At 36.7% G+C, this 144,179-nt stretch overlaps 7 protein-coding genes and 2 long non-coding RNA genes across 13 annotated transcripts; 7 read left to right on the forward strand and 2 right to left on the reverse strand.

The window, feature by feature from the left end:
* The first annotated feature begins 6,427 nt into the window (after positions 1-6,427).
* On the forward strand, positions 6,428-18,207 carry LOC114534147. 2 transcript variants are annotated; one of them, XM_028555699.1, is made up of 5 exons: positions 6,428-6,546; positions 13,727-15,732; positions 16,425-16,545; positions 17,293-17,375; positions 17,781-18,207. In XM_028555699.1, exons 2-5 carry the CDS (start codon positions 13,757-13,759, stop codon positions 17,842-17,844), a joined length of 2,244 nt encoding a protein of 747 aa, XP_028411500.1. In that variant the 5' UTR covers positions 6,428-6,546; positions 13,727-13,756; the 3' UTR covers positions 17,845-18,207. The 2 variants fall into 2 exon arrangements, with proteins under 2 accessions (XP_028411500.1, XP_028411501.1); XM_028555700.1 differs by lacking the exon at positions 6,428-6,546 and adding an exon at positions 12,617-12,716.
* A 1,400-nt stretch (positions 18,208-19,607) lies between these two features.
* Positions 19,608-37,256, forward strand: LOC114534139 (RNA cytidine acetyltransferase-like). Of its 2 annotated transcripts, XM_028555689.1 has the most exons (30): positions 19,608-19,750; positions 20,347-20,438; positions 21,018-21,189; positions 21,960-22,082; positions 23,035-23,096; positions 23,596-23,710; positions 24,683-24,790; positions 25,233-25,366; positions 25,684-25,777; positions 26,177-26,275; positions 26,995-27,131; positions 28,321-28,602; positions 29,054-29,150; positions 30,132-30,248; positions 30,444-30,545; positions 30,749-30,823; positions 31,149-31,271; positions 31,609-31,742; positions 31,908-31,956; positions 32,035-32,131; positions 32,609-32,716; positions 33,349-33,462; positions 33,889-33,944; positions 34,069-34,119; positions 34,593-34,661; positions 34,748-34,846; positions 35,382-35,455; positions 35,729-35,809; positions 35,900-35,927; positions 36,584-37,256. In XM_028555689.1, exons 1-30 carry the CDS (start codon positions 19,643-19,645, stop codon positions 36,647-36,649), a joined length of 3,066 nt encoding a protein of 1,021 aa, XP_028411490.1. In that variant the 5' UTR covers positions 19,608-19,642; the 3' UTR covers positions 36,650-37,256. The 2 variants fall into 2 exon arrangements, with proteins under 2 accessions (XP_028411490.1, XP_028411491.1); XM_028555690.1 differs by lacking the exons at positions 19,608-19,750; positions 20,347-20,438; positions 21,018-21,189; positions 21,960-22,082 and adding an exon at positions 22,809-22,897 and having other exon boundaries at positions 36,584-37,252.
* Positions 37,257-38,337: 1,081 nt separating this feature from the next.
* On the forward strand, positions 38,338-53,551 carry LOC114534158. The gene is made up of 3 exons (XM_028555709.1): positions 38,338-38,774; positions 52,850-52,942; positions 53,061-53,551. The coding sequence occupies exons 1-3, from the start codon at positions 38,551-38,553 to the stop codon at positions 53,203-53,205; spliced, it is 462 nt and encodes a 153-aa protein (XP_028411510.1). The 5' UTR covers positions 38,338-38,550; the 3' UTR covers positions 53,206-53,551.
* A 1,571-nt stretch (positions 53,552-55,122) lies between these two features.
* LOC114534156 (zinc finger protein 143-like) lies at positions 55,123-65,562 on the reverse strand. The gene is made up of 13 exons (XM_028555707.1): positions 65,481-65,562; positions 63,580-63,659; positions 62,916-63,055; positions 62,482-62,560; positions 61,784-61,972; positions 61,061-61,293; positions 59,753-60,010; positions 59,042-59,243; positions 58,262-58,441; positions 57,565-57,768; positions 56,970-57,205; positions 55,851-56,238; positions 55,123-55,349 (listed from the first exon to the last, which is right to left on the reverse strand). Exons 2-13 carry the CDS (start codon positions 63,644-63,646, stop codon positions 55,234-55,236), a joined length of 2,292 nt encoding a protein of 763 aa, XP_028411508.1. The 5' UTR covers positions 63,647-63,659; positions 65,481-65,562; the 3' UTR covers positions 55,123-55,233.
* Positions 65,563-69,451: 3,889 nt separating this feature from the next.
* On the forward strand, positions 69,452-85,622 carry LOC114534157. Its single transcript, XM_028555708.1, has 13 exons — positions 69,452-69,759; positions 75,666-75,717; positions 76,617-76,657; positions 76,776-76,827; positions 77,719-77,853; positions 78,096-78,178; positions 78,854-78,919; positions 79,160-79,229; positions 79,437-79,496; positions 80,163-80,219; positions 80,405-80,458; positions 80,634-80,771; positions 84,245-85,622. The coding sequence occupies exons 1-13, from the start codon at positions 69,643-69,645 to the stop codon at positions 84,727-84,729; spliced, it is 1,410 nt and encodes a 469-aa protein (XP_028411509.1). The 5' UTR covers positions 69,452-69,642; the 3' UTR covers positions 84,730-85,622.
* A 3,137-nt stretch (positions 85,623-88,759) lies between these two features.
* Positions 88,760-90,268, forward strand: LOC114534163. Its single transcript, XR_003688115.1, has 3 exons — positions 88,760-88,820; positions 89,062-89,376; positions 90,213-90,268. It is a non-coding gene; the product is annotated as an uncharacterized LOC114534163 (long non-coding RNA).
* A 3,524-nt stretch (positions 90,269-93,792) lies between these two features.
* Positions 93,793-95,405, forward strand: LOC114534155 (venom protein 302-like). The gene is made up of 3 exons (XM_028555706.1): positions 93,793-93,854; positions 94,087-94,406; positions 95,185-95,405. The coding sequence occupies exons 2-3, from the start codon at positions 94,114-94,116 to the stop codon at positions 95,207-95,209; spliced, it is 318 nt and encodes a 105-aa protein (XP_028411507.1). The 5' UTR covers positions 93,793-93,854; positions 94,087-94,113; the 3' UTR covers positions 95,210-95,405.
* Positions 95,406-98,987: 3,582 nt separating this feature from the next.
* Positions 98,988-100,786, forward strand: LOC114534142. The gene is made up of 3 exons (XR_003688109.1): positions 98,988-99,169; positions 99,847-100,148; positions 100,579-100,786. It is a non-coding gene; the product is annotated as an uncharacterized LOC114534142 (long non-coding RNA).
* An 18,402-nt stretch (positions 100,787-119,188) lies between these two features.
* LOC114534160 (zinc finger protein 436-like) lies at positions 119,189-121,713 on the reverse strand. 3 transcript variants are annotated; one of them, XM_028555711.1, is made up of 2 exons: positions 120,493-121,713; positions 119,189-119,999 (listed from the first exon to the last, which is right to left on the reverse strand). In XM_028555711.1, exons 1-2 carry the CDS (start codon positions 121,464-121,466, stop codon positions 119,948-119,950), a joined length of 1,026 nt encoding a protein of 341 aa, XP_028411512.1. In that variant the 5' UTR covers positions 121,467-121,713; the 3' UTR covers positions 119,189-119,947. The 3 variants fall into 3 exon arrangements, 2 of the variants coding, with proteins under 2 accessions (XP_028411512.1, XP_028411511.1); XR_003688114.1 differs by having other exon boundaries at positions 119,263-119,999; positions 120,152-121,713; XM_028555710.1 differs by having other exon boundaries at positions 119,263-120,131; positions 120,473-121,713.
* Between the last annotated feature and the right edge of the window lie 22,466 nt (positions 121,714-144,179).

Below are 144,179 nucleotides of genomic sequence, written 5' to 3' on the forward strand. Positions count from 1 at the left end.
CTTGTATTAAAGCTAACGAAGTGTAAATTTGCCCTAAAATGACGTGGCATGTGTAGCCATTGATTCCCAATACGCAGTTACTTTAAGGTTGAACAGGTTATATTAGAAACAACATTAAAATAGAGGGAGGGAATGTTTTTGTCTCAGATCTTATGTGGACGATTGTGTATTCATTTAATATGACCATCCAAAAAATAGATTTTAAAGAACATCCAGACAGTCCTCTAATGATAACCCCTCTTCCCACTGCCACCAATTATCTCTTCTAGCATTTCTATGTTTCGACTCGGTCAAAGGTGGGGCGAGCTCAGATGAAAACATAATATCTCAACTGTAAATTATCCAACTAGAGGACTCGATCTGTATGATCAGGAATACAACCACGGAGTGTGAACTGCAATCCGGGATAAAATACATGGAGACTATTTGTTAATTTCTATGTTCGAACTTGTTCGTTGGCTTCTTATCCAATGTGGCCAAAATTAATTATTGTGGGTCCCTGAAACCTTTGTCCCCCTTTGCGCGTTAGCCCCCTCTTTAACAGAAAACAGGTAGAAATTACGGGGTATGAAAAAATGCTCGGTTGGGAACACAACTGACACAAGCCATGCACGACAATATCGATACTTTATTAATTTGCTTCACAAGAGAACTGTGTATAATAGTGAACTCGATATCAGTTGTATAAAAAAATAGTCAACTCAGTGTAGTTAACTCAACTTTTAACTCAGTGTAGTTAAGACAGAATTGGCAAATCAGCATCTACAAAAGTCTATTACAGAGTACTAAATTCGTACAGTTTTTTTTAAACTGTTTTTTTTTTAAACAAGAGTGTGGCACGAGCGTGGTATCACGCAGGCAACAAGAGTCGCCGTATACAGGGCTGTCGTACTGTCTTCCCTGCATGTTGTATGGCTGTGAGACATGGACCTGCTATCGCCGCCACATCAAGAAGCTGGATCAGTTCCATCTCCGTTGTCTCCGCAGACTCCTGGGCATACAGTGGGAAGATCGCATCACAAACCAGGAGTTCCTTCGACGTGCTGCCCAGCCAGGCATCGAGGCCCTGATCATGCAAGCACAGCTGAGATGGTCAGGCCACATGATAAGAATGGAAGACAGCCGTCTTCCCAAGCAACTTTTCTGTTCTGAACTGGCCACAGGCACGAGGAAGCAGGGTGGTCAGATCAAGCGCTACAAAGACACTCTGAAGCAGTCCCTGCGCGCTTGCAACATCCCTGTCACTGGCTGGGAAGGCCTTGCTGCCAATCGCACTGCCTGGCGGCAGTCAACAGCCACAGGAGTGAAGGCCTTCGAGGAACGACGCCTGGATCAACTCGACGCCAAATGCCAGGCCAGGAAGGACAGAATCGTCAACCCTGCAGCTGCCGTAGCCTGCCCTGTGTGTGGAAGACTCTGTGCAGCGGAGTTCGGGCTGCGGTCCCACCAAAGGCGACACTGACGTCATCGTCGCTTCGCGACGGACATCCATGGTCGCCACGTCTTGATGCCAAAAACAAGTATGCCGGCAAAAACTATTTTCACCATTTCAAATAAAATAGATTTACTTTTCCTTTACTTTTCAACAATATGCACTGTTATTGCTTTGGAAAATTAATATACTAACGAAGAAAGCAGGAACCGTAAATAGCGTCTTTGCTGACGTCAAATCTTTAGCCCTACAGGAAAGAATCCTAAGACGAATCGCAACTGTAAAATATATTCTTTATTACTTATATAAATTGTTAACATTTTCTTTTTGGCTTTACTAAATGCACTATGTTTGGCATTAATATTTATTTTCGGGACAGGCATTCATATTATAGAAATCTTTAGCAAATCTATATTTATAGCAAAACACATAATTGGCTATATTAAAACCATTCGATACTTGCCGGCATTCATGTTATAGAAAAAATGTTTGTATTTTGTTTGTGCTGTTAGTTGATATGATAGGTGTTATATTGGAACACCCATAATGTTAATACTATAACATACATAGTATTGTCCTTTACAATTATACTAACGTTATATTTTATCCCTTTTTGCACGACACAAACTTTATTGGCACAGCATAACAAAAATTTGTTCCTCTATCCAATTCTATCTATATGTTCAAGCTACCAGTACAAAGGCTGAGCATGGATTATAGAAATGCCTGGCTAATAAATTGAGTATAGTGTAGAAACAGCCATACAGGACGTCTGTTTTGGTTTTTCAGTACGGTATATGGTTGCTCTTCCGGCCATTAATTGCAACCATGCAAAATTTAAGCAATTTAATGACCACTTTGCGACTAAAATCATTTCCAAATACACTTTCATCAAGTTTAATACTGATTATGTACAAAATTGCTAGGCTAGGAGTGTCACCTACAGTGACCTACTACAGCAAAAGAGTGGAACAAATACTGCGCAGATACATGTACGCGTAGCGGACCTATTTTTGTTTCACGCACAAAAATTGTCACCATTTTGAACCCCCCCCCCCATTTTGCGTCATGAACGTATTCCTTTAGGCGGCCTGTATCAAGGCCAATTTACACTTGCTACGATTTAATGTGCGATTTTCTTCTTTTGACATATGTGAAAAAGTAATTAGTTAACCATGTCACCGATGACCGAGGGACTACTGGGACAGAGTCTCACTCAGCCAAAAAAGTGTTAGGCGCCGCCAAAAGCTTAGCCAGTGCGCGTCTGAGAGGTATTCATCCCCCCGAACTCAAATTTCAAGATGGCGAGATTTTAAGCAAATCTAGATGATATGGAAACAAATTTTTGCGGTATTTTTCTTGTACAATCGCCCGCTATTTTACGCTTTAAGCTTTTCGTTATACTCAAACATTAGCGACTGAATAGGTCATCTGTGCCAATGCTCTAATGTATAAGAACCCTTATTCGAACATCAGTAACTGATTCACTCTATTCAAGAAGAAAATTACAAGTGTAAACGGGCCAAAATGGTCAAACCGGACATATTTTGAATTGATATAAAGTATTTCGTTAGAAATAAAGCGGTTAAACTGCATTATCCGTCCTATAGACAGATGTAAAATTAATAACGATGTACTTGGGCAGAGTTTCTGCAACACTCGGAAATACCAGAAATCTGTCTGTACTGAAATACAACAGGACCGATCTGGCTGCTTAAACCGTGTAAAGGAACACGCCCATCGACTCCTGTGCTTGGATTCGATTGTCTTTACCTCTTAAATCACAGTGAAACATCCGGGGGGGGGGGACAAAACATTCCTGATGGGCACTTTTTTCCGCGGGAATGATTGCAAAGTAATATAGTGAACATCAGTGTGACAGTGTCAGTGACGGACTTGTAAATTTGCATTGTAAACAAAGCTTTTAAAGATAAATGGCAGAGGCTGAATATGAGCACATATCGAACTCGCCTATGTACAAAGAAGCGATAATATTGCTGAAAGATCTCGTTGACAATCAGGCGACACCAGTAAACACGACAGCTAAAATACTGCGTCAACTCTGGCGTGATCTTGAACTAAGGTATCCAGATCTTCTGCAGCAAATGTGTTCAAAGTTAAATTTCTCACAAGAAACAGTTTACAGTTCGTATTCTGAGGTTGTCACAGAGATCCTTTCCGACAACATTATAAACTGGGGGAGGATTGCTGTAATATTTACTTTCTGCGCTCATGTTTGCAAATACTGTCGTGAGAACAATATGGATGCTCAGATAGACAATATAACAATATGGACGGCGAGATTTGTCGCTAAACTCGGCTGGGTAGATCAACAAGGTGGCTGGAGCGGTCTAAATAGATGTTTTGGAGAACGTGGAGAAACCGATGATAGGAACTGGTTGTGTAAATTATGGTGACTCCATGCAGATTCGTACGAAGTGGATTTTCAGGAAATCAAGCTATATGGACATGAGACGATTCAAAATGATTTACTATATCGTAAATAGTGTTACATAAAGAACATTATAGCATAATCAAAATATTCGTCTTTTCAGAACCAAGAAACGTTTGAGAGGCAAGAAAAACTGCGTTGTCAAATCGCATCCGGTTTTTGTAGGCTTAACGGACAAGTGTTTATCATGTGATAAAAACATGCACTTAGTTATGAGATCTTATTAGGGGGGCAGATACGAAGTCAGTTACTATAGCTTCAAGTTGATGCACACATATCATGATATTATTTTAAATGTTTTAGAGTTGATATGGAGATATATATTCAAGTTGATTAAACGTGAATTGTCTGATATGCATAAAAATCAGTTTCTTTCGTCTTTATACTTTTATAAAACCTTTGCAAGCTTGCAAAATATCCAGTTTTAACAGTTCAGCGATTAAGAAATAAAACGTATCTCAAAGGTACGGATTAAATTAAATTATTCAGACAGTTTCGCCGAAAAAGCTCTTTGTTGTCAGGACGTCACTTTAAGGCTAGAATTATTCTAATTAATGGAAAGACCTTCGAGTGGCAAACATACACAATTCATACGAGGTATTCAGTGTTTTACATGCATTTATTCTCATCGTTCTACACCACCCTCCCTCCTTTGGCTATCGTGGGTTGTAGGAAAACCTTTTCTGAGGAAATTTTGGACAAGGTTTCGATCATCAGACTAACTTTAACTGATGGAACAACTAAGCCATACACTGACACACTGAAAATACTTAATCATAAGTGGGATCACAATTATGAAATTAAAATTTAGTCTCCAAAAAACTTTTTATTCATCATTACTGCATAAATTAACAATTTACTTTCGAATACCTGACTCCAGTTTTAAATTCGCATTATTTGTTTTATAAGATAATTTGTATGTTGCAGCCTTTTTATGATAGCATCACTTAATTATGATAGCATGACATAGCAAGTCTATTTCCGCCACTACCAAGTATTATATACAGTCATGTATGAGATCTCCTTAACTTGCATGTAAATTAACATCATTTAATAATATATTGCATGTATATATTAAATGGAATATTAATTATGAGGTAGTAGATACGAAACCAACCAAATACCTTTATTAAACAATTACACGTCGCGTATACCTACAAGTTGATGATTCATTTTAAGCTCATTTTACTGCATATGAATCAGTTAAAGTGAATTGCGCCGGTTTGATAAAGAAGTTAATATTGTGGAGCGGCGCGAGTTCAGTCCCGCCCACAGCTAGCACGGACGGTGTCCTGGAAACGAGTTAGATTGTACATAGCAGCATGCGCGTACTGGATCTTTCACATTAGCAATTTCACTGCCAGCGTAAAGTGCAGACGTTTGGTGAATGACGTTCAGAATCACGTCGAGTGGTGCACGACGACTGCACCTAACCATCAACACGGATATAGGACGACGATAGATGTTAAATAAACTGAAGGGAAAGAAAATCTTTACTGATGCATTTTTTAAAAATCGGAATTTTTTTCTAGTTTATTGCCTTTATAGAGCATTCCCTTTTTGACCATAGCTAAATTTTTAACTAAAAGACTTCAAATACAGAGCATGCTATGTTGAATACAATTTGTAGGTTTTTTTGCGAAATATGAAAAATATACATTCGAACCTTTCGAAAATTTAGGATGCTCTATCTATAGGTTCATGTTCGAAATTGAAAAAATTTGTGTATTCCATTAGCAGTAAATTCATTGACGCGATTCGAAGAAGATTAGGACGATAAACCATAATTTTTCAAAATGTCGATATAAATTCTAATTATTCAATTTTATAGGCTGACCAATATAAATGGTAAACATGCATTTATCTAGATTCCCAATCGAATCCCCTTCCGAAAGTCAGCAAAAAAACAGCCTAGCAAAGCATTGACCGACATCTAATCCAACGAAACCCAACTGAAGCAAAAAAAGAATTAGAACTTTGTTTGGTCAGTTACCAAGTTGAACTCTTAAATCAGTGTTGGAGTTCAGGCTTGTCGGTCTGTCCAAAGTTCCAAACCATATAGGTTCAAACAAAGTTCAGAGGCAAGCAAGGTATAGCCAGTGAGCTCTCTCTATATATATATATATATGGAGTAGTAACTTGGTTGCTATTAGGGAAGCTAAAGATGGCGGAAATTGAAGGAGCTATTGGAGTTTTGAATACGAGTTGGTAAATTATGTACTCGAAAGCCCGATAGTAGTAATAGTAATTCGTATTCAAAATTTTAATAGCTCCTTCAATTTAAATCTTTCACTTTAAATACTTTGAATCGGGCTGTTATAAGGGCGGGGTTAAAAGGCGAAAAAATGATTACGTAGTTGTTGAGTTGTCTCTTATGCTAATATTTCCCAAGAGGAAAACCCTGGGTACGAGGTTAAATATTTTCTCTACGATTCTCAATCTCCTCCGAGCCTGCGATTCCTTTGGCGACACAGACACAAAGGCACTAATTCTGCACCACGTGATGTGACCACCACGCGCGCATGTGAAATGTGTGACTAAGATTTTACTTTGAGACCTTGAGAGGGCACATGCAATGTGGGCAATATATTGCAGGGAATTAAGGCAGAAACATTAACAAAATTCATAATGATATGATGGTCGAATTCTCTCAACAACAGAGGTTAGTATCTCAAGTATAATTTTGATTATGAACGTGTGATCACGGAAACAAGCGGAGTAAGATTAACTTGGTCTTTGGTTAATACACCCATATTTTTCACAACCACAGCTATATATATTTTAATAATACACAGAACGCTATTTCAAGGTTCGTGATATAAACTTAAATCGTTTAACGGTCTGCTTCTCCAATTGGTGAAATATCTGTTTAAACCTGTTCCATAATTGAAGTTTTAGCTGCTGTATAATAAATATAACCATTTAGCTAACACAAGTCGTAACATATAAAGTCGTTTAATACCAAGGTATTGGCTTGTACAAAGAATTTATTTTATCAAGCCTGGTTAAAGAAATTCATTCTGTAATATCTTACAACGAATTGATAGAATTTAAGAACTTGATTCTGCAATATTATCGATAGAGTTTGCAAACTATATGCTTAACAGTCTATATTGCTTATTTGCTAATTGCTTTAAAATGCAGTCTGAACATGTTATCAGTCAACATTTGACTAAAACTTAATACAATTTTCGGATCTAGCAATTTATGGCTCTTAAAAAGCATTTTGCTGGGCTTTAATATTTATACTTAAAATCCATTTTCCTTGCAATATTAAGAAAGTCAAATGTAAGCAATTCTTTTAATTTAGGCTACATGGAAATTAATTAAGTAAATTAGCTTGTAGGTACTCCACGTAAGTATTATATAATGCTGCAAAGCTTTTGGTCCATTAACCTGGGCTTTCATCAGTGCAATAAAAAATGTTAAAAGTGTTATATTGCACTGATAAACACCGGAAGCTTCATGGTGTAAAATACTTACGTGGTGCACCTACAAGCTAATTTACTTACTTGATATCACCATGCAAACGTATTTAATATATACAATAATATATATATCTATATATTTATATATATATATATATATATATATATATATATATATATATTGTTGTATATATTAAATATTGTATGTAATTATTAATTCTGATGTGAATAAACAAACAAACTTCAATTTTATTAAAACAACGCATTTTTAACATAATCTATATCTTCGGAAACAATGCTCTTGACCTGGATTTTTAATTCGTTAAAATGCATTGAAATTTCTTGTTGAATAAAGTTTTTCTTTGTAAAATAATATGAAAAAGCCAATATAAAATAGAAAAAACTCTTTTATTTGCGATCTTTTTATTTGCTGTTGTAAAGATATTTTGTTCGGCCATACATGTAAATTTTTGTTATAAAATCAGATGACTTTACGGTTATACTGATTTGTTGAAAAATTGAAAGCTTTGAAATTTTAATCGGTAATACACATTCCAACAATTTTCTTACCTAATAAGTCAAAATAACTTTTAAACCTTTTCAGGTTTTCTTGCAAGCTGTTATAAATTAGTTTTTGAAAAAGACATGCTGATCAACCCTTATTTTAGCAGTGCACTCATTATTCGTCTCTCCGCCCATATTCGTGGTACTCCACCCACAAACCAAACTTGATGATTTTATTTGTATTAGAGAAAAAGAAATTGTTGTTATACTAGTTATACTTCAAATAATTAAGCCTCCTTGAACAAACATTCCTAAAACATGGCAAAAAAACAATAGTAGATGCAGTGGCAGACACTACAGTAGAGGAGGGAGGTGGTTGTTCCCCCCCAATAATTTTTAATAAGAGATTTTTTCTAAGTACTGAAGGAGCTAGTATTAGATCTATCATTTAGATTTGTCTTTTGATTCTCACTCTGGTGAATACTACAGCCATATGTGAGTTATTTAATTACTTCCATTGAGAGTAAGGGACCCACTGCTTAAAATCATATAGCCCATTATACATTGGTTATTTTCCCCACCCCTATTATCCACCACTATATAAGTATCTGCTAGTATATAATAAGTGTCTGCCACTGAGTAGACTGTTTTCATTTACATCTTGAATCTCTTCATTCTCTTGCATTGGTGCAAATTTAAAAAAATGCTCAGCAACATGTCTGTCTTGTGTTACATGAAAACTATTCATGTAAGTGGTGCTTTGCGAAAATTACTACTGTTTGCAAAACAAACTTGCAAAGAATTCAGCTCTTAAATGTACAACATTCTTCAATTCAAGAGCAGCTGACTTTTTATTAATGCAAACAAAAAAATAGGTTCCTAATTAATTTTGGAAGATAAAATATTTATTTCAATAGACCTTCTCGGTAATTACATCACAACATTATTGTTTTAAATTTAAAACAACCTTAAATTAGATGGATTTCAAGTTATTCCCCTACAAGCAAAGATGCAAAACATCCTTGTTCAACATGTGCGTGAAATAGATTTTATTTTGACTAATAAGTGTGGAAATAAGCCATAACACGAGAACGATGACTTTTGTCACTTGAGCCTCGTTCTCGTGTTAGGCATATTTCCATATTTATTGGTCAAAATTTTTCACACATGTGTTGAAGAAGGTGTTTTGCATCTTGCACATGGCTAGTGAGAGTAAAACTTAAAATCCATTTCATTTAAGGTGGTTCTAAATTTATAACGTTGCGATGTTAAAATGTTGCGACGTAATTGCCGAAAAGGTCTATTGCAGAAGAATTTGGGTTTTTTTAGAATTTAATTATTCAAATGACTGTAATACCATTTTTATTCAAAAATTGCATGCTTTTGTGTCATGTGAAACTTTTCCTAATAATAAAACTCCATGACCATGAGCCATACCGTACTTTAATAATGTCTACATAACAAATACTAATGCTTATAAATATCCAGGTTTTAACCTTTAACAAGCATTAGTCAAATGAATTGGGTGTTAGTAATTTGCAAATTGCAAATTTGAATGTCTTGAGAGTTAATGGAGCCAGTCTATTTATTCTGTCTGAATAATTTCTTTCTAAAATTAATTTAGTATATCTTGAAGAGTAGCTGGATGATACAAATATAATGATTCCTATAATACTCTGTCATAAATTTCATGTAGAGTTGATACGCACTCTGTTGTAAGCCTTACATAATAATACTTGAAATGTAAGTCACCTGTATTACCACTAAATTTGGTTAATGAATGCACCAATTTCCCATTGAAATGAACATGGAAGCTAAGAAAATTAATTAAGCTGGATTTATTGGACTTACAGCTGAAAAAAGCATTCCAAATTTTGGTTGTTAAATTTTGAAAAATCTGTTTGCTGGATTTTAGTTTATAAAAAATTTTCCAAATTCACTATATTTTTCCAACTTGTTAATATTTTGCAACTAAACTTTCTATTCTTACTAATTTTTGTATTCCTACCAGTTGTACTCATGAATTTTGAATCCTGTTTAATAAGGGTGTGATCCATTAAAGTGGTATTTATATTTTTGTGAGCCAGTCTCTATTCTTGCTGTTGATTAATTCTTTCTAAATTTAGCATGGCATGGCCATGATTACTCTGATATAAAAGTTGTAGAATGTAAATTCAATCATTCGTACTTTGTTACTGAATTTTGCAGAAAATTTGCTGCAAATACTTATTTTTATGTGGGCAAGTAAAGAAACGTTGCAATGTAAATCATTAACAGATAGATGCTAACCTGCTAGGAACTTTGGGCTCAGTTTTGATTGTATAAAATTAGTAAGTCTGTTTGACCGCCTATAAAACGTCTTCCATAGGTTTGTTATGAAATTTATAGCTGAAATTTATAGCTGAAATTTATATAGATTTTAAAAGTTTTATCCTTGACTTTTCAACATCTCATCTCTATTGTAATTATAGCTGCAAAATTGACATTGCAACGCCAACAGTTTCTTGTTGTTTAACCATCGCCAGCTCAAACTTACTGGCGATGCAGTTATTTTAAAAAAAATATTCTGCTATCTCAAGGCTTCGGTATAAAATAAGATGTACTTTGTACTAATATTTGTATAAAATCTACCTGATAAACATTATTAATGACTTGCTACCTCAAGGCCTGCTATCTGACTTCGTATTCAAAGAGAATACCTCTAGTATTCTGTTTAAACAAAATTAGTCTGCCGGATGTCTTGCTAATTTTAATTTTAAGGACATATTGTTTTCCATATCTCGTTATTTAGAATTTTTCTATTCATGCTATAGTATAAGAAGCATGTTACGATTTACGAAGAATACGATAGAAAATATAATTGATAGTATACGATTAATTTTTATACAAACTTCATGTAACTGAAACGTCGTTAAATTGAAGACAGTATGGCTGAAAAGCGTCTTCTTTAACTACTGAAATTCAGATGTCGATGAATTTCATTTGATCGCCGTTTCAAACTTCTCATTACTTCATATTTCACGGCATTAATCCGAAAATAACAATATTATTGACGTCTTGCCTGATTAAAGATGTCTTGTCTGAACTTGCCTTCGGTTTACAATGATTGGCATTCTTGGAAGAGGCCCCATGCTGGTCGACTATGTTAATAATGCGTCTCAAAGCCCACGTAGACTGGACGCGAATTTTTAGGTTTCAGAAGCATATAAATTCAATTCGGGAAGCCAAATTTTGGAATCTATGGACGCCAGAGCAGTCAAATTGTATTATCGTTACGTAATCTAAAGAATATTATGATAAGTTAAAATTTATTTGCTTATGGAAAAAAAAACAAACTTGGAAAAATTGCGCCGCGTTGCGAAATCGCGTCCTGTTTGTGTGGGCCTTAAACTTGATACGTCTTTGTTAAATGCACAATGCATAGTTTGACCTGCGTCCAATAGTGAACTAAATGAAGTTAGTTTAGTGTAAAAAGTAATAAAGAATATAATATGGACTTTAGATTTAGGACGGCAACGCAACAGTGGCTAAAAATGACAAAACCTTCCGAAAGAAGAACTGTCGTATATGATGATCATGAATTCTATAAACGCACCTGTCTATAGACTTTGAATTCTGCTGGTTTATAATATAAAACGAGAGCATCTTGTGTTGTTTTCTTCGCTGTCAACAGCGACGACGGCATGTATCTAAAAAGGCTGCCATTGCACTTTAAATGTGTAATTTACTTATTATACATCGAGTAGCGCAATGTTTTAAGAAGTCTCTTGCATATTTAAGCCAATAAATTTGTTGACAAAAGGATTTACGTAAAAATTCAATATACTGGAATTAATATTTGTAGCGAAAAAACTGACCAGAAACCACTGTGTCTTTTAAAAAATCTATTATATTAGTATTAACATTACAAACCGCTCCTCTGTCCGGAGGGGTGGTCAAACTGTCAAAATATTCCGTTCAGCTTGAAATGCACCTTAAGAAAGTAAATGCGTGTATTTGTGGCCATAGAAACGCCGTAGTAACTTGTTTTGGCGTATTTTGTGCAATATAACAAAGTAAATTTCATTTCTTTTTATTCAACATGTTTTATACTTTTTTCAACAATAGATATGTAAGTCGCATGTTTGCGCACTACAGTACATCACTGCTAAGCATGTGTTGCTCGCGTATATCTTAACATACGAATACGAATATATAATAAATATCGTGTTAAAACAAAATTCAATAAATGTTTTGTTGTTTATTTTAGGCAATGAACATAACATATTTAAACTCGCATCTTTGCTGTTTCACATTCCTGTTCCCTAGGAGACATTCTCAAAATGTTTTACACTCCTTACTGCCCATAACTGCCTTTCCGGTAATTCCTCAAATTTCACCTTTTTACATCCCACTCTTTTTTGTATCGTGTTGATCTAACCATATATATAACCAGGGAGCAGCGTGGCAGCGTCTTCAAAATACTTATCAGTTATTCTCCTGACGAAGACCCTCAGGTCGAAACGTCGTTTGTCTATTTTAGGTATTTGTTATACCACATTTGATGCTAACCATATATAGGAACTTTTATGGCAGAGGAAGGTCAAAATGACGCATTGCTTAAAACTTCCTTTCTATAATCACATTCATGCTATTACATTCATGGAATTCTTTACATATCGAGGTTTCCCCGCTTGGTTATTGATGTTGCTCATTTCATGCTTGTGTCATCGCGTCGCAAGAGGTTTTTGCATGACGTGCTTAATAGATTCCCAGCTGAAACACCTTCGATGCCAGGTGCCAAGCTTTCTTGTGTGAATAGCGTTGTAGATTTATTCTCTTGGAAAGCAAGGTCATAGTGTAAACTTTCCTCAGGGTGACTATGATTTGGGTTTATAGTGATTTTTTGAACATGGTCATGGTAAGGGTTTTTTTTTAATTTTTAAGCCATTTTGCCAAGTTCACGAAAATAATCTAGTTATCTCTGTCGTTGCTTTGGATTTGCTTTAATATTGCTTATTACTTTTTATCTTATTATTTTATTAAATAGAAGCATTGCATGACGATTTACAGCGCGGTTTATTTGTGCATGCATGTAACTCTCGCCATTTTCAGACCAAGGCTTAAATTACTCAAATGAGTCAATAGAAATGGCCATAGCCATAGGTAAATGTTCATACTGTGCCTAAAAGTTTGCCTTTTTGTATTTTTAATGGTCATGCTCCTTGAAAATCAGCATGCTTAGATATTTTGTTGAAAGGCTACCGTTGCTTGTTTTATGGGTAATTCAGAATAATTAATAATAATTAATGTCACATAATACAGTCGTGTCGAATGAAAGTAAAGTCTAGCGCTCCAGGTGCACTTTGGACGCACATACGTCACTCGTGACAATTACGTTTCTAGGGGGGGGATTGTTGTTTAATTATTGTTAATCTCTGATTTCGTTGCTTTGGGCATCTCGTTAGTTTGAACATTTATTATTTTCATGGAGATTTCAGCAATTTTGGGGTGGAGAATTGTTTATACCGCCTACTGAAACCGTCTTCTTTGTTTATAGTCTGGATGGGAAACAATGGAGATATTCTCATTATTCTGTCATTTGTGTCGTAAAATTGCCTCGCACACTAGGAACACGTGTGAAAGTAAATAGTCACGAGAAACACATGCATGTGTGATCATAAGCCCAGTAATCTTATTCTTTGTTTAAACAGGTGCTCGAGGTTATTATAGAATCTTTGGTCTATTGTTCAGTCGAAGCGTCAACATGTGTTATACGCCGTTGATTAAAATTTGTTTACTTCGTTGATTAAACTTTGTTTAAATTAACTCGTTTGCAAAGACTTTAAGTTTATGTTTCAGGTTAATTAATTAACGTGTTTTACTTTAACCGTCTCCGTCATTACAAATGCTGCTCTTTATTTATTTTAGTCGTATCTTATCAAATAGTGACTGGGTAAAATGGCAGAAAATGGGACAACTGATACAACAGCAAGTCAGGAGTCCATTAAAAATGAAGCTGAGATAATAACTGAAGAGTGTGATGCTATTTTTGTACGAAGAAACCCGGAGAGATTCCCTGGAGAAGGAGAAGAGTTTTTCACAAACTTTTGGGAAAAAGTAATAAAGACGTTAAATCCGAATGATTGGAAATGTATCAAACAAAGTTTTAATCATATCTTAATAGTGAAATGTGATCAGTCAAATCTGTATGAAAGTCAGTCACATGGTCTTTTTGTAGTATCAAAGTATAACAGTTTTACTTCTTCGGACAGTTCGTCCACTAAAACAGTCGAGGCAGCAGCAGCAAACGTGGATCCCTGTGACTGCCTCAAATTTAACTCAATATTGAGAGACTATCTGAATTCAACAAGCAATGACGAGTGGATAATGTTTGAGAAATGTCGCGGCATCACTTATGTATCTATGACCGATGAGAAAAGCAATATCCGTGTCAAAGATTTTGAAAAACTTAAAACTCTTGTTGGACAACTTATAAAGCTACACAAAGGTGTAGAGAATATAGTAAACACCCGTGTCCCCTTGGGAGAAACGGAAGATAAAAAAGCCACTGCTATCACCACTCATATTGTAAGTCAAGAGGAGTTCTTTAAGGAAGTGAACGAGGTAGTTTTCCAAAAGCGTCGATTATTAAAAGAGCTGAATACTTTGGTTCTTAGACTCTGTAGATCTGTTGAAGTTTTAGAAGATGGTCAGAATTCAGCAACTAACGACGAAGGAGCTTCCGCAGCTGCAAATCACGAGCAGAATTCTAAGAAAGACGAGAAGCCACGTAGCAGTCAAACCGTAAGTTCAATTCCTCTTCGGACCTTACTACAGTGCATCGTAACACGAATGACCACTTTAAACTGGGAGGAGCTTCGACGCTATGTCGGTCGCCAAATACCAGCAAGAGTTCTGAGAAATGTCCCCAACGATATTGAGTTTTTCCAAGAATTGGAGAATCGAGAGATGATCCGGGTTGGTAATACGGAGTACATCAGAAATGGGCTTTATGATATTGGACGTGTTGATCTCGTACACCTGCTGGACTGTATTCAAGAAGGTGACTATAGCTTACTGCAGCCAGATGTTACTAGCCAAATCTCAGAACAGACAAGCCGTCGCGAGGGTACCAGCACTGGCAATGCAGAATCCAGATCCATCACTCGTGAAATGCCAAATTTGACCGTGGATGGAGAAAGTGGTACTACCGCTGACCAGAATGTATTGTGGCCATCTGAAGCTAATGGAACATCAACTTCAAGTCAAGATACTACTTTACAAAGAAGGTACCGTAATGTACCCCAACGTACAGCAACACCACCAGCTTATCCTGTTCAAGAGGACACTGAATCGATCTCCTCAGCGGGCGCTCATCAGCCTGCTCCGGAAGCTGGGGCGAGTGGATCCGAGGAAGGTACCCAGGTACAAACCTCCGCCAATCAATCAAACGAGGGGGTTACATCTGCCCAAACAACAGATACCAGCAATGCATCCAACCAGCGAACAGGTTCCGAGGATTCAACTCCCCGGAGTGTAATTCCTCAAGAAAGAGATGCGCAGAGTACAAGTCCCCCGGAGGAAAATACCCGTAGTGTAAACGAGGAAGATATCAGAGCATGGATGCAGAATAGAGATTATTCTTGCGACCATTATGATCGATATTGCACTGTTCAGTTTGCATGTTGTGATCGTTTCTGGCCTTGTCATCGTTGTCATAACTCCCAGAGTCAGTGCGCTGAAAGAAAGCTCAGATCTCGTGATATAAAGAAAGTGAAATGTCGTCGTTGCGGTAAGATACAAGATTTTCCTAAAGAGTCGCCAAATTGTGTTCAGTGTAACTTGAAGTTTGCCGAGTATTTCTGCTCCATTTGTCAGCATCTGACTGGAACACAGAATCATCCATTTCATTGTAACAAATGTGGAATTTGTAGGTATGTTAACAAGAAGTTGTTTACGCATTATTGATCTCTAATTTCGTTGCTTTGGCTATCTCGTTAGTTTGAACATTTATTTCAATGAAATTTCAGCAATTTTGCAGGTAGAAAATAGTTAATTCTGCCAGACGCAAGCCTTAACTTCAGATTTAGCAAATGCCGACCTGATTGCCGAGCAATCGTCTGGTCTCGACGGCTTACGCCTGTATTCTAAAAGCTCACTCACACTCAAATATATTGAGTGGGAGATCTTCATCTTCTCATAACGTTTTAATGGCGGCATTTACAGACAAATAGGGGCTTGATTTTCAGTGATTCACCTTATATCTTTCCATCTATTCAGAAAAAACTTTCTCATTGATCAGCATTAACAAAATATTTATGTCACACTCAATGAGTGTGAGTGTGAGTGAGCTTTTTGAATACAGGCGTAAGTTTCAAGTGTGAGAATTTGTTTCTTGACCCTAAACGTGGTTGCATGTTAACTACGTTTCCGCGTCGTCGTACGTGCTATACTAGATAACACAATGTTTTTTGTGGGAGGGGGGGGGGGGTAAATTTTAACTGAAGTCTGGTATTTGAAAAAAATGTTTACTGCCCCCCCCCACCCCTCTTCTTGAACTATAGGCCTGGTAGTGTGCCTATGGTTTGCGTTTAGTGCTGTAAGAAATTCTTTTTTTCTTTATTAGAGTGCACGGTGATCGTTCATTCCACTGCGATGTCTGCGGTGTGTGTCTTGATGTTAATCTGCGTGGAAATCATAGATGTCGAGAAGGCTCTGCTCATGACGAGTGTTGCATTTGTTTTGAAGTACGTGCTGCGCTATCAATTATGGGTTGTATTATACGCGTTTTGATTGGTTGAGAGCTGTGATCTATATATACGGTCTTTGACTTTAGCGACATTGGGGTTTCTGAGAAAAGTGATTGCGTCGAAAGTGACGCTGGGTAATTACCGTAGACTGTTGGTAGCATCTTTGACGGTCGGTGGCATAATTCAAAATAGTACTGATACCTTTGACTTTTATTCCAAACCATTAGCTAGCTTATTTGTGCAACCCCGATCAGCGATACAGTGGTTATTAAAGTAGGCACACTGTCAAATATCAGGGCATACTGAGTTTAAGTTACTTCATAAAATGCTTAAATGCATAAAATGCTTAGTTTATCGGAAAAAAAATTTACGTCATTGTTCAAAATTTTTACTGCATGCAATGGATTGTAGAACATCACCGATGAATTACGACATATGAGAACCAGGCTTTGACGAAACGACCATGAAAAATGCCGCCTATCCTCGGAATCAAAATGCGTCTTGGCGCCCCGTAGGTTTGCCCCCCTCTTTCCCATCTACCCCCACGCCATGTTTCACCAACATCACAACTAAAATACAATTGTCTATTCTTTTTCTGGTGGTTTTTTTATTTCGAGAAATTTCATCTACTTTCATGATTTTCACCCGAAATCAAGACCATTCAACACTTAGCAATAATCCTACATCGAGTGAAGTGCCACGGAATCTTAACTGAATGACTTACCTCGCCTATTTTTATTTTAGGATGCATTCACTGGGTGTCAGATATTGCCGTGTTCGCACAAGGTTCATAAGGAGTGTGCTTCTCAAATGGTGCGAAGCGGAATGTATGTATTTTCATACCTGTCTTTTTTTAACTTCAAACAAATAATCATTCGTAAGGCACAGTCGTAACATTTCAAAAAGGCATGTTTGCACCTGCGATTTTTGATCGATTGTTTTACTAAGGGACCTGTTGTACGAATGCGGTACATTTTCGCACATGTGATGAACAGTTTAAATCAGATATGCTATATATATATTTGTAGTTGTATTTGTAATAGTATTTTTGTATTTGTGTCGAAAAACCTTTAGTTTTTCCCTCTGATAAATATGTACATGTCCACCATTTAAGTTGAACGGGCTTCGTATACAACCAGCCCGTGCATGAGGTATAAGTGCCACCAAATGTTGTACCTTGTTGACAAGGGTAAAATTTTGATAATATGTAACCAAATGCACTTCTGTTTCAGAACGCAATGCCCAATATGTCGGCAAAGTTTTGGAAAAATTAAAACAGACAAGAGTAAGAAGTAACAGATTCCAAAAGATTGATGTCGTTATGGGATTTTTACTACATTAAAGCTGGTTAAAAAGACTTCGCCATTTCTACATCAAAACTCCTTGAAAGACTTTGCTATTTCTACATCAAAGCTTGCTGAAACCTTTGCTATTTCTATGTCAAAGCTTGCTGAAAAGACTTTGCTATTTCTGCATGAAAGCTTGCTGGAAAGACTTTACTATTTCTACATCAAAGCTTGCTATTGAGATTAACTTTAGTATTAACTTTTTTTTGTTCGATATATTGACACAATTGTTTTGTTGCTGCCCATCAGTTTTAGTGCATGTATTAATCCGACGAAAATCCGTTTGATTTATGTTTAATAACTGGAATTTCTGTATGAAAAAGAAAGAAATCCTTTTGCTTCTTCAATGCTTCTTTAGTGATATTTAATTTCTATATTAGTCTAGTATTTTTGGCCAACAATGGATGCTTATCTTGGTAAAATATGCTCACCTAAACTTTAGGGACTGTAGAAGCATTTCAATTGCAAAGACAGCCATGGTTATGCACCACAGAGCTACTAGCACATTTTGGCGACAAGTTTTAGTAGAGCGCAAGTCCTCTAGGGGTTATATAGAAAATTCTTTTACGGAATTTCTGCGAATTTTTACGGAATTTCTCAGTTATCGATGCTCTCCCCAGTTTTTTGAAGGCGTTTTTGCTTGCGCGTCAATAATCAGCAAATTGGCTTCATACTCGGTAAACGGGGTATTAGCATCTATTATAGTACGTTGCAGCCTCGGTTGTCACTGTTTGTTCGTTTTTAATGATGTAGTGTTCAAAAATTGGTTCTACCTCGGCAACCGGGCAGCCCGCTTGGAGCGTTTATATGAAAATATTTTCATCCCGCAAAGCGAGATCTCGCCTCTTTCGAGCGGGATGTGAGAGCCAGCGGCGGGCAGACTGCCTGTCTATATAAACGCACAGAAATTTTCATTAGGAAATGTATTCGTAGCGAGATCTCGCTAGCCGGCTGTCCCACTAAGCGCGGCAGCCCGGCTTCCATATAACAGCCCCTGAATACCGTAATTATTCGAATAAACGCCGCGGCGTTTATTGAATTTTTAGCAATTAAGATGCGGCGTTTATTCGAGGGCGGCGTTTATTCAAGGGAGGCGTTTATTGCAAACTCGTAACAACTCTGAATTTATTGTGTAATTTAAACGCCAATTCAACCAATACAATCAATCAAGTATAAAAGTTACGTTTCTTTTCTATTTATATAATTATACAGGGTGTCCCAAAAAAAAGTCCCCGCTATTGAAATGAAGCTTTTGTTGGAATTTGAATGCATGATCAACGCAGTAGTGTGTAAATAGCATATTTATTAGGTTGAGGCATTCAAATAAAGCGTCTTGCTTTCAATTGGGTTTATCATAATATTAAGGCAATCAGATTCGAACAAAGGCTTGATTTCAATAGAGGGGACATTTTTTTGGGACACCCTGTATATGAAAATTGAACTGTGGTTATAAATAAATGCTTCGAATAAACGCCGCAATGAGGAATAGGTTGCGGCGTTTATTTGAGGGCGGCGTTTAATGATATTTTTGCTTGTCCCTGCGGCGTTTATTCGAGGGCGGCGTTTATTCGAGGGAGGCGTTTATTCGAGTAATTACGGTAGTCTTCTGTGGAGTTTCAGTTTTATTAGAGTTCAGTGGTAATGCAGCCATTATATTTGTATAAGATGAAGTCCTTGCTAGGTATTCATTTCGTTATCTTCTAGCGCGAGCAGTGTTCGGACCACTGAGATAAAATAAGTTTTAAAAAATGGTTTTGAAAAAAATCGACAACAGAATTCGAGTTTTGATCGAGAATGGCGTTCAGTTGCGACACCGTTCTTTGGTTTTTATTGTTGGGGACAAAGGCAGGGATCAAGTAAGGCGATTGTTTGTTTTTTGAATGTGACTTATGTGAGGCTTGTGAGCACGTTTGCATTTCTGCACTCGTGCGTCACTCCGTCTCGTCACTCGCGGTCAACAAATTATATTTGAACAAGATATTCGCTTTTCCTCATTCTTAGTATTTTATTGTCCATTAACTCTGACAGCTAGAGCATGAAATACTGTTGTTGGAAATTGCCAGTTGGTATAAAACAAATGCTTTGTACTGATCACATTGCATCATAATTTATAATGCTTGATCACTGTCACTGATGGCTTATCATCGACATCGTAACATAGGATTTTTATTAAATTGGGTTTAAACTGATATTTTTAAACATGTTAGCAACTGAAATGTGTTATGAAATTATTGAAATATATAACAACTGCCTAAAATGGTTTGTTGACTTGGGGCATGTTTCCTAAATGATGGACTATTCACTATTGTATTGTAGCCTTTTACTTTTCCGTGTATAGACTGGGGCACAGGCTAATTGTATTGTTGCTGTGCCTTTGCTAGCTTAACCACACAGTCAATGGTATTTTGCACCACCTTTGCATCTTTCAAACCACTGAAGTTATGTTCTGTAGGTTGTTATTCTCCATCACATGCTATCAAAAGCAACCATCAAGGCAAGACCAACTGTTCTATGGTGTTATAAAAAGGAGCTTGGGTTTAGCAGGTAATTTGTAAAATAATTAAATCAACAATGCTCTAGCCCAGTGTTCGTTCAGGTAATGCTAATAAGACAATATTTCATATGTGGAGATTTGTAAAATTTTTATACCAAACTTCTTCAGTTGATTGAGTCAAATTTAATTAATTGCCCATCTATATATATCAACATTATTGATTTTATTGGCTATCTTCTCAGTCCCATTACAATACCTTAGAAGTGGTAGGATTGACATAATCAGCTCATATTCGGAGAGGGTGCAGGAGGGTTGCATATTTGGATTTAAAGTCAAATTTGGGGGATTACGTATGAAAATCATTACCCAACTTAATAATTTAGTGTATTTGGACGTTTAGAGTCTTTTGAGGCTCCAACAATCTACTAATCATCTTATTTTTTGTAATATTTTTAACAAACATGCAAATCTAATATCTTTGACTGTAGATGCAAGTCTGCTGCAGGCATGCATGTACCTCAACCCACACCTGCCAACTGGCCTCCCCCCCCCCCAGGTGATCCATCCCTGGTCATAATCACTGAAAAGGTTAAAGGTATATTTCTGACATTCTGTTCCGTTTTTAACAGTCACAGGAAGAAGAGAATGAAACAACTGCAAAAGAAAATAAAAAGTGGAACATTAGACTTGAACAAAGATGATCCATTTGAGTTGTTTATATCATCAACTAACATCAGATATTGTTATTATAATGAAACACATAAAATACTTGGAAATACATATGGCATGTGCATATTACAGGTAAGACTCCGGTAAGACAACATGAGACAGGTTAAGACTGATATTACTGCTTTTTACAGTAATTTAATCAGAATACATAAATATGGACTACTTCCGGTAAAAAGGTATATTTTTTTACCATTTTACATGAAGTATTGAAAATTTAGAGATTCTGATTAGCTTAGCCTAAACAAATTAGCGGATTAGTTCAAAATTGAAATTCCTCCTTGTTTAGACATCAGGCATTGTGGTGTATTTTGTGGGCAACATTACTTTGCTAATAAAGTTGTGAACATTCTGGTTTAAATTAAGCCAGTATATTATCAGATCAGTGATCTCTTTGTAATGACTGCACCTCTAGATGCCCTTAATAACTGACAGTTATCAAATTTAGTAGCTAATTAAATAAAACTATGAATAATTATAGCATGTAGACATTGTCCACTTTTGTTTACAACTGCAAACCTCAGGTTTTCAAGTATTGCAATGACGTATACGTATACGTATAGAACAAGTATAGAACTTCCGCATTTTACGACGCAGGGAACGCTACTTCAAATCATATATGTTCAAATCGGCCTCCATAGAATTGTCCCCAAACACGAAAGAAGGATAAAATAATTACAACAACTGTAATTACCACTTATTTTAAAGTGTGTTTTACTCGTCGTTTCTGTCCTACACATATGCTTAATATGATTGATGTCGCTATATGTTCACGTTGTTGATTTGGTATAAGATGAGTGTGAAGGCTGGAAACTCAATTTAGTATCTTGTTATTTTCATCCTAGGATTTTGAAGCTCTCACTCCCAATCTCCTTGCCAGAACAGTCGAGACAGTTGAAGGTGGTGGAATAATTGTCGTTTTATTGCGAACAATGACGTCATTGAAGCAACTTTATACAATGACTATGGTGAGTGTTTCCATCCTTGCGAGAAAGAGGTTTTTATTGTTCAAGTTCCGTTTCATAATTAACAATTATTCGCCGAAGGCCAGGTGATTATTGGGAAGTATTCACTGAGACGATGTCGAGGGGAATATAAACAGCACGTTTTATTATTTTTGCACAAGTGAATTGACACAAGAACTGCATTTGTTCGCTTATCTCTTTGTAAAAAACGTCCGCAAAACGGCTACCCGCCATTTTGCAATTTCGGTTTGGTTATATGAGGTAAATATAACAGCATAATACGTAAAATTTGACCAATCAGAATGTAGGATTTGTTATATTCACTTGTGCAAAAGTACTAATTTTTAATATTCATCAATGATCTGTTGCTGCTAAAAAGTGATTTACAGCGATTAGCCCCTGCTTGTGCTCTTTTTTATGTCATAAAACAGCTGAAAACTTTCAACCTGCAGTTTATAACAGCATTAAGCAATGTTGTGCTGCCAATATTGTTTACGCTTGTCAACAACATGTTTGAACAACGATTTGAACAATATTGTTGAAAATGAATTGGATGTAAGGATTTAAGGCTGGTTTTTGTAGCATGAAGACATGAACGTCAACGACAACGTGAAAATGGCAATTAAATTACATGGCATGTCCATATATAGGCGCATCACGCCATATATTCGCCATTTTGAGGTCAACGACGTCCTCGTGCTAAATCTGCTTGTTGTTAAAAGTTGATGGCAACTGTGGACAATGCAGGTCTCAACGTATTGTTGATCGTTTTTAGTTGTGCAGCTGTCCATATTGAATCCTAGATACGATAATTCGAGGTGTATATTCATATGTTCATGTTAACATTTCATAAAAACAATCGTTTTTCTAATGATAGGTGTATTTCCCAAGTAGAAAATTGAGATTAAAACAGTGAGCCTAATAAACTAACTGGATGTATCTTCCCTCTTATCAGGACGTTCATGCTCGTTACAGAACTGAGTCTCATCAAGATGTTGTTGGACGTTTTAATGAAAGGTAATTTAGCTACAATATACTTTGCTGAGGAAGCATTGGTTAATAATTGCGATTAAAACCCTCCACAGTCCACTGCCGCATTACACTCGTATAGCAGCCATCCAATCTTGCCGATGGTAAAAAACCCGAGGAGTGTTGTCATTACCTCTCAGGTTTAAACTGCGGGGTATACTAGCTATATTTGGCTCATTTCACCAACGATCCACAGGAATCTAAAAACATGATCTTATGTTCTACATGTCCAACCTGATCTTATGTTTTACAATGTTCGATAAATTGAGTTGTGTATGATTCCATTCGAAATTAGCTGAGACCCTTTAAAAAAACCTTTAGAATCCACCTACATCTAGTGAAGTGCCGCAAAATCGTAACTGATTTACCGAATATCCAACTTGATCCTATGTTCCACAGTCAAATAATTCAAGAATTCAACTTCAAGAATTCCACAATTGAAAAATTTTCTTTCTTTCCCCCCCCCTCCTGGTTGTTTCTTTCTCAGGTTTATTCTATCATTGAGTTCATGTAAGCAATGTATGGTTATCGATGATCGTCTCAATGTTCTACCAATCTCATCTCAAACATTAAAGATAACACCACTAACACCAGTGACAAAGGTATTTTTAATAATACTTATAGTAGCGGGAAACTCGATTACGGGGGGGCCAGTAGCAACCTGTCTCGTTCGACTTCGTGTTGTTATTAGTCCTTTAAATGTGTTTTCGTTTTGTCTTCTGTGTTGTATCATTGTCAAGGCCCGTTGTAATTGGCGTAAGCTGTAGCGGATACCCTGCCATGTAATTGTATATCATTTGTGCTTATTATTGTACTGTAAATGTGTGTATCCGGCAAAGCATAATAAATAATAAATAAATAAAAATACATGGTATGACTTTGATTGTATAGCGAAAAAAATTCCGGCTGATGTTGTTTGAACAAAAAGCAGTGTCAATCATATATTTTGCAGCCAGAGATTAAGGGGCTCATCTATACCCTAGCTCCCACTTCCCAACCTCGTATCCAGAGTCTTTTCTCCGTGCTCAGACACTGGGATCAAAGTCTGAGCACGGTGAAAAGGCCCTTCCCACTCTCCTGCTCTGATTGGTCCTATGCATTGTTGTTGGTACATACCTTTTTAATTGTCTATTGGCTAACAGTGAAATAATATTTCAATCACGTAATCATTAAAGTTCTGTTCACGGGATTTGAACCCACATATTAAGTTCACATATTGAGTTCTCAACGCGGTTTTGAATTTCTCGTAAATAAATTGTCCTGTATCATGTTTCTCTGATGATGACACAATCTTGCGACACCGAGACAGACGTAAAGCACTGCCGAGTGCAGATATACTATATCATAATGTTTCAGTGCTTATTTCACGAGAATATTTCGTGCGCTTTTGAATGCGGATTTGAACTATGGCTCTTACCAATGGACTGGAATGGTAAAATTGGTGGAGCGTCAGTTTTGTTTAAAGCCATGCGACATTCCTGCATGTGGACAAAGCAGTGTTGTGAAATGAAGAAACTGTATATCAAGTTTCCCTTATCGTTGGCTAATAATTCAAATGTGTTCATTTTGTAAAGGAAGAATCAGTGAGTCCAAACGATGTTGAACTTCGAGAGTTAAAGTCGTCCCTGGAAGATACTCCACCTGTTGGTGTTATCGTCAACTGTTGCAAGACTCTTGATCAGGTAAAGTGATATTACTTAAGCTGCGAATGATTTGACCGTCGCGAGACTATTGTTGTCTGGTTATAGACAGACATCTGAGTAGGGAAGGGCTGCAGGTGCCAGCAATAAACTAAATTTTCATATTTTATTTAATTTCGCTCAAAGTGATGTATAGTAAAAGATATGGGCTAGAGGCCTGCTGGATATCACAAGGCTTTTGACTTTCATAAAAAATTAAACACGATATAGGCAGATATAGGTCATCTTGAAGTATTTAAAACTGCAAATTTTTTTAAAAATATAGTGCAATTCTGTACTGTGTATAATTTGTATTACGTGCGGGAAGAAACGTTTTCAAAAAATCTAAACTGTGTTCTTACTGGGTATGTTGCATGAATAGGCCAAGCACATAATGTGTAAGTTTGTTCTGTAATCTAATAAACGCGGTAATTTCCTCTCTCAGGCAAAAGCTGTGCTAAAGTTTATCGAAGCAATCTCTGAGAAGACGTTGAGGACAACTGTGGCTTTGACTGCTGCACGAGGTCGAGGAAAGTCAGCCGCATTAGGTCTGGCGATGGCTGCTGCAATTGCGTTTGGGTGAGCTTTTAAATGATGTCATTTCATTTTACTTCAACCGAATACTATCTTAGATATTGTAAGCAACTTCAGAAAGAGCAGTTGTATCATTTTTGTATGTCTCCATGCAAGGATACACACAACGCAGCATCTCTTTCCATTTCACAAATCTCTTAATTGTATTTCAACCCTGCTCCTTTTTTGTTCAAAATATGCGGATACAATACAACCCTTTACACCAGACTAATCCTTAGAGGTCACTGAATCTTCATTTGGATGGAATTGAAGCCCTCCGCTGTTTTTTTTACACCTACAGCACTGTATTACTTTACTTATAGATATTCCAATATATTTGTAACTTCGCCAAGTCCAGAGAATCTTCACACATTGTTCGAGTTTGTGTTTAAAGGATTTGATGCTCTGGATTACCAGGTATTGTATTTTGATAGATGTGAACGAGTAATTAGTTACGAATGCTCTGATGTATAGGAGCTCTTATTTCAGCATCAGTAACCAATTCACTCGTTCACATCTATCAAAAGAAGAAAATCGCACATAAATCTCAAGTGTATCAAAAATCGCAGCAAAAATCTCAAGTGTAAACAGGCCGAAAAGTCAAAAATTTGTACGAAAACAGGTCAAAACTTTACACATATATTACATTTACACATTTCTTATTTTTTTAAAAAACTTCAAAATTTGCATATTTTGGTAAAATTTCGTTTTATATGCGATGTTATAGTATTTTTTCTCTAAAATAATTTTGTTATGTCTAAAATAATTCATGTGTTTTGACGATTGATGGTTTCGAGTATTTTTTTCTTCGCCAAGGAACATTTGGATTATGAACTGGTTCAGTCGACAAACCCGGAGTTTAACAAAGCCGTGGTTCGTGTAAATGTTTTCAGGGAGCACAGGCAGACTATACAGGTGAGAATATTTTACTCACATGGGTCTAGTTAAGGAGCTATGCGGGACCGCGCTTTTGCTGTGGGACCTTATCTACTGTATGTCTACGTCCGAAATTTCGAGGCTGGTTAATAATATACACTTTTATGCTCCCGAGGGAATAGTTAATTTTGTTTTCCCAAGAGTCTGAATGTTCGTCTCGGGAAACATAAATGACTACGAATGAACCAGGCCATCACATTTAAAATACACAGCACCTATATAACAAGTGCCATGATTGTCATCATACTAATGTGATTGGTATAAATAATCATGCGATTGCGAGTACAATTCGGAATCAACAGTACGAGCGATGCTTGAAAATTTGGCAGAAATTGGACAAGCCGCCGGGGGATTTAGCAAAATTTTCAAACATAACGAGTACTATTAATCCTTAATCATACGAGCAACATCACATGCTTATTTGTTTATTAATATTAGCATGATAAAATATACGATTTTCGAAACGCTTTGTCGAGATCTTTTAGGATATGATTTTCAATGCATGCCAGGCTTCTATTCATTATTTTGTACTTTTGTCATTATTTTGGTTTACTGTTCTGCCCTTTTGTAATTCCTCCAGGACTGTTAAGTATTGTATTCAAAAGACTTTTCGACATTTTTTTATTTTGACAAAATCATCATATTATTCGACATATTGTCTATGAGAACATTATTAAGTTTAATTTATCTATTTTCAGTACATCCATCCAGGTGATTCCCAGAAGCTCGGTCAGGCTGAGTTAGTGGTAGTTGATGAGGCAGCCGCTATTCCATTACCGCTGGTCAAGAGTTTACTGGGACCGTATCTTGTATTTCTCTCGTCGACCATTAATGGGTAATTAAAGTCCATATTATATCTCAAGCGTGAATTATCCAATCAGAAATTTTTATTCGTATCACATGATAATGCAATGGCGTTCCATCGAGTTTCCTCACATGACAGTATAAAAGTCAATACCCGCATTTGCTGTGAGGCGCGAACAATATCTAACATTACAGCTGGTAAAATGCCATTTTGCTGAAGATAACCATTTCTAAGCCAAATGTAAACATACTGTACAAGGCGCTCGGCAGAGCGGGTAGTCAGTAGGCAGTTAAACAAAGAGGCCGGCCTGTCATCTGTGGTAGATTTCGCCAGCGCTGGGATAATAGGGAGCTTTAGCAGCGAGTACGAGTATACGAGATTCGTCATTCTCGCGCGTTGTTTGCTTACGCCATCAGCCAAATCTCGCAGTCGTTCGAAATTTGCCAAAAAACTCGTACTCGAAAGCTCGGCGACTACGAGTTTTGGCTGATTGCGTATGCATACAACGCGCGAGAATGACCAATCTCGTACTCCTAGTCGCTGCTAAAACTCCCTATTAGGGACTTTAAAAGTTAAGATTCACCAAATCTACGACGCAAACGTGAAGTAATACTGTCGTTATTTCCATAGTTTCACAACAGGAATAAAAATTTTAGTCTTCGATCTTTTGGTAATGAAATTCAGAGGCGTATTGAAAGCAGCATGCAAAACAGATTAAAACTGGGTTCCTAACACTAGTGACTGTCTTCATGTCACGTCCGTGTCGTAGATTTTGTGCGGCATCTTAAAGTCCCTAATGTTGTTCTGAGAATGATTGAAGTCATTGAGCAAACCCATTCACGTATTGAAATTCATGGTCGCCATTTTGAAAAATATTCGAAAAAACACGTAATTTTTACCTGAGAAATTAATCACCTCATTTGAAATTTTGTGACTTCAAAACATTCAAGAGTGAAAACTATAGTTCATAGTTGGTTTTCCACAACAGGTTGTCCACCGAATAATTATGCGACTTACACTAAGAGGTCATTTTTACAATGTCGAATCAATTTTGAATCCACAACGAGTTTTCCTTTACGAATCAACCGATCATTTTATTCAACAAGACGGAAAAGGTCACTTGACTCCTTGGTGCTAGTCGCGTATTAATGAACTTGGCAGGGCTGTATGTACAGTACGTTTACATTTTGCAATCAATTTATTGTTTCTGTTAAATCAGATACGAGGGAACTGGTCGATCACTGTCATTGAAGTTAATAAGTCAGCTGCGTGTCCAAAGTTCAGGCTTGGGTACAAGAACAACGAGTGAATCTAAAAACAGCAATGATACCAACACTGGAAGTTCAGCGAGCCGTATTTTATCAGAAGTATCTTTGAATGAGTCAATTCGTTATTCACCCGGAGATGCTGTGGAAGACTGGTTGAATCACTTGCTGTGTCTTGATGCTACGATTGTACCAAAGTTTTCATCTGGCTGCCCTCTGCCTGATGCCTGTGATCTGTATCCTTTCATTCCCAGGGCAAAACCGGAGGCCTCGTTTTCTTGCTTATTTCTTATTTATTTGTCAAAATGAAAGTTCTTGTTTCATGCATGTGTTAATGAAAGAAAGTTTTGTTTATTAGAAAATAGTTCGTGAGAGCAAAACGTGAAATTCATTTCGCTTTACTCTATTCTAAGTTGGAAAAACAATAAAGTTGTTACGTTGTTACCGAAAAGGTTTGGCGCTATAGAAGTTACTGTATATCATTAAAGGCGGTTTTAAATTGAAAATGATAATCTTATCGCGTAATTATCGAAAGGGTTTTTTGATTATACAATGAAGTAAATTTAATACATGCTCGTCATATATTCTACTGTATTTGGTATTCTACGCTTCATCCCAGTATTTGATAAAGGCGAATACATTATCCTCTTCAATAATTGAATGTTTCTTTAACAACTATTATCTCAGATATTACGTAAACAGAGATACGCTTTTCTCATATCATAAAGCTTCAGAAGTGTTTCTTCAGAGAATTATGTCACTTTATGTATCTTCGCATTATAAGGTAAGGAAGAATATTGTAGCCACAGCATTTCTCACAATTTTATTGTAGATTTCAACAATTGGATTATAGCAGTTTCTTGTACCGTTGGAATAAACTCATGCTGTTCTGGGTAAAGCATGATGAAATAAACAATAGCGGCGTACTGTACACGAATTAAGGAAATTGAGGCTACCTTTGGCGGGAATCGTACTGCGGTAGTGCTATAATACAGTAATCGTGATAGTGGGGCTGTTGTAGATTTGTTCAACAAGAACATAAATGAATAATTGATTTCTTACCTGCCCCCAGGTACAGACCATTTTGTGGCATGTATCTGAAGGTAGGTTAAAAATCTTTTATCGTCTTTCAAAATACTGCCAATAATTGCCAGTCAAGAACGGCAACTTGGTAACGTCCAATTTGACCATTTTTTGCTGCAAATGGATCGGGAGAATCAATGAAAAACATAAGATTATCTTTATCATGGTGTGGTTTAAAGATGCTTGGTTTGGTTTATGATGTGGCGTGTATTCCAAATGAAGCAAAATATTTGTGCTTGTTATCATCATGGTTTCGGATAAATAGAGAGTCAGGGATATTTCATTATGTGATGTATCCGAAGACAAGACAATACATGGACAATACCGTGATCAATATATCATGTTTGGACCGTCGAGCAGGCGGCGGGGCGTAGGTCAAGCCCGTCCCCCTACATTTTCCTGGAAAAGATTCCGTCTGGTGTTGTGAAATTAACGTTATGTTTCATTTTAAACCCTGTCATCATGTGTATTTCAGAATGATGATTGCGTATAGTTGTGTCTATATCTGAGCCCAGTCTAAATGTCAATCGTGCGCCTTTAGGCTAGTTTTTAATTCAAATTTTGCCTCCCGTAGACGAAAAATGATTCTGTATTATTCAAAAGCAAAACATTTTACCAGCAGAATGTTTCGTCTTCTACATGTTTAATGGTTTTAAGATATTGTATTTATTTTTTACGATAGAACACGCCGAATGATCTTCAGTTGTTATCAGATGCTCCGGCTCATCATATTTTCTGCTTGCTTGGTCCTGTTGATCCTGCCAAGAAAACATTACCTGAAGTATTCTGTGTCATACAAGTAGGTATATTACTATAAATATATATTACACATAATATTTACAACTTGGGTCGACTCTGGTCTTATGGAACTGTCAAACAATCTGCAAAATATTCATCTCAAAATAGGCAAGAAAGTAGATGAAACTGGTCTGACAGAGTTACCAAACAAGTGCATGACAGATTTTTTAACTACATGTATCTGGTTCGTTTGTAGGTATGTTTGGAAGGTGAAATATCCAAATCTTCAATAATGAACAGTTTAGCGCGTGGTAAAAGAGCATCTGGGGACTTGATACCATGGACCATATCTCAGCAGGTATTTTATATTCCTTTGTTATGTGAACTTTTCTCTGTCGAAGATGCATGTATGTTTTTTGTAGCTAGAGTATAAATTATAGAGAGAAGAATCTGCAGGGCGGGGGTGGGGTTCTCCCTATCGCGTCTCTCAGTTTATATTCATTTAGAAGCCTAACGAACCTATGAAAAGAAACCAAGTGAAACGATTTTTTATCATTTTAGTTTAATGATTACGAGTTTCCCAGTTTGTCTGGTGGCAGAATAGTTCGCATCGCCACTCATCCTGACTACCAGGGGGTAAGTAGTCGCCTCTAAATTACCATCACTAGTTTTACAACTTCTATTCTTGTTTTTGGTTCCGTACGGAAGTTTGGCGATTTGAGGCAATATTCTGCTTCAAAAATTTCCAGCAAATTAATATTTAGTCTGCGAACAGGTTGGGCTTTTAGACGGGTAGAGTAAACCTCTCGACACGTAGCGAAATAAAGAATTTCAAAACGTCTCGTATCCTTGACGGGTAAACACAAAACAGATTAATGAATCGAAACAAAAGTGAGCGTCTCGGAAAACAGTTATAATCCTCCATAATTTCCTTTCTAATATATTTCTCATGTATTTTAAGATGGGTTATGGTAAACGAGCTTTACAGTTATTAATTCAATACTACGAAGGCAAGATAGCTGACCTTTCAGAGAGCACTGTTCAACCAACAGATCAAGAAATTCAGCCAACTGATTTAAACGAGGTTATTCATGCATGTTTTAACATTTTTAAATTGGGGCGACTAAATGGGTTTGAAATTAATCATTCAAATAACGCAGTCCATGTACTTACGGCGTGTGTATGTTTTTCTTTTTACACGTTTATGTCATTAGATGTTGAATTGTGTAAATAACGAACCATGATTTAAATCTTTTCTCGCTATTTTTATAGCCGAATTGATGGAAACAAACCTAAATTGACATTAAAATAAATTCAAATTAACCATTTTCTATTGTTTAGAAATGCTAGGATGTTGAGAAAAACGATTGTAGCATTAAAAATCAGCTGTAAAATGTGCAATTTTTGTGTAATTTTGTTAGTCTGGTGATCTACTTAAAGAAACTATCGGTCCTCGCAATAATCTGCCGCCATTGTTATTAAAATTGAATGAACGCTGTGCAGAAAGGCTGGATTATCTTGGTGTGTCGTATGGATTGACTAATGATCTTTTACGGTAGGCCTTGTGCTTCCAGTTTATTGAAGTTTATACCAGGTTACATGATTACATCATACATAGTGAAAATTGTAAAACATGGCTTTTGACACATTGACACTTCACTGTTTCCTTTTTTATTAAGATAATCGTTGTATAAACCTCTGAGATTTTGATTATCTTTAGATTTTGGAAAAAGTCATCTTTCGTTCCAGTTTACATAAGACAGACTGCTGTGAGTAATTTCATTTAGTGTTTTGTGAAGAAATTCACTTTGCAATTTTAGGACTAACCATTAGTTTTTTTCATCTAGAACGAACTGACAGGTGAACATTCCTGCATTATGTTACGAGATCTTCATCACGTTGATGAAAATGGCACCTCGGGATGGTTACTTGCGTTTTGGACTGGTTAGTTACTAAAAGCTGGGCTAATTTATTGTATATTATAGTTTCAATCATGCATGTTCAAATGCAATTTTTTTTTAACATTATCTATTTGGTTCATAATCAGATTCATCGGTCATTTTTAACAGAAATATATTACTATCGGATGTTTCTTAGCTCTGTCAATGTCCAAAATATTTTCGAAGCCTTTATTGATTTTGAAGTTCGTAAATATTTTAGGAATTGAAAAGTTTACAACTGAAGTTTATGAAAGTTTGGCATTTGATTGGCTATATTTGTGTCTGCAACCAATCAGAGTCGTGTTTGTTAATTCCATATATATAGTCTTGAACATCGCTAGAAACTTTTATCGAATCTTTAGGCAACACTAAAATTATATGAAGTAGACTGTAAAACAAAGTCTTCAGCTGGTATGAAAGTTTAAGCAGACGAGTGTTCCACCAAAATAATTTTAAAAATAACGTGTTCTTGACTTGCTAGATTTTCGACGACGATTCTTGTCCTTGCTGTCGTTTCAATTTGGTTTATTTTCCGCGACTCTGGCGCTAAGTGTGCTACAAAACAAAGTCTTTGTTGGTAGTAATCAAGGTACGTCATGTGGTACAAATATATAAATTATAAATGTAGATAGACCGGAAAACTACATGTTAAAATGACTGTGTAACAAGTCAAGTTTACTCTTGTTTGAAAAAGAGATATGGAAAGTGCAACTGCATCAAATTTGACCCCCTCTTCATCATTATATTATGTATTCTCTATTAGGGTCGTTCACAGAGGAACATAAACAATATAGAAGTATTCAATATTTGTTCCTTTAAAAAAAAACTTTGGTATTCCTCGCTCACCACTTCTCTCCCTTCTATCTCCCCTTCTCTCTCTCTATCGTCCCTCCTCTCTCTTCTATCTTCCTCCTCTTTCTCTATCGTCCCTCCTCTCTCCTATCTCCCCTTCTCTCTTTCTATCTCCCCTCCTCTCTCTGCTATTTCTCCTCCTTTCTCTTCTATCATTCCTCCAAGGCTTTACAAGAGGATGAGAGTAGAGAGAGTCTTCTCTCATCTATAATAATATTCTTGTATGTTTGCATGGTGACAGTCGATATGTAATTTAGCTTGTAGCTACACCACGTAAGTATCTAATACTGCAAAGCTTTCGGTCCGTTAACCCGGGCCTTCATCAGTGCAATTGATGGATAATTGGGTCTTGTTCTTTTTTTGCCGAAGGTTTAACGCAATCAGAATTGTACAGCGTATTAACAAAGTACGATATTAAAAGACTTGATATGTACTCAAAAAACTTGGTTGACTATCATCTAATCACTGACCTACTCCCTGCAGGTATGTTTTTGTTTTTCTCAGCTTCTCGCTTCTTTTCTTTTACTAACAGCGGCCATGGAAGATCCTTAAGTGGGGGGTGGTCGTGTTGACAGACCGTCAAAACAGTCCAAAATAAACTGATAATGCAGAACACGAATATATATGAATATTATACCTCCAGTCTTAAGTATCTTCCGGGCCCCTCACTAATGTGGCTATAGTATAGCTAACTGTAGTAGTTAGATGTTATTTCCTATAGACAATATCTCGAGCACCACCACTTTCAAAGAGTGACAACCTCCGATTAAATTAAAATATACTATTTTTCAGTTTCGTTTTTGCCCGTTTCGAGAGTAGGTGCAGTTTAAACAGTGTAAATATCTTTTAAAGCGTGTTTTACTTATTTTACTCATTAATACCTTGAATATATTTGTTGGTTTTTTTCAGTATCCCGACTGTTTTTCTTACAAAAGACGAACTTCCATTTGTCTGGTGTGCAAAGCGTGAGTTTGGTATTTTGTTAGACTTAAATCGGGTATATTATATATACATGGGGTCTATAGGAATGTCTTCGTTATAAATGGCTTAAATATATGTTTTCTGATTTTGTTGCATTACTTTTGCCAGGCAATACTCATGGGAATAGGTCTGCAACACAAGACTATGGAAGACCTTGAGGTATAATTTTGATTCCATAAATCTTATTCAGATTTGACTACCACTACCGCAACCTCTCGCTAATCTATTAAGCTCGTGATTGGTTAGTCTGATAGACCTATCACATTTGATTGGTTTATATTCCCTCAAAGGTTGTGGTAGTCGTAGTGGTAGTCAAATCTAAACCTCGCTATTATAACATCGCCTACGAAAGCAGTACTATCAATGGTTTATTTCATCATAACGGCGCTATATTCAATATTGAACATATAGGCATTCGATATGGTGTACATATAACGCTCATATAACGAGTTGATAAATACTTGCAATAGACTTATTTCGATTCTTCGTACACTGTGGTTGCATATAGAAGAGTAGAAAACAAACGCGGGAAAAGCATTTTCCACGCGATTTTTAGCGGTTGTAACAATTTGCGATGACATTCATTTGATGATAAAATATTTTCCCAAATAACCTAATAATTTGTTTTCTAGAAAGAGCTACAGTTGCCGGTCAGTCAACTTCTGGGTCTGTTTAGTAGAGTTATCAGAAAAGTTGTCAAGGTTAGAAAACACTGCTCTACTTCATTTTTTTAATAAATCGCATTCAATCAAATACAAAAATATGTATAAACATACTCCTACTTCAGAATTTTAACGAGATCCTTGAGTCAGCAGTTGAGAGCGAAATGACGAAGGAAAAGGAAATAATCATGGAACCATTGGCTAAAGATCTCAATGAAGAACTGGTATGCTAAAGTAGAGTCTTTGCTAAACTATAAGCTACAATTAAATCTAGCCATTGTTATTTCGAAACCGAACTAGTATAAGAAGGTTCGTAAAGAATTTGCACGTATATTCTAGTGCACTTCAAAATCGTCGATTAAGATTGCTCTACACACGCACAGTTCATAGCTTTGCTATCACTGGTCTAATAATACACTGGATATACACTGACTATACATATCGAAAACATAGTTAGAATTAATGCAGCTTCAGAAATCCTGAACAAAGAACCCCTTTATATTTTGTCATGCTCACTCTGTAGACACAGATGTACAACATGACATACTGAATCAGGTCTTAGTTAACTGTGGTGCAGCTCCTAAGGGGAAAATACTTTTTACAATATGCTGTCATTTCACAAGTGCACCTTGCACTTGTTTGCTGCAGAAATTATACGTCATACGTTAATTGGAATATATATATATATAGACTTATATACTTATAACTTGATTGGTTAAAACAATCCGAGATATTCTCAATTTTGAACTTCATTTACAGGAAGAAATTGCTGAAGAAATAAAGGAAAAACAAAAAGAGAAAACAGAAATGTTAAAATCAATGGATTTAAGCCAGTACGTTTGCAGTTACTTATATATTCATTTCACACTTTTTCCAGTGTGAACTCCAATTTTGGAGGGATTTTCAACCGTCCCTGGAGTGATTTTTGCCTAAAGACTAAAGAGTTTACCAGAAAAAAGTCCATTGGCAAATATGGGGGGGGTGCTAAAATGAGAGGGCAGATCTTTGCTTAACATATTAGAAACTGGGAAAAGATCCAACAGCAAACAGCAAGTTTTTGACTCGTAAAAAACGTTCGCTTTACCGTTTCTTTTTATTTGAATAAGGTATGCAATTGCTGGTAAAGACAATGACTGGAATGAAGCTCTGAAGGGCAAAGGACCATCTCAAATGATCAGTATTGCAAGGTATTCATTTCTTTAACTAGTTGTTGATGAAAATATGCTTTTCCTTTCCTTATAGTCCGCATTGATTAACTTTTGCTTTTGATTTTTAAGTGACAAGCCAGAAAAGCGAAAATCGTTGGTAAGCACCTCTCCCAATAATATTGTGTTGCTCTTATATTATTATACTGCATTGCCTAGATCATATAATATGCATGGGCAACAACATTACATGGTTGTTATATTGAAGACACGCGTATAAAAACGCTCACGTTCTTATGTGATGATGACAGTGTTCGCATGCACTGCTTGTTCCAAATTGCTGTAACAGCAAGTCCGATGGCAGACTTTTACAAGTTTGTTTTGACAAAATCTGACACAGTTATGATACAACAAGGTTTGCTACAACCTCGGCAACACAAGATTGTGACAGTATTTTTAGATCATGTTTGTTTCAGACTTGTAACAAGTCTGATGACTCAACAACATTCGTTGCTGTGACTTATGTGGACAGGCTGTCCCATACTTGTTGGCAGCTTGGGACGAGCAATGTTAACAGAACGTGTTTACAGCTTGTTTGCAGACTATAGTTAGACGATGACATGTGATTTTTTACGTGCGTAGATGAAACTGCATGTACAATTCAATACATGTCGTTAAATATATTTTTTAAGTTGACCTCTTTTGCATGGATCGATGTAAATACCTTTTTTTATACCTAGATAGCTGATGACACGATTTTAGCCCACCATGATCGTATATTTTATAGTTTAATGGCGATGTTTGTATTTTTTACAGGCTTTAGAAGAATCTACTAGTTCTAAAAATAAACGGAAAAAACAGAAAAAGGTTAGGACAGGATAAGTTTGAGGGAATGACTGGTGTCTATTTGTGGGGAGGTTTCCATGATGTCTGATAACGTTTGCTTGGGTGAAGACAAAACAAGCAAACCTTCACCATCACCTTCAAGTCATCAGGATTGACGTAAAAAAGACATGTAAAATACGATTTGTCGTCGTGAAACTATGGAACCTATTTGTGTGATAGCAAATTTGCGAATTCTGTAGTGTCTGTAACGGTTATTTATTTGTTGCATTAGCTACTTCTACATACGTTTGAAGTTCGTGCATGCAAAAGCTGGCGACCGTCAATCGAGATGGATGTATTTCCTGAATACGTGGAACTGAACGCAGGACAAACTACATGTTTTTAATCCTTTCTGTAACACGCTTATACACGTGTGCAGTCACTCAGTTAAACACTTCTGCAATTTCTATGTGAGACAAGATGAATGGAAAATAAAAGATAAGTGAAAATAAGAGATGTGGAAAATAAAAATCAGCGATCTCCTTCGCCTTGGGCGTGGAGCAAACGTGTTTTCTCCATTAATTGGCTTTATTAATTTTATTATTAGCTTTATTATTAGTTTTTATTAATTTATTAATTAGCTCGACGTCGCCAGTCAATTATTTTGCTTGAATTAAGCTAGTGGAAATTAATTATGCTGCCAGGACTTTGAAGTAATCATACAAACGTTTCAATTGTGCTAAATACCTCCGATTTTTAGCTGATATTGCAGTTTCTTTATATAAGCTCTAAAACAGCTATCACTTCGCAGCTGCTCTTATAACATCGAGGAGCTGTGAAATTGCCTCATTTTAAGGCGTTGTAAGAATGACAATAGGGAGCTTTAGCAGTGACTACGAGTACGAGATTCGTCATTCTCGCGCGTTGTTTGCTTACGCCATCAGCCAAAACTAGTAGTCGTTGGGCTTTTGATTAAGAAATTTATAAAAAAACTCGTACTCAAAAGTCCAACGACTACGAGTTTTGGCTGATGGCGTAAGCAAACAACGCGCGAGAATGACGAATCTCGTACTGGTAGTCACTGTTAAAGCTCACTATTAACGCTGTCATGGGAACACAAGTTATGTATACCTATTGTCTCGCATGTGGAGTTTCTTTGGTGCTCAAGTGCGTCGTGAATCGCAAACTCCCTATTCCCTGAACAGGCGACTGCCTGATAATAAAAACTTGGGAATGATTAAAACTCTAGTGCGTCATTAGGTATTCATTGGGTATGTCATTAGGTATTCTTTCCGGATGTCAAAATGCCATTTGGAACAAAATACGTTTTTATTTACGCTAATCCTATTTTAAACCTTGCTGACCAGATCCCTAATCCAATCCCTAATCGAAATCATTACGCTAATCCTCTGACGTAATTTCGAGAATTACAATGAAATAATACTTAAAAAGCTTTATTAACCCTTCACCGTGATTACCGGCAGGTTTTTGAGCCAAGCAAAAAATGAAGGAAGAATTAGGTTACAAAATAGGTTAGATTTTAATTAGATTTACAAAATTTGATAACTTTAAAAAATGTGGAAGATTTTGTTCGCTGAAAACTTGCTTGCATAATATTTAATGATATTTAATACTTGTTCGATCGTGTTTAATCATAGTTAATCCTACCTATATATAGCTATGACGTTTCACATCTATGATATCGTATGACAATCACATTCAAAATACTTCCGCTCGCACAAAATATTGCATAGTCTGACGAGAATCAATTTACTGAAGCAATTGTGATGTTTTGGCTGTAAATATACCTCTGACGTTCATTCAGGAGCGAAGAATATATATACCATATCGTTCTGTTTATATCAAGTAATACCACGAAAATTAGTTTACGCAATGTCAATGATATAGTCAATACGAATACGAACAATCAACAATACCGTCATACCGACAAGATTTTTATGGCTTCAAGTTCAATATTACAATTGCTCTGTCCATGTATAACAAACGAAGATGATTATGATCAACCTGAAGTGATTTCTCGTTACGATGGCGAAAGAAATGTTTTTGGACAGAAACATGGTTACGGTGAATATCATTTCAACAATGGTGACCTTTATCAAGGATGTTGGAAATCTGATAAGATGCATGGCTCGGGTGTTTATACATATTCCTCCGGTAAAAAGTAAGTACAGATCTAGATGTTATGTTTGTCCACGGTTAACTGATTTCTAGCTATAACTTTCTATTGATTGAAATCCAAATATCAGAAAAATTAATGGTTTTTATAGAGATAGTGATGTTTTTTTAAAGTTTTCTATATGATTTTGCAATATATACCCTGCATGCATGCCTGGACGAGGTTGGCATACCTGCTCATGCCTGCTTACGTAGCATAAAACGATCTGGGATTCAGCAACAAATTTGTGAGGGCCGGGGGGGAACCGTAAATGATCGATTAAGCGGCGTTAATCCACTGATCAGTGCGTTAATCGAATAAGTAGCCTGCTCGCAGACTAAATAGGGACCGTCGCAGCCTCGTACCCAGGCGCTTTAATACTAAAATATATAACGTTGCATCCAGGTATTGTATAGAGTTCAGCTGAAAAAAGCAAGCGCGCAAGGGTGCTTGGGGAGGTTTGGGGAGGTTTGGTTTTTTTTTAGCTGACCTCTATACAATAACTGAATGCAACATTATTTTTTACTATATATTAAAGCGCCTGGGTACGAGGCTGGGACCGTCGGCTCTACGGTTTCATATTCAACAAGAATGACTTTCATGGATGAGCTTTTCGCATGAAAAGAAACTTAGTAATTCTACATTTTACTGCGAGCAACGTAATTACAGCGAATATGAAAATGAATATGAAACAGCACGAAATTTGCGTTTGTGACAAATTTACTCGGGTGGTTGTGCGCAACAGTTTACGTAATAAACGACGTCATTATTCTTTGAGACAAATATGACTTCTATAAAAATATTTATATACTTGTGCACAATTTATTGTCAACTGCTGGAAAAAACCCAGAAACAAATTAAAATTGTGCTCACACTTGGACAAATCACACTGTTAGTGATTTTCAACCGCCGGCCACCCGCATAATTGCCAAAAGCGCCGGTTGTGTTTTGCGAATTTTCTAGCCAAAACAGAAAATTGTTTGAATATATAAAATATATCAGGGCAATTTATAATTGTGGAGAAAAGACTTTCGATGAGAGCTCTTCTAAGCGCACGAGTGGCCGGTGCGAGGGATTTTATTTCGCAAGTGTGATGTTGTTGTTCGAGTGAAATGACAAAAGCCGTTTGACATTGATTGCGATTTGCGAATTTTCCTGAGTAAACGGCGAGCGCTTTCAAATCAAAAGTTCAATAATACAATTGATTATATCCATGCATACAAAGAATGACGTTCACTATGGAAGATATATAGTATAGTTCACTATGAAAGGCGTATTTTGAAGAGAAATAAGTAATAACGAAAAGTATTTCGCTGATCACAAACCGCAATACGACGCAGCATGAATTTATATTTTAGCCATGCAGCTTCTGCGAATTTTCTGGACTTCGTGCTTGGGTCAAATAAACTCAAAATATCCTCAAATAATGTCTAATGCATTGATCAAGAATGACTCGCAGAGAAAATCTATTGCATGGAAAGAAGCGCGCGGAGTTATTCCACATTTGGTACGTCAGATACCGGGTATTTTCATATTCATGTCTTAATCTGAATCTGAATATGAATGTGAAAATGAATATGAAACCGTAGAGCCGACTGTGGCCGGAAATTGAAGGGGGAAAATTTGTTTTTCCTTCATTTCTTCAGCAATTTCCCCCTGTAATTTCCGGCCCCCTAATTCAGTCAGCGAGCAGGCTATCGAATAAGCGGTGCTATTAAATAAGCGCGGCAAAAAATAATTAGCGTTGCGTCGCTTGTACGAATCTACAAGACGCCAGCTCATGCCTTTACTCCGCCTACAGAAATATAATGCAGTCAGTAAGGAAGAATGTTGCCTCTAAAGCAAAGTTCTCGTAAGCATAGTTCTTAGTTCAAAAATCGTAATCATCAGCGATGGCCTGGGTGTCCCAGAAAAAAGTACTCCGATTTAAATCATAATAGCTTCTAAACTAGCTAAGCTATTAAACTGAATTAACTTTCACCAAATAGAGGAATGACTAACTTAGATTTTGATATATTACAGTTGTATTTTACTTAAAAATTTACGGAGATATCAATGTTCAAAATTGGTAGCATATTTCTGGATGCGTCTAAATTATGCAAAAAAATGCCCTATCAAATATTAATCAAGCTTTTCTCAACTGAAACATGCACTATTAGCAGTAAATAAATGACACTTGACAAATTGTTTATTATGAAACGAAGTATTATTATTTAATGAAGAAAATAATACAGCCTTTTTGCAATTACACATAGAACAGTTTCAGCGCTATTGTTTTCGTTACGTTTTGTTCGAAAAATGTTGAATGTCCCTGGGGAGTTGCATGTTGTGCCCTATAGAATTATGGTTTGAATGTGTCTTATTTTGAGTTTATCCTGAATATGCCAAGATTAAGTAAAGATCAAAGAGTATGCGTGTGCTTATTTACTGCTAATACTGCATGTTTCAGTTGAGAAAAGCTTGATTAATATTTGATACAGTGTTTTTTGCATAATTTAGACACATCCAGAAATATGCTACCAATTTTGAACATTGATATCTCCGTGAATTTTTAAGTAAAATACAACTGTAATATACAACTGTAATATAATATATTAAGTAAAATACAACTGTATCAAAATCTAAGTTAGTCTTCCCTCTATCTAGTGAAAGTTATTTCAGTTTAATAGCTTAGTTAGTTTAGAAGCTATTATGAATCAAACCGGAGTACTTTTTTCTGGGACACCCGGTACTAAAATGCATGATCTCAATTACTTATTTAAATCGTGGGATACAAACATATAGAAAAACAGAGGATAATATTTTATTAACTAGCGCCTAAATCCAGGAAAGGCACAGTTTATTTTAGTAGTATTACATGAAGTATGAAACTTGTGAAACATTACATCACTGATTACACGCGTAAAAATCATCATGTTGATGCATGCAGGTTGTTTAAAAAAGGGTTGAACAATGTTGTGCTGCACCCTGTGAACAGTATTGTTAACAATGTTGTTGAAGCTTGTTGAATCATCAACGTTGTTGCAACTTGTTTCAACAGCACTGCATCGTGATTGCAACAACATTGATGATTCAACACGGTTCAGTAACATTGCTAACAATACTGTTCCCAGGGTGCAGCACAACATTGTTCACTTCTGATGCGACAACCTGATCAATTTTTGGCCGTGTACATCAGTATCATCCTTTATCATCAATCCTATTTACATTAATAAACTTCATGCAATATAAAATAATTAAATGAAATGAACTGTGCCTTTCCTGTATTTAGGCGCTAGTTTTTTACTACAGTTCCGCCATATTCGTTGTGTAGGACTTCAAAGGTTCCAACGTCAGGTTATCCACAGATGCACCTACAGATGCACCTACATGCATCCATTTATAAAGAAGCGCGTTTGCAACAATGACGACGGGCATTTTAAGACTCCGCGGGCGCTGTTGTGCAGGCGGAGTAGTAAATAAACGCCATAGATTCCTTAATGAACGCTGTTAAGAATTTGTTTACAGCTAGTATATAACATTATACACTTAATGTATACTCCCGAGGGAAATAGTGAGTTTTTTTTCCCGAGAGTGTGAATGTTTTCCGAGACGAAGTCGAGGGAAAACAAAACTCACTATTTCCCGAGGTAGTGTACATTAAATGTTTTGTTATATAGGAACGAAAACATACATGATACAGAACAATTTCATTTAATTAAAAAACACTTTACTCTGTTATGATATGAAGCGGGCAAAAATTTTTTACTTGTTTTCCTGGCGGGAAACATTGCATTTATTTAAAGTCATGTGACTACGAATGTACCAATCACATATAAAATACAAAGCACCTATATAACAATAGATTTATTAACCCAAATATTTTTAAAATTTCTAATATTTTTAAATTTTTTGAAATATATACAGTGTTTTCAAAATTTTTAAAACTTTTGACAGATACCCAGGTATTTTTAAAATTATCAAGGTGGATAAGACCACCTTTAAAACATTTGAAATTTTGGACATACAATGGTGATCAAAAGCCTGAGTCCAGTCGATAATTTTTCTTATATTACGATAATTTACAATAAATGATATCTTATGCATGAGTTGGAGATTGGATATGTTGATCTGAACTTAGGTATTTTATGATAGTAATGCCTCCCATAGATATCTCGTTGATTCTCATGGTATTTAAGTTGAATAAGAAATGCGTATTATTCTTTTTGTGGACCAAAGATGGCAAAGAGAAGGCCAACAATGACGGGATGTCTCGAAAAATTGCGAGATTAGGTTATAATGCTGTTATAATGCTGTATTTCAGCAATTGATAACATTTTATGTCATTTTAAACATTTTGGGACATTTTGCATCATTTTGGGATTTTGAGTATTTCGGGGCATTTTTGGCTTCTCGGGTGATTTTAGGGCATGTTATGGATTTTGGCGTGTTTAAGCCATTGATGACAGTTTATGCCATTTTAAACATTTTGGGACGTTTTACAAGAATTTGGGCATCTTAGGTATTAGGAGCATTTCTGACATTTTGGGTGATTTTTGGGTATGTTATGAATTTTAGCGCGTTTTAGCCAATTTTGCGCAGTTTAGGTATTTAACAGCATTTTAGGTAATTTGGGGCGTTTTAGACATTTTATATCATTTTAGGCAATTTGAGTATTTTGGGGCAATTTTGGCATTTCGGGTGATTGTAGGGCATGTTATGGATTTTTGCGCGTTTTAGTCATGTTAGCGCATTTTAGGTATTTAACAGCATTTTAGGTAATTTTAGGAATTTTGGGGTATTTTAGACATTTTACATCATTTTGGGCATTTTGAGTATTTTGGGGCATTTTTGCCATTTCGGGTGATTTTAGGGCATGTTATGGATTTTGGCGCATTTAAGCCATGGATGACATTTTATGCGATTTTAACCATTCTGGGACGTTTTACAAGATTTTCGGCAGCTTAGGTATTTTGGGATCATTTTTGGCATTTCTGTAATTTTAAGGCATGTTATGGATTTTGGCGCGTTTTAGCCATTTTTGTGCATTTTAGGTATTTAACCAGCATTTTAGGTAATTTTAGGCATTTTGGGGCATTTTAGACATTTTACATCATTTTGGGCATTTAGAGTATTTTGGGGCATTTTTGGCGTTTCGGGTGATTTTAGGGCATGTTATGGACTTTGGCGCGTTGAAGCCATTGATGATATTTTATGCCATTTTAAACATTTTGGGACGTTTTACATGAATTTGGGCATCTTAGATATCTTGGGGCATTTTTGGCATTTCAGGTGATTTTAGGGCATATTATGGATTTTGGCGCGTTTTAGTTATTTTTGTGCATTTGAAGTATTTAATGGCATTTTAGGTAATTTTAAGCATTTTAGAAATTTTACATCATTTTAGGCATGTTGAGTGTTTTGGGGCATTTTTGGCATTTTGGGTGATTTTAAGGCATGTTATGGATTTTAGCGCCTTTTAGCATTTTTGGGCATTTTAGGTATTTAACAGCATTTTAGGTAATTTTAGGCATTTTGGGGCATTTTAGACTTTTTACATCATTTTGGGCATTCTGAGTATTTTGGGGCATTTTTGGCATTTCGGGTGATTTAGGGCATGTTATGGATTTTGGCGTGTTTAAGCCATTGATGACAGTTTATGCCATTTTAAACATTTTGGGACGTTTTACAAGAATTTGGGCATCTTAGGTATTTTGGGGCATTTTTAGCATTTGGGTGATTTTAAGGCATGTTATGGATTTTAGCGCGTTTTAGCCATTTCTGCACATTTTAGGTATTTAACAGCATTTTAGGTAATTTTAGGTATTTTGGGGCGTTTTAGACATTTTACATAACTTTAGGCATTTTTAGTGTTTCAGGGCATTTTTGGCATTTCGGATGGTTTTAGGGCTTGGCATTGATGACAATTTATGCCATTTTAAACATTTAGGGACGTTTTACAAGATTTTGGGCATCTTAGGTATTAGGAGCATTTCTGACATTTTGGGTGATTTTTGGGTATGTTATGAATTTTAGCGCGTTTTAGCCAATTTTGCGCAGTTTAGGTATTTAACAGCATTTTAGGTAATTTGGGGCGTTTTAGACATTTTATATCATTTTAGGCAATTTGAGTATTTTGGGGCAATTTTGGCATTTCGGGTGATTGTAGGGCATGTTATGGATTTTTGCGCGTTTTAGTCATGTTAGCGCATTTTAGGTATTTAACAGCATTTTAGGTAATTTTAGGAATTTTGGGGTATTTTAGACATTTTACATCATTTTGGGCATTTTGAGTATTTTGGGGCATTTTTGCCATTTCGGGTGATTTTAGGGCATGTTATGGATTTTGGCGCATTTAAGCCATTGATGACATTTTATGCGATTTTAACCATTCTGGGACGTTTTACAAGATTTTCGGCAGCTTAGGTATTTTGGGATCATTTTTGGCATTTCTGTAATTTTAAGGCATGTTATGGATTTTGGCGCGTTTTAGCCATTTCTGCACATTTTAGGTATTTAACAGCATTTTAGGTAATTTTAGGTATTTTGGGGCGTTTTAGACATTTTACATAACTTTAGGCATTTTTAGTGTTTCAGGGCATTTTTGGCATTTCGGATGGTTTTAGGGCTTGGCATTGATGACAATTTATGCCATTTTAAACATTTAGGGACGTTTTACAAGATTTTGGGCATCTTAGGTATTAGGAGCATTTCTGACATTTTGGGTGATTTTTGGGTATGTTATGAATTTTAGCGCGTTTTAGCCAATTTTGCGCAGTTTAGGTATTTAACAGCATTTTAGGTAATTTGGGGCGTTTTAGACATTTTATATCATTTTAGGCAATTTGAGTATTTTGGGGCAATTTTGGCATTTCGGGTGATTGTAGGGCATGTTATGGATTTTTGCGCGTTTTAGTCATGTTAGCGCATTTTAGGTATTTAACAGCATTTTAGGTAATTTTAGGAATTTTGGGGTATTCAGTTAGACATTTTACATAATTTTGGGCATTTTGAGTATTTTGGGGCATTTTTGCCATTTCGGGTGATTTTAGGGCATGTTATGGATTTTGGCGCATTTAAGCCATGGATGACATTTTATGCGATTTTAACCATTCTGGGACGTTTTACAAGATTTTCGGCAGCTTAGGTATTTTGGGATCATTTTTGGCATTTCTGTAATTTTAAGGCATGTTATGGATTTTGGCGCGTTTTAGCCATTTTTGTGCATTTTAGGTATTTAACAGCATTTTAGGTAATTTTAGGCATTTTGGGGCATTTTAGACATTTTACATCATTTTGGGCATTTAGAGTATTTTGGGGCATTTTTGGCGTTTCGGGTGATTTTAGGGCATGTTATGGATTTCGGCGTGTTTAAGCCATTGATGACAATTTTATACCATTTTAAACATTTTGGGACGTTTTACAAGAATTTAGGCATCTTAGGTATTTTGGCGCGTTTTTTAGCGCGTTTTAGTCATTTTTGCGCATTTTAGGTACTTAACAGCATTTTAAGTAATTTTAGGCGTTTTGGGGCATTTTAGACATTTTACATCATTTTGGGCATTTTGAGTATATCGGGGCAATTTTGGCATTTCGGGTGGTTGTAGGGCATCTTATGGATTTTAGCGCATTTTCGCCATTTTTGCGCATTTTAGGTGTTTAACAGCATTTTAGGTAATTTTAGGCATTTTGAGGCATTTGAGACATTTTAAATCGTTTTGGGCGTTTTGAGTATTTTGGGGCATTTTTGGCATTTCGGGTGATTTTAGGGCATGTTATGGATTTTGGCGCGTTTTAGCCATTTTTGTGCTTTTTAGGTATTTAATGGCATTTTAGGAAATCTTAAGCATTTTAGAAATTTTACATCATTTTAGGAATGTTGAGTATTTTGGGGCACTTTTGGCATTTTTGGTGATTTTAGGGCATGTTATGGATTTTAGGGCATGTTATGGAGAATATTTGACGGTAAAAATTGTGTGAAAAAAAATGATGCTGAAAAAATTGGGCACGGCACAAGAAAAAAATTGATGGAAAAAAATTGATTTTATGGCATGAAAATTACTGGTAAAAAAAATTGGGCAAAAGAGAAGTACACAAGAAAAAAAATTTATTGGAAAAAAAATGGGCAAAAGAAAAAGATTGATGGAAAAACAATTTGGCGAAAGAAAAAAAATTTGATGGTAAAAATATTGAGCATAAGAAAAAAATGAGAAAAAATTTGGACCAAGAAGAAAATTTTGATAAAAAAATTGGGCACTTGATAAAGAATTTAAATGGGAAAAAAAATTGGGCACAAGAAAAAAAAATTTAATGGGAAAAAAATTGGGCATGAAGGAAAATTTTATGGGAAAAAAATTGGCGACAAAAAAAAATTTTAATGGAAAAAAGGGCCTAATAAAGAAAAACTGGCACAATTTCTAGAAAAAAAATTAATCCAAAAAAAAATTTGGCACAAGAAAAAAAATTAATTGGAAAAAAAATGGGCACAAGAAAAGATTGATGGAGAAACAATTTGGTAAAAGAAAAAAAAATTGATGGGAAAAAATTGGTAAATAAGAAAAAGAAAGAAAAAAATTGGACAAAGAAGAAAATTTTGATGAAAAAAAATTTGGCACTTGATAAAAGATTTAAACAGAAAAAAGGTTGGGCACAAAAAAAAATTTAATGGGAAAAAAAATGGGCACTAAAAAAAAATAGATCAGAAAAAAAATCGGCCACAAAAAAATTTCAATGAAAAAAGGGCCTTGAAAATAGAAACAAAATTTGGCACAAGAGAAAAAATTGATGGAAAAAAATTGGGCATGGCAAAAATAATTGATGGAAAAAGGAAAAAAAATTAGCCAGAAGAACAAAAATGGGAAAAATTTGACAGAAAAGCGATTTCGAAGCCATTTGAGGTATTTTAAACCGATTTGAATTTCGAAAAATTACGATTTTCCCTTATAGTGGCCATTTTTCCTTTATCCCGAATTTCTAAATTCGAAAATAGGTGTTATTGTATAAATGTACTTCTTCATGAAAAGAATGCAGTTTGACTTAGTTTTTCCTTGCTGCCCTATTACCGAGAACTGCGATTTTTCCTTCGCGACCACCCCGACCCCCTCCCTACTGATTTTACTCAAATCTTGAACAGTTTTGAAAAATGGTTTTATAGCCTCCTCCTAAGGCATCATCACTAAAATCTTAAATTCTATTTCGTCATCACTGCATCCGGGATCCCATGAGATTGCTTCGCGCATGCGTTCATCAGTGCTAACGCTTCGCTTCAGAAAGCTTCTACTGAATAAAATAAAAAATTCGTCTTTTAAGACATCACTCATCGAGACTTGTTGGAATTTTCGCACTTTATGATCACCGTGATGGCCTCCCAGAGTGAAGAAGATAGGCTTTTATCAGAGGATGTGGTTTTATCGCAAGAATCGGACATTGGTAGTTTGGCGGGAATCTTGCAAGGCATCCAAAACTCCTTGGCGGACCTAGCTCAGGCTTCGGCTTCGAAAGATCAATCAGCAGCTTTTTAAAACCTTCACGAAGATTAACAAGTCCAGCAAGATTCTGGGTTCGAAATTGAAGATAACAACGACAAAACAAGCACGGTTGACCCAACACGTGTTGTAAATGACTTGCTCGACTCGAGCAGCAATGGCGATGGCGCCGTTGTTAACAGTCAGAATAACTCTGACACAGAGAAACATACTGACTTACTTGAAAGCCTGACACAGGCGTTTATTCCCTCGGAGAGAAAATCTCCCGCTATTGCAACCAAAATTGCTGATCTTGTAGACAGCATATTGTCAGGTAAACTTTCACCAGAAACCGTGAAAGAACGGGGCGAGAAATATTTCCCACCCGAAAACTGTCAACGCGTCTGTACATCTACAGTTAACGAAGAGATCTGGGATTTACTACCCCGACGAAGCAGAACTGTAGATCTCGCTTTTCAGCGAGTACAAGAAACCTTGACACAGGGTGTTTCATCATTAGCACTTCTAGCTGATAAGTTAGCTAAAGATGTGCAGAATAAGCGAACTCCAGACATGATGGAAATTATGCATCACGTCATGGACAGTCTTGTACTTGTGAGTCATGCAGACTGGAGTTTGAATATGAAAAGACGCGAACTCATCAAGCCTGACTTAAACGCTCCGTTTACTCGTTTTTGTAAACCAGAAATAGCTACAACAACCAAACTCTTTGGTGATGACCTCACCAAACATCTGAAGGACATGACAGATGTGAGTAGAGTGGGGAAACAATTGCAAAAGAAAACCCAACAGCACAGCTATAGTCAGAGAAATCACTTCCATAAACCTTATGACCGGCCTAGCCCAAGCTACAACTATAAAGGTCATAATACCAAGAAGCCTTTTTTATGGCACGGCCGTGCAGCATCCCAGACAGGGGTGTTGCACAAGAAAAACAACAAGAAGGTAAATTAGAAACACAGGTAATATTTGATAAAGATTGTTCTAAAAATGTGTTAAGCAATAATTTGCAATGCCAGACACTGGCTTTTACTGCAGGCCAAGTAAAGAATCATCTATCCAACTGGGAATATATTACACAAGACCCCATAATTTTAAGTGCTATTCAGCACTATAATATTGAGTTTGCGGAGAGCCCTCCTTTACAGGCTAATCCTCCTAAAAATACAATTTTCTCTCCATCTGAAAAAGAGATCATCAATAATGAAATTGCTAAACTCCTTAGCAAAGGAGTCATTGAGCAAGCTGCTTACACACCAGACAGCTATCTCTCAAATGTGTTTGTCAGGCCTAAAAAGGATGGCACTCACAGAATGATTCTCAACCTTAAATCATTAAATGAATTTGTGGCATATCACCATTTTAAAATGGACACTTTTCAAACAGCTGTTAAGCTCATTCGGCCAGGATGTTTCATGGCATCAGTAGACTTAAAGGATGCCTACTATTCTATCCCTGTTGCTGCAGAGGATCGAAAATTCTTAATGTTTAAATTGCAAGATTCGTTTTTTCATTTCACTTGCCTGCCTAATGGCTTGTCATGTGCGCCCAGATTATTTACGAAAATACTCAAACCAGTCTATGCCCATCTCAGAACATTGGGGTACACATGCATGGGACATATTGATGATTCTTTACTTGTTGCTTCTGCCTTTAATGAGTGTGAAAATAATATCACTACAACAGTTGAGTTATTTACTAAACTGGGCTTCACTGTACAACCTGATAAGTCAATTTTGAAACTACTAGAGAAATAGAATTTCTTGGGTTTTTGATAAACAGCCTGACAATGACAGTAAGATTGTCAACAACCAAAGCAATTAAAGTTCAGTCTGTCTGTCAAGACCTCTTGGGAAGCAACAAGCCTATTACTATCCGACATGTGGCTCATGTGATAGGGGTTTTAGTGTCCAGTCTTCCTGCAGTACAATATGGGGCACTCTACTATAGGAAACTAGAGCTTAACAAAACTCAAGCCCTTAGGCACAATTATGGAAATTTTGATGCAATAATGCATCTGTCTGAGGGCTCAAAGGTAGAATTATCATGGTGGATTAACAATATTCTTAATTCACAGAGGTCACTTACTATAAGTAACCCAGTTATCACTTTAACTACAGATGCCTCACATCTAGGATGGGGTGCAGTGTTAAAGAACAAACTGGAGGGCATTGGAACCCACAAGAACAGGAATTTCACATAAACTATTTAGAGTTGAAGGCAGTTTTTCTAGGATTGAAATCCTTGTGTAACAACTGTAAAGATATACACATTTGCATAGAGTCAGATAACACCACAGCTGTGGCTTATATCAATCACATGGGCGGGGTCAAGTCAGAGGACTGCCATGACATAGCACTCCAAATTTGGGAGTGGTGTATTTCAAAACAAATCTGGTTAAGTGCCCGCCACATTCCTGGGGTCCTAAACGTCCAAGCTGATACAGCTTCAAGGGAATTTAATGACTCTGTTGAATGGTCACTATCAACAGAGGTGTTCCAATCTATTCTCACACAATGGGGATACTTTGATATTGACCTGTTTGCATCAAGGCTTAACAACAAAGTTAATGAATATGCTGCGTGGAAACCTGACCCAGGCGCAAAATTTATTGATGCATTTAGTTTTAGTTGGGAACCTTATTTTTTCTATGCATTTCCACCTTTCAGTGTGATTGCCAAATGCCTGAAGAAAATAGAGGAAGACAAAGCAACGGGGATTCTTCTGGTACCATTCTGGACAACTCAGGCATGGTTCTCACCTATAACAAAGGTTCTTGATTTTATACCTCTCTTTATGGAAGAGGTCTCCGGTATGATGCAATTAACACTGCTAAGTCAGCAATATCAGCAATTACTGTGACTAGAAACAGCCCTACCATCGGTAACCACCCGCTCATTTCGCGGTTTATGAAGGGAGTTTTTAAGAGCAGAGCTCCTGTCCCTCGATATGACTCGACTTGGGATGTCCAACCGATGTTATCTCATTTATCCTCCTTCGCTGCACCAGATGAATTAAACCTTAAATCCCTTACGCTCAAGCTGGTTGTGTTAGTGGCTCTAGTATCAGCACAGAGGATTCAAAGTATTCATTTACTCAATTTACAATTCATGAAATCAAGTACTGACCAAGTCGAATTTGCTTTACCAGAACACATAAAACAAACCGACCCGGTTACAAAGTTCCATCGGTTATCCTTAAGGCATACCCGATAGATTCTGCCTTGTGTGTGGTCACACATTTGAACGAATACCTTGAAAGAACAAAAACATTGAGGAAGGATGAGAACAGACTGTTCATTAGCTTTGTTAAGCCTCACAAGGGCGTTTCGAAAGACACCATAGCCAGATGGATCCGTACAGTCATGGGTGATGCAGGAATTGACGTCACTGTATTTAAACCCCATAGTACACGATCGGCAGCAACATCTAAGGCTAAACAAGCATGTGTTCCTATGCAGGACATACTAAAACAAGCGGGTTGGTCAAATCAGCGAACATTTGACCGGTTTTAATAAACCAGTTCGACAGGATTCTGTATTTGCAGAGTTGGTCCTAAAGTAATTATACGCAGTAACTTAACGGAACCGAATTAATAAGCTCTAGCTGTTGTATTCATTAGATTGTTATGTTCATTACAATTGTTACGTTAGGCACGTGTTGTCTCTCATGTGAATGCTGGCTTTAAAATCTCATGGGATCCCGGATGCAGTGATGACGAAATAGAAATAGAATTGAAAATTAAACGAGACTTACCTGGAAGTTGAAGTTTGATTGGAATTCTATGAGTCATAACACTGCATCGAGGGATCACATGCCCAACCACTGCTGGTCCCACCCTTAACGCTGATGTATTTCCAGCAAGATTCGGATGTTTAGCAGGATATATGTATGAATCTATGGGATAACATTCACATTCGAGCTTTAAAAACTGATGAACGCATGCGCGATGCAATCTCATGTGATCCCTCGATGCAGTGTTATGACTCATAGAATTCCAATCAAACTTCAACTTCCAGGTAAGTCTCGTTTAATTTTCAATTTTTCGTGAAAGCATGTAATATCACTTTTCCTTTTGTCTCGGTTACAGATGTTACCAAATTAAAAAATGCTTTTTTGGTTTAAGTATTACGATTTTTCCTAAACCCCAATTATTCGATTTTACTGAATTTTAAAATCTATTCAAATATTTGTTCTTTTTTATGTTTTTTTTCATGAAAGAATGTAATAGCACTTATTTCTGGAACATTTCGAGGTAGCCTCCTCCGCAGGCATCTCTTATGTACTTATATTAGTCATATTAGGCATGGAGTAGCTGTGTCATACCAAATATGCATTTTTTTAATAAATAAGAGATGCCTGCGGAGGAGGCTAATTTCGAGATATATTTTGAAATTCGGAAAATTGGGGACTCAGAAATGCGTTTATATGCATGACGGCTTCACCACCATCAGTGTAAATGCTAGCAATTAAGAACTACATACTGCGAACCTTAATACCCAAGATACCCAAATACTATGTACTGGCCGGGCCTAAAAACCGGGCGTCTCGACGTTTGCCGTGATTGCCAAACTTTAGGCACCTAATACTTTTAACCTTAACCTCTTCATGCATACAGGGCTGAAGGTTTTTTTCAAGAAGGAAAATTTATTGGAAAGCAGCCACAAGTTTATGATCCAGATGATGTTCCACCGCTACCAGACCCTGAAAAGTAAGTATATCTTGTGATCTGTTGTGATCTCTATCATGACTGGAAAGATAACTTCATCCTTCAACCTTCTGCGCTGGGGCACGAGATTAAAGTTAAAACTCATTGTTTTTTTATTGAGCATTCCAAGAGAAGAAGAGATACGTCGACAACGGACATCAGAAGAAAATGAACGAAAAAGGATCGAGCGAGAGGAAAGACGCAAACGCACGAAAGAAAGACAAAAAAAATGGAGAAACAAATATGGGACAATACAAGCAAAATAACCATGTACAGAGAAAATATCTTTACGCATGGCATGTCTGTATATGTGTGTTAAAATAATATTTATTGAATTATTATTTTTCAAGAGACAATGCTCTGAGGACTCAACACACTTAAGAGCGTCCATGAGACGGCTTAACGTGAAAGTTTCGAAATAATCGCCCATTATGTTAAAAATCGATTGTTTTCATCGAGTTGAGGTCAGTTGTAGAAGCTTGATTTCAATTTAGTCTTAATTGTCAAGGTGAACATGTCAACACATGTCTATTTATGTGCACTATTTAAATCGCTGTAAAAATAAGACAATAAAAGACAAATTTACGTCCATCCTTCTATTTACGGTCTATTTCGATCGTCTCGCTGAAAATGACTTCTTCACGAACAAAATGGAAACTAGGCTTAACCGTGGAAGATGAGACAAAAGTAAAGAACGCGAGAAACATCACCAGTGCAAGGAAAACCGTCTTTAAGCCCGTTTTCGACCAGGCGAGTTTATTCGCGCGAACGGATAAAAAGTAGGAAGCGGTTCTACTTTTTCGCGGCGAATTTTTCACATTCCCGGATTTCAGATATCGCTTAGCGTCGCGCGAATAAATTTGCCTAGTGGAGAACGGCTTTAGGCTATGTGAGCGTCGTTTTCGAGCGTTTTAAAAAATGTTTATTTATCTTGAACTTCTATTGTAGTAAATTGGCGGTATTTGAAACCGTTTAGGCATATGAGAGGAGGTTTAAAACGCTTCAAAACGTTACCGTGTGCACATAGTCTTAGGCATATGCTATATAGCATAGTTATAGTGAGAATCAGCCGCTGTAGTAATTCATCCAATGACATTGACAAACTAAATACCGACCTCGAAAGCGTACCTAAATGATCATTAGCTAACAAATTGACATTCAATACAGAAAACCCCAGAATTTATGCTGTCGGATCTCGGCAAAAAATATCAGGTATCCAGGAAACAGGTTTTAGGGGCTGTTTACATGAGCCCGGTTACCCGAGATTCAACGAAGCGTGAGAGGACTTTGAGGTATTAAAATAAGTCTTTATGACACCAAACAAGCACATGCTATTGTTGTGGTGATTATACGACTACCAGAATCATGTTATCTGCTCATTTCAATACTTCAAAATCATCTCACGCTTCGTTGAATCTCGGGTAACCGGGCTCATGTAAACAGCCCCTTAGGAGCCATAATTAATGATCAATTAATATGGAACGACTTGACGCACAGTGTAAAGAACTCAAGGGTTCAGATTGAGTAGAGGAATGCCTTTGGCAACATTAGGTACATTATACACTAACAACGTACAAATCTTATGGCATACAACAAAAACTTCATACACGAGATGCCCTGGTGATAACTAATTCAAGTCGTGCTTGACATCAAATCATCTCAGCTATTTGATAACTTAAAGTGGGAGCAGATTTGAAGCCATGCTTACAAAATATCGAAGGTTAATCGCGGGTTAGATCACGTTAAACGAAATTATAGTTAATAAAATATACATGGTTTGAAGACCACATAAAACTACAATGCAATTGCATTGTTATTAACTATGTTGATGCCTCATTTATGCAAAATATTATTCCTTTCTCATCACATATCTATTGTACTGTGCACAGATAAACCAATAGCAATCTTATAATCAACATATTTTTCAAGTAAAGGTTGAGGAGCTTAGCAAGACGAATGCCATGCATTGGTATGTTTGGCTAAAATACAATAGACACGTGACGAGAAAAGAACCATTTTTTGCATAACCCCGGACAATAATATTTAATTAGTTGTATTGTGCTTTTATTTAGTCTCCAAACCATGTATACTTGATTTTGAACAAGTGTAGTTGTCATAGAAAAATTGTCAAAGTCTGTAAAGGGCTTAAGGACGAGATATTTTAGAAAGCGCCAAAAATATTTTTATACCAACTAATAGTATGTTTAATGGAATATTTTTAATGTGTTTAAACAATTGAAAGTTATCACTGAGAAATTCCATCTACCTTAATTACAGATAACATAGCGATGATGTCAGGATAGTATGTTCTCAACATTTATCTGTGACATAGTGGACGTTACCACACTGTCACCCAATTGTTCATTTTTGTCATCAGAACTGGTTATGCTCTGTTCTTGACTGAAATCGTCTGAAAATGGTAACGAAACTGATATTAATAGAGGGAATTGGCTTGAGGTATATAAGAAAAAAGATAAGCAGTCCAACCGAATGAGACAGCCATTAATTGCATGCACTTGCTAGTTTTAATAAGTCTAGCGATGATCAAATTTAAGTGGGATGGTAAGAGAGTTGTTGTATATTCTCAATCGTGTTTAGACGTTGACAGAAGTGGACAAAGTCTAAAACTGTAATTATTCATTTCTTTTAATGATATTGATAACCACCGTCGTCGTTTTCCCTAAGGTCCCTATATTACCACGTAACCAGTATCCGCAAATAGCTATATGTAAAAGATTTTCCCGGTAGAAACCTTTAACGAATTACATTCTATACATTTGATGGATGTGAACGAGCGAATCAGTTACGGATTTTCATTTAATCATGGACACTCGTATAGTAAAGCATAACTTTTCGCTCGTTTGCATCTATCAAATAGAGATTAGACTAGTGTAAAAAACTCTTAACCAACCTTGTTCATCGATTGATCCAGGACTTCTGCAGGATTCTACACTGCTCTTCACCACTTGTACTGTTGAGTCCGCGTTCCCGATATTCTGCGTTATCTCGCCATACGCATGATCAGCTTGTGCAGTATCAAAGGTGCTTTCAACGCTATTGGATGACGTCACTTCCTGTTGATTTTCGGCATCCTCTTCCGTTGTCATGGCAGCATACACATACGTCACATTATCAGCGGATATAAACCTTGGCATCGTGCTGTACCCTGATGTAACTAAAGTTGCAGGGACAATGCTTACAGCAACTTCAGATTGTGACGTCATGTCAGATGATATCTCGTGACCAGACTCCTGCATGATAGCGCTCGGTGGCGTCCCGGTGAGAACAACAGGAACACCCTGCGGTTAAATGAGAATATTTAAGATTCATGGAGAAAAAAACAGGCTGACATTTAATTGGCAAATTAACAAGAGTTAGGTACTAGATTCATATAAAACCCACAGAAATATAAGGTGATGTGTGGTAAGGGCTGGTTTCCATTTAGTCGAAATTGTAGCGAACATGGTGGTGATGTATTAGAATATTATTACGACCAGTGTGTAGTCAAAAATGACTGACTTGAATACAGAAAGTATAGACAATTTACATTTGGATTATCAAAGACATGTAAATTTCAGATTTTAACGATAATTTTCCACGTCTCATGAGTCGAGCCGATAAATTTTTCGTCGACATTCAAAGCCCAAAATGTAACGGCTAAGCTATCTTCGGTTCAAATTGATCAACTTCGGGTTGTTTTAAACCCTTCTCATTGTCTTTTGAATTAAACCATCACTCCGAATGAACAGTCTTTAGATCAGATCACACGAAACAAAAAGAGAGAGTACGTTCCAACGTCAGACGTGAAATGGATCCAACAAAATTGGATCGCGTGAACGGAATTTTAAAGGATTTCACACAACTCGTAGGGTAGGGTCGCAGCTCCTCGCAAGAATGATTTTCATTGGCTGAACTTTACAATACATTTCTGTTTGAACAAATAGCAAAGCTTCGTTCTTTAGAAAGCATAGAAAAGCATTATCCAATTGGACGAAAGCTTCCGAGCACTGCGACATGACCCAACTCGTACCTGAATTTGGCTGTCCGTAGTTATGGTTACTGGTAGAGTGATATGTCCAGTGGTACCATCAGACATTTGATGAGATATATCACTCAGAGTATGGTTTATTGCTTGCATGGCCGCAACAGCTGCTGTATCATCAGACGACACGACCATGGAGTAGGTATGACCATTGTCAGCAAATTCTAACCTTGATCGTTTTAGTTCAGGTTCGCCATCTGAGCTTGAAACATATGTTTCCGCATCTAAAAGATAGGATCAGGTATTAGGAAAAATATCAGTTTCCTTTAATAGGGAACGGTGAGCGGCTAAAATTGTCACAACAGTGTACCATGTAATAGTGTACTAAGAAATTTTCCATTAAATATAGAGCTTTTTTACGACAGGGAGTGACTGTACGAAGAATGTCCTATGTCCACTGGATAGTAATTTTGAGACCGTTTATAAAATAAAAGTAAAGAAATAAGCCTAGTTGAACAGTTTACAAAATATTTTGATGGAAGAAAAAGGTTTATTGTCATTACGTCAGCGAAATGTATAGCAGTATAGTAACTATAGTCTTCGGGCTACCCATGAGATTGGTCGATAGTTAACCACAACGTACCGTCTGCCATTGTTATTCCAGACATATCTCCATGTGAAGTTCTCTTATGTAAAGCCAATGTAGAAGCTTGTCTGTATGTCTTATTACATATGGTGCATGTGTAAGGTTTGTTATGCGTGTGCACCACGTGATGTTTATAAAGACTTGAATATTCCGTAAATCTTTTCTCACATCCATCAACTTGACATACGTACGGTCTCTCTCCTAGGTTAGGAAGAAACAAATCATAAGTAATCGGAAACTGACAGCGAACTCTTTGTGGACCGGTACATGCAATACCTCGGTGGTCATCTTGACGCCGAATTGGTTGCCAGAATGTCAGTCAAGACCTATTGTTTTTGTTTTCACGCTCGACGATCGCAAAAACAGTAGAAATGAACTGGCACTGGTGTCCAGTGGCTTTGAATTGGCTTCAAAGATGACGACTGAGGTATCGTCCCAATCTTATTAGTCGTAACTGGTAACTTTCGTAGGCAAAGAAAAGGTTATTTCTATACTCAAAATAAATTTTGAATTTCACATTCCTTAACATTCGATCGAGGGTTGCCCTGAAACGAAATCGAAACACCCTGCGATTAACATCCGTTTAACGAACTAGTTCGTGATATTATGCATGTTTGCAATGAATGATCCCTTCTGGAAATCCGGGATTAAACGACTACAGACGCAACAATCCTGTAATCAGACTGTTCCTTACCTGTATGTATTCTTGTGTGGTTCTTATAGTTTGTCGCACTTGCAAATGATTTTGTACATCCTTCGTACTCGCAGACGTAAGGTCGTTCTCCAGTGTGTGTTCTCATATGTACTTTACGGATGTTGGATGTTGTGAATGATCGGTCGCAGGATTCATAAAGACATTTAAATGGTCGTTCGCCTAAACGAATATAAGATGCAATCATATATATGTTATATACCAGATGCAGGTCCGTATAGGCAAATATTTTCCAAGGTCTCACGTTTTTGTGACGGAGGGAAATATTTCCCTATACGGACCGACTAAACCGGTAAATAATAGATTTATTTTTTTCTTGCGGTCCGAATTAATTGCTCGTTGGCAATGCGCGTTGGCTCTGTGCTTTTAAATCTCGCGCGGTCCGTACGGCCTCATACGGACCACTCGCGTAGCCAATCAGATTGCAGGAAACGCTAAAATATGAATTCGGACCGCAAGAAAGAAAATAAAATAGGTTATTTTTGGGTATTAAAAAATTGTCAATGAAAACTATTTTCTTCTTAATAGGAAAGAACCGTTTTGAGGCGATTTTTAAGATCATCTTTCCTTTAAAATATCTACTAAAAAATATACGCTCACTCCCGCCATATTTTGGATATGCTATACTGAGGCATTTGCAAATTGCATGTGTACTATATAATTTATTGAGGGGAATATCCTGTGTACAGAAAGTTTATACAAAAAAATATTCGAGTTATTTCAGCAAATGAAGTGTTTCTCTATATAAAAAGGATTACCTACCAGTGTGAGTTCTAATGTGTTTCTGTAAATCTCCCGACGTTTTAAATCCTTTGATACATTCAGGATCAGGACACGTATACGGCTTTTCCCCGGTATGTGTTCTCGTATGACTCTTTAAACCGTACCCAGTGGCGAATGCCTTACCACAGTCTTCATAATTACATTTGTATGGTTTTTCTCCACTGTGAGATCTCTCGTGTACCTAAACACGGATGTTTTTAGCCAAGAGAACACAAAGTACATTATAGAACCTGAATTTAGTATAAATTTCGAGGTGACTACGTACGTGATAGTCACTGGTCGGTGACTGTAACTTTTAGATGCTGTTTTTCAAATAAGACATTGAAGTAATTATAAATTTTTATGAAATTATGTTACTTATTATTTGTAAACACCTCGAAATTTACACTGAAACAATTAGACGCCTCATGCAGGCTCGGTGATTACATAAGTTCCAATAGAACCAGGGAGCAGCGTGGCAGCATCTTCAAACAACTTAGCATCAAATGTGGTATAACAACTGCCTAAATTATTATTTGATATCTACTGGCCCTTTTTATTACGTGTTTTGCTTCCATACAAAACATGTATTCTCCCCTATTTATTCTCGGTGATTACATACCTCCTATATTACAAGGCTTGTAATCACCTCATCTTCGGCGACTAATTGTTAAATATCACAGATATATAAAATATATTTATAATAAATACCTTAAGATGATGCGCGGTAGTGTATTCTTTGCCACATCCTGCATGTGAACAATGAAATGGTTTCATTCCTGAATGGGTTTTGATGTGTTTATTAAGATCACTCTGAGTTATGAATGCCTTGTCACAGCCTTGTGATTCACATTCAAACATGTCTCCAGTGTGACTACGAATATGTGCTTTAAGTCTATACGGAGTTGAGAACTGTTTAGAACAGCCAACGACATCACAAGGATATGATTTCTTGAGCAAGCTACTGTCCTGTGAGGATAAAAATGTTTATGGTTACTATGGTATAACGAACAACATGCTATTGAATGAATTCAAGGTGCTTCATATGGAACGACGTCGTTCAGAGGAAAAATGGTAACCCAGAATAAAAAGAGCTTGCATTCGCCTGTTTCGATGATGATGACTAAATAAGTCTAAAGGTTGAGTGAAATACATTTTTTGTTAGTTCAGAGTAACCGTTGTTCTATCATTAGGGAGCTTTAGCGGTGACTACGAGTACGACTACGAGTACAAGGTTCGTCATTCTCACGATTTTTTTGGTAAATTTCGTACTCGAAAGCACAGAATAGACACTATACCAGAAGAAATTTTTCAGAAGCGCACGCGTCATTCTACGCAATTCTCAATACTACGCCATCCTTGTGTGTGCAGGAACGTCTTTGTACCCCCATGAAAAAGCTCCTGCACACACCAGGATTGCGTAAGCAATTAAGACATAAATTGGATACTAAGCGCCATGATGCTTGCGTGTGCTCACGTATTTGGCTTGCGTTGGGTGGCGTCACACTCTCAAAAAAATTCGGACGCCAAATGCAAAGAGTGAGACTTCTGGTATAATGTCTATTCTGTGTCGAAAGCCCAACGACTACGAATTTTGGCTGATGGCGTAAGCAAACATCGCGCGAGAATGACGAATCTCGCACTCGTAGTCACTTTTCGTAGTCAACTACGATAAATTCATCATAACAATTTTTATGGACAAATTTTTATGGACAACTAGCTACTTGTCATGGCTTCATAGAGCACGCAACAATATAAAGTTGTCTACAAACACTCGATCAAATTGCCTCATTCATGATCGAAATTAACATATTTGTTAAAAAAAATTGAAGCCAAAATCGTTTAAAAACAAGGTTGTTAATAGACCTTAGATGTGCTTACGTCACACAGTTATCAATCAATGCAAAACGAGGTTCATTTTTCCTACATGTTTCCCACATTGCATTGCAATTTATTGTTTGACAGTCCCGTGACGTAACCATCCCTAAGGTTTAATATTCAGACGTGAGATAATCTTACATGTTGATGATCATCGTCATGGTGCACTCCTGAAGGATCTTCGAGAACATACAATGTTGTTTGATCATGGTGCGACTGCATGTTCGACGTAAACTGGGATAATGCTGCCAGTTGTTGATCGGTTGCCATGGTAGGTGACGTGTGTGATATGGTTGCCATTGATATACTATCGTACGGACCAGACTCTGTTGCTATGACAACATTACCATCATTACCATGGTGGACATACGTAGCTGTTGTAGGAAAAATGGTGTGATTTAGCTACCAATAATGATATAAATATTCCAGTGGCGTAGCCAGCACGATAATTGTGGGGAGGGGCAATATTCATACATTTGTTATACGCAGAACTAATTTCGTTTCAAATCAATTGTCTTTAAAGTCTGTTAACATGAATATATAAATATGCCTCCCCCCCCCAATTACCGATGCTGGCTACGCCACCGAAATATTCTGCACTTTTTTAAAGAAATCGAACTAAGAGGCTGAGCGAGTTGACGCGCATTGCCGCGACGAATTGAAATGTACGATTACATGCGACATGCTGATCACGGGACAAGATTCAGATACGACACATTCACAGGATAAAAAAACCAATCAGCGCATTTGTGATAGTTTTCGTCGTAGTTTAGCATTGAGCGTACTTTTTCAGAGTTTCAAGGGCTAGGTTCTTTTATTTTTAGAGCAAGTGAATGATGTGCATATAATATTTTGCAGTCTCACCTTCTCCAGTCCCAGATGCTGGGATGTTGACAGTTCCAGGTAATAGTTCTGCAAGAGCCACACCACTCTGATCTAAATAAACCGTTCCTGGATCTGAACTGACCACAACTGCTGAAGAAACTAGATCATTGGCTGTGAGATTGTCATGATGATCACCACCAGGATATTCTTCGGTCACTTGGTTTGATTCTAAAAATATATAAATTACCGTATGTACATCAACGATTATCAAAATATATCAAGACGATAGCCTAGGTTCATTCTCTATTTGGATTTTTTAGATGCATTAGGGTTAAAAAGAGATAGATGTGGTAGAAGAGGGCTAGCAGGACTAGTACAGCACCCTCGCAGTGACGTAAGAATCAAGTGACGTCATTCCTAACACGGGAAGCTCAGCCAGGGAGAGGTTGTCAAGAAAAAGGACAGCGCATCTGATTTGGGTTGGTACAGTATTTCATTGTGGGTCATGTTATTGACACAGCATCCTGCCTGAACATTTTATCTTAGCTAAATATTGACGTTTTCTGCCAAATCATTTCCGTCAGGACTTAAATAAATCAGCAGATCATTTCAGACAAATCACTTGAATTTTATCTGGTAGCGGAAATATCTTAAAGTTTCATAATATTTATTTAAAAGATAAAGGAAAATATTAGCTCAACTTGATTTTGGGGTGGATGTAAAATAAAAACTCTTACGATCATGATTTTCTGACGCAACATCGTCATCCAATATGGAGTCTGTTCTTGAAGAACTTGAACTATGTTCAGCTGACACCTGAAAAAAAAGAGACATGATAGAAATCTTCCTATAAAAATTAACACACGACACTGAAAATGTCTCAGATCATAAGAATACATAAAAATTCAGATCATAAAAATTTGAAGGCGAGTGGCGTTTTCAAAAACTCCGGACACATTCAAAGAAAATATGAAGCGAAGAAGCTGACCGGAATTTCTGCGAAAAAAGTTTGGCGGTTTCCCTTTTCCCGGAAACGCGCAACTTGATAACTGCATGATAAACTCCCTAAAGCTTTTGACCGGATAATTCTGGAGATCCTGACCCGCTATTAATCATCCGCGTGCTTCCAAACTTGAAAAATATGCACCTATATCTATGATGTAATTTTTACCTGTTCACTCTGTGTTGTTGTCGCTGTAAGTACTGTGACTGCATTGCTATGATCAGAATGATCGAGTAATTCATTGTTTTCTCCAGTAGATGAAGAAAATACTTGTTGCGGTGTTAGAAACAATCCGATCACTTCTTGACCTACACAGCATTAATAACTCAGATAAGATTTTGTGCTTAAGAGTTCAGAATTCACTGGATGAGGATTAATTAATTTCTGAGTTAGACTGGCCACCGTCCTAATTTGAAGTGGAATTTACATATACAAAATTACAATCCAAATTCATGCAAATCCAAACCAGGAACAGACTTGATTAAAATCATCAACCATCCATCCTCTGGTGAGAATAGATACTATCTGTGCTGGATTGAATTCAATTTATAACAAGAAGTTTAAGCTATGTAGATAAGACTTGTGACATAATACTATTCTAACTCCTTAAAAGCAATCATAAAGGTAGTTTTTAGGCCTGTGATATACACTTAGCAAAAATGCTTGGCTTATATAGATATCATCCACAAAACTGTTTCTTACTTCATATAAATTTTGGCATATATGGTTGACAAAGAGTGGTTGGCATATCATAAATTGTGTTCATTCAAAAGAAAACATTGTACCAATAATTATTAATTATTAAGAATACTAGTGGGTAAATTATACTCACTGTGTGATTTTTCAATGTCATGATCAGAATTGCCAACATTTGATTCCAAGTGAGCTTCGTCTTCCATAGATCTATTGAATCTAATAAAGTAAATTAAACACGATTTCAAACAAATAACTTTGAGATACCAGTGGTTGTCTTTACAAGAACATTACTCTGGTTCTGAATTAAAAAATCATGCAAATATATTCAAAAATTTATATCAACAGTGTCAATTCTGAGATATTTATGTACTGGTAGCTCTAAAAAATCTACCTGGAACTTTCAGGGATAATGCAAATTATTCTACCAATACTTTAGCTAAAATATATCACAGGCCTATAATTCCTTAGGGAGTAAAAACAAAGTGATTTTTGTGTGATTTTCGAATTTGAATAGTAATTTTCAGGTGAATTCACAGAAAATCAGTCTTTCCTAAAATTATAGAAAATACAACACATTTTGCTGCCTATATTTGCTTAATAAACCCTTATGTAGGTAAGGTCATTTTGTTGCAAAAGTGTATATTCAATTGCTATAGCAGCAATTGATGCAGCAATTGATGCAGCTCTTACAAAATTCACATGACTGTTGGGTTCTGTATTTGCATGTGCATGCAGAGCATGTACAGTTCTATATATCATCATCACATGATTTAGGGCAATTCTGTGTATGTGTACGTCTGTGTATGTGTATGTGTATTCTCTTCGAATTAAAGCCAGATGCAAAGGGACACATCTCTTACACGTATGATAAAGAAATGATAGCGTTGTCACATGCATGGCAGGTAATCACCCTCTAAAACATCAAAGCTCTAATTAATAGGACAAGACTGTATTATATATTTGTTGGTAAATTTACCTTCTAAGGCAGAGGCTGTATAACTTTCCTGTGTGTAGATGCACCCAACCACAAATACCCCTCTACACTTATACAGGTTATACCATACCAAAGCACTTAAACAATTCACCAAAAAAATTAGGATGTTGTTCCATGAAATAATATTTGCCTGTCATGTCCTGTGTTTGCTCTCTGAAATGTGCCTCAACATCCTGTGCTCATCAGCTCATGCCAGAATCAGGGATCAAGAAGGAAATTTTTTACTGATATAGAGTTCAATTTGGTATTTTAAACTTTGATTTGTTAAGAAACTGTTAAGAATGCTAACATATTTGAAATTAACTCAAGAGGAGAAAGCCCTTCATTGCCAGGGTCACTGGTTATATTTGATAAATAGACATTTCTAAGGCCCTGCAGCTATACATTTCAATGTCTACATTTCAGATTTTTGTTATAAGATGCCAATGCACCCAAAAATACCCTACTTTTTGCGTGTGGCCTTGGTTTGGGTCTTATTCTCCTGAATATATTGTTGTCGTCGAAGACTAAGGTATGGAGTTATATATATACAAAACAAATGCCACGATTTTTCAGGTAAATTCTTAACAAATGGCAGGCAAAAGCTATGTGTATTTATTGCATGAGTATCAAACAGTATAGACGTGGAAAGTGCACATTAAACATCGAAGTGTACGTGGAGTTCTTGTGCCTTTTTGGTCACACACTGAACTGCGACAGTACAGAATAAAGATTCTATTTCAACTCCAGCCGCTCAAAATTTAAAACCATAATTCTTTACTTCAAAGTGAAATATTTCCGCCACAAAATGGACATGTTTGAAGATTGCTTTCGGGGATATTCCTGGCTCATATTGGGATCACAAAAGGCTGTCTTTATTCGAAATAAACCCGGGCTTGAATTGCTGAATTTTTACGTAAACACACAGCTCGAGAAATCTTATGAAATCATCAAAACTAATCGCAATAAAACATCTCGCGCTTCGAAATAGTAAGCAAATACACGCTTTTCTAAATACAGAAACCTTCCCTTGATTCTTTGTGATATCAAAATTTTGCTCTTACCGTGAAAATCTATCGCAAGGCACGATGGTTTTTCAGTGTTGAACGCCGGGAAGAAGGACACACGACGCCGCCATCACAGAACTATTGACAATACACATCACGTGAGAGATAATGACTTATCATCATCATTTATTCATTATTGCAACCATACTCGTTGTTACATGCACACAAGAAACTAAAAATAAAGATCAAAAATCTTATAGTTCTTATAGTCTTCCAAATTTTTACTATTTTAGAGACTCCAAAGTCCAAAATATAAGCATTTTTTCTCCACCTTTTTGGCTTCTTCCTGGAGTTCCTGGAATTAAAATGTGATTAGCCGATGCAAGTATTTACTCAAGGATGCTTTGCCAGAGGGCAAGAGGGGCAGATTTTCGTGAAAAGTTATGTACTTATAAGAGTACAGACCTAAAACAATCAATTGGTAGAAATTTTGGTTTTGGTAAAATTAAGTTCACTTTCTAAAACTGGCTATAAAGACCCTGCTTACACTACACCAGATTCGCATCACGAAATCAAAATTAGCCATGTTTGAGCGAGTTTTATCCCCCGGATAGCATGACCATCCCTTTAATATAACAAGAAATTAAAAAGTTCTGGGGACAGAGATACCGTACGGTAAAACAACTTAAACTGATGCTGTGACCATGTGAATCCGCTGTAGTACGTGTAATGGGCTCTGGTGCACTTCAAGTGTCACGTGATCATTGGTAAAATTTGGCTGTCACACCACAGTCATTACTCCGGCGTCAGCGACGGAGTTGAAAATTCGCCTTGGTTTTGTTTTGTTTTTTTTTTGATTTTTTTTTTTATTTTTCGTCGTCGCAAGTCTGAAATGGCGCGAAACATTCTAGTATTTTAAACATGTATGTGACCGTATTTATCTACGTCCCAGTCTTATCTCCCAAGAGTTTTGGTGCACAGCTTTGGCTAATTTTCCGATGCGCGATTCGATTTCGCTCGCATGATACGGCAATTCCTCCAAGAGGAACAAATAAACCGTTCTTTTCATGCTTTTCGATTAAGTTTAGATTAAATTGGGGTAAGAATATATTTAATACATGTAGATTCTGGTCCTATTTTAATAATATCGCTGCTATTTCGCCGTTTAACAAGATGATGTGGTCGTGTATGGGCGCGTTGACACGTCGAAGTTTGCACAGGATTGAAGATATAATATATAAGCGCGAATGCCAAAGGCAAAGTGTAAGACAAAGCGAATGTATCATGCGGTTTATTTACATTTTTGAACAATTGAACTTCTATACTTTTTAAAGTACGATGTGCTTCTGAATTTCGCGATCGATCATTTAGGTTCGCAAGGCATCTAAATGCGAATATGAGCCGGAGTTAACGCCAGAACAGGCGTCTTGTTTAACATAAACACGCACGGTCACTTGATTCACATACGTTAAAATCAAGAAAACCGGATTTTTTATCGCTTTAGGTACCGATAAATAAGTAAATTAAGTAATATCAGTTAACAGGAAATAGTTGAAAACGAATGCTGGAGTCAAGGTAGTGAAATAGACTCCTACCTAGCACCTACGTTTACTTGTGAAGAGCCAGTTAACACTTGCCAGTGAAAAAATCGATTTCCGAGCACAAACATGCGAAGTGCGAACACTCACAAATTGATTTGTTACAAAAGATTTTTGTAATCGACGAAACAGGGGAATTTAAGCCCGTTTTCCACCGTATAGGTAAATTTATTCGCGCGACGCGAAGCTGATCAGTTTTGAATTCCGGTGATGTGATTGGATTGCGAAACAATTCGCTGCGATAGAATCACTTCCTACTTTTTATCTGTTCACGCAAATAAATTCGCCTTCTTCGAAAACGGGCTTTAGTATATATTTTCAGATCACGGAAGGGCCACCTAAATTATCTGAGATGTGGAGGTCAGCCAATGAAATATTAATTGCGTAACAGCTATATCATGAGATTAGCTTATATTCTAAATAAATTCAGTCGGGTACTATTTAGGCGCCAGGATTATGCTTCAATGAGACTTTGTTTACCAATGCATTACGTAGCACAATCTCGCGGGAATAGACTAAATTTCTGGTAAACAAATTGTATGAAAAAAGCAGAGCCGTAGCTAGAAGCTTAATTGGAGGGGGGTCTATATTCATAAATTCATCTTATGCCCGACTGATTTCTTTTGTACGCTATTGTTCCTGCGGTAGATAAACATGAATATATGAATATACACCCCCCAATTAAGTGGTCTAGCTACGGCCCTGAATCGAAAAACAACACCAGAATTTCCTGGGAAATCTATTTCATTTGTTCCTAAACGCATCATATATACTTTTTTTAAAGTTTTTTTAAAGACTGTTCTGCATTGCTTGTCAATTTACTACAGTCATGTAAATTTCATTACGTAAATGCATAATTTTCTACTTTACCTCAATCTTATGCGGTCGAGTAGAAACCCGACAATTATGAATAGGAACAAAAATTATTTGCTTGGCGCTTAGCGATCAGCTATTAAAACTCTGCAGTAATGTGAAAATCGTATTTCTAGGTAAACTTAGGACTACTGTATCTCTAGGAAAACAACGAGGTTGCGTTCTTCCAGAAACCCTGAAACAGGCCTTAGACGAATAGAAATATTTATTTATAATTTTTTATAGTATACAGGAGCGCATCAGTACCACGAGGAGGTTAAAATAAACAGCATGACATATTTGAACATGCTGATATTACGTCAGGTGCTAACCTTGACCGTGGTCTGCTGTGAATCAGACTGTCTAAGCTTAGTGACAGAGCGCTATGACTTTTTTAATTTCAGTCTAATTCAGGATTTCTATAATTACAACCCGGATGCGTGAGGAAATATACATTGGTGAACGGTCTTTTTAATCGCTGCAATTTAATAGAACAAGTGTGCATGGAATGCATTCGCGTCTTAGTCAACAAAAATGAATAAAATTTGCATTATTTCATACCTAAACTAAACTAAACGGTTCCTATCAGAGACTCCCTAAACCGGGTGAGGTTCAGGCCCAATCATGACACGCTTCAGAGTTCCAAACCATAATTTCTCAGCTAAGCCGTAAATGGAGTTTATTTAAATAGTCTAAAAAGGATTGCATGAATTTTGATAGGACAAGAGTAAAGCGGATTACACAGTGACTGCTCTCAGGAGAGGTTTTATTGACTGCCATAGGCAGGCTGCCGTTTATGCAGTATAGTCTTTCGTCAAGAGTAAGGTCAGACCAGGAAAGTATTGAAGTATTCTAGTATATTAGCGCTAGAGTAGACATATGAAGCGAGTATCTTACTCCTTATATTCCTGCGATTAAAAAATAAACAGCTGAAAGCTTAGGGATAGGAACGCTAGTGATCTACAGTTTGCTTGTACTTGCCAAAAAATTGAAGCCTTTCAAGGTTTTAATGTCAGTGCAGGTTGAGTATTATAATAATGTCAGTAAATGTGTTTGCACAAGCGAGTAAACACTTAAAAAGCTGTCTTTTCAATAGACTTCCTCCGTTTTGCATTTAACATGTTGGCGCCCATCGTGAGAAGAGCAGATGAGACCTTTTTTATCAGGCCAAAAACTGGCCATTTTATTAATAGCATTTTTTTGTATGTATTTGAGTATCAGTATCCTGCAGAGCTTGATATATACCTTACGCATGCATGCATGTATACAATTATAATCACTGATTCAGCTTTGACTCAGTTTTCAATTGCAAACTGATGGTTCCGCATTGTGTTAGAAATTATCATTTAATCATATCTTGTATCTTTTCCAGCTACAAATTAAAGCGTTGAAACATTGAAAATTTAATGCATATAAAGTTGTTATTTAGATCGTCGGGGAGAAACAAAAAATATATACAAAAAATTCAAAATGCTTGCATTAATGGAAAAAGGTTGATATAAACATGATCTGACATGAATAGTTTACTGACATAGCATGCATTTTTCATGTTTAATCTCGTGAAATGTGACACTTTCGCAAACACCTTGTGGCATTTTGCTCGCTACTACAACTGGCGCTATGTTTATATCTGCTTGGGGAGATAAGAAATAACTTTCAATTCGAGCAGATGGACGCGTAGTTCGACAGAGGCAACTGATTTCATGCACAGACGCCATAATCTTTTTACGACCCTTCAGCTGGACGCGTTCACATAAGCGGAATATTAAATGTCTGCTATTTTGAATATTCGCCTGTTGGCGGTCTTGTGTTTGGTCTACGAGATCCGATCTGGAAGAACCTACTCGGAGAGCTACGATCGTTTATGTGAAACCATAAGTCAAAAGGTATGCCTTTGATAAATCTTTAAGTTCTGTGGCTTTTTAGTATTGGTAAGTTTGATTTGTAAATCCAAACACAAAACTTACACACAATACTTCGGTTAGCGTCGTCGACGTCTGCTTAGAAGTTAGAATCATAACATTTAAAGCCTTATTATGTTGCATATTGAGCGTATAGAGTTTTAGCCAAGGTAATGCTACCCTTGCTTCGAATATGGTAAGACTTCAATAACTTTTTCCCGGTTTTGATATATCAGATGCATTTAACTTAGTTTCAGTTATTAAGCTATTGACATTTGACTTTACTGTTGAGCAAGGCGGCAAAAGCTTTGTCTGGTCACAAATTACAAGAAACGCATGACTTGATCGATATTTGATCGACAAAGTTACGAATATTTGGTCTTATTGTTGTGTTCCTGTAAACTTGTCGATAAAATTTCCGAAAAACGTGCACGGGCTTGTAGTGGCCTATAGATAATGACCCAAAGATACGACTGTGTAAGCTGTAGGGGCACGTGCGCGTAAATTTATTTCTCAATGTCTCATTCTCGCCTTAGAATTTGAGATCAAAGTCCCCGTATAGCTACTCATAGATGGTATATTGTCCATACTGAGGGAATTTTAGATATTTAACCAGCCTTACCATTGATTGAGGAAAGGCTTATGCGTCTACAACCTAACAGTAAAGAATGTAACCTCGGTGGCATACTCGAGGGTCGGTGAGCTTTCGAAAATACCAGCGGTATAAAGATACCATATTTTAGTGTTATTGGCTGCTGAGTAGTGGGATCTAGCTGTCAAATTTATCATATTTTAGACAGTCATATATCATTAGAGGCGTCAGTTCTAATATTTCTAGCTCTGTATCAACAAAGATGCAACATCTGATGGTAGCATGCAGTCAAACCTTGCATTGGTATTGACTCAGTTCGCTTTTTTATGTTATATCTTGACTCAAATTTCCGTCAAATCCTCTCCCAAAATATGTGATATGACATGCCACATGGTACTTATCGGATTTCAAAACTTCCTAAGAAAAGTCTCTTTATTTTCCGAGTGTAAATATAACAGGGGGCTTAACCAATGCACCATGCAAAGGAACGCCGCGGACACGAAGTAGTACTGTTGTTATTTCCACAGTTTCAAAACAAGAATAAAAACTGTAAACTCCTTTTGGTAAACAAAGTCAGAATCGTGTGAAAAACTAATTAAAACTAGATTTGCTAACACTAGCGTCTGTGTTTATGTCACGCCCGCGTTGTATAGATTTAGTTGCTCTTAAATTTCCTAATATTTTACACATGTTCACCCATGCAACATGCACTTAGGTCTTAGCACGCTGCTGCCACGCTGTTCGTCTCATTTCCCCTGTAAATATCATTTTTCACGTTTAATGTATTAATTTATTCATCTTTTTGTTGTTAAGTGAGCTGAACGATTTAATATTTGTCATGTTTAATTTCTTGCATCCTTCAATTTGTTGCATTCTTCAATCGTCAAGCGAAAATGTTGAGGCGCTGTTATACTATGCGAGTTTCCTTGCAATTTGCAATGCAATTCCACTCCTGAGGCATCTAAAGTTGACAAGTACGATTAAGAACAGATTTTTTACGGTCGATAACTTTTTCGATCTGAGCATTTTGCAAACATCCCTAAAAATATAATTGCAAAATTGCAAGTTGCAAGGAAAGTTGCATATGTATAAATATTTGTAATCAGTTTTGAATCTAAAACAACTCGTGTTTGAATCACGTATCACGCATGTGTTTGAAATGGCAATAGGTAGGAACGCGTTAATCTCTGTTGTTGAAATATAAGATTTAAATAGCTTTTTTATCTTATAAAAAATTTATCCCTTCAAGTAGTCAAAATAGACAATACATGCAGTACTTCAAATATCTTACTAAAAAAAATTCGGAGACACATTCCACGGAGACACTATAAAAAAACGCGTAAATTATAATTTTTAAGCTTAATTTTAATCCCATTTTGAAGATCCCGTGTTGGGCTTCCTGCTAAATCAACATCCACGAGACTGCATTTGCATTGGCATCTTTAACAAATTTGCATTCGATATACAACTAAGTTGACTTTGCTTTTGGAAAATTTTGTGATTAGTGATAGGCGGTTTGTATGAACGAATGGGGAAGTAAATTATAGTTTAATTTAAACAGTTTAAATAGTTAAATTCTAGTCTAATTCATGCAGTATACCGCCATTCGCACCAAAAGAGGCCGGCCACCTGATTTCATGATTGCCTGGCGCAATAAGAGGATTAAACTGACTGTTTGGATGAGCGTCTGAAGAAATGATTCAATTATTGGTCCACTCGTCTTTAAAAAGGAATGTTTGTATCCTGTGACAACATCACATTGCCCCCCAGATTAAACGACCAGAGATTACTTTCTCTGCAGTTATCTCAAGGAAAGGTTTTTACGCCACTCAATGATATCAACGGGACAGAAGCAGGCACGGCCGGCGCCATGAAATTGAACATTTGGGGGAGGGTGGGGGCTAAGATTTTAGTTTACTTTGTATGACAGAGCAAGGCTGGGCAATGCAAGAACGTTTTACTAATTAAACTTTTTTGATGTTTAAAAAAAGCTTAGTGGCTAAATTAGTCGAACGTAAGATTTACCAAGCATTACAGGGCTCAGGCACACGTCGTATTACCTTGAGTCAGGGTAGAGAATAATGCGATGTCTCTAGAAAAATACTTTTGTTTTTTGAGAAAAAGTGAGGGAGTAGTCAAAATGAAACACTAGTGATACATACGATGGAAGAAGGAACGTAATATATGAAAGTACAGTACTGTCCAGAAATGACCTAACACTGCGGTTGCGGTTCGTTACGGTCGATCGATAGAAACTGCAGACGACTGCAAGCGAAAAAATACGATCGCGAATGTCGTTCGCTTCCGAACGGAATGTTGTGAACGGTTGAGAACGACAACACAATAATCATATCGAAAACATCTTAAAATATGGCTGTCAGATCGATTTAGGCCCAGGTTAAACCTCCGTCTCACCGCGGTTCGACGTCGGTTCAACCGCGATGTGTGACCTACAATCTTATGCAAAATTAAAGAGTCACTACATACTCCCGCACCCTGTTTCAATGTTGGGTAGTTATGGTTTTCACTATTCGAGGTGTTAGTCTTCATTACATGTTAAAATACAACATTGAGATAGGGGGAAGGGGGATCAACATTGAAAACTTAAGGTGGCACATATTATATTTGCATGGGATTGTAGGTTAAGCGCGGTTTTTGTTAGGTTATTTCTGGACAGTGCTGTATTTGTGTCGTTACCATGCAGAAGATAGTACATTCTCGTTGACTTCATAGTCGTTTTAAGAGGAGGAACACTAGGGCGGAGAACAGCTCCGTGTACCCGGGTTCGTATTGCTGGTGAATTGAAAAGAAGGGATGGGGCAAAGGACATGCACACAGGTCATTTCAGGTTTCATCTTCTGGGATATGAAAAATTGGGAATGAAGAATTTTGTGCAGTATCTTGGGCATAAAAAAGAATGCAGTATATTCAGCCAGTATCATGTGCAGATTTGATCAACTTTCACCACATCTGGGGTCGGTTGTATGAAAGCCGGATAGCGCTATCCAACGGATAGTGATTTTTAAAATCGCCCGTTGTTTGCTATAACTTTGATTAAATCTTAGTATTCCTAAATCGAGGATCCTCTTTTATGATTTTTGGTCCCAAAGATAAAATTTTTTCGCTTTTCGAGCATTTTTAAAACGGTTGAAAAAATCACTATTATGTAGGTGGATAGCGCTATTCGGGTTTCATACATCTGGCCCCTGATCATCACGCGTCAACGATTCATAATTCGACTGATTCATAGTGTTGTCGACACCACTGTTTCCGCTCCTTCTTTTAGCCGCGTTTTCCTGCCGTTTTATCATCGAAATGTGGAACGAGATTCGTATATCTTTGCAAATATGGCGGAGTATAAATTGTGTTTAAAAATACTGGTGTCATGCATTTAATCTTGATATCCGATACGTTTTGAATATTTAATTTCTTCTCAAAAGACCCAAGCACCAAAACAATACCTGTCTTCGTGTTTATTGATCAATTTCATGATTATACTGGTATGTCAATGTATGAGTCACGCAATCATTACAGACGAAGCGAACAGCAATTTGCGCATGCGCAGCCGGGTAGAGCCTCATTTTCATGTTAATATATAGTAGCGTAAACCTAGAGAACTGGATTTCCTTTGAGGCCCTGTTACACGGAGCAATTTTTCATGCAACTTGCAATACCATGTTACTTTTGAGAGATCTAAATTTGGCAACTATACGAAACCGCGTTAACTCCCTAAGGACGTTTCTTACACATCACATTTTGAAGACTATAAACTTACATGCAGCTATTTACATCTTTTAAAAGTAGATTGTATTGCAAGTTGCAAGAGAAACTGCATCGTGTAACATGACAGTGCGGGAATTCGGGTATATACCGGGTGGCGCAAAAAAATGTTCCTCCTCTTTGACTTAATTTAATTTAAAAACTAAAAATGATATCATTTTCAAGTAACGTCTATTGAGTGGAGTGGTGTTTAACTTAAATTTTAATGTAAGCCTTGTACATTTCTATACAATATTAGCCAAGATATAGGCGTTTAAACTCAAGGTATATAGCGTTTCTGGGAGAAGCAAAAAATGTTCTAAAATAGAATGAAAACAGCACGCAGCAGTAAGAACAAATATTGATAGCTTTGTCTGGCAAATCCTCACTGTTTTTATGCTCGGAGATGGAATATTATTCCAATGATTTTGCCATCGACGAAAAACTTCTCTTGCATTATTAGTCCTCGCATATTCCAAACAAATCCAAACTCGTTGCTGTATCGTTAAACGAGGCATGTTTATAACAAAGCGGGCAAGCTCCTTTGCTTTCGTTCCCTTGTGCATTGCAACTCCTTGTTCGAACGATGAACAGTATTATCTTAACATCAAATACACTTATACTTCGAATACTTTAATCTAAGAATCTTTAACCATGCAAAGACAACATAAAAAACGCTTTAAAGAACGCCTATCGTGGAAGTTGAAAATAACTTAGTTGAGTCGCGATATTTAGTCATGTTATTCGCTTCGTCAAAAAATGCACCTTTATTTTAAACGGCTCGATCTCGCCTAATATTTTACAGAATTGTTCAAGACATATATCAAAATTTAAGTTAGACATCACAGCGTTCAACAAACTTTATTTGAATAAGATATCTGTATTAGTTTTTTAATTACGATAAGTCTAAGAGGGGGAACATTTTTTTGCGCCACCCGGTACTTCATCGCAATTCTCAATACTTATAGACTTCAAATTTGGTGAGCAAAAAGATTTATAAATGCTCAACAAAATCTAACTTGCACAGAAAACTTGAAGCTTGCACACGGTAAAATTTAAGTTCAAAACGAACTTACCGAGAACGTGAGCTATCAGCTAATTTCTTCATGCCCGTCTGCGTGGGAAAATAGCTTTCAAGAAATCGCATCAATTTTTTGCGTGTAAAACAAAAAATGCCAATTCCGTATTTTAAAATTATTCGGATTAAGTTTTAAAATTTAGGAACATAATAGAATAGACATTAAATCTATATACCACTAAAATTTGGTTAAATCCAGATTAGGCAAATAACAAATAGTAACAAATAATTGAAGTAAAAAATAAACCGATTTGTTGCACATTTGATTTTAAAGCCACACTAGCTTTATATATTCTCGGCCGTGAATTTCGAATTCGCTTTCCGCCTGGCTATATCCTAGTTTAAAATTTTTCTATCTTGCAAGCGCTTCTTTACAATTTAAATTATCTCATGACTGCACATTGTACTAATAAGAAAAATTCTATAGTATGGTCATTCCACTGTTTTTGATATTCCATGCAGGCAACCAAACAAAGGTTAAAATTATGTGGAGAAAGCAGAAGCACTCTCAGAGGTAAATTTACCATGCACGCACATATTAACTGATTTTTGACCGAGCTTGTGGTCTGTACTGCATGTGAAATATCGGTCTGATATCGGTACTGTATTTCGCAGTACAGATCGAACAAGCGAGGTCAATAATCTGTTTATTATATGGCTGAACTACATGAGACATCCCGGTCACTGGTCCAGATGCGAAGTATTCGGACAACGGTCCGGATATTGGTTTTTACGGACCTATAACGGTGACCGCTCGACAAGCAATCAGAATAGAGGATCTTGGCCAAGAATAGAAAAGCCATATAATAAACCTAATTATTCAACATCTTTCCTGGAAAGTCGCTCCAGCTATACCGAGTATGCGTGTTTCATATTGAAGCCAGTTAAATGAAATTAATCAACCACAGGTGAAGAGAGAAAACAGTTACATTTTACAACAATTTGGCAAAACAATTTTCATATATTTAGTAATATTGTTGTGTTCTATTTATTTTTCGTACAACTAGCATTTTGCAACATTTTGCAAAACGATTTCAATATATTTACCCTTATTGTTGTGTTCTATTTATTTTTCTTACCACTTACATTTTACAACATTTGGCAAAACAATATCCACATACCTATATACCTATATACCTATATACCTATATACCTATATACCTATATACCTATATACCTATATACCTATATACCTATATACCTATATACCTATATACCTATATACCTATATACCTATATACCTATATACCTATATACCTATATACCTATATACCTATATGCCTATATACCTATATACCTATATACCTATATACCTATATACCTATATACCTATATACCTATATACCTATATACCTACATAGCTTTCATGTACCCAATTCGATATATATGAAATAATTCTTATGACACCTTTAGAATTTAGAGTAAGAAGAGGTGTCAACACAACACAAAAAAGTGTAAGTCAAAGTTCATTTTATTAAGAAATTTACTTGAGAAATTTAAGAAATTTATTTATATGAAAATACTACTGTAAATACTAAATTTGCATATTTTTCACCCACTATTATATTCTAGACACAAGCTGTGAAGCAAGTGACCTCAACTAAACGACCGTTGTCTTCATACCGTAAGTTGAAGATCTTGTATCGTATCAGAGAGTGTCTGTCCTGTCTCTAATAAAGTCATGGCTAACTGCTTGTTATAAAATGTTTTGTATCGCAATATGACTTTCGCCGCAACGCGTTCATAATCGGTATATTCTAGTAGACAGAACAACGTGCAAGATACTAAAGACGGTATATAATATGTATAGCATCTAATAACGTTCCACTATAACCAGGGAGCAGGCTGGAGCATCTACAACAACTTTGCATTTAATTATAATCTCGTATAGAACAACTGCCTATAAAATGGGAAAAAACACTTCTCGACGCTTCTAGAAAAAGACCTTTGTCAGGAGATTTAGTATGACTAACTCAGTTATACGGTTACCAAGAATTTCGTTTAATACGCTGGCAAAGAGACGCCTGATTATATACGGATAAAAATAGTCAACAATTAGGCATTGGTCTGTCAATACGGTTGGTGTAAATAAAACTTTACCCTTATAGAGATCTAATTGGATCTTTTACCCAGAAGGATCTCCAAGGGCACGGTTTGGCGTCTCTTTGGCAACGTAATGATATTCCAATTTTATTTTGATTTTTCTCCATGTGTCTCTTCTTATCACGTCCCCACCCCCCATTGAAACGTGTGCTCTCTTTTTTATTTTCATACTAATTCTTCTGACGAAGGTCCTCTGGGTCGAAACGTCGTTTCGTCTATTTTAGGCAGTTGTTATTTGATGCAAACATTGAAATGTTTTTCAAAATCCATGTTATGGAAATGTATAATATCAATACTATATAATGCCATTTTTATACTACGGATATATAGTATGGAAACAGTATCCATGGGTGTAGCATATTTCTATAGTATGGATTTTAAAAAATTCAATCTTTTGCCAATACATTTAAAGGATTCCGCACGCCATGGCCAACGTCTACAAATGGATTTTTAATTAGTGCGGGAAGCCTTAACTGGACTGCGAAATGTACGGAAGATAAGAATTCAGGAGCAGCGGCTATCACTTGGGGAATACCGACACCTGAACGTACGTAAACAGCTGTTATATAACATGGTAAAATTTTAACATAAGAGATCCAAATCCGTTATATATAAGCTAATTCCGGTAGTCATTATTAAACCTCATAATGGATGATGATAACAATATAAAAAGGTGTCTTTTGATTAGAGGTCCGTTTCACACTATAAGATCCGACGCCTTTTATTCCAAATAAATAAGAACTAATTTAAATGTAAATTTTACATTCAATGATTTAATCTTTATTGTAGCTGGGAGAGATGAGTGTACTGGCTATTATATTATTTGGGACACTGCTACCTGGGGCACTTTCTGCGATCAAATCGCAGATAAGGTATGCAATTATGTATTGTATAGACTTTTAACCAGCGCTTTAGATGTTGAATTAAATTTTATTAGTCTTTTCTGCAAATGCCCCGACATGGGTCTTTAAGGCATGTTTGTTAATGAAAGGCTTTGAATATATACGTGGTATACCAACAAACTAACATTAATACACAGGGTGTCTCAAAAAAACCGAAAACAATTGAAATCACTCATAACAATGTAATTGTTAGAGCTTGAATGCCTAAGCCTCTGTTGGGATAATATCACAATAAACACTCGTTGTTCCGCGGTCAGCTGTACCACTTACTTTCGAAGCAATAACAAGGCTAATTTAAATTTAATCATATTCACAATTTCAATATTTTCGTATTTAGCGTTTTATAAGTTGCATTAAATCCCCACGGGCTAAAATTCGTGAACACGGCATTCAAATTTTAACAATAATGAGTGATTTCAATAGTTTTCGGTTTTTTTTGGTACACCCTGTAGTTATTCACCATGCAAAATGACAAGAGTGTATAATAATGACAGATTAATTACCAGATTTCACTTTTTGTGACAAAATTATTTGAAACAATCGCAACAGGAAACCCAGAACAGTGCTAAAAGTCGAGTAGTGTCACAGTGAATCATCATGCAGATGAAACCAGTGAATATACGAAAATTTTTATTCCTTTTTTAGAACGTAACATCGTATATCATAGACGCGTCAAAAGGATGGGATGGCAAAGAAAAGCTGGGTATCTCGGTACGTAATAAAAATTATGCATAATGATTTTTCTGTTATGTGATTCTTGGAAAGCCGCCTGCATTTTTTATGCTTCAAATGCGATTTGTATGCCAATGGCGTAGTTTGCTTGAGCGTAATAGTCGAAATCTTTTCGAGTATGTCCAAAAAAACTCGAAATTTTTTTCTAAATGGGCGAAAAAGTGAGGTTTGCCAAACTCCCTTAATATTAATTAATACACAGCAAATTATATTTTTCAGATATTACCACTGCCAATGACTGAAGGAGGAACGTTTACTCATCGCACATTCGAGCCTCCAAGCTGCTCAGGTTTCTGATCTCTGACATTTTGCTTTAATAAGATCTTCTGTAAAGACGGAATATTATAGATCATTTTAATGACTACGTCCTCAATCAGTTGATACGCGTTTTATTACATGGTTGAATGCCGCCACTGTCTTCATAGATAGTTCTCAGTTTACTTTTTCAGACGTCCGTCTTTAACTAAAAATATTCTTTCATTTTTTGTATTGGTAGATCCACCCTTCAACAATTACACCAATACAACAAAAACAAATCCAACAGAGAGCAATAAAGGTACGAGTCAGGTGAAAACACAGTTCATTTGTATAGGGCTTTTGTCATGGAGGAATAAACAGCTAAATTTAAAGCTAAAACAGCCCACAAGTATATGTAGTAACACTGACCGCAATGTATGAAACTGGACAAACATACTTCAGGGTTACCTCCTTAGGTCCAGAGTTTCCCTTTTGCATCAAAGAGAATGATCACAGTCTAGCCTCTCATCTCTTATATTTATTGTGATCGGCACATTTGAAGTAGGGCATGAAAATGGCGACAAATGCCAATTGACATGGCTCGCGAAATGAATTCCTCACAAATATTATGAGTGTCGAGAGAAACCTGGCGACAATTGTGCATGCCTCGCGAGATATTTCGCTTAACTAGTGATAGTGCACAACTGTCGAGTGCAGGGTCGTGGCTAGGGGGGGGGGCTATGTGTGCATATTCATATATTCGTCTTATGTCCGACCACTGTGCCCAACTGATTTCTTTTGTTTGCTATTGTTTTTTACGGTGGTACAAACATGAATATATGAACATAACCCCTCCCATGCAATTAAGCTTCTAGCAACGGCCCTGCTCGTATGCTACAATCCTATCACCTGTAAAAACAATAATAACATAATATCTGTTTTTAAGGTAAAACCTAATATAGGTTTTTAATTTTGTTTTGACCAGGCACATCTACAGACAAGAACATGAAGTCGGAAACAAATTCAGCAAAAACCACTCACGGTATGAATAATCAAATTTAACCTTCAGCTGACGTTAGAACATGAGGTAATGATCGAGGCCCCTTGGCAAAACTCAACAAAAATAGCCACTGAAATAGCCTTCAACTCAACACATGGTTACCTACTGTGCCTGCCGTAAACACAATTATACTTTTAATAACTGTTTTCAATTTTTATTGTATTCAGCGACTTTCAAAAACGAGGTACCACGACCTGGCAAAAAAAACAACGCTTCTGATAGTAAGAATAATTTTGAACACTCACAAAAATATAAATACTGACTACGCCAAATACTTTTATGGATTAAACCTGTTGACAGCGAAAACTAACTGATAATAGTATGCAAATAAACGAGTTTTAAACTACTGCTAGCGTCAAATTCTTTTTTAATTATCATTGACCTTATTTTGTATAGAGCCTGTCGTGAATAAGCTGGTTTTCTCGATTGTTATTACTTGTATTGCTATCGCCATTCTCGTCCTTCTTCTTCTATTTTACAAAAGAAGATCAAGTGTTAATAAGATCATACGTTCGTATGAGACCCACGATAAAGGTAAGATGCTTAATGTCATTTACAAATAACGTTGATTATTCTCATGTGCTTCGCAGAAAAGATTCCAAAGTTTCCCGTCTTTAAAAAGTCGGTATTTTATTAGTTGTACTTTGAGGATGTGCAATCAGGATTAGAATTTAAATTGCCCTCAGGCAGAGAGTTGTCTGGTTGTTTCGCATGTACCTGGAAACTCTAGGTTGCTCAGGTTTTTGAAATCTGTTTCACAATATCGTTCGTCGTCATTGCTCAGGTTTGCCCCAGCAAATCATCGCAATTTAACAATCGTACGGTTTTTTTAAAACTTTTTACATCAGCGTCCACGCGCATGCCGTCCATCCACGTGTTCATGGCTTGATTGTGTCGTTGATCCATGATATTTCTTGTCGAAATAAATGTCTTTTGTTTTTAGTGCAAAGTTTCTGTGAAACTTTGCAGTATTGTGGTGAGTGGCGAAAATTCACATCAGACAGTCAGTCAGTCAGTCATAGTGTAAACTCCGGGGGGCGGAGTGTTTTTTGTTTGTCATCTTTGATCCTATGTGGGTGGGTATCAGGAAGTTTGTTTGATCAAGTATATAGTTTTTTGATTTGTATATTCTTTTAGCATTTTCCAATTTAAACAAAATATGAAAGAATTACTGTGGTTATTGTAAATTTTATAACATTCGTTACGATGATATGTGTGTTGTTCCCCCCGGTACACGCGATTTCATCTTGAACAGCGCATTAATGCGCATAAGGCCGCGATTAATATTCAGAAGCGCAAAATACAATAAGGAGCGATGGAGCGACGAAGTGTTGTTTTGAAATATTTTAAGCGAAAAGCGAGCAAATGTTCGAGAATTTGTGAACTCATTAAACGCAGAACCAAGAAAGAATACGTCCACATCCACTATCGTATTTTAACTACACGCATAACATAATATACACGACTTATTTTGATAATGTACTTCACGAATCTAACATGTGTTGATAGCAATTGATACTGCTGTATAATTGACTATGGAGGTTAAAAATTTTTTAACCATAACAGTGCTTAATAATTACTATTTGTTATAGAGAAACAATGGAGCGAGACAGTTCTGTTTAAAATGTACAAATCTGAAGCAAATGGCGATATTACTAGCAAGTGCCGATCAGTATTATCAGGTTAAAAATGGTATGCTAAGGTGCTACACGACATGCACTATTACTACACGTAATAAACACTATATTTGAACTGATCCATTGATGCACGCATCGTGTTATAAACACACGCATCGAATATTACACTGCGCGATTTATTTAGATCATATACTTCATTGAATAGAGTGCTAGACAACACAAACTTCATGAAGCATAGGATTGTTTTGTATTTTACGTATTGCAGTTAATTCACGCTAAAATGTTGACAATTAGGTGCTAATATTATTTAGTTCGTTTTCTTACAGCACAACTTCATAGAGCTTTATTTATTTAGTGCTTTGTATTTTATTTAGGTAGGCTATAGTGCGATTGCGCGCATATGGTTATGTAAATAGACGGATCGGTTTTGAATATATACAGGCGTCCAATCAGTCCAAAAGAAGGGCAAAGTAACTATTACATTAATTACGTTAGACCATGTTTCATCTGCGCGACCACATTTTAAAAGTCCGCGTACTGTACGCCTATGCACAAACCAATTTTACTGTCATAAAAAATGCTTCAAAATGAAAACTGTGGATCCACACAGTAGGCATTCAAGGCTAATTATATTGGTATGGTTGATATCCATATATAATATCGCGACTATAGTAATGTAATTTGAGTATGTTTGATTATATTTTCGTGCTGTCAGGACAAGTGATCGATTCACGCATCGGTTATGTAAATCATGCAAGGTTTATTTACTTTAAGCTTTATACAGTATAGTGCAATTTGAAAGTATCTTGTGGGATTCTTCTCAGAAATATTTTATTATAAAATGTTTACATCATTTATTTAATACTTCAGTTCAGGCGAGAACGGGTTGTTTGTTTGAGCTATATTCCTCAAAAGCACAACTCGCAAAATAATGATGTACGTAAAAATTGAGCTAGACGCACACCTTACCGTAGCTTTTGTTTTCTCGATAATAGATGAAATATATTGATAATATAATACGCATCACAGTAATATTTTACCTCGGAAGTTGAAACATGAAGCGTCAATTCACAAGCCGGTAAACTGCAGTGTAATATTAGTAAAAATAAACGTAATATATAAGTAGAAATACCCCTTGTGTGCGAAAATTGGGATTTTTAGGACTCTCGACCTGATACTTTCGACTCTCGACTTTATACTCTCGACTCTCGACTTTCACAAGTATAACAGCATTTGCATTATAGCTAAAACTTTGCACTATCCTTGGATCCCTAGTTTTATACAATGGATGTATTGAACAAACGAAATAGCTAAATCTTCAGAAGCAATCACTGTGCGTTTGACAGAGCTACCATTTTATAATTAACCTATTCACAATAATCAGCATGTGATATTTTTTAGCACGTAGTGAAAAATTTATAATATAATTATATTTAATTTAAAACTATATAATTATATATAATTTCGACACTGCAACGAAAGTTTGCAGTTGTGTTTATTTTAGCATGTTCTTTCCAGCGGAAATAATTGTTATAACTATAAATCATTATTATTCGTTCATTGCGTTTACGTTTAACTGTACTCGTGTGCTGTAACTGTATGCGTCTTTGACTCTCGTAACTGTATGCGTCTTTGACTCTCGTAACTGTATGCGTCTTTGACTCTCGTATAACTGTATGCGTCTTTGACTCTCGTAACTGTATGCGTCTTTGACTCTCGTAACTGTATGCGTCTTTGACTCTCGTAACGGTATGCGTCTTTGTCTCTCGTACTGTATGCGTCTTTGACTCTCGTAACGGTATGCGTCTTTGACTCTCGTAACTGTATGCGTCTTTGACTCTCGTAACTGTATGCGTCTTTGACTCACGTAACTGTATGCGTCTTTGACTCTCGTAACTGTATGCGTCTTTGACTCTCGTAACTGTATGCGTCTTTGACTCTCGTAACTGTATGCGTCTTTGACTCTCGTAACTGTATGCGTCTTTGACTCTCGTAACTGTATGCGTCTTTGTCTCTCGTAACTGTATGCGTCTTTGACTCTCGTAACTGTATGCGTCTTTGACTCTCGTAACTGTATGCGTCTTTGACTCTCGTAACTGTATGCGTCTTTGACTCTCGTAACTGTATGCGTCTTTGACTCTCGTAACTGTATGCGTCTTTGACTCTCGTATAACTGTATGCGTCTTTGACTCTCGTAACTGTATGCGTCTTTGACTCTCGTAACTGTATGCGTCTTTGACTCTCGTAACTGTATGCGTCTTTGACTCTCGTAACTGTATGCGTCTTTGACTCTCGTAACTGTATGCGTCTTTGACTCTCGTAACTGTATGCGTCTTTGACTATTGTAACTGTATGCGTCTTTGACACTAGGTGCTCCACACTATGTTTCCTACCACATGGACAACAAAAGTGAAATAAAAAATTTGGCGAGATGGCTTAAAACTAAGAAGATTAACGCGGTGATAGATATTCTCTTCACCAAAACTAACCCACAAGCATGGAGTGAAGCACGTTTACTGGAGGCTGAAAAGATTATCATCGTTATTACCTCAGAATATTTAAAAGTGTGTAACTTATTCCACTCAGAGAAAAATCAGAAGGAGAAGTTATCATATAATGATCAACGCTGCTCTAATGAAATATCATTGATAAGGAATAAACTGGGAGAAAATTGTTTGGCCTCGGATAAATTCGTTGGAATACTCGTTGGAACCAAGAAGAAAGATTTGCCACACTGGATGTTGCAATTAAATTGTTTCGAATATAAGAATGGGTCGCTGGATGAAGAGATTTTAGGAAAACTCAAGCCTTGCACTTACTATAATAGTGGAGTGATGGAAATCAGTGTCGACTAATCAATCACTCTCCCTAAGAACAGTCTTCATGTACATTTCATGACAGTTGGTCCAAAATTGGTCCATCACATGTTACTTATCGAGAGTTTATGAAATAATCTTCTGGTGGATCCATTTGTATATTTTTTTGACCGTTGTCAGCACAAATCAGGACAAACTTCGATTACGAACATTACTTTACTGACCCAGTAACCTTTAGAGTAATGCAAACAATTGCGGTTGTAGCTTCAAAAGTCATGGCAAACATTGCATCCATTCGGTGTGTATATATTCAATCATATGTGTGTATATATTCAATCTTACAAATTTGATTACTATGTTTAAGTTAATGATTATCCATGCAAGACTAACGCCTGTATTCTAAAAGCTTACTCACATTCAAACTCGTTGAGTGGGACTGTGGGAGATTTCAACTTTTCAAAACGTTTGCATGGCAATATTTTCACTCTAATATACGAGCTTCATTTTTAGTGTTTCACGTTAGATCTTTGATCAGTAATAAAAATTCAGTGTGAGTGTGAGTGAGCTTTTTGAATACAGGGGTTATTGGTTAGTTCAACAGTGGTGAAGTAGCGGTACAGTCAAAATGAATTGGTACAGAACAGTTAAACGATGCTTGATATCAATTTCCAAAGAATGTTTAAGAACACAAATCTACCAATGGAATGATTTTAAAAACCTTTAAGCTAATATTTCTCTAAATCAGTAAATATGTGCGATTATATTTTGATTGTATACTGACGCTAAATCCACCACAGTAATTCAGTAAAATTTCTGTATTTCCATGTATATTTATGACAAAAAAGAGTTACGAATTGTAATTTTGACCAAGGTACTTGCCTGGCATTGTGCCTCTCTATTACCTAGTAAATTTATTATAAATACACTTCAGTTTTTAACACTTGTAACTGGTCGGTCGAACGGAAAGAACGAGTTAAGATTGTTTTGAGACCTCATCTTAATTATATTTCCAGAATACTCAACTATATTCGGTATACCGAATTATGCCAAATATTGCAATTTCATTTGCAAAAAGGGATGCGATTTGATTCATTTTGAAATAACTGATATGTATTTCCTGCAATCTAATAACCTGATTAGTTTTTAGCAGTAATTCCAGCCCAAGAGAAAGGACTTTCAATAAAATTAGTGTTTTGCTCAAGAAGTAAAAATTAACCCTGAATCAACGTAATTCAAGCCCCGTTTACACTACAGTCAATTTGACACGGCACGGTTAAAATGGGTACCCGTGCCCAATTTTACTAGCGGTCAGGCTACCAAAACAAAGGCCGGACACAGATGAAATGGGCACGGGTACCAATTTTAGCCGTGCCGTGCCAATAAATCGAGGGTAGTGTAAACGGGGCTTCAGTCATGGGCCAGAAACAAACGCTTGAAAGAGAGGATGTGTGTAACTCGCGCGGTCAGCGGAAGTACTCAAGCTATCTATCCTTTCAACAAACCGCCTTTGCCTTTTTTCTAAAATAAATTACAGCGCATTTCGTATATTTGAAACATATATGGTTATCAAAATGGTCATATTTTGATTTGAAATAGGTGATACTCTATGTATTTTTCGTGTCAAGCAGATGTGAATAACGATATACTGCTAACGTTCTGCCGACTTCTTACCAGTAATCTGCCTGTACAGGCTGTACTGTACAACAGGACCCGCTGGAACAGCCTAACCGTTTTCAGTACCGTATGAAGGAAAGCGCTCTCATAAACATTTTATATAAATGTGTGCTGTCCTCTGCATTGTTCACAGCTACTATAATCAGCCCTGCAACGTAGAATACGCATCTAGTGAAAAAATTCAGTAGCTATATATGCTAAGGTCGTGGTCGTTTGACACAATTTAGTTTTTCGTTAGGAATTCGCCTCGAGAGGCACGTTTCTCACGCGTGTCGGCGGATGCTTTTCAGATAGCTCTTGTATGCGGCGGGCTCAATGCTGAATAATTTTATAAGCTGAGTTAGCTGACTGTGAATAGTGATAAACGCCTACATTAAATACGAGCCATTCGTTTCATTTATAGACTGGTATGATACATGCATCTATGATAATTAAACCAAGTAAACGGGTGTAGAATACGCATATCAAGTTATCAATGTTCATACGCTACGAACGTAATTACCATACATAGCTACTGAACTTTTTTCATTACCTAGATTCATCAAAGTTTTGACACGCCATGCATGAGTTAGAACTTCACAAATGATGTCGGGACATTTTAGAGCAATACCTCCACTCACACTGTTTAATGTATCTGTCAGATAATATCGTTAACATTTAACGGAACTTCAAGAAGCACGCTATTATATACTAACGTATTTTTCAAATAAACTCAGGTCTTTGTAGGAAAATAAATTTTGAAGTCAAAACCGTGTGAGGGTGATAACTGCAAGTTAATACCAATAAACCAAGATTGGACAAACAGTCCAACATGTTATATGCAGCAGCTGTATAATGAAAGGTTATTATCATTATTCATTTCTTCAGAAATTCATTGCAGTCAATGAAAACTAAAATATTAGCATAGCATGACTACATTATTATGCTGACTGCGCTACTGATTTCAGCCTTGCCATAAAGCGCTAGCCCGTTTCCCGCTACAGGCGAATTTATTCGCGCGACGCTAAACGATATCTGAAATCCGGTTATGTGATTGGTTTGCCAAAAAGTAGAATCGCTTTCTACTTTTTATCTGTTCGCGCGAATGAATTCGCCTGGTGGAAAAGGCCTAAATCGGTGTTCGAAGTAGAAGGACTAGAAGGTGCATATACAGTTATAATTACTCTGTTGGCATGATATATCACGGTCCTATTGAAAAAGGATATCATTCTGCATACCTGATATTTATTAAGGTTTGACATACCACACAAGTCAGAACTTCAAGAATGATGTACGTTATAACATTTGACTTCAACTCAGGCAGGACCGTTTAATGTATCTTCACTCTTCAGATAATATAATCACCATTCAACAGTGACTTCAAGTGCCCCGCTTTTACTAACGTATCTCAGGACAGCTAAAACTGCGGGAGGGTGAATACAAATGAACCAAAGTGGGCTAACAGAATTGCGACCAATGTCTGACTGTTAAAATTTAAGCTCGCTATTGAAAATTTCGACATGGGAACAACCGTTCCCAATTGACCCCTTGTAAATACAAGGCTCTCCCAAAACTGGGGTGTCCAAAAAGGTGACACTATAGAAGTTGTCTTATTTATGATATAATATTTTTGAACAAACTTCTTCAAGGATGTCAACACAAATGTACTTATTATAATGTCATATCATCACTTAGGTTAGGTTTGTTTTACTATTATATATAGGTACATAGTTTTTAACGGTACTTCGAGTGCCGCGCTTTTGCCAACGCATCTTTGGAAGTAATCGCAGGACTTCGCATGTGGAAGAATAAATTTTGAAGTGTTACAACTTAGGAAATTCGAAATAGCGTTGATGATTATATGTAGTCAATACCATCGTTCGGCACTGATCTCACATGCATGGGGAACTAAATTAAACTCTAAAGATGATTTTGCATATAGTAATAATTGATTATTCACTATTCACAACACTTCATAATGATGATGTTTAATGGGTGCGTAACATTAGGCGATTAGGTTAACGTTTGGCACTAGAAAGTTCGGCGTCTTAGACGGGGGTAAAACGCAACGGTAAAACTCAACGGTAAAACGCAACCTATCATGCATTGGTCACCGACAGTTGGCGATTTCTGCTGTCGGTGATCACTGACAAATGAAGTGCTTTGTTTTAAATAAACTTTGTTCGTCGCCGGCAACCAACCGACTATCGGTGACATGTGAGAGATGACCAGGCCGCTAAATAGGGTAGCGAACGCATTTCCACTTAAAACATTAGTTAGAGCACTTGAGACAACTTGAGGAAAGCAAATAAGCAAATAAGATATCGGCCAGTTCACCATTATTGATTTACTTAATCCTAAGAACATAAATAGAGCTAGCCCGGCCAACTCAAAGCAACCAATATTTTCAGGTGATACGAGTACGGTCAACATCGGATGCCTAACAGACAAGAGTGATTGAGAAATATATATATCAGGTACAATTTTGATTATATGTTTTAATAAAAAATACAATATAAGTTTGGACATATGTACACAATGCTAGCCGCAACTCGAATTTGAACATTACCCAAATAGTTCTTCAGGACATATATCAGTAATTCCATTATTTCCATATTGCATGCAGTTTTACGTCACCGCGTATAAAGGCAGCTGTTATATATAGAAATGCTGCTTTGAAATGAAAAATTTAATCTTCTGAAAACTTGTTTTCAATAGAATCATTAATCTTCGCCAACTACGAACATGAAGACTATCCTTCTTACTGCCTTGTTGTTCTCAGCCATCCTTGCCACAACTCAAGCTCTTAGTTGTATCCCATGTCCCCAAGTAACTTGCCGTTTAACATCCGAGCTGAACTGCAAAGGAGGACTAGCGCGAGACCCTTGTGGCTGTTGAGTGTGCAAAGGTCGAAAGAGAGGAATGTGGAGGACCATGGCACTTAGCTGGCGTCTGCGACACTGGTTTGAAATGTGTTTACAAAGGTGGCAATGAACACAATATCAATGCTGTTGGGGTATGCAAAAAATCAAGGTAAAAAACCCGAATACTAACCGGAAATTTCAAAAAATACAAAACAAAACAGAATCCGAAGATTATAACATGATCTTAAAACATAAAATATTAAACGAGACAAGGATGAGTTAAATTTAATTTGTGATGTTTCGCTAATCTAAACTTTGGTCTCAATTAAGCAAGCAAACACTTCAAGCTCTTTTCTTACAAGCATTTGAGATAAAGGGAAAAAGAAATAGGGAAAAAAATATTGAAAACATGTTTCGACTTAACTATATAAGTGCAAATAGGGTAATTATTTACATAGTGAAGTATATCAGTAAGGTAGAGATATGATATATCCGAGGTGCCGGATATTCTATGACAGTTAGTTTACTACTATATTGACAACATAACATGATACAAGATATGCATATTAGGCAGAACAAGACAAAGACAAGACAAAAATTATAACTGCATGGAAAATAGTATTGAAACGTTGGACTTGTTTGTTAAGGTCTGGTTTGTGCGTACAGATCTTCCTTGAGTTTAAAGAGAGAAGGAGATGTTAGGCTGTTAGCAGTGTCTAGGATGGTAAAGCAAGGGCGGGTGTAATCAGTTTCTCAGCAAGAATTCTCTAGGTATATTCGTAGATGCGTGAGTTTTTGTCAGAGGTGATGTGTTCTACAGGGCCGGCAATTGTACAGCGCAATTCATTATACAGATGTAAGATGTTAATCATGCAAAGATGTTTATTTTACAGCAAACTAAATAGTGTCGATCCCCTTGGCTTGATGACTATATGATATATAGATTTGACATTCCATGGTTTTGATTTTTGAATTTTGTATAACTGTTATATTTTCCCATTTCAGGAAATTGTTCAAGGTTACAAGCTAAATGAGGAGCAACAAGAATGCAAAAATGCTTTATTCCAGAAACTCTTAAACAGTTTTTATTTAACCAGGTCTCATTATAACATTTATAGATAACCAATCGATTGTTAATTTGATTGTAGATCGTTAAGAATAATTGATGTTACAATTATATCTCTTTTTTTGTATAAAACGTGTATAAAATTGAGTATTGCTATAATTCCGGTTTTATGAAATGGCAGCGTTTTGGGGTACTGTGATTTTTAACGAGAACGCCGGCTCTACAGTAAAGTCGTGCGACAATCTAGAAACGTAAAATTTGTCTAGTACTTTTCCCCTCTTCGACACCATCTCTGGTTATGTATATTTCACTTAACGAGTCACTATACGACTATAGTCTATACCTTTTTCATTTATACTTAGATTATTAGGTTATGATGCACCACACTAGTTATGTTTTTATGGCACGAAGGATGCCTATAGATTTAATATTTTCAAACAATCTTCTATTCAAGAGGGTACTTCAGGGGCCGCGGTCAAAATAAAGAACACTCTTACATTTCTCTTGAAAGAATTTTCTTGAATATTATGCACTGAATAGGTAGTTGTAAATAGTATCTTTGTATTAAGCTGTTAAAGACATTTAGTTTGCTAGTTGAATAAAACGATAGACTGGCTTGCTACTTTGAACTTATTCACCATTATTTAAGCTCAACGGGCTTGATGCAACTTGCCCCTGTACAATTCATGTATATACTTATCAGATAATATGTCTGTATATTGCTGATTATTTAGTACCGTTTGGTGATGTTTGAAGGTACTTCAAGTGCCACGCTTTTATAATATAACACACTTTTGTAAACAATCTGAGGGCTTTGTTTGCAAACATGTAAATAAGTATTAAATTAAACGTCAACTTTCTATCGTGCGGAAAAGAATCGCTTCTTCACAAGTTTCGCATGCGTGTGTGTGAGAGCTATATTTTAAAACTATATATATATTATGTACTTTTTACCCTAGATGCATGAGGCTAAAGATCGACCTCGCGTGGCAGTCAGGTCAGCAAGATACTCTCGTGTGCGGATAGTTTTTCGTGAGGAATTCGCCTCGAGAAGCACGTTTCTCACGCGTGTCGGCGGATGCTTTTCGGAGAGCTCTTGTATGCGGCGGGCTCAATTCTGTATAATTTTATAAGCTGAGTTAGCTGACTGTGAATAGTAATAACAGCCTACATTAAATACGAGCCATTCGTTTCATTTTTAGACTGGTATGATACATGCATCCATGACAATTAAACCAAGTAAACGGGTGTAGAATACGCATATCAAGTTATCAATGTTCATACGTCACGAGCCTAATTACCATACATAGCTACTGAACTTTTTTCATTACCTAGATTCATCAAAGTTTTGACACGCCATGCATGAGTTAGAACTTCACAAATGATGTCGGGACATTTTAGAGCAATACCTCCAATCACACTGTTTAATGTATCTGTCAGATAATATCGTTAACATTTAACGAAACTTCAAGAAGCACGCTATTATATACTAACGTATTGTCGGAAAATAAATTTTGAAGTTAAAACCGTGTGTGGGTGATAACTGGACGTTAATACCAGTGAACCAAGATTGGACTCAAGTCCAACATGTTATATGCAGCAGCTGTATAATGAAAGGTTATTATCATTATTCATTTCTTCAGAAATTCATTGCAGTCAATGAACATGCACTAAAATATTAGCATAGCAGGACTAAATTATTATGCTGGCTACGCTACTTATTTCAGCCTTGCCATAAAACCAGTTTTCCGCTATAGGTAAATTTATTCGCGCGACGCGAAGCGATATCTGAAATCTGGTGATGTGATTAAGGCCGACACAGACCGGACGCGATGCGGCAACGCGAGGCGAATTTTGAGTTTTCAGAAGCATATAAATTAAATTCTGGAAGCAAAATTTGGAAACTATGGACGCTAGAGCAGTTAAAATGTTTTATTGTTATGTAATCTACAAGAATATTATGATAGTTTAAAATTTATTTGATTTTGAAAAATATAAAACGTTGAAAATTCGCGCCGCGTTGCCAATTCGCGTCCGGTCTGTGTCGGCCTTTAGCTTGCGAAAAAATTCAACGCGAAAAAGTAGAATCGCTTCCTATTTCTTATCTGTTCGCGCGAATGAATTCGCATGGTGGAAAATGGCTTAAATCGGTATTCGAGTAGAAGGACTAGAATGTTCATCCAGTTATAATTACTGTTACATACATTACGTCCTTATTAAAAAAGGATATAATTCTGTAACTACAGCTATATATTATATTTTTTATGACCAGCTTATTATTAAAGTTTGACATACCACTCAAGTTAGAACTTCAAGAATGATGTACGTTATAACATTTGACTTCATCTCAGGCACAGGCAGGACTGTTTAATGTATCTGTCAGATAATATCATTACCATTCAACGGTTACTTCCAGTGCCCCGCTTTTACTAACGTATCTCAGGACAGCTAAAACCGTGGGAGGGTCATGATAAGTTAATACAAATGAACCAAAGTGGGCTAACAGAATTGCGACCAGTATCTGTCACCATGCATTTAAGCTCGCTATTAAAAATTGCGACAGGGGAACATCATATTTTTAAACAACCTTCTTCAAGGCTGTCAACACAAATGTACTTATTATAATGTCATATCATCACTTATATAGGTTAGGTTTGTTTTAGGTTTTTACGACTTCGCATGTAGAGGAATAAATTTTGAAGTGTTAAAACTTAGGAAATTCAAAATAGCGTTGATGATTATATGCAGTCGATACCATCGAACCAATGGACAACTTTATAAGGCGAAGTCAAAATGTTTTTCTATCTCTATCGCGCAGATGCATGGGCAGTAAATATATTAGATACAACGGTCGGCACTGTTTCACATGGAGTCATGGGGAACTATAGCCCGACGCAGACTATATATTGGGGTCTATATATAACCCTAATATATAACCCTATATATCCCTAACCCTAACCCCAATATATATAGTCTGCGTTGCAGGCTAGGGGAACTAAATTAATACTGAATAGTAACTCTAAAGGTGATTTCGCATATAGTAATAATAAATTTTTCACTAACACTTCATGGTGATGATATTTGAAGGGTGCGTAACATTAGCTGATTAGGTTAACGTTTGGCACTAGAAAGTTCGGCGTCTTGGACGGGGGTGAAACGCAACGGTAAAAACGCAACTGTAAAACGCAACGGACACCGCCTTAAAGTCTGGTCATCATGCATTGGTCACCGACAGTGGGCGATGTCTGCTGTCGGTGATCACTGACAAATGAAGTGCTTTGTTAGTTTAAATAAACTTTGTTCGTCGCCGGCAAACAACCGACTATCGGTGACATGTGAGAAATGACCAGGCTGCTAAATAGGGTAGCGAACGCATTTCCACTTAAAACATTAATTAGAACACTTGAGACAACTTAAGGAAAGCAAATAAGATATCGGCCAGTTCACCATTATTGATTTACTTTATCCTAAGAACATAAATAGAGCTAGTCCAACTCAAAGCAACCAATATTTTCAGGTGATACGAGTACGGTCAACATTGGATGCCTAACAGACAAGAGTGATTGAGAAATATATATCAGGTACGATTTTGATTATGTTTTAATAAAAAGTACAATATAAGTTTGGGTATGTCCAATCCTAGCTGCAACTCGAATTTAAACATTACTCAAATAGTTCTTCAGGATATAATTTCATTATTTCCATATTACATGCATGCAATTTTACGTCATGGCGTATAAAGAAAGCTGTTATATGTAGAAATACTCTTTGAAATGAAAAATTTATAATTTTCTGAAAACTTGTTTTCAATAGAATCATTAATCTTCGCCAACTACGATCATGAAGACTATCTTCCTTACTGCCTTGGTGTTCTCAGCCATCCTTTCAACAACTGAAGCTCTTAGTTGTCTCCAATGTCCCCAAGTAACTTGTCGTTTACCATCCGAGCTGAACTGCAAAGGAGGACTAGCGCGAGAGCCTTGTGGTTGTTGTGATGAGTGTGCAAAGGTCGAAGAAGAGACATGTGGAGGACCATGGGACATGGCTGGCGTCTGTGACACTGGTTTGAAATGTGTTTACAAAGGTGGCAATGAACACGATTCCAATGCTCCGGGGGTATGCAAAAAATTAAGGTAAAAACCCGAATACAAACCGGAAATTTCAAAGAATTTAAAACAAAACACAAAACACAGAGTTTAATTTGTGATATTTCGCAAATGCAAACTCTTGTCTCAACCTCGAGCTTTTTTCTTACAAGCATTTGAGATAAAGGGAAAAAAATATTGAAAACATGTTTCGACTTAACTATATAAACCATTTGCAGTGGGAACAGGATAATTATTTACATAGTGAAGTATATCAGTAAGGTAGAAATATGATATATCCGAGGACGAGGTGATATTCTATGACAGTTGGATTATGATACAAGATATGCATATTAGGCAGAACAAGACAACGACAGACAAAAATTATAACTGGAAAATAGAATTAAAACGTTGGACCTGTTTGTTACGGTCTGGTTTGTGCGTAAAGAGCTTCCTTGAGTTTAAAGAGAGAAGGAGATGTTAGGCTGTTAGCAGTGTTTAGGATGGTAAAGCAAGGGCGGGTGTAATTAGTTTTTCAGCAAGAATTCTCTAGGTATATTTGTAGATGCGTGAGTTTTTGTCAGAGGTGGTGTGTTCTACTGGGCTGGCAATTGTACAGCGCCATTCATACATGCATGCAAGCGAATATGCATGGTCGGTCCAGGTCGGTCGTAGTAGCCTCGTAAACTAATGCTTACTAATCATAGATATTCACTTTACAGCAAACTAAATATTATGTCGATCTCCTTGGCTTTATGACTATAGGATATATGGATTTAGGTTTGATTTTTTAATTTTTTATAACTGTTATATTTTCCCATTTCAGAAAATTGTTCAAGACTACAAACTAAACCAAGAGCAATAAGAATGCTTTGAAGAAACTCTTTAAACGATCAGTTTTTATTTATCCACGTCTCATTATAACATTTATAGATAACCAATCGATTGTTAATTGGATTGTAGATTATTAAGAACAGTAGCGTAGCCAGCCTGTCGATTTGTCCCGCTATGCTAATATTTTGGTGTTCACTGACTGTGAAAACAATAGATTTCTAAAGGCACGAATAATTATAATAACTCGAAATTTACATAGCGGGACAAAATCGTCAGCCTGGCTACGCCACTGGTTAAGAATAATTGATGTTACAATTATATCTCTTTTTCCGTATAAAACGTGTATAAAATTGAGTATTGCTATAATTCCGGATTTATGAAATGGCAGCGTTTTGGGGCACTGTGGTTTTTAAAGAGAACGCCTCAACAGTAAAGTCGTGCGACAATCTAGAAACGTAGAATTTGTCTACTTTTCCCCTCTTCGACACCATATTTGGTCATGTATATTTCACTTAACGAGTCAGAACCAAGATGTTGCCCCACGGGGACCCCTGTCGTATACAGGGAGCCCAATAATCTAATTTCTCTTTGCCTGCTCACTTGTCTTTTCAACGATGCGTTTCTAAGGAATTTTGGATTGCAAAGTTTGAATTGCCAATTGCGCTTTTTTTTCGGATACCCTGCTTGTAACACCTGTGCATTAAGTATCTTGACTACAATTCTGTACGACTATAGTCTGATACCTTTGTTAATTATACTTATAGATTATTAGGTTATGATGCACCACACTAGTTATGATTTTATATGGCACGAAGGATACCTATAGATATGATATTTTCAAACAATCTTCTATTCAAGAGTGTACTTCAGGGGCTGGTCTACACTGTGCGGATAGCCGTTTTCGTGAGGGATTCGCCTCGAAAGGCAAGTTTCTCACGTGGGCAGATGGTTTTTGGGCTGAGCTAACTGCCTCGCGAGGTCGTTAGCTCAACTGATAGCTCTCGTGTGCGGCGGGCTTAATGTTGTATATAAGCTGACTCCGATGTGTCTGAATAGTGATAAATCAGCCGATATTAAAAATGAGCAGTTTCGTTTCATTTATAGACTAGTATGCATGGATCTATGATAATTATACCATATTAATTTTTAACAATCGTTTACACGAATAAGGCTGACAAATATACGTGTCACATAATATCTTGTCATTGACATTGACGTTGCCGTTGGTCTTATATTTTTAAATTAAGTACTGTATATTATTATTGCGGATATAATTTCAGGACATTGTTGGCAAAAAACCTTTTGAAATTATAACAATTAATACTTCACACTTTTTGATGACAAACTTTCGTCACAGTGGCACTTTAAAATCGCGTGTGATATAATTTATATAGAGCCGTTTCTGTAGCAATGAAACAAAGGTTACGTGAAGTCAACACATGCAGCTACCTTGCTTCTATCGAGTATCGTGCGCAGTGTAAGTGGTTAGATCTCATTCATTTCCCCGGCCATGAATCGAAATCAGCACTGATCTCATTGACGTCATGGGGAAACAATTAACCAACCGAGCGAAACGCCCGGGTCAATGGTGTTATACAGGGTGTCCCAAAAAAAACGAAAACTATTGAAATCACTCAGTGTTAAAATTTGAATGCCGTGTTCACGAATTTCAGCCCGTGGGGATTTAATGCAACTTATAAAATGCTAAATGCTTTGTGTTGCTAGAGAAAGGGGACATGTCGAAGGTCATGGTCCTTGAGATGCACATTTAAATATTGTTATCCATATTTGTAAACTGTAAATATTGTTAATAAATATCATTTTTGCGTACAAGCAAATTTTACTGCATCATATGCATGCGTAAGAATGAGTATGGTAAACCTGTGGGTCCCAACAGAGTGCTTAGGCATTCAAACTCTAACAATTGCATTGTTATGGGTGATTTCAATAGTTTTCGTTTTTTTGGGACACCCTGTAGACTGGTATGCGTTATAATATATTTTGACCGGCTGTTAAATGTACTTGTCATGGGGGGATGTACTTGTGTGGGCCTCTTTACATGGAGGGAGTTATCTCGGCTAGGTGAGGTAAAAATCAGATCAAAGGCTTAACCTGATTAGTCTTTTATCATATTCAGTTTTCACCTCGCCTAGCCGGGATAACTCGCTCCATAAAAACAGGTCCTTAAAATAATGTCATATTACATGTATTCAAGCTTTGTAGCGATAAATGTATAAAAATATAAAATGAATAAAACAAAAAGAAATACTGCAAAATGATTATTGCATGACTTCTTTATTACGCATGGTGAAAAAGATTTGGCGGTTGTATAAAATGCTTGTGAACTTATGATAATTAATTAGTTAGTCTGCAAGAATTGCCCAATTTCAATAGTTTATTCTGTGATATTGATTTTGAGCAATCTTCCATGCATTCAGTTAAGGATGACATAAATACTGTTACTTGTCATTCGATGTCATATCGTTGACGTTGACACGGTGTTTATGCACCGTTACCGTTTTTAAGTACCATGCAACGGTACTTCAAGTAGCACGCTTTAACTAACAAATCATTGTAAATTATCACAGGACTTTGCATGCAAAAATAAACTTTGATGGATGAGTTACGAAAAAAGTAATTTTAAATCGTGTGAAGCAGAATCGAGTTAAGGCAAAAGAACCAAACATTACATGCCAGAAAATTAGGCCAAAATGTTTTTTTAAAGTCATGGGGAAAGTCATGACCTCAATCACAGGGGAAATGATTTTATTATACTAACCATTCATATATCTAAATATATACTACGTACTTAAATGCGTCAACAGTGATCTACTGAAGGTCATTGGGAAGTTATTATATTAAGGCTCCGTTCACACGTTTATCTGAACGGCTCGTCACGAAATCTTCGTTTGCCAAACATTAGCAGCAGATGCAAATTAATTTGATAGATTTGGTATATTTATTAATTCAGGTCAGTTTTGAACATTAAAGCCTCATTACAACACTGTGTAGACGGCCGGTTTATAAAACTTATACTACATGAAGATAGTTATTGTTAATAATGATTCATTTACTGAATCTAAAGCCCCGTTTACACTACACTCAATTTATCGCCACGGCACGGCTAAAATTGGTACCCGTACCAATTTTATTAATATTCAGGCTACCAAAGCAAAGGCCGAGCACAGATGAAATGGGCACGGTAACCCATTTTAGCCGTGCCATGCCAATAAATCGAGTGTATAGTGTAAACGGGGCTTAAAAAGGCCCTGTTTCCACGCGGCCGGATGCATGCATGTATAATTGGCAAATTTTTCGTTGGTTGCATGGGAGTTTTCATTTTAACATAGCATATTTCTGAAAGAAAGGGCACTATCGTTGAAAGAAAGGGCCCTAAATAACTAAAAAGTTGGTTGGATACACTTGTGTCCGGTTACCTTGACACGGGGATACACGATAACCAATTAATCACTATAGAGTAATTACTTCCTCAGCTCTTGAATAAATAAATAATATGAGGACAAGAGTATTAAGGCTACTTCAAGGAGTTTCTTTCCATGCGAGTATGCACGGAATAGTTAATATCTATGCTTTGGTTACTTACAAGAGAACCATCAGCCATGTGAGAATTATATGAAGTTTTTACCTCATCGTATGTTTCTATACCAGCGTGATTTTATTTTTTAACGCTGAAAAGCAATCTTGATTGAAACCAACGTCATATCCATGCTTGCAAAGTATGCACTTGGCCCAGTTCCACTTTGCATAACAAAAATGAGGCTCTTTAAGACATCTTGAGTATGACAAATAAGATATTGGATTATTTACAACGATATTTACAACCGTCGACTGAATTGCTATATCCTGGATGTATAAATAGAGCTGGCTTAACTCAGAGTAGCCAATATTTTCAGGTGATACGAGTGAGATCAACATCAAATTCTTAAAGACGAAAGAGAGCTTATAGAAATTATCAGGTAAATTATGATTATGCTTTAAATACTAGTATTATAGTTTCCAGTATAGATAATAATGTTATGTTAAATCTTAACTAGGTATAGATATAGCCAAAAGTGACTCGAATATGAACAGCAGACAACTAGTGCCTTGAAACAATTATATTAATTATTTCACAGTGGAGCATAGGTAGAATAAATATCACGGCTTAATTTATTATTTAAAAATACCTTTTTAACAAAGCTATTGGTGATCACCTATAATTCCAAAGAAAAAATTTGAATAAAATTCCACCAATACGATGGCAAATTGGATTTGTAGTAATTTATTCTGTCTTAAGACGGCCACGGATTTTTAAATACGACGCTTATACAACGAATAACTAAGCTGACGGCAAAATCGTATTTTGTGACTGCATGCATGACAACCAATTTAACATTTCATTTTCTAAATAATTGGATACTATGTTGTTGTTCACTATGAATAGGATTGTTCATAATGAATATTTATATCTTTTATACCTAGATCGTAAATTAGTCTTTATAATGCTTCATGCAAATATAAATTGTATTTTTATTTAATAATGCATGACATACATGCAGGGCTCCTATGGATACCAGCCGACGGCTGAATGGGCTATCCTGTCGAAATAAAGTTTTAATAATTAATAATAATACTAAAATAAGATTCTGCATAGAATCATCAATCTTCGCCAACTACGAACATGAAGACTACCCTCCTTATTGCCTTGGTGTTCTCAGCCATCCTTGCAACAACCCAAGCCCTTAGTTGTCTCCCATGTCACGAAGTAACCTGTCCTTCATTACACAAGCTGAACTGCAAAGGAGGATTAACTCGAGACGCTTGTGGTTGTTGTGTTGCGTGTGCAAAACTCAGAGGGGAGAAATGTGGAGGACCATGGAACATTGAAGGTGTCTGTGACTGTGGCTTGAGATGCTCCAAAGGCCCAGATTTTAATGCTGTTGGCGCATGCAGAAGGTATAATATTCATATATACACATCACTATATGATATAACTAATACGACCATGATGCTTTGGCAGTATTATGGCAATATATATATATATATATATATATATATATATATATATATATATATATATATATATATAATTATATATAATTATATATAATACTAAAGGTCATGTCCAGTCGGGTTTCGGTTCTACTAATAACAATGCCCGGACAAAGACTCTATATAGAGTTCAGATCAACCATGGCGAACAAATAATATGTGAAATACGCCGGAAGACAGTTCGTCGTAGCTATTTCAAAAAATTATAACAGTTCAAAATGTAAACAATGCGTTTGGGAACGCCGGCATTACGACAGGATATCACCTTTAATTGTTGTCTTATTATTTGAATAACGTAGTTTAACGTAGTAATATATTATATTCTCTTTTTCAGCAGGCTGCAAGCGTATTTGCATGGAAGAAATTAAGGATGACAAGAGTAGAAGGCTACAATGAAGAATCGTTTAATTTGCTTCTTTGACACTTTGTTAAATTTCACCGTAAACTTTCAATTAAGTTTTTTATTTCTTGGCATGATTTTTAGACATTGAATTACTTGTTATAATGAGATTGAATAAACTTGCTCCAAAAAGAATGGCGTATATGACCATTACAACGAAATTCAGTTGTGCAACCAATCTGTATTATTTTATCCCCTAATCTGGTAAACTACATACAAAAGATGAATTTATACTCATAATAATGCATAAAAATTAAACAAGCGATCAAACATCGATCTCGTGGCATCGACAATTGCAAACATATATTATTCACCTAAAGATTTTCGAGCATGCGCAGTTTTCGCACGAAATACAGTTAATATATCAACAAATTTAAAGATGATTGGGTGTTGAAATTTGATGGAATTCCTTGCAAATATAAGAAATTGAGGTTCATTACCTTTTTATTACACGTGAAGGTTGTAGTGAATGTCAGCATTAATTTCGTACAAATATGGGTATTTTTTGGAATTTAATTTACCAGCTGTATAAAGCTATAGGATTTGACAAACAAGTTCCGATACAACCACTAAGGGAGCATCGTAGCAGCGATCTTAGATAGAAATATCGAGAAGTGTTTTTGTCTATTTGAGTCAGTTTCTACCTCAAATTTGATGCGAACTTAACAAATAATGTCAGCTTTTAACTTCTCTTGATCAAAATATTTTTGGAGTTCTCGATATTGTCATTAGCGACGACATGAATGTGCTTCGTTTAAACTTTGCAAATATCAAATATTCAATGACATGTTCTCTTCGCGATCCACAGGTTCCGAGATGTAGATAAGCTCGGAGTGTCTCTCTACCTCACTTACTCATGCATCCTGGAGAGGAAAGGAATTGCCAAATTAGATCATGCATGCAGTTATAAATTCGTGTCAAATTTTAATCTGAATGACTTCGAGCCTTCACGATATTCTTCCCGCATTCAGCATCTACTTACTGTTTTCATTGCGAAAAAAGAATGAGAAAACTTTATAGATGTTATCGCTTCGCATCAAGAATTGCAGTACCTGAACTTGTTTGCAATCTAAATTATGTAACGTAGTGCACAATTGTTACTATTATAACAAAATTAATGTGGAAGAGAGTGAATGGAAACTCATGAAAGCGTGTCATGTACTAGCTACAATGTGCATACTTATACCACTAAGCCACCATAGTGCATCGCTAGTCGGAGTTGCAAAAATAAGCTACCTGCGGTTGTGAATATAAATCTAAGGTATATAAGTATTTAACTGATGCTAATACGGAACGTAAACTACGCGTCGACGCTCGAATCCTTGCCGGCAAGGGAGGTTATACGAATTAGATGAATAATTTACATACTGAATAGCTACTCAGCAAAAAGTGGGGGCCAAAGCCCATCCGAGCTATCTATTTTGATATACTGACGCTAAATCCATCACAGTAATTCAGTAAAATTTCTGTATTTCCGTATGTAATTATGACAAAAATTAAAAGGGTTAAGAATTGCAATTTTGACCATGCAAGGTACTTGTCTGACATTGTGCCTCTCTATTACCAAGTAAACTTCTATAATTACACTTCAGTTTTTAACTCACTCGTAACTGGTCGGTTGAATGGAAAGAACAAGATTGGTTTGAGACCCCATTTTAATTATATTTCCAGAATAATTCGGTACCGAATCATGCCAAATATTGCAATTTCATTTGCTAGAAGGGATGCGATTTGAACATTTATTATATTAATTTTGAAATCACTGATTGTAGTGTTGTAGACACGCCTCCTGATTGACAGACGGACGAGGGGGCTAAATATAGAAAGAAAGGAATAAGTATTGTATTAGGGGGAGGGCTAGAAGCGAAGAATATATGTATTATATACAAAATTCAACAATGGCGACGACGATAGAAATTTAAAATAAACGACAATGGCTTCGTTGGTGTGAAAGGTGACTCCAATGCCACCATTCAATCCTGACGAAGAAGTGGGAGGAAATCAAGCGCTTCGATGGCGAACATGGCTAGGAGATTTTAAGATGTTTCTCGCTGCCAGTAATATCACAAACAAAACACGCAAGCATAAACACCCTATTACTGTATCAGGCAGGGCCTGAAGTAAGGGGAAATATTTCGACAATTTCCCGATTTTGGAGCTGACGACGATATAGCTAGAGCAGAGGAGCTTCTAACGGGCGTATTTCGAGCCGCAAAGAACCGTTTATACGAGGTCTATAAATTCCGTGAAGCAAAAAAAGGTGGGTCAGAAACAATCTACCAATTCAGTTCATACAAGAATACGTTCGATGTCAAAGAACTGCGAGTTTTCTGACGTTGACTAGCTTTGAAATAATGGCATAACTGAATAGTAATCGGGGGAAAATCTAGGCGCATACGTAAACAAGCTTTATGCGACCCTGATTACTCCGGCGTCAGCGACGGAGTTGAAAATTCGCCCCGGTTTTGTTTTGTTGTTTGTTTGTTTTTGTTTTTGTTTTTTATTTTTCGTCGTCGCAAGTCTAAAATGGCGGGAAATATTCTAGTAATTAAAGTGTGTATGTGACTGTATTTATCTACGTCCCAGTCTTATCTCCTAAGAGTTGTGGTGCACAGCTTTGGCTAATTTTCCGATGCGCGATTCGATTTCGCTCGCATGATACGGCAATTCCTTCAAGAGGAACAAATAAACCGTTGTTTTCATGCTCTTCGATTAAGTTTAGATTGAATTGGAGTAAGAATATATTTAATACATGTAGATTCTGGTCCTATTTTAATAATATCGCTGCTATTTCGCCGTTTAACAAGATGATGTGGTCGTGTATGGGCGCGTTGACACGTCGTAGTTTGCACAGGATTGAAGATATAATATATAAGCGCGAATTCCAAAGGCTAAGTGTGAGACAAAGCGAATGTATCATGCGGTTTGTTTACATTTTCGAACAATTGAACTTCTATACTTTTTAAAGTACGATGTGCTGCTGAATTTTGCGATCGAACATTTAGCTTCGTAAGGCATCTAAATGCGAATATGAACTGTATTGTTTATGTTCAGAAGCTCTATATTAAAGACTGGCACGTGCGCCGGAGTTAACGCCAGAACAGGCGTCTTGTTATTCATTAAAAGATCTTCTGGTCGCTGCGAGGCGCGAAAGAACAAGTAAAATTCAAGCAGCAGATAGGGAAGGAAATCTAGATGATCAAACGTTAAATGCGTTTAACACCTGGACACCCCCAAGGAATCGAAGAACAACAAGACATGTTTTAATTGCGGCGGCGAGTTCCCTCATAAAGGCAGACAATGCCCAGCCAAGAACAAAACGTGCACAAAATGCGGTAAACAGAACCATTTCGCCAAACAATGTCGAAGCGGAAATCAAAACACACGAAGAAACCAAAACCCCCTGAAGGCCGAGAGGAATAACGACCAATGAGAAAATCTGACGATGGAAGCAGCAGTAACAGTGACAGCGAACCTACGGAATATTGTTATGCAGTTAAAAATAAGTCAAACGAGACACCCAATACCAACTCTTGAATCGGTCGCCATGGAACTCAACGGAGCTTTGTTCTTCTCAAAACTCGACATGTGCCAAGCATACCACCAACTAGAACTCAGACCTGAGTCACGAAATGTCACGACCTTTTGCACGCATCTAGGACTGTTTCGGTATAAGCGATTAAACTATGGCACCAACGCAGCGGCCGAGCTTTTCCAACATACCTTACAGGAAGTCCACCAGGGCATCAAAGGAATAAAGAACATTGCGGATGACATCATTGTATTTGGTAACACCAGGGAAGACCACGACCCTGCTCTGGAGGAATCTCACCCGAGTACAACAACACAAATTTAAATCTCGAGAAATGCAAGTTTTTCAAAAAGAACCTCGAATTCTTCGGACTTATCTTTACCGAAAAGGGTGTTAGCCCAGACCCTAGGAAAATCAAAGCCTTTGCAAACACACAACAACCGACAACAGTCAGTAAAGTAAGAAGTTTGTTGGGAATGGCCAACTACAGCTCTAAATTATAAGAAACTATGCAACTATCACTGAACCACTCCGCGAATTAACACGAAAGAATGCACATTTTACATGGACACATAAACACCAAACAGCTTACACAAACTGAAGCAGGCTCTACTCAACAGTCCGGTCATGAGCCATTTTGTGACAGCGAATCTACGGAATATTGTTATGCAGTTAAAAATAAGTCAAACGAGACACCCAATAACTACTCTTGAATCGGTCTCCATGGAACTCAACGGAGCTTCGTTCTTCTCAAAACTCGACCTGTGCCAAGCATACCACCAACTAGAACTCAGACCTGAGTCACGAAATGTCACGACCTTTTGCACGCATCTAGGACTGTTTCGGTATAAGCGATTAAACTATGGCACCAACGCAGCGGCCGAGCTTTTCCAACATACCTTACAGGAAGTCCACCAGGGCATCAAAGGAATAAAGAACATTGCGGATGACATCATTGTATTTGGTAACACCAGGGAAGACCACGACCCTGCTCTGGAGGAATCTCACCCGACTACAACAACACAAATTTAAATCTCGAGAAATGCAAGTTTTTCAAAAAGAACCTCGAATTCTTCGGACTTATCTTTACCGAAAAGGGTGTTAGCCCAGACCCTAGGAAAATCAAAGCCTTTGCAAACACACAACAACCGACAACAGTCAGTGAAGTGAGAAGTTTGTTGGGAATGGCCAACTACAGCTCTAAATTATAAGAAACTATGCAACTATCACTGAACCACTAGTGCCGCGAATTAACACGAAAGAATGCACATTTTACATGGACACATAAACACCAAACAGCTTACACAAACTGAAGCAGGCTCTACTCAACAGTCCGGTCATGAGCCATTTTGTGACAGCGAATCTACGGAATATTGTTATGCAGTTAAAAATAAGTCAAACGAGACACCCAATACATTACCAGAAATTTGGGACAAGATGGCGTCTTGCATTGGGATAAAAACAAACATGGCGGCCAAATTTCATGCGAAACAATATGGCTTAATCACAAAACTTTAAATTACGCTTCCTATGTGTGTTTTTTTCTTGGTTCGGAGTTCAAATTCTGTAAATCGCTCAGAAAGGAAGAGTTATAACAAAAAATATTCACTCACTAGCAAATCCTCTAGGTTCCTGAGTGCGATTTATATACAAGTCCAATTTGAATGATTCGGCTATATAAACCATAGTAATATCGGTAAACATGCTCTACAATCTGGTCAAATACACCACTTTCCTTTTGGACGATGCAAAGTTCGGAGTTGGAAATGTCTTTGGTTGTGATATAGCTACCGATATAACTCATAAATATCTTCGTATTTTTTACCGCCACGGTTCCCACAGCGTTTGAAATTTCATGATTCTTCAGTGTGTTAAGCATCCGGCCATATACATTTGAAGCATAATTATAATTGCATAATTATACCATCGAGCCATTTTATGAAATTTTCACCAATTCCTTGGGTCAAGAAGCGGACGCTGCCCACGAACGCGGACGCAAAATGTCTCAAATTTCTGGTAATGAACTACTCTTGAATCGGTCTCCATGGAACTCAACGGAGCTTCGTTCTTCTGAAAACTCGACCTGTGCCAATTGCATACCACCAACTAGAACTCAGTCCTGAGTCACGAAATGTCACGACCTTTTGCATGAATCTAGGACTGTTTCGGTATAAGCGAATAAACTATGGCGCCAACGCAGCGGCCGAGCTTTTCCAACATACCTTACAGGAAGTCCACCAGGGCATCAAAGGAATAAAGAACATTGCGGATGACATCATTGTATTTGGTAACACCAGGGAAGACCACGACCGTGCTCTGGAGGAATCTCACCCGACTACAACAACACAACTTTAAATCTCGAGAAATGCAAGTTTTTCAAAAAGAACCTCGAATTCTTCGGACTTATCTTTACCGAAAAGGGTGTTAGCCCAGACCCTAGGAAAATCAAAGCCTTTGCAAACACACAACAACCGACAACAGTCAGTAAAGTAAGAAGTTTGTTGGGAATGGCCAACTACGATACAGCTCTAAATTTATAAGAAACAATGCAACTATCACTGAACCACTCGCGAATTAACACGAAAGAATGTACATTTTACGTGGACACATAAACACCAAACAGCTTAAACAAACTGAAGCAGGCTCTACTCAAAAGTCCGGTCATGAGCCATTTTGACACCTCTAAAGAGACTTCAATATTAGTCGATGCCAGCCCCGTGGGATTATCCGCGATATTAACTCAGAAGGATCCACAACAAAATGTTTCCAATATTGAATCAATCGCCTCACTATAGTACTGAGAAAGCCTATAGACACAACAAAAAGGCGCGAGGAGCCGATTGCAATGTATATAATTATATACTACAACTAATTTTATTGCAGGTTGTCACAATTGCGAAGTTTAAGAATTGGAATATCCCAAATTATAAACACAAATATGCGAGTGTGATCAGCAAATATGTAATTGCATAAATTATCATTTGTAAAATCGCTACTCATTTGCGAGTGACTCGCACATTAACTACTCGTTACTCGCGACTCGCGAGTGGCGTCAAGTTACTCTATTCGCAATCATAGAAATATTTGCAGTCGTCTAACCAGAGAAATAATTACTTTCTTGCTTTAAAGTGGCGAGAGGATCCTGTATGTGTGTATTGCTGGCACAATATTGCTATTTGTGTCCACAACAACGGACGATTTTAACACGGAAAAGACCCTCGCAATTTCAGATTCAATAAAAATGGATACAATGCTTTAAACTTGGCCTTTCGGCCCCGATGCATTCACGACTTTGTCGCGACTGCAATCATTTGATGACGGAGTTACAGTAGATAACTCAGTTGCGCAACTACTTAACAACTGAAGAAGTGGCCACTTGACTCAGCAGACAGATAAATCAATAGCCACTAAGTTGCGCAGTCACCGTGGATGAGTAACACTTTAGGCAGTCATAATGATGAGTAACTCCATCCCTGCCGACCAGATGGCTGAATAACTACTAAACTGCGTAGAAACTACAACTAGATCATGCAGCCATGCAAGGTCAAAGAATGAATTGCTGCTGAATGACAGTCATGAAAAATGCAGTAAAAAATCGTACAATATTTTCGCGCGATGTTTTCCGATTTGTGTAAGGTATTCATATGGGTATACCACGAAGTGTTTCATACATGCGCAGTCATTTTATTTAAACGCATAAAATGTACCATTGAAATCCAACCCAAAATCCAAATATTGCCCCCCAATCTATAGAAAATAGGCTTTGGTTAACATCAGTTTTAAAAATTTTTCTTAAAAGGGATTCATATGTTCGGTATATGAAATTGGGCAAGGAATCTTCACTATATGATCTATAATAGCTAGCTCTCACTCAAGTTAATTGCTGTTGGCTTTACAGTCGTTTTCCGAGTCTTCGTGGGTTGGTTCTGTATGTCATCAGCTTCCTAAAACGTTTTATGTGACTTTTGTTTTGCTGTGTCCGCCACTCGAGATTTTAGAATCTCTGCACAACATGCGATCTCCCAAGTGGGATGATTCATAACTATGGCTATAACCAACGTAGTGGATTAAAAGTTTTGGATGGGTTTTTTATCTTTCCAGGTCTGGAACTTTCCATGTTGTGTCTTTATAAACCTTATATTTCCAAATAATTCAACTAAGTATACTAATAATTTTATCAATTTAATAATATTTTGGGACAGACGTGCCGGGCGGGAAGCGTATTCGAAGTATAAATATTAAACCCAACATAGTGCTTTCAGTAAAGCCATAAGAGACAATTAAACCATTTGAGAATAATAAAGATATATTTGATAGTAACGTTTCGTCTTAAGTTAAGACGAATTTAATTGTCTCTTATGGCTTTACTGAAAGCACTATGTTGGGCTTTAATATTTATACTTCGAATATTTTGGGACGTATAGATAATGTTTCAAGAGCCCAACCTTGCAAAATTGATTGACACGATTGCCTACACTATATGCTTGCTTTCGAGCTTGAATGTGGGATTTGGGTTTGAAAACTCTCCTGAAGTTATAGGGTTTAAAGGGTCTTAAGTTCGAGTGGAATTATACGCACTTCATATTCAAGCCATGAACAGTTGAGTCAAGGAAAAATGAGTCAACTATAGGTCCTCCTGACTAATTTTTCCTTCAACTGTTCCTGGCTTGAGTTTGAAGTGTGTATAATTCCACCCGAACTTAAGACCCTTCAAACCCTAGAGTTTACGTGCATCGAGTGAAGTGCTAAAAATCACAATTGATTTATCCTGAAGTTATGTAAAAATTGCAGATTATAAAGCGATATTACTTGCGTGAAAATGACAGTTTAAAATTGAAAAAATGATTGCTTGTGGTCGGATGTTGTATCACCTATCTGGAAATTATAATAATAATTATTTATTGATCAACACTTTCCCAGTTCTCCTTAAAAACTTTTCTACCCGTAGTTCTAGCCTATGCGCAATGAAACTAAACACGCAATGTTGTAGCAATAACATCATTCTCATTTCTATTATTCTCTAATATATTCACGATGTTAATGGTTACCGTTGTTATCATACTGTATGTATATCAATTTTTTGTTATGGTTCCCGTAACTTTTATTCTTTATTCATTTCTTTCTATTCAGTTTAATCTTTATCCCTCATTCATCTGAGCGAGGTGTTCCTTCACTTCCTTCGTCTACTTTTAGCGAGCATTAGCGACTACGAATACGGATTCTCGCTTGTTGTTTGCTTACGCCATCAATCAAAACTTGTAGTCGTCGAGGTGTTGAGTGCACGTTTGTTGGTTAATTACGTATTCCAAAACGCCACGGCTACGTGTTTTGTCAGATGGCGCAGACAAAAGCACCGAGTTTGGCGCGGAAATGACGAATCCTTGATCCCCAGTCGTATTCATAATTACTGTAAAGCTACCTTCGTTTGACAATAGAGAGATTTAGCATGATGACGTGAACGTCAAAGGCGACGTGAAAATGGCGAATTAATGGCGTGGCATGTCCATATTTAGGCACATCACGCCATTTATTCGCCATTTTCACGTCGTCTTTGACGCTCACGTCCTCGTACAAAATCACCCTAATACATACAAGTGGAAGCCGAGTAGACGAAAACCATAAATATTAATAGAACTTTGCCTTCCTGCCCCAACTAGCCCAAACTGTTTTCGCAACACAATTCACCACTGGCACCTGAATAAGTTACGAACAAGTAGTAACTAGGCATATAAACATAGAGTACAATAATTATTTTATTACATCATGCAACCAGCTGGGCATGTTTACAAATTAGCGACAAACGGAAAACACTGTCAGACTTTTATGATGATGCTTAAGTAGACACACGTAATGATTAGGTTTAGAGCATGCCAAATTTGCAGCGCTGCCTTTTGAAAGAATTTAACAATTATTATAGCTAATTTCCCAAATATTCTACTTGTCGTTTTCCACAAAACGTTTACCCAAGACTAATTACCTGCTATTCGATTATTCAAGTTCTTTGCACCTATAAATCATACATGTTGATTATTATTGATATAAACAGATAAATATTTAACAGCTATAGCTGCCTAAAATATACAAAGAACCTTTTGACTTTTCGACCTGCGCCAGGAATTAGTTCGAGTTAACGACATATATTTTTTACGTATAGAGCATGTGAACATGCTAATATATTGTTTTCGAGTGTTTCGAAAGTCGACCCGATAACTGCATGATTACATTAGATATAGTTAAACGCAGCAAACGCTTTTATAACACGTACGATCGTACTATAGTGGACCAGGAACAGCGTAACCGAGTTTCTGAACTGCATTGTATTTATAACAATGGAGAGGACAAATGTATTTCTAATCGTTTGCGTTTACTTATATATAGGCTGAATATTAATGATATATAGGCTGAATATTAATGATATGTATATATTATTTGCTGCAACTATATCAAGAATTGCTTGTAACTTGCTTCAAAGGTCAAAAGTAAAAATTCGAACTCCGTCAATCGATGCGGAATATTGCTTAGAATAATTGTGCCAAGTTTCATTCCGATCAAACAAGTAATGCTAGAGCCTTAGGGTTTTTTTAAAGAGCGTCGCCCCCTAACAAGAAGAAGAAGAAGATTAGCAGCGGTTAGGGACCAGTTCCTGGTTCAATATTGCAAAAACTCGCAGTCTTTTCCTTATTAATAATCAAAATTTTCATTAATTCTGAATCCAGCGCTGATTCTTAGTGTTATAATTATTAATAGAACCAAGCAATTGAGACGCTTTTTGCTCGTGCATTATTTTTACGCTTTCAGAAATATGATACTGGCATTTTTGCTTCGTGCATAATAATATCTTTAAACCTCGTTTCACCTCCTTGTTTGTGAACTCGTGCATGCAAATTTTGTAATTAACTCACAGAGTGCTTTAAATGACCAACGCAGGGCTCTCGTTACGCATATATGTCATCTCAAGTATGTGAAAACAAACCACGTACGACACCATCATAGGCGTAATCAAGATTGAAGCGTTTCGAAAGTCGACCCAATAAATTGCGTTGGATCAAATACAGGGTGAGTCAAAAAAACCTGACACCTTTGAAATTCAAATTAGTCGCATAGCGGCTTTAATGTGACAAAAGTTGCTTAAAATATTTCGTAGGTATACGAAGCATATCATATTAATTAACCTAAAACATAAAGTTTGTTCCCATTGGGAGTTAAAATGCATTCTAAGCTCCGTAAATACAAAAGAACAGTTTTATCAAATCGTTTTTGTTGTACATGGGAATTGTCATATTCCAGCCATAAGCTCGCAGCTAATTTGAATTTCAAAGGTGTCAGTTTTTTTTTACTCATCCTGTATATTAATGCATGGCAAACTCATTGATAATAAAAACTCGCAGTCTTTTCCTAATAATTATCATTATTAATAATAGTTAGGGTTAGTAGATAGTATAGTTGTTCAATTCTGGCTATTACGTCATATCCCTTGATTTGCAGATAGCATGATAATAGTTTATTCTGGTTGGGAAATACTTAAAAAAGAGTTCTATGAATTATATCTAAAATCTTGGATTTACATGATGTTAACGTTCTTTTCAGCATTGTACATGCTTAACACTATATATAGGGGCGGTTTCCATTCCTGGATTTGAACTTTTATAAAAAAAATATAACTTTAAAATATTCCTTACATGTTGAAGTTACCAACGCAGGGCTCTCGACACGCCCATGTCATCTCAAGTATGTTAAAACAAACCACGACACCATCATAGGCGTGATCAACAAACGCTTCAACGGTTCCATGAATTTTTTTATGATCTCGTACGTTGGATATATAAATGTGGTAAAACAGATCAGAAAGATCATTGGATCGAAGATTTACTCCTCGAATGCACACATAAGGTAGGCACATTAGTTTATATAGCTTGAGGTGATTAGACATTAAAAAGTAACGACGTAAAATATTAATTTACTGTATTAATAGCTAGAATGCGCAGTGCATATATAGTTCCATTCACGGTGCATGCATGCATGGGAACCTTAATAGACTTATATTATCATATTGAAATAGGATAATGCTGGATCATTCCCCCTAACTAACGGTATGTTGTATTTCAAGGCAGCCCATTGTATTTTCGCTAAGTATACTAGATCTTTAATTCTATTTTATTTCGTATACATAGTTTGACCGAAATTTATAAGACTATAGTTATGTATGTTATCTGTAGAAATCATATTGTTATATTTTGCACCGAAAAAACACAATCCAGGGGATAGCGCCGATAAATGTGTGTTCATTATTTTGAAAAAAAAGTACTGTATATAGTAGCTATTGTTCTAATATGAATCACCCCTCCTTAACGTCCCGTGTAGTGACTCTTGAATAGCAATTATAGCCTCCAGTACTGCTTCTAGAAGTTTTAATTAGCAATTTTACTTAATCGTGATTCTATGCTTTGCTTTAACTTCTGGACTATATCAGCCAAATAATTTGATTACAATCGACTGAATAAAACATTGAGAAACGTACTGAATGCATTGGATTAACATTATTTATTGGCACGGACTAGGCCATATACTGTAAGGTCAATGCAATGTCACAAAATTATTTCTTAACACTAATTACTGTATATATGCCGTTGTTGTCGATAATTTTAACCTATCGATTTTAGCTGATTGACATTCCTTTTTTTGTTTTTTCCTTGTTTTGCTACTTAGCAAATTGGTTATAGCTATATCTCCAACGGTCGTTACTATTTGTGCACTTCTCAGTTTTTCAGTAATGAGATCTATACTATAGTTTTATACTCATGTTTTTTACAAATTTCATAAGCTTCAAAATATGAATTGGAATCAAGTTTCACTGCATTCTTTTTGAGATAATCCCTATGATACAATATAATTATTATTGCTAGCCTTTCTTTCATAGCGTGCAGGTCAGCAACATGCATGAAGGAGTATACATTCGATCCACTCTTTGGTTTCCTAATTTCAAGGGAAATTGCCAATCGTTCTTTCGTATTAAGTCTTTTATATCTTATGAAAGGGACGGTCTTTAAAATATCCATCCCAATCGATCTATTATTTCCTCTATTTTTAACAAATCAGTACCGGTACAATCGCGCAGCCGTGGGTGGAATATTAAGATATCAAGGTCTGGAATATAGTATATGAAAAATTATTAGATTATTTTGATTTTTAAAAAATATATTTTAAATTTAATCTCTAAACTTGAAAACATGGACAGAATCATCATCACCAATTTCACATTTCATTTTCTAAATAATTGGATACTAAAATAAGATTCTGCATAGAATCATTCATCAACTACGAACATGAAGAATATCCTCTTTACTGCCTTGGTGTTCTCAGCCATCCTTTCAACAACTCAAGCTCTTAGTTGTATCCCATGTCACGAAGTAACCTGTCCTTCATTACACAAGCTGAACTGCAAAGGAGGAATTACTCGAGATGTTTGCGGTTGTTGTGCTGCGTGTGCAAAACTCAAAGGGGAGAAATGTGGAGGACCATGCATGGAACATTAATGGCGTCTGTGACTGTGGCTTGAGATGCTTCATAGGCCCACATTTTAATCATTTTAATGCTGTTGGCGAATGCAGAAGGTATAATATTCACATATACACATCACTATATGATATAACTAATACGACCATGATTCAAGATAATTATATATAATACTAAAGGTCATGTCCAGTCGGGTTTGCGTATCGGTTCTGCTCATAAAAATGGCTAAAATTGAAATTTGAGATTTGCCTAAATTTGGTACTGGGTTTTTCCGGGCATGCAAAGACTCCAGTTCATATTCATAGTAAAACCATAGCAAATAAATAATGTGTGAGATACGCAGACAGTTCGTCGTATTTCAAAAATATAAAACAGTTAAAAGTGTAAACAGCGTTTGAGAATGCCAGCATTACGACTGGATATCACCTTTAATTGTTGTCTTACTATTTGAATAAAGCAGTTTAACGTAGTAAAATATTATATGCTTTTTTTCAGCAGGCTGCCAGCGTATTTGCATGCAAGATATTAAGGATGACAAGAGTGGAAGGCCACGGTGAAGAAACGTTTCCTTTAATTTGCTTCTTTGACACTTTGTTAAATTTCACCGTAAACTTTCAATTAAGTTTTTTATTTCTTGGCATGATTATTACACATTGAATTATACTATACTTGTTATACTATACTTGTTATAATGGAATTAAATAATCTTACTCCAAAAAGAATGGCGTAATATCATTACAACGAAATTCAGTTGTGCGCAACCAATCTGTATACTTATCTCCTAATCCAGTACAAATATTTACCCGTAGACTGCAGGCTGGTAAACTATCTACAAAAGATGCCGGAATTTACACTCATAATGATGCATAAAAATTAAACAAGCGATCAAACATCGATCTTGTGGCATCGACAATTGCAAACATATATTATTCAACTAAAGATTTTCGAGCATGCGCAGTTTTCTCGCACGAAATACAGTTAATATCAACAAATTTAAAGATGTTTGGGTATTATGAAATTTGATGAAATCCCTTGCAAATATAATTGAAATTGAGGTTCATTACCTTTTTAATGCACGTCAAGGTTGTAGTGAATGTCAGCATTAATTTCGTACAAATATGGGTATATTTTGGGATTTAATTTACTAGCTACATAAAACTATATAGGATTTGACAAACAAGTTCCGTGAAGGCAGCATCGTAGCAGCGTCTTCAAATGATCTTAGGTAGAAATATCGAGAAGTGTCCAATAGACCTTTTTCATAATGACGTCAAACGCGGAAAATCTGATGTTACGCGAAGTTTGATTGGCTCGATAGTTTTGTGGAGCCAATCAAATTTCGCGTAACATCAGACTTTCCGCGTTTGACGTCATTATAAGAAAGGTCCATTGAGGCAGTTTCTACATCAAATTTGATGCGAACTTGACAAATAATGTCAGCTTTTAATTTCTCTTGATCAATCGATATTGTTATTAGCAAGTAGCAACGACATGAATGTGCTTCGGTTAAACTTTGCGGATATCAAATATTTAAACAACATGTTCTCTTCGCGATCCACAGGTTCGGAATATAGATAAGCTCGGGGTGACTCTCTACCTTACTTACTCACCCTGAAGACTGAAAGGGATTGCCATATTAGATCAGTTATAAATTCGTGTCAAATTTTAACCCTCGAGCCTTCCAAGTTATGTAAAGTGAAAAATTGTTACTATTATAGCAAAATTAATGTGGAAGAGTGTGAATGAAAACTCATGAAAGCATGTCATGTATTAGCTACAATGTGCATCCTTACCACTAGGCCACCACTGTGCATCGCTAGTCGGAGTTCCACAAATAAGCTACCTTAATTCAGTTGTGAATATAAGTCTAAGGTATATAAGTATTTAAATGATGCTAACGACCGTCAAAATTGCTACTGGCCATCCACGGAACGTAAATACGCGTCAACGCTCGAATCCTTGCAAGAGAGAGGTTATATATGGATCATTTACATAATACTCAGCAAAAAGTGGGGGCAAAAGCCCATCCGAGCACTTATAGGTTCCGCGGCTACTGTATATATAATTTCGATTGCACTGACAATCTAGTTTTCCGCAATTTAATATACAAATTTTACAAATTTGCTTTCAGAATTGTTCTTAACTAGCATCGCAACTATATCACGGGTTTTTGTTTTTTTGAGACATGACAAGACTCACGTCTTTACTATATTGCCCTCGAGTATATGAAAATTATTTCCGCCGTTAATTTAACCACAATGTATTTTCTAAACTTCTTACCCATTATTACAAAATTATAAATTATTACCCATTATTAAAATTTTACCGCCAAATATCTATAACATTTATCTGTTCTCATTTCCTTGTTTTGAAGTGGCATCATACCAGGAATATTTGATGTTAGAAAAATGTAATTATTTGATTTATACATCAATATCATTTTTAATAAATATTTACATAAATTATAAATAAACATTGACACTGATGTCTTCGGTGAGGATTCCTGTACCTAACTGCAATGACTAGTTTTTTAGTGGTTCTGTGTACTTCGAAGTAAATAAATTAGAGTTTAAATGGAGCATAAATTCTTCCGACTTGAGGAGACATTTCCTCAGCAAAACCATTGAAACATACGTTATCCAAATATTAGGTGATAAAAAAAATGCAGGCCATGCACTTAGTAACTTTAATTACTAATAGATCGACATCGCCAACGCTTGCTAATAATTGTGCTAAGTAATAATGAATAATCGCTGTTGCCATTTTTTCTACATCTTTAAATTTCGACTTTTTTCGCTAAAAATTGAAGTCTCCTTCATTTGAAAGAACTTTACTGAAATATATGATTATTACTCAACTTCTAGTATTGCACATTTTCTTTTCTGAAGCATTCCGGCTTTGACAAAATGTGGATTACGCCAAATTACTTACTGTCAAACTTATAATATAGGAAAAGTAAACCGAATGTTTTTTTATGTAACGCATGAAAATACCACTCTTCTTTTACGCCTGAAGGCTGGAAAATATTTTTCGTATTTGACCCCCTGCTCTTCTTTGAGATCGTCAATAATTTTAATGAAACGCTATAAATTCTTCATAAACGACATCCTTTAAGACGAACCTCAAGGTTTTCTCACACTTTTCGTAAGTTTCTTTCAAAATTTTCCATAAGTAGATGAAATATTGGCCATTTCGACCATATATTTTTTAAAGCAGGAACAATCAAGGTCGGAATGATACAACCATGCAACAAAGAGTGAAGTAAACCATCCCGTTAGGGAACCTAAGGGGTCGGAACTTCTAACCAAGTTAATTCTTGTTCGCTTTTTCTTTATCGAGATTTTTCCTTTAATTTCCCCTTAATAAAGTACTGCGTGGAAGTAAACTGCTTTCATATTGATATTCTCGTTCAATATTCACGATGGCCACTTATAATGAGTGTTTTTCACGTCCTTGAGGTTTGTACAAAAATATTATCTGCGTTGAAATAAATCAAACTGCAGGAACCAGTGAAATATAGTGATGAATAGTTACCAATACAAATATCCTAAATATATATAGCTAAGCACGAGTCACATTTTGTTCGTTTTCTCAGTGGCGTATAAGCCAGCCTGAACAATTCCGTCCCACAATGAAAAACTTTGAGTCACTTTAATTATTTTCTTTAGAAATTGATTGTTTTCAAGTCAATAAACACTAAAAAATTACATTTGTATTACAGGGGCACCGAAAGCAGTTTAGGGTGGCGGGGCAGAGTTTTAGAAAAGGGCACATTCATTTTACCTTAGCAACCACACGAAGAGGAAACTCAAATTTACAGAACATGCGAACTTGCAAATCCACGGGAGAACGCATTTTTAGTAATATTACCAGTTACCAGTCATTTTTAGTAATATTACAGCGAAAAGTAGGCATCATGATTAAATGTTGAATTTATGATACTTTTATATGGTAGCAAAGGGCACAGGACTGCCCTCGCTCGCCCCCGTAAGCAAAGGGCAGGGGTGGGGGGCAGCTTCCCCCGTGGTTCCGGCGCCCATGTTTGTATAGCAGGGCAAAATGCCTATGCGATTGTGCTTTCTTGGAGCTCACAAATTATATACTAACTACTATATAATGTTATCAATTATTTTTTTTTACTATTAACTGTTACACGTTAAAAACAAGCAACAAAGTAGTTACGTTATTTCCTCTTTCCGTTTTAATATTACGACAAAGCACTTGAGAACAAGTGGGCAATAAATAAAGCTTGAGAATAATGATATGAGATATTAGTTAGACGACAGTTGCCTTGGCAATAAATATACGCAAGAAAGTATTTCCTCCAAGTTACATATTGATTTACTCGTATATAAAAGATGGTTTACTCATCGACGTTGCCAGTATATTTTCAGATGCTGGTGGCATTATAGCAAAAAGACTTTATAGCAAAAAGACTATACAAGAATCAAGAGGAATCAGGTAAAATATCCAAGCTTTTCGGTATATTTTAGGCACATGATGCATGATATCTACAATCCTGGGAATCTCGCTTCGTTCAGGCAGGATCTCGCCAGAGCCGGGCTGGCCCGCGGTTTCATATGAATGCAATTTTACAAATATATAGTGAGTCGATTTATTATTGGCACAGCACGTGTAAAATAGGGCCGAGGGTACCCATTTTAGCCGTGCCGTGCCAATGAATTGACTGTAATGTACTTAACTTGCAAAGCTAATATCGTGCACAGTGTATATGGGTTTTTATTTTCGCACTTAGACATTTCACTAACTACCAACAATGAAGACGATCATCCTTACTGCCTTTGCTTTGTCAGCCATTCTCGCAACAACTCGAGCTCTCAGTTGCCTCTCATGTGAGGAAGTAACTTGTCTTTCATTATCCGAGCTTAACTGCAAAGGAGGATTAACTCGGGATGTTTGCGGTTGTTGCGCTGCCTGTGCCAAAATCAAAGGAGAGAAATGTGGAGGACCATGGAACATTAATGGCGTCTGTGATTGTGGTTTCAGTTGTTACAAAAATCCGCTGGATATACAAAAGCTTGGTGAAATAAATGCTAGTGGGATATGTATAAGGTAAGACACCTGTTTAATTATTATGGACGTGCACAGAGTTTATTTCGTTAACTTCAGCTGCGGCTTCGGAAGGTGATTCAATCCTTACCCGTGATAAAAAGTTAAAATTCATTGAACAATTAAAATTTATCCCACAAGGTACTTATATAGGGCTGCTTTCCATTGTCGCGTTTTTTAACGTTAAATTAGGCGCCATTAAATGATAGTTATCAAATCCTATGATCAAATCGACGATTGAGTTGATGGATACGGTTGGATTCTGTTGATTTGATCTTCTTAGAAGCTTTTTAAGTTTTACGTGCGTGTACGTACGTACAAGAAACGCGACAGTGGAAAGCAGCCTTTAGCGTCAACTCTATATTCTGCATAAAACGCTGATAAATCCTACATTCCTATCTTTTTAGCCGTCAATTGTATGGATAAACGCAGGATGAGGAATTGCGACCACGAAATTCCATTGAGAGAATACAATACAAATACAATACAATACAATGTGATCATATTTCAATCTAATCTATCATTTTTCATGATATATACATTCATATATAGATTCAAATATAGATAGCTCTTGACTATACTTCTCAGTTTACGACATGTGACCATCTTACACTTCGACGAGGCTATAGGCTTTTCCAGGCACGCAGTGTGTGTTGTGGGAGGCATCCAACGTCCTGGCTGCGACTTTCGCAGTGATTAATAGTACATAGTATAAAAAGTCAAGTGACTTGGAGATTATTACTTATTACTTTCTGCTAGTATAATTATATGTATTATTAGCATAAAATTATTGGATGAGGATTGGTTGAGAGCAATCAAATATTATATAATGTCTATTCTGATAAATGAAAAAACAAGTGCTTTGGTGGTAGTATTTTAGATCACAAGTGCATGGTTTGATTAACTGAATGTAACACAACTTAACATTGGTGTACTGTAATGGTAACTTAATACTTGCTAGTCCCATTTTAAAGGCATAAAAGTTTGAGTTTAAAAATGACAATGAATTTGTTACAATGCAGGTCCACTACTCAAAAACTTTGAACTTTTCTTTAAGTTGAATACAATTTTATCAATGATTCATCTCATTATGTTAGCCTTGTGAACCATTTTCAACATCATTTTATGTATAACATTCAACTAAATCTGAATGTGCTACATTCAACTAAATCTGAAAGCCTATACTCATTAAGCCAAGATGTTTGAAAAACAATGTGGCACTTGTTTTCTGTTCCTTTTCCTAATATCAAGTGGTCAAAAAAGTTAAGTTACACACCAATGATTAATCTATAATTAGAAAGTTGACAAACCTATTCTATGTTAGGAGTATTAAAATGATTTTCTAATTCTGCAAGAGTATTGAATGCAATACCACACAAAGAGCAGACATACCCAATGTTGGTAAGCTGTGTCTTCACACCAGTGGTAGTATTTTAGATCAAAAGTGCATGGTTTGATTAACTGAATGTAACACAACTTAACAGTGGTATACTGTAACTGTAAAAAGCCCCATACTCATCAAGCCAATTTAAAGGGTGTAAAAAACATGTGGCACTTGGACAATGTTTCCTGTTGCTTTTCCTAATATCAAGTGGTCAGAAAAGTTAAGTTACACACCAATGATTAATCTATAATTTGAAAGTTTACAAACCTATTCTATGTTATGAGTATTAAAATGATTTTCTAATTCTGCAAGAGTATTGAATGCAATACCACACAAAGAGCAGACATACCCAATGTTGGTAAGCTGTGTCTTCAGTTGCAATTCCTCAGAGCAGACATCAATCTGGTGGCTCTGGCCATATGAGATATCACACTCCTTCTTAATGTGTTGCATCAAGCATTTGCAATCAGGAAGTTGTATGTTGCATAAACCTGTTTGAGTAGAGTCCTTTTTAGCACTACCTCTTAATTCCTCAGGTGGACACATATTTTTTTCCTGGTGAGTCTCACATTCATACTTTCCTGCCTCATTCAATCTTATTTTAGGCGAGGTATACTGCCTGTGGTTGGAAACATCACTTTCAGTTTTCTTTTCTTTAGAATGCTTTCTTATCATGTGACGTGCCAAATTACTTGATCGAGAAAACCTTTCTTGGCAAACATCACATTTATAAGGTTTCTCTCCTGTATGCGTTAATGAATGTCTCCTTAAGGAATTAGCCCGAGCAAATGTCTGCTGGCAAATGTCGCATTTATATGGTTTTTCTCCTGTGTGTATTCTCCTGTGTCTTGTAATAGCACCAGACTGGGTAAATACTTGATGGCAAATGTCACATTCATATTTTTCTTCAGCATGTTTATTTTTATGGTCAGCCAAATCAGTCATGAGAGAAAATCTCTGCTTGCAAATACCACATTCATAGGGTTTTTCCACACTGTGTGTTTTCTTATGTACAATAAGGTGGCCAGATCGTGTGAATTTCTTGTTACATACATCACATTGAAATGGTTTTTCACCCGTGTGCGTTATTTTATGCTCCTCTAAGTGGGATGATCGAAAAAACCTTCCCTCGCAAATATCACATTTGTAAGGTTTGATTCCTGTGTGGGTTCTTTTATGTCTTACTAGATTACCCCTAGTCGAAAATGTCTTGCTACAAACACCGCATTCCATTCTTGATTTGATTGAAAAAGTAGTTTCAAATCCTTTCAATTGTATTTTGACAAACAATGCCCAAGTGTTCTGCATAAAATGCGCCGCCATACTGAACGTTCTTGTAAGGTCACACAAACATTCATTTTATTGCATTTCCGGATGATATACTTGTGAAAGTCGTAGTCCCTCTAGAGCATTTCTTTCTTCTTTGCGTATTTTTCTAGCAAACGATCCCTCATTTAAAAGAAAATAGGCGATCTTCTTTTGTACGATATTTAATTATTTATCACAGATAATAACGTGGACATTTCCGAATTGCAAAAATTTGCAATAACAACTTTTCGTATTTCGTAACAACTAGTGCTTCCACTATTAATATTCACATTTCATTTTCATTCCACAGACACAGATTACATAAATATGTAGAATAATACAATGTTTCTACCTCCTCCGCAGGCCCTTTTCGGGCAAATATGGCGTCCGAAATCGCCCGAAATACTCCCTAGCGCCTGCGGAGGACCGAGGTACCAATGGTTTCATCAAATCATCAAATGGCATTAGAAAAGTTTACAGTAGATGTTGATCGTACCCGCTCCTCCACAGAGGTCTGACGATTTTTGTAAACACGATAGATTTGTTTTGTTTTATTTAGTTGTAAATATTTTGGCACAAAATATATATCTTTGGGTATAGAATAAAGTTTCCGAATGGAACAAGTTAAATTTCATGGTCCAAGGGTCTGCTCCCCCGGTATTTTGGAACGTACAAACGCTGAAACACCATTTCCTGCTTGGGTACTATGACGAAACTTTAACAGCTTTCACATAATTTAGGCAAGTTGATAAGTTGATTTCCACTCATAGCGAAGCGCGTAATCGAAAAGGGGAAATTGTTTTGTGGTGATTAAGCAGCGGCGTAGCCAGGATCACTGTTTTGGAGAGCCGAGATGCGAGCGCCGAAGGCGTGTGCCATACTAGGGGGGTTCGGGGGCATGCCCCTCCAAAAATTTTTTAAAAAATTTGCGACCCGCAAATGTGATTTCCTGCATTTTCCGCGTAAGATTTTGCAGAATAAAGTCAGGATTCTGAGGTCTATCTAGTGCATAAAGAACATGGTTTCCTCCCCCAACTTCGATTAAATCTCGGATTAAATTATGTACAGTTGCTATAAAAGTTAGTAAAGTTACAAACTTACAAAACGATAGAAGTGTTTCGTCACAATGCAAATACAAATAGTCAAAACGCAAATACAAATATAGTCACAATGCAAGTACAAATAGTCAAAACGCAAGTACAAATAACCTATTACCTACTTCCTACTACCGCCTTTCGGGCAATTTCGATATAAGCATGCGTTCGGCCTCTAATTAAATGCGTTTTTCAATAGGATTATAAGTTCCAACCAAATTAACCAGTTTCAATGCAGGTATAGCATTCCAAATAATTATTAAAATACGGTTAAATACTATAAATTGGCAGCGAGTTCTCTTTAAGGGTATTCAACTGCGTGAAAAAAGGTTAAATGGCTGATTCTTCGAAATTTAAGATATATATATAATATATAATATAATATAATATATATAATATATATAATATATATAATATAATATAATATATATATATATCTCAATTCGTAACCTTTTACCGACTATATTTGATCGTTCGATAATTTTCCAAGAGTTCGGAACAAATTTTATTAACGTTAACGAATAGTGCATTAATTAAAGTCAAAAGTTGAACAAAAAATGATGTCTTTTGGGTTTTAGCCGAACCAACTTTTTTCGTCTCATACAAGTTCCGCCGAGTGTAGTTCTATCCAGTGAGAATGTCAACCATCGACTCCGTTTAGATTGCTGCAGCAAATGAAAGCCGGCATTTTAAATTTCGAAGAATCAGCCATTTAACCTTTTCGCACGCAGTTGAATACCCTTAAAGAGAACTCGCTGGCAATTTATAGTATTTAACTGTATTTTTATCATTATTTGGAATGTTATACCTGCATTGAAACTGGTTAATTTGGTTGGAACTTATAAACCTATTTGGAAACGCATTTAATTGGAGGCCGAACGCGAGCTTCTATCAAAATTGCCCAAAAGGTGGTAGTAGGAAGGGAAGGATTCGCTTTCAACACGGCGTTGTGATTATTTCTAGTTGCGTTTTGACTATTTTTACTTGCGTTTTGACCATTTGTTTGCGTTGCGACTATTTTTATTTGCGTTTTGACTATTTGTTTGCATTGTGTGTATAATTGTTCGTTTGCATTTAATAATGAATGCGTTGATTTATTTGTATTTATGCTATGGCCCTTTTGGGCCACCGTTTAAAGATCATGTGATGGAAAAAACCAGGGATTGTACTGCGAGAAAATGTCTCCAAGGTTTAGGTTTCCTTCTGAATGAAGGTCATGTGACGGAAATAACCAGGAATTGTATTACGAGGAAATGTCTATCACACTCTTCCGGGCTTACATAAGCACACATGTATAAAAGTCGATGTCACGTTCAGACCTTATAATACTCGAAGAAGGATGTAATCGTCAAACAATGCAAGCCTTTGAATCCTGACGACAGGAGAGACAAGCTTTTTTGGTAAGAATGTATATTTTGATTGTTGAAGTGTACTGAAATAATGAAATAACGGGTCGAAAAAAGCGTCGACCCAAATTAATCAATTTATTTATACATACAAGCACAGGATTTTGGTGAATCGTATTTCCACAAATAATATTTTCGCCAAAAACAACTCGATCGAAATATAATATAAGAATTAATGCCGGCATTCTAATGGTGACTTGATCGAAGTAATAATAAGAAAATAAATCATCACAACTGCATCCATACATGTCCAATACTGTCGCATGCATACGGATTGACAACCATTTTCACCATTCGTAAACTACATTTTCGTTTCGTGACACTTTTCACGGATCGATACTGATGGTAAAACGGGACATACAAATGGACTGAATCCCGACTGACCCTTACAAATTTCACATAACATTTCCCATATGAAATAGGAGTTTCATATATGAAATGATCATTTTCATATATGAAATGAAAGACTTCATATATGAAATTTGATTTTCACATAAGAAAAGTGACTTTCATATATGAATTTTTTTTTAATATTAGTTTTCCTGTGTAAAAAAACAATTCATACATGAAATTTTTGGCTTCTCCGATGAAATAATTTAAATTGTGTATGACGTTTATTTTCACATGTGAAAAGTAAATTTCATATAGGAAATGCTAGTTTCACATATGAAATTTTGGTTTCACATATGAAATTTTGGTTTCACATATGAAATTTTTGTTTCATATATGAAATTTTAGTTTCACATATGAAATTATTTAAATATCATATGAAATTTTACGTTCACATGTGAAAAATAAATTTCATAATATGAATTGCTACTTTCACATATGAATTTAAATTAATTTTTAATGAAGTTTTTCTATATGTAAAACGATTCGTACATGAAATTTTGGCGTCTCCAATCAAATAATTTATACCGTGTATGACGTTTATTAGTTTTACATGTGAAAGGTGAATTTTCATATATGAAGTGCTAATTTCACATATGAAATTTTTGTTTCATTTGTCAAATTTTGGTTTTTCACATATGAATTTTTTTAAATATCATATGAAATTTTACGTTCACGTGTGGAAAATAAAGTTCATAATATGAATTGCTACTGTCACATATGAATTTTAATTTATTTTTTATATTACGTTTTCCTATAAGTAAAACGATTCATACATGAAATTTTGGCTTCCTAAGTAATAAAATGATTTAAATGGTCACCATTCATGTCATTAAATTTCACCTGTACATGTGAAAAATAAATTTCATATATGAAATGCCAGCTTCACATGTGAAATTTGTTTCACATATGAATAATTAAAAGCTGATACATATGAAATTTCACCTTCAAATGTGAAAAGTAAATTTCATAAATATGAAATTTCTTTCACACGTGAGATTGTAAAAAGTTCATAATTTATCAGTCTTCATTTTCATAACATTTTTGCGTATTTAAACATATTACCCATCTGGGCTTTGATATAAAAGGAATTTGGTTACCTAGGAAATTACTTTCGAGCGCAAAGCTGTTTATGAAATGCCTTGGTCGCTACAGGGACGTTACAAGAAGCGGGCAACACAAGTTGTATCTCAAAATTCGTGATGCAGTTGCATCTCACAATTCTTAATTGGACTGTCAAACGTGTTAACTGGTCAAATCCCACTAAAGCCTGTAGTGTTCTTGTATTTATTTTATTTAAAGCGCCTGGGAGCGAGGATGACCCGATCACTACCCGAAGAGTCCTCGATCGGATTAGTCGGCATTGCTCGTAAACGGTCCGTGCTTCGGAAGAACGTCTCATATTACATCACGTCTCCAACTTTCTGCTGGCTTTCGTAAATATGGTTTGGGAAACTTGTTTTCGCGTAAAAATTTAATATATATCCGTGTGGAATAGTCCAAATATAGATATAAATGGGACATGTGGTTAAGCTGTGGTTAAGCTGTGTTCATGTGGTCTATTAAAGAATGGTTTTAAAGAAGTTGTCAGGTATTTTATTGTTTGTGTTGATCAGCTTGACTTGATTATATACATTATATAAAATCACGGTAATCACAGATGAATCTCGGGCAATTTGTTCAATTTATATTGATTACTCTTAATCCTTTTTCATATAACAGTAATATGGAAATACGAGGGAATTTATATTGTTCCTTATGACTTATGTTATTTTTTACACATGAAAGTATAAGTATTGATGGGTCAGATGGGAAAGCCATGTCTTGTCTGAGTCTGACTCAAAATCATTGCATACAGTCATCAATCACCAGGAATGACAATCAGTGGGATTAGATTTTTAAAATTTTGTGGTTTTCAATTAGCTGAAAATTAAGATTTGTTCACAATGAACTGACCAGAGTACTGTTGTTGCAAAATAATGTTGCAAATAATGTATTGGTCATTCATTTGTTTTTTTTTACAATGACCTATTAGCTGCATGATCTGGTAATTGAACTTTACAAGAACTTTGGTCTTTCAAAGATAGACTTGTGTCCATTGCACATCATGGCCTATTGAATGAATGCTAATAACATATTGACAAAATCTGTAAGAACTAGTATACAAATACATTGTATAATAGTAACACAATTATTTTTTTTGCTCTTAGTTGATGCCTACACCACCTGCTTGGGTTGAAGTGGACCAAGCCAAAAATGAATAAAAATAGACAAATATACTGTTGGCAGCCATTGAGTTAGAAACACACCAGGAATCATCTGTCTTCGGCTGGCAAGGAAAATAAAGACAAACAACTTGATCTGGCTAAATGATAAAAGGTATGTATATACCTTTTCTATATTATATTATGATTAATAGCAACTGGCATGATTTTCCCTTAGCCATAGAAGCTTTATATACTAAAGTTGTGATAAAGCTGGTAAAAATTTGTGTTGCTAGGAATAGTCTTGTATGATGAAATTAGTTTATAATAATTTTGAAAGTGAGATAACCTAAGTGCATTTGAATAAACTGATATATTTACTTTTTATTAGAATGTGTGAGGCAGAGCAGCAAAGATAGTGAAAAGGAATGCTGTGTGCAAACAGATGAAGGATGAAATCATGAAAAAATGGCATGCAAAGGAAAAATAATAATTGAACTTGATAAGTGTTCTTCTTTAAATGTTAGCCAAATTGTTTTTTTTAATTGTATACGTAAATATGTGTATGTATTTAAAATGATTAACTTTTGTATTTAGATTTTTATTGTATAAAACCTCTTAAGTTTTAATCCAATAAATGTTCAATCCATACATTGAAATTCACTCATGCAGCCATTTTATTATCTTCTAACTATTTCATATGTGAAACATTTCATTTTTGAAATCTTTTCATATATGAAATATTCTTGGGTAAAAATCATATATATGAAATGATTTCACATGTGAAACAATTTCACATGTGGAATTTTCATATATGAAGTGTTTCAATTCCACACAAGGTTTCATATATGAAATATTTCACATATGAAACAATTTCACATGTGAAATTTTCATATATGAAACAATTTCACATGTGAAATTTTCACATACGAAACAATTTCACATGTGAAATTTTCATATATGAAGTGTTTCAATTCCACATAAGGTTTCATTCATATATGAAACATTTCATATGTGAAATCGTTATGTGAAATTTTTGTAAGGGGACGTACGAACCGTACGAATGGAAAAAACCCAGTTACCATTTGTAAATTTATTAACGAGTGCGCTCCTTTGGAGTACGATATCCGCATACACGCACGAAACGACTGTCGATTCGTTCAATCCGTACCAACCGTACGAATGAAAAACGTTCATATACCAAGCGTAAAAAATTCATCACAGCACCGTTTCCGCTATACGTCTAACCCCCTGTGGAGTACGATATCCCCATACACAAAACGACTGTCGATTCGTACCATCCATACCAACCGTACGAATGGAAAACGTGCATTTACCAATCGTAAATAACACCGTTTCCGCTATACGCTTAGATCCCTTTTGAGGACGATACCAATACACGAGTTTTTAAAATAACTCGCTAGATATCGCTTCAATATATTTTACCCAAGATATGCCTTATCAATTAAATAGACTATTTACTGATATATAATATTCCTCGTTCTCAAGAAAAACACGAGCAATATAACATCATTTATTCCTATCAATACAATAGTCTAATTATATATGATATTGATCCTTCGTTCTCAAGAAAAATACGAGCAATGTAACATGCGTTGTTATTAAAATCCGCAAAATGTTAATGCATTATACATAGCACACAACTTCACAAGATATGTCTATTAATAAAATAGAGATGTCTTTAAGTTAAAGACAAAACGTTAGAAATGTATTTTTTTAAACTGTGAATTGTTTTGATGGCTTTCATAATTTTATAATTATGTTGGGCTCTCATATTTATCATAAGAAGTCGTTTTCCGCCTGGCAAATCTCTAGCTACGATATTAAAATAAACTTGTTATAGGTAGCTACTATAGCGACGAAACAATCCATTCGAAAATGACATAAGGAGGGCAGCCGTTATTGAAAAGGAACAGCGTTAATTTAAACGTATCTTTATCACAAATTGTTTTCGATCGACACCTTTTCGGAGACAAACCTTAGTCGCATCACTCGCATGGTGTTAAATTACTTTATTTACAAATGGACAAAAATCTGTTTACGGATCGTAAACGAACAGTCCATTTGATACCAATGCCAGAGCCCTATCCTAGACACATCTTCCCTATATTTACGAATCGACACAGTCTGTTTACGGATCGTAAACGAACAGTCCATTCGACACCAATGGTACGGATCGACAAGCTTTTGAGAGCCCTGTCGTAGACACATCATGCCCTATTTACGAATCGACACAGTCTGTTTACGGATCCTAAACGAACAGTCCATTCGACACCAATGGTACGGATCGACAAGCTTTTCAGAGGCCTATTCCAGACACATCTTCCCTATATTTACGAATCAACACAGTTTGTTTACGGATCGTAAACGAACAGTCCATTCGATACCAATGGTACGGATCGACAAGCTTTAGAGGGGTCTGTAGCTTCGCACATCTCCTTTTTACCAATGGACAAAATCTGTTTACGGATCGTAAACCAACGGTCCATTCGATACCAATGGTACGGATCGACAATCTCTTCATCGCCTTATCTTATAGACACAACTTGCCCTATTTACAAATGGACACAGTCTGTTTGGGGATACAGCTGTTTACGCCTTAGACACACGCTAGTTTCCATGCCTCATGTTCTAGTCGGCAAAATGCGTTTACGAATCGACATAGTCTATTTACGGATCGTAAACTAAGATACCAATCGTGCGAATGATTGCTTACTTCTCACGAATAGAAATGCCTAAACCACTTTACCATCCGTATAAAAAAATTTACGAAACGAACGACCCGTATGCTTGCAACAGTATTGGACAACCATCCACAACTGAAAGAGCGTACTTGAATTAGTGGAAATGCAAAGTTTGGCTGTGAAATTTGGTGAATTAGAGAAAATATAGCCATGCGAGGTTGGCAAATTTGTATACTTTTGTATTACGTGTGGAAATGATTAACTAAATTAGTTACAAACATCCAGCCGTAATACAAAAGTATACAAAATTCGACAACTTCGTATGGCTATATTTTCCCTAATTTACAACAATTCGCAGCCAAACTTGGCAGTTTTACTAATTTTGGCAAGCTCTTTCAGAAAATTTTCTTTTTATCGCTCAGATAGGAAATTAGTCTAAAGCACATTAACGAAAATGCTTACAGTCTAACTCTGTCTTGCTTTCTTATGTTACAATACCCTCGTGTTAAATTATTAAATGAAACAAACGGATCAGAACAAATTCACCTCTCGGATATTTCAATTAGCAATTGCTCTTGCTCGTGTATAGTCGTAAGTCGTTGGAGGATTTGATCATGATTATAAGTAAAAATGTCATGCAGTCATATATAAATCAATATAGTAATATAGGCTACAATATAATAGGAAATCAAGGTCTAATATTCTGAAAATGAGCAACTTAAATTTCCGATCGGTCAAACCTTTCATCAAGGCTTCAGAATGTCACTGAATGTTTTTTTCGAGAGCCAGGCCAACCACAAGTCAAAACTTGCATATAAGAGAGGCTCAAAGTGAGAATTATTTTACATCCCAAGTTGTGGCGAAAGTTACATCGTGGTCGAGTTACACCTGATTGAATGTTCATCGGCAACCTCGGAGCTGGTCATGTGACCGAGGCTAAATTGAATTCCTTAGGGGGCGAGGGGAGAGTATCGTGTTACACTTCGTTAGCCTGTTCGCAGGCAACCACTACATAAACAAGCACGAGAGCGTCATCGATGCTGGACTACATAACCTTAAAACTTGTTTAGAATTTGCTATTTTAAATAGCTTTGTATACAAAGAAGTTATATTAAAACCAAAGCAAGTTCTTTGCCTGGAAAATACTTATTTACAAAAAGTTGTGATGTGTGTTTTGCCGACGGGCTTTGGGAAGTCTTTGATTTTCCATCTGTAACCAGTGCTGTTTTTTGCGAAGTCAAAGCTGCTCGACCACGTTCGATTGCGAGGTATGCTTAAAATAGACAAATCGGCTGCTTAGAATAGACAAAATCTTCTCAAGTTAAGGACACAACATTTGATCAAACGTATTTAAACATAGTATTCAAGTTACATATATTATAAATACGCATGGATGATAGCCATTTCCGTCAACAATACAAAAACTTGAAACCAACTTTGCAGTTTTACAAAAACTTGCCAGACCGTTGCAACCAACTTCGCAGTTTTGATATAATTTTTTCCCGAATAAAGAAGCCGAGTCCTCGTAATTAACATCTGCGGTCGTGGGATGTTCGGTTTTCCTGGAAGATTTATTTTCATGTAAAAATTGACTTCCTTCTGTAGGGAAGTGAAAAGATAAAAATTGGTAGAATTTTTTTTCGGGGAAATGCCTCTCATACTGGATTAAAGTTTATCAAATGATAGACTGAAACGTAACGTCTGCATGGTTTGCATGTGCCCAACTAAAGAAGATGTGTCATCCGCGGTTGTGGGATGTCCTGTTTTCGTGGAAGACTGATTTGATATTATATGTAAAAATGACAAGATAAAAATGAAGCAGAATTGTACTAAAAGGAAATGCTTCCAACGTTTAAACTCCCCTCGGTTTAAATTCAATGTCAAGTGATGCCCTGACTTCGTCTCATTGACAAAAATAAAGCACAAAATAACATTTTTACATGCTATGATAATGCGGACTACAGATTTCGGTCAGATTCTGGCGCAGCGGTCATGAAGTAGTCCCCTCGGCATTTCGAAGTTCGAAAAAAAATTTTGGGACTCGGAGCCATTCTCTGCCAGATTCAACCTGATGGCTCTTCCCGCCCAGTTGCCTATGCCAGCCGCTCCCTCAGGGATGTGGAACGCCGATACAGCCAGATCAAAAGGGAAGCTCTCGGCGTCAAATTCGGTTGTTTAAAATTTGACCATTACCTAAGCGGTGATGCCGATTTAACCGTCATTACTGATCACAAACCTCTGCTGGGTCTGTACAAGCCTTGGTCCCGCCCTCCCCTAACCATCGAACGATGGGCCTTACGCATTCAACATCTCAACTTCCAGCTCTGGTACGAACCCGGCCCGAAGAATCCGGCGAACGTTTTCTCTCGACAACCGACCCCACCACGTGCCCACGTCAGCTCCAGCGAGCGCAAAGACACTCGGGTAATCAATGCCATTATTTCCTCCTATCTCACAAGGGCGTGTACCCTCGAACAAGGTCAGAAAGCCACAGCCAAGGACACGACCCTTCAGGCCGTCCTCAGCCCTACAGTCGGGTTCTTGGAGTAAGGACCTCGCTAATTTCTACCCTCATTGGAACGAACTTACCACCTCACAGGACGTTCTCCTTCGCAGCCGTCATATAGTGATCCCTCACGCCTTACAACATCGGGTTTTGGATCTTGCACATCAGGACACCAGGGTATAGGGAAAACGAAAGCCCGTCTACGCACCACTAACCCCCCCCTTCCAGAGCCCCCTGGCTCCTCGTAGGAATAGACTTCACCGGCCAATTTCCCACTGGAGAAAATCTACTCGTCTTGGTGGACTATTATAGTCAGTAACTGGAGATAGAGATCATGAAAAACATCACAGCAACGGCACTGGAGCCACGTCTCCGACGCATCTTTGCACGGTACGGGTTCTCCCAAGAAATAGTCACGGACAATGCCAAAATCTTCTGCTCCTCCCAGTTCGCCAACCTCATGGCAGAAATCTGAATGAAACACCGAAAGATAACCCCTCGTTACCCGCGCGCCAACGGAGAAGCAGAAAGGCTAAACCGCAGTGTCACAATGTAGTGAAGACGGCAGTCGCCGAATCAATGACTGGCTACTGGCGTACCGTACCACTCCTGGCGCAGTTACCGGACAGCCACCGGCAGACATCATGTTTGGACGCAGCATTCAAGACAAACTTCCATCCCTCACCTCAACGTCCGTGACCATTGACCACAAGAAGTACCGTTAGCATGATAGGAAAAGTAAGAAAACTTCCAAAGAGTACCACGACAGGAAGACAAAAGCCCGCCATCATTCAATTAAAGTGGGTGATTCCGTGCTCAAACGCTCTGAAAAGAAAGGTAAACTGACATTCCATGGCATACGACAACGTTCCGAGTCACAACCGTAAAAGGGGATCAGTCACAATCGAGAACGATAGGCAACGCTTTATGCGCCACACTTCTGATGTCAAGAAAGTACCGACTTCAGACACTGCAAAATCCGACGTCACCTCCGATGCCAAGAAAATGCCGACTCCAAACACGGCTGATCCTAAACCATCTTCAGCAGGCATTGGCGAATCAAGGACCGGCCGATCAGCCTGGCAGCAGCCAGCTTATTATGGTTTCCCTCCAGTCAAATGAAACGGACCAGTCCTCCTGTGATCCAAAAAGGGGAGAACTGTAGTGACTGTTACATGAAGTATAAATAACGCAGGCATAGGTCAGCGGGCTTGAGAGAGCTCAATGAACTCAAGCGAGAGGACTGACATGTTGACATTATTTTAACACGGGTTCTTCATATTAATGTGCAAGAATTTTCTCATAAAATAAAGAACATCTTCGCACACAACACATCGGAATAAATATCAGAACCATTTTCATCTTAAAATTAAGCTAGTACATTTAAATCCAAGTAACAGAAGCCTGCAAAATATCGTTCAAAATTGGATCCGTTCATTTGAATGGCTGTTGTCATACTGGATACACACTTGTGTTGTTCGAAATTGGAAAACGAATTTGGAAAACTAGAGAAACACACCTCGGAGCCAGCTGGGCATTCTCCCAACAATATATTACACTCATGACATAAAACTATTCCAGACTTTCGTGAATTCTTTAATATTAATTATAAGCCAAATTTCCTCGTTCACTGAGCTCAAATTTCAGTTTCTAATTTTACAGGGGAAGCGAAGCAAATTATTATGGATGAACCTGGCCCAAGTCACGCAAGTTATTGCAATGGTATGAAACTATGTAGCAATATAACCCAGAATTGAAATTGTTAAGTTTAATTCAGAAGATTTGTAAAGGAGAATTATTCCAGCTTTCGTGGTAGCCGTATATAAAAATTTTGGTATTAACAATTATAATTAGAGTCCTAAAATTATTAAAGTGATTATTTGGTTTATGTAATCTAACTTGTAATTTAGCAGGAGTGCCGCGTTCGAGATATGCGACGAATACTTCATACGATCCACTACAGAAGGTAAAATATTTTGAAAAAGTTATTTTTTTCCAATAAATGTTTTACACTCACAGACTGAACGTTTTAACAACTGATTATATAAATATAGGCTTTCATCATATGCTTGATGCACTGGCAGGTAAAAGAATAAGGAGCAATACTTCAGAGGTATTGACATATTAATAGTTGTCGTGTAAACAGAAGCTTTGTTAACATTTTGCCATATTCATAAAATATGTAATGTCAGAATAATTAGCGGGTGTCCTAGCGGATACTGTCCTCCGCAGAAAGTATCCCCCCCAGACAAGATCCCCGGTCGAAAAAGGTCAACACAAGTCTGATAAAATTATTTCAATTTGGTCTCTTCATCGTTACTTCTATTTTCTAGTTTGGGACTAAGCAGCTCTTGGAGATATCAAAACAAGCATTGAAGAAAGGAGAGATAAATATCGCAGAACAATATGCTGGAAGAGCAATACGAAAAGAGAAATACGAAGATGCATCAAAGGAGAGAAACCCAGAACCTTATTTTCACTTGGCTGAAGTCCTAAAGCAGAAAGCGTCAGACGAAACCGTCCTGTTACCTCAAAGACAAAAATTATTACTGCAGGCTGCGTCGCTGTACAATTTCGTAGGAAATTGTTTTAATAAAAGTGCTGTTGAATCTAAAAGCGAATTTGCGACGAGTCATGAGAATGTTTTACCTGGGAAAATTTTAGAAGTTCAAGAAAGTCTAATCGTAGCCACTCGAGGAGACCGCTTGCGCTGTAGATTTAATCCTGAAAGTAAGAAGATTGCCATAGAACAATTACGAGAGGAGGCTAAGAGAGAACTGAGAGTTATAAATGCCAAATACGATGCTAAAACTGGTAATGAGGAAGATCTTCGGAAATTGTTTATCAAGCAAACCGCGGATGTAAAAGATTTATACAAAAAGATTGCATCAAAACTGAAACAGTTTTTTGCAGAAATCATTCAAGAGTGTTTAGAAGTCTTGGGTGAACTGCCATGCGAATACGAAGTCATTCTACTTGGATCATTATCGAGAGAAGAGATGACACCATATTCTGATCTGGAGTGGGCTATACTAACCAGATCTGATGACGAACAGTCTAAAATATTCTTCCGCAATTTAACCAATCTTGTTCATTTACAGGTAGCTAAAATTCCAAATTTGACATTCAATATCGTATAATTATAATATTTTTATAATTATGTAGTTGACATTTAATGGTTTCAATCCACCTAATAAGGTCTTACAATGCAAAAAAAAATAGAAATACCATGTAAGCTGACATGCACGAAATCTAGCTAATTTCAGTATCAGAAATTAGTGAAAAAATAGTCGTCGTTTGTGTAAAAATTTGCTCTTCATCCACATACATACACTGTAATGGTTTTCGAGTTCTACTGTAAAATACATTGAGTGAAAATATTAAACGCAAAATCGTCGTAACCACAGACTTCGGGCATTGTTTGCCGATTTGTAGATCGATAGAGCGGCCGTTTCGAGACGTCTTTATCACCGATTATTTTAACGTCGACATTTCCGACGATCGAACAAATCAAACCTAATGATTTCGATATTAATGCCGATGAAATTATCAAATGAAACACAAATATTTTGATTCGAATAGTTGGTTAATTTACGTTTAATGTACCGCGTTAACGTTGTTCAAGATATTGCCTCTTGTAACCGCGATATTCATTTTTCTGTACGGTTCGGACAAAATAATCATGAAAAAAATAAATGACAAACAGTTTAACCATGGAAAACCTAGCTATATACATAGTTTGGAGAACAATCAGATGGCAAAATGTAGAGTGAAATACTCAAGGAGTCAATCACCAACATATTGCCACCGAAAGACTGTTCTACTGATCCAGAGGCACTGGTAAGCAAACAGTGGACCAAGGTAACGGCGATTTTAGGTTTTCGATTTTAATTTTTACCCAATGTAGCTATTTCATAGCAAACGTTGAATGTACTTTGTATGGATGAGACGAAAATTTTTGATAATGTATATGTTACACACAATTTCTCCTTGTAATAATTCCCTACTTATTATATAATGACGAGCTGATCAGTATACAGTAGGCGTACAATATACGAGTTATGACCATGCGTTCAATAATAATAACAGTTTTCTGTGGTCTTCAACTATTTGCAGGTAATCAACCTTGGAGAAACCATCCTTCCTTGCATGGATATTGAAGTATTAAGAGGAGCATGGTTTTATGATGATGTAACTCCAAAAGGAATTTCCTTCGATGGCCTTCTTGATCAGGCAAGCAAGACTCCTTTGGGTAACACAGACGATTTTGAGCTCATTCACAACCCCACTGAAATGGCAAATTTTCAGAGCAACTTTTGGTACAAGAAGGATCCTTGCCTCGGTAAGTTTCATTTCAATGTGTAGAAAGCAGGTGGTTGTATACCAACACGTCATACTGAACGCCACCACCCTATACAACCCAGACTTCTCGCTTCTGCCGTTGTGAAGAGTAAAAATAGAGATTTGATATTGAAACCTTATTTTTTATATTATTATATCATTATTAGGTGAAATCCTTTTGAATGTTGCGCCCCTGGACGAAAGCAGACATGCTTTACTGGATGAATATAAGATGGAGCTCGAGAAGATATTGAGCGAACCATGTGACTTGGATAGCTGTGCTCACGATGGATTAAATACCAGACCGACAAGAGGATCTTGCCGAGGACTGCGCACGCTCCAAGAGGACATATCCAGATATAAACCATTACTACATGGCCTAACTTCAGAATACTGTTTTAAACCAGAGTGCTCGAAAAGGTTGTTAAATTACGATGGGCAATTGTTTGATATCAAGAAAACAATCTATCGTTTAACAGATCGCGTGTGGTGGCCCTTTCAAATGTTTTCGAAGTAGGAGGAAAAGGATCATTTGAGGCTCTTGACAAGTTGTGTGAGAGGAACGTGATCAGTCCAAGTGCCAAAGATAACGTAGCCAGTGCTGTAGCTATTGCGTTGAAGATGAGGTTGAGTACTTATCTTTCTGCTGGGAAACAAGAAGAGACAATAAAAGGGACAACAGGGAACGCTACATCTGCTTACCATATACCTACAGAAAAAGAACTGTTTCATTTTTTCTATGTGTCCAGTCCACTGTTTGAATCGTTGCTTCGCTTGGGTGACGACGTTAAGAACCGCTCAGAAGATTTAGCACAAACAACGTTCTTCAGTTTCTCTGATACCGTAAAAGGCCACATTCACTGTCGTCTTTTAAATTACAAGGCCGCGTCAGAATGCTATAAGCGTGCACTTGAAAATGACCCGGGGAATAGTGGCATAGAAATGCGACTGCACCAAATTGAGGCTTTGCTAAGCGTTAGCACGGACGGTGGAGATATTTGGGATACTTACTTCACGACGCCTTTCTTAACTACATTTGTCTCTGATGAACGTAATATTAATGTTGTAACTGAAATGAATGAAAAAAATTACGCCAAAATAAAGCGGTGGGGTATAAGTGTCGAAACGATTGCTGATTTAAACAAGCTGGCGGTATTACTCATGTCCCAGAAAACCGGCGAAGCTTACAAATGTCTGCAGCGAGCATTTACAATGGAGCAAACTATTTTTGGCGATAATCCTAACCCACATTCTGCCTTAACTTCGGCATTGCTTGGAAAATTGTCCAGTAGCTGGGGAGAGAAATCTTCTATTTCGAGCATACGCTTAAACGCCTTCCATTTTCAGAAGAGAAAGAAAATTTAACGGATGCGAGATGTGATATCTACGGCATTTTGGCACAATCCTATATCAACACGAGAAATTTCGAGCAAGCGAAATTATACTCAAAAAAAGGTTTAGATTTGATTAAAACAAGTGCGAAAAGTAAAAACAGATCACACTGCTCATTTTTGAGCTTATTAGCAGGGATTTCGGTAATTGAAGGGAAATTTGAAAATGCATTGGAACACTTAAGAAAAGTTCAAGAAATTTTAAAAAATACCGTAGGAGATGAATGCATCATTGCCAGAACGACGAGGTCTGTTGCACGCATGTATAGTAGTTTGGGTAAAATTGACGAGGCAAAAGAACTACTTCTACGTGGACACGAAGAAGCACAAGACACACACAAAATGAATTACCTGGACGCTCTTGGAAGTTTATGTTGGAAGCAAGGTCTAGCGGAAGAGGCAGAACAACATTATAAGGAAGTGTTAAATCAAATAATCGAACTGGCGTCAGCGAAAAAATTCATCATCGTATCAACCCTCTTAGTTCTCTCCAAGATTGTAAGTGAGAACAAGCCCTCTGAAGCAATCAGCTATCTGGAACAGGCTGCAAAATATCTTTCCGATCTAAATGACAACGACATAAAATTTGTGTTCCTGAAAAAAATCGCTCTGAGGTGGGAAAGTCTGAAAGACTATACCAAAGCTTACATGTACCTGAATAAAGCGCTCAAATTGTGTGGAAAATCAGAGTTAACCTCGGAGATGGAGTTACGACGTGAAATTGGTCTACGCGTTAAACTGGTAGGCTTGCTTAAAAAGGTAAACTCGTTGCCAGGGACTGGGGAGAGTTCAATAACTCATAAACAAATGAAAAATGAACAACGACAGCACTATGAAAAAGCTTGTGATCTATTGCAAAAATATTTAGCGTCAGGCAGTTTAGACTGCAGTGGCATTAATATGCCTATTAATATGTCAGACGAGTTATTTAGTCCTTATTGTTTGTGCAGAAGTGAGGAGGTGGAAACCGAGAGTATTAACGAAGAAATTTGGAGATACATCAACGAGCTTTCCAACGCTTTTGATGAGTTTGAAAACGAGAACTGCATCTCCGTATCGAAAACAAAGGAGTATCAAGAGCGTTTAACTTTTAAACGCTCAAAATTTTCCCGCGATGAGCCAGGGGAGAACACAGAAGTATACTGTACGAGCGCACACAATAAAAGAATAGAATGTTCTCTTGTATCAGATTACGATAACGCCTGCGTTTTAGCAAGATCTATTCTGTGTGACAGTAATCACAGTTACTTAAAAACGAAAGAAAAATCTTTTCTTTCTTTGGTGGAATCGTTGCCAGAAACGCGCTCCTGTGTCAATTTTTTATAAAAGAAGCAGAAAACGCTAAAAACAAGAAGGACATTCACCAGATGATTGTTTCCTTGAACTAGCTTCCAGCCAGGCGTCGGTTATCGAAGATGAGGCAAAAATTTTCAAATTGGTCGGAGAATGTCAACTACACCTGCAAAGTTACAGAATGGCAGAGATCAGTTTTAGGAAAGCAGCAGACATTTTTCGATCAGTAGAATCATCATCTGAACTCGACATTAAAGTTTTTTATATGGAGAGTTTGATTGGTCTGGCCAAGAGTCGCATGCTTTGTAATGATGTGGAAAATGCATTATGCGCATGCGAGGAAGGTTTGCGGATTGAACCTCAACTGACGACATCTATATTTTTAGAGAAGAGAATTGAGTTGCTTTATTTCGATGCAAGATGTTCGTTTCTGCAAATCACGAGTTCTACTCCCAGAACACACCTCGAATGTTTGTCTGAGAAGTTGGATACACTTCATCACCACATACATACTAATTTGGAAAATGACTTTTATGCGTTCAGCGAACAGTTAATTCTTTTTCCAAATATTTTGGTTATGAAAGTATTCATTCTCTTCCGCGTTGCGATATCAGAAGAAGGACGAATGAACGCACGACAGTATGCAAAACATTTTGCTGAAGAACACTTGAACGTGGAGAAGTATGGAAATACCAACGTGTTAAAGAATTCTGAGGTTGAAAATACCAGACGCACGCTTCGTCGTTTCCATTCCTGTTTAGGTCAAATTTTAGTGATTCAGGAAACGGAAAATGCAGAGATTTTTTTAAAAAGTCTTTACCTGATTTTTTTGTTCCTGTTTTCACTGGTACAATTATACCGTTGGACGATATCATCCCATTGTTAGATGCAATTACAGCAACGAAGGCCGCCTCATCATCCGCACAAGAACCACACAGCCCGTTCCAGCAAACCCTGGAATTATGTAGGGACGAATACCTCAAGGTAAACGACAATCCATTTCCACTCCTAAATTTTTTCCGAAATCTGGGTAATCACTATGTTGACGGGGGAGGGACTGAGAAAGCTACTTATGCCTATGAAGCTGGATTAGAGGTCGTCGATCACCTGATCTTAGACGCTACAGACCAAGTGAACGCTCGGGGTGAAATGATGCTGCACCTTGCCAATGTCCACAGACTTCAAGCTTTAGAAAACACAGGAAAAGGTGAAGTGGAAGAAAGGCGCTTGGCAGAAAAATACTACAAGTTTGAAAATGGCAATGGGGCAGAAAAGAGTAGTATTCATAAATACATTATGTATGCTAACTTTCTGTGTGACGAAGGGCGCTTTGAAGAAGCCATTGTCGTTCTAAATCAAGCAATTGAAGCAGACGACAAGCTGTGGTCAACAACCGTCATTTGTTCATATTCACAACGTGTTCTTTATGGATCAGATGTTAAAAAATACATTGAATCTGACGGTGAACTGCTCACAAAGATGGGAAACTTGGCGTACACATCACTAGTTCGCGCGTATGTTCAACTTGGAAACGGAAGAGAGGCATGCAAAGCGTTAGACACATTGATAACAAATGGCGAAGATTTGCCTCGCAGTGCAATCTACACAACATCCTGTCTTCACATCTTGTTGCCTTCTGCCAGAAATATTTAATGTCTCTTATTGAGGATCCCTCGAAATTATCATTTGACGATTCAGAATTTCCACTGTCATCTGAAAATTTCGCGAAATTGTACCACGAGCTGGGAGAATTCGAACTGGCGCTTAATTTGTGTGAGAGGTTAAAACAATCTTTGGTTGGCTTTTTTGTTCCTGCTTCCACCGGTACGATTGAACCATTGAACGAGATCATCCCGTTGTTAGATGCAATTACAGCAACCAAGGCCGCCTCATCATCCGAACAAGAATGCCCGTTCCAGCAAACCCTGGAATTGTGTAGGGACGAATACCTGAAGGTAAACGACAATCCATTTCCACTCCTGTATTTTTTCCGAAATCTGGGTAATCACTATGTTGACGGAGGAGGGACTGAGAAAGCCACTCGTGCTTATGAAGCTGGATTAGAGGTCGTCGATCACCTGATCTCAGACGCTCCAGACCAAGTGAACGCTCGGGGGGAAATGATGCTGCACCTTGCCAATGTCCACAGACTTCAAGCTTTAAAAAACACAGGAAAGGGCGAAATGAAAGAAAATCGCTTGGCAGAGAAATACTACAAGTTTGAAAATGGCAATGGGACAGAAAAGAGTAGTATTCATAAATACATTGTGTATGCTAATTTTCTACGAAGGGCGCTTTGAAGAAGCCATTGTCGTTCTAAATCAAGCAATTGAAGCAGACGACAAGCTGTGGTCAACAACCGTCATTTGTTCATTTTCACAACGTGTTCTTTATGGATCGGATGTTAAAAAGTACATTGAATCTGACGGTGAACTGCTCACAAAGATGGGAAACTTGGCGTACACATCACTAGTTCGCGCGTATGTTCAACTTGGAAACGGAAGAGAGGCATGCAAAGCGTTAGACATACTGTTAAAAAATGGCGAAGATTTGCCTCGCAGTGCAATCTACACAACATCCTGTCTTTCACATCTTATTGCCTTCTGCCAGAAATATTTAATGTCGCTTATTAAAGATCCCTCGAAATTATCATTCGACGATTCAGAATTTCCACTGTCACGTGGAAATTTGGCGAAATTGTACTACGAGTTGGGTGAATACGAACTGACGTTTGATTTGTGTGAGAAGTGGTTTGCCGCATCAGAACGAACTAACGGAACAGAATATTTGAACATGCTTTCGATTTTGCGTCTTACAGCAGATGCATTGGTTATGATGGGGAGAGGTGATGAATCTATTTCGTATTACGGTGTGTTTCTTATGATGCTGGATCGGTGTGAAGGGATTCTTGATAAATCATTTGATGAACAACATGCTATTATTTCTCAGCTCTCTTTTCCGGAATCAAGATACGTTTACCTGGCACTGGGGTGGATGATGCTGAAACACCAAGATAAGATTGATGATGCAATAGCATGCTACGAGCATTGTGTAGGCCTGGATCCTGGTGACGACACCGACCTAGACTGGATGGGAACTCTGGCGGACCTTTATCAAACGAAAGCTTTCACAAATGGTAAGGAAGATAAGGCGATCTACCAGAAGTGGATGGGCAAAGCTCAAGAGTGTTTCCAGAAACTGATCAGAAAAAACATAAAAATGACGTCATTGCTTCTGACCACCTTTGCCTCATTTCTTCTCCGAAATGAACAATTTGCCGAAGCTATTTCTCACTTCGAGCAGGTGCTTGCTAGCGCTGGTGAAACAAACTCTGTGATCTTTTACAATCATGTTGACATACCTTTGTCTGGCGTTCACATAGCGAGAGAAATTAGAGAAAGAGGGAATTTTTGTTTACAAGTGAAGGTCCATATTTACTATCTTATTGCGCTGGCGTATTTTCAATGTGGTAAAATTGAGAAAGCACAAGAGTGTGCGCGGGAAATGGAGAAATATATCGAGAATTTTCGGTGTACACCATGTTACCTCATTAGTCGTTCTTTGCTTGCGTATACGTACAAAGAGACTGGAAACGAAAGAAAGGCAATGGAAATATTAAAGACAGTGTTGGAGATTGAACCAGGTAACAAGCCTGTGAAACATGCGTTAGAAGAATGTGCAACTATTGCAGCAACAACATCAAGTTGAAATTAACGTTAACAGATATCCCACAGAACCGCGATACGTGATCCTTTAAAAACTTTGTTATGGTTGAAAAAATCCTCCTTGGGAGAGGAGGGTGGGGGGGGGGGGAGGCGTGCTGCGCAAGCGAATTGAAGTGAAGACACATCCCTACCGGCGAAATTTAGGCTTCCAGGATTTGTCCAACCATGGCTACGCTCCTCTTATCCAGCCTTGGCTACGTTCCTGGTTAGAGTCAGGGGTGAGAGCTTGTTAAACACGAAAATTTGTGGAAGAAATTAAGAAAAAAAGAACAAGAGTAGAAAATTTTGTCCCGTTCCGTTCTTTTCAAAAACTGTCAAAAGAGGCTTTAATGCGTCTACATTAAGAAGTCGGCTGAACCTGTTTTTTAAAGTTAGTACTCAAATTAGTCGAATACGCGTGGTTTGAATAGCCAGCAACATTCCATCATTACTTTATAATCACATTAATTTTAATGTAATATATCTAGTTAATGTTAGTTATTAAGTTCATAAAAAGATACTGTATGAGTGACTGCTAATCAGTTGAGCGTCCGGAGAAGTGCGAGACAGAACGAACAGTAGATTTGAAAATAACAGTGTAGTAGACAAAATCCTACGGGAATCGACAATTAAGGTACTGAAATTTATCTGTTTGCATGTATATTTGTAGTTTGATTAGTGTTTATGTTTAAGTTTAGTTTGATTCATTGTAAGAAGTAAGAAAATGACTGGAATGCGTGTATCTTTATATCTTTTACTTATATAGTTAAACTTAATAATTTTATTATCAATAAAAATTAATGAAATTCCCGTTCGACTTGCGTTAAAGTAGAAATGCCAAACAACGCGTAAATATACTACGGATGTAGCTGTAATGGTAATTAGAGTGATAATTATCACTAATATTCTTAGTACTGCACGAGTGGCAAGAGCATTGCACCGGCATCGCAAAAGAGCGTAGGTTCGATTCCTGCCGGAGGACCTATATATAGTTGACTTATTTTCCCATCAACTGTTCCCGAGTTGAATTTGAAGTGTGTATAATTTCACTCGAAATTAAGACCCTTGAAACCTCATATATAATGATTTATATATTATTCCCAACTCACTTCGTTTTTGCTAAATTGTATTATATCCAGCAACAGAAAATGCAATAAAAAAAGCAGTCACGATAACGAGTTAGCAATATGTATAATGTATTTTCCTGTGTTGTAATGTAATTTTTGATGTATTTTGTATGTTCAAATTTGGTTACAATGCAAAAACTTGCATGAAATTTTTTTGAGTGTTTGAACTTTACATTTATTTCCGATAACTGCTTTCTAAATATTTTGAACTTTAAGTATTATTTTGAACCTTTGTTGTTTGGTATAAAATAGAAGCCAAGTTTATATCTAGACTACTCTTTACCAAGTGGGGGGGGGATCCTGCATTTTTCATACAGTGTGCAGGGGGTGTTATGACATTTTGTATTTATAATAAGGGGGGTCCTGGTAATTTTACTTTAAATGTTGTCGCCCCCCCCTCCACGGGCATAAATAATGAATGTTCCGTAACGTTGCGATTCGGTTGCGATCGACCGATAGAAACCGCAGACTACCCCAAGGGAATCCGTGATTGTGGGTTTCAGTTGTTACAAAAATCCGCTGGTTATACAAAGGCTTAGTGAAATAAATGCTAGTGGGATATGTATC

The sequence above is a fragment of the Dendronephthya gigantea genome, unplaced genomic scaffold (assembly GCF_004324835.1).
Source record: "Dendronephthya gigantea isolate DGI-Jeju-01 unplaced genomic scaffold, DenGig_1.0 000097F, whole genome shotgun sequence".
Taxonomy (NCBI): Eukaryota; Metazoa; Cnidaria; class Anthozoa; order Malacalcyonacea; family Nephtheidae; genus Dendronephthya; species Dendronephthya gigantea.

Coding starts and splice junctions, on each gene's coding strand:
- LOC114534147 (XM_028555699.1), top strand. CDS start 13,757: ATGGCAGAAAATGGGACAACTGATACAACAGCAAGTCAGGAGTCCATT. Junction 16,546..17,292: donor AGTGTTGCATTTGTTTTGAA/GTACGTGCTGCG, acceptor TTTTTATTTTAG/GATGCATTCACTGGGTGTCA. Junction 17,376..17,780: donor CAAATGGTGCGAAGCGGAAT/GTATGTATTTTC, acceptor CTTCTGTTTCAG/AACGCAATGCCCAATATGTC.
- LOC114534139 (XM_028555689.1), top strand. CDS start 19,643: ATGGTTTTGAAAAAAATCGACAACAGAATTCGAGTTTTGATCGAGAAT. Junction 27,132..28,320: donor CTCTCGTCGACCATTAATGG/GTAATTAAAGTC, acceptor CTGTTAAATCAG/ATACGAGGGAACTGGTCGAT. Junction 35,928..36,583: donor CAGAAAAGCGAAAATCGTTG/GTAAGCACCTCT, acceptor TATTTTTTACAG/GCTTTAGAAGAATCTACTAG.
- LOC114534158 (XM_028555709.1), top strand. CDS start 38,551: ATGGCTTCAAGTTCAATATTACAATTGCTCTGTCCATGTATAACAAAC. Junction 38,775..52,849: donor ACATATTCCTCCGGTAAAAA/GTAAGTACAGAT, acceptor TCATGCATACAG/GGCTGAAGGTTTTTTTCAAG. Junction 52,943..53,060: donor CCGCTACCAGACCCTGAAAA/GTAAGTATATCT, acceptor TTTTTTATTGAG/CATTCCAAGAGAAGAAGAGA.
- LOC114534156 (XM_028555707.1), bottom strand. CDS start 63,646: ATGGAAGACGAAGCTCACTTGGAATCAAATGTTGGCAATTCTGATCAT. Junction 62,561..62,915: donor CAACAACACAGAGTGAACAG/GTAAAAATTACA, acceptor CTTTTTTTTCAG/GTGTCAGCTGAACATAGTTC. Junction 61,973..62,481: donor TGCGTCAGAAAATCATGATC/GTAAGAGTTTTT, acceptor ATATATTTTTAG/AATCAAACCAAGTGACCGAA.
- LOC114534157 (XM_028555708.1), top strand. CDS start 69,643: ATGTCTGCTATTTTGAATATTCGCCTGTTGGCGGTCTTGTGTTTGGTC. Junction 80,220..80,404: donor TTCAGCAAAAACCACTCACG/GTATGAATAATC, acceptor TATTGTATTCAG/CGACTTTCAAAAACGAGGTA. Junction 80,459..80,633: donor AAAAAACAACGCTTCTGATA/GTAAGAATAATT, acceptor TATTTTGTATAG/AGCCTGTCGTGAATAAGCTG.
- LOC114534155 (XM_028555706.1), top strand. CDS start 94,114: ATGAAGACTATCTTCCTTACTGCCTTGGTGTTCTCAGCCATCCTTTCA. Junction 94,407..95,184: donor GGGGTATGCAAAAAATTAAG/GTAAAAACCCGA, acceptor TTCCCATTTCAG/AAAATTGTTCAAGACTACAA.
- LOC114534160 (XM_028555710.1), bottom strand. CDS start 121,466: ATGGCGGCGCATTTTATGCAGAACACTTGGGCATTGTTTGTCAAAATA. Junction 120,132..120,472: donor GTATGTCTGCTCTTTGTGTG/GTATTGCATTCA, acceptor GCTCTTTGTGTG/GTATTGCATTCAATACTCTT.